Genomic DNA, 110,798 nt, shown 5'->3' with positions numbered 1-110,798 from the left:
GCCTTCCCTCTCCACCACCTGTCAGGGCGCCTTCCTGTGTGTGTGTGCACAGGCCTAACGAGAGGAGAGCCCAGTGACCCAGACGCCCCAGCCAGGAAGAGCATGAAGTGGGAAGGGGGCTTCCCAGATGGAGAAAAACAGATGGCCCCACAGTGGCTTGGAGACAGGTGCAACATCAGTGTTGGGGGAGGTGAGGAAAAGGAGCCGTCTTGGGGCTCCAGGCTGCTGGTCTGAGCAGCACCATGGGTCTCCGCCCTGCCTGCTCAGATGCTGGAGGTCAGTGACTGGAGGGAGCTGACATCTACCTGGGATATTCCTCCCTGTAGGACATGGAGCGGAGTGTTCAGGGCTATCAGGAGGGAACCCCGTGCCCACAGTTCAAGATCTAGGCAGGTGGGACAGATGTGGTCAGGGTGCCGGGGACAGAGCATAGAGAATCCGGCACACAGGACACCAGCTAGGTGGGCAGAAAACAGCGTGTGCTGGGAGAAAAGCCAGGTGGGGGTCCCAAGGAGAGCCGTGGCCACAGTGTCTTGGCTGCAGAGCAGACCAGAAAGGAAACCCCTGCCAGGGTTCGCACAGGGCCAGGAACTGAGGCTGCAAGGCAGTGTTGTCTCTGGGGAGAGAGGGCTGCGGGTCCCAGGACACAGCCCACGGGCTGCAGGGAACAGGAGCTGGCTTGCTGGTGATTGGGTGGGAAGAGCAGACAGCCAGGGGCCAGGTGCAGGAGAGGGGCAATGACAGACAGGCAGCGTCTCCCCAGAAAGAAGGTGGGGCTGCCGCCTCCCCTGTCCTACAGCCCCGGCCTACCTCTGTCTCCTCAGCGGGAAAGCAACGCTGCGGCCTGAGATCTTCCACCAACTCCTGGCGTGGTCAGAAAGTTAGCCAGAAACAACAGAAAGTGCCAAGCAGCTAGGAGGCATGGGGAGAGCCCCCGAAGCTGTGTGTGTAGTGCCTGCTTCCGCTGCTATCCCAGAAACGGAGGCACTTCACCCTGAGAACCCGGCCACGCCACCAGGACACATCCTGACAGTGACATGCACACTCTCCCCTGGCCTTGGCCTGGAGGGGAGCCTCCTGCAGACACCAGCCTTTGCTCCTTCTCCCGGTGGGGGTGGAGAGAACTGACTGCTGGAGCGGAGACAGTCAAAGCTGTCCTTCGGAAGGAGCACGGCGCAGGGTCTGGTGTCCCAGGGAGACAATCTGAACTTCAAGCCAGGACACCGCAGCGGAGAGGACACACCCCTTACCATGCAGAGTGACGTTTAGTAAACTCTCAAAAGACAGCACAGAGCCCCGTCCCTCCAGCCGACCCCTACTCTGCCTCCCCACTCCAGACCAGTGAAAAAGGTGGATTGCCCTTAAGCCAGCTCAGAGGCAAAGTCCAAAGACCTCAGGTGAGTCAAACAATAAAAACAAAGAATTAAGAAGAATCCGGGACGGGCACGGTGGCTCAAGCCTGTAATCCCAGCACTTTGGGAGGCCGAGGCGGGCGGATCACAAGGTCAGGAGATTGAGACCATCCTGGCTAACACGGTGAAACCCCGTCTCTACTAAAAATACAAAAAACTAGCTGGGCGAGGTGGCGGGCGCCTGTAGTCCCAGCTACTCGGGAGGCTGAGGCAGGAGAATGGAGTGAACCCGGGAGGTGGAGCTTGCAGTGAGCTGAGATCCGGCCACTGCACTCCAACCTGGGCGACAGAGCGAGACTCCGTCTCAAAAAAAAAAAAAAAGAAGAATCTGGTTGGGCGTGGTGGCTCACACCTGTAATCCCAGCACTTTGGGAGGCCAAGGCGGGAGGATCACGAGGTCAGGAGATCAACACCATCCTGGCTAACACGGTGAAACCCCGTCTCTACTAAAAAATAGAAAAAATTAGCCAGGCACGGTGGCGGGCACCTGTAGTACCAGCTACTCGGGAGGCTGAGGCAGGAGAATGGAGTGAACCCGGGAGGTGGAGCTTGCAGTGAGCCGAGTTTGTGCCACTGCACTCCAGCCTGGGCGACAGAGTGAGACTCCGTCTCCAAAAGAAAAAAAAAAAAAAGGAGCGAATAGGCATTCAGGAAAGAGCTTTCGCATCAGGACAGAAGTGACAGAAGTAGTGGCATATCCCCAGAGGCTGAGGTGGGAACATTGCTGAGGTGGCACATGACCACATCCATGTCATTCAACAACAGAAAAACAATTCAGCAAGGGTGTGAGGGGCCGGTGAGAAACCCAGTATGGAAGAGAACACAACAGGGCCGGGCGCGGTGGCTCACACCTGTAATCCCAGCACTTTGGGAGGCTAAGGCAGAAGGATTACCTGACATCAGGAGTTCGAGACAAGCCTGGCCAACATGGTGAACCCTCATCTCTATTAAAACTACAACAACAACAACAACAAAAATTAGCTGGGTATGGTGGCGTGTGCCTGTAGTCCCAGCTACTCAGGAGGCTGAGGCAGGAGAATTGCATGAACCCCGGAGCCGAAACCACACCACTGCACTCCAGCCTGGGGGCAGCACAGTGAGACTCTGTCTCAAAGAAACAAAAATTAAAAAAATAAATGAATAAAAAAACACAACTGAAGAAACAGAAGAGGACTCCACAGGACTGCTTTCAGATCTTCATAGCAGCATGAATTCAACAATCAGGAATTCAAATACTAGATGATAAAACAGCAGGATGAGAGGAAGATTTAAGAGCCCAGGAAACTGAAAGCACCGAAATCTCACTGTGGCTGGACTGAGTCAAAAACAGCAATGGGCAGAATATCAAGTTACTCAGAGAGGAAAGGCTTGAGATAATTTCAGAGCAAGACAAAGTGATTAACACAATAATTTACTCATGTATTATTTGTTAAACACCTACTTCAAGCTACAGGCCACTCTAGGCCTTGGAGGGTTAAGGAAACAGCGCCTTTACCCTCAGAGGGTTTGCAATCTAGCAGGGAGGGGAACATAATAAAGTATATAAAACCAGGGCTCTGGCTCTGAAATTCCAACACTTTGAACCCAGGAGTTCGTGACCATCCTGGGCAACATGGTGAAAACCCATCTCTACTAAAAAATATAAAAATTAGCCGGGCGTGGTGGCACACGCCTTTAGTCCCTGCTACTTTAGAGGCTGCGGCGGGAGGATAGCTTAGGCCTGAGATGCAGAGTTCACAGTGAGCCGAGACGGCACCTCTGCACTCCAGCCTGGGTGGGAGAGCAAGACCCTGTCTAAAAACAACAATAACAACAACAACAACAAAAACTGATCTTAAGTTCAACCAGTAAAGATGTAAATCAAAACAAAGACTTTCAGTGGGTCAAATACTGGTAGTGAGCTTTGATCTTCCAGTAAGAAATACCCTGCCAGGGGATACAGAAATGACAGTGCCAGTTTTTCACCATTCACAGGCAGAAGTCAGCCTGTGCCACCTCAGCCGAACCGTGCTGTGCTACTGAAAACCAAACACACCTATCTCCTGATGTTTTTGTAATTTCTAAAAATAATCGTAGAAGAGTTTTTTTTTGGAGACAGGGTCTCACTCTGTCACCCAGGCTCAAATGCAGTGGGGCTATCTTGGCCCACTGCAGCCTCAAGTTCCTGGACTCAAGCGATCCTCCCACCTCAGCCTCCCAAGTAGCTGGGACTACAGGTGCGCACCACCACGCCAGGCTAATTGTTGTATCTTCAATATGGGTGGAGCTTCGCCATATTGCCCAGGCTGTTCCCCAACTCCTGAGCTCAAGCGATCTGCCCGCCTTGGCTTCCCAAAGTGCTGGGATTACAACCTGAGCCACAGCGCCCGACCATCGTAAGGAGACTTTTAAACTTGAGGTGAAGAAGCATTCATCTACTTTTAGCAATTTTTTTTCTTTAAATATTTAAAAATGTATAAGTAGCAGCTCGACATGTATTTCTGTATTTCCATTACATCCTTTTATCTCCCCATATACATTTAGAAATATCTGGGATAACCTTCAGGTAATGTTAATAGCTGTTATTCCAGGGAGGACACTGTGGGTGCGTTTTTAAAGCTGTATTCGTTGCTGTATTAATAGTAAGCGGTGTTTCTGCAAAGCCAAGGAAGGTGTTTCTCCAGCGGGGCAGCGCCGGGCATTGTCTGGTGCGCAGAGGCAGGCTGCGAACTACATCTCCCAGGCGCCTCGCGCCCCCGCCCGCGCGGCTCCTGCTGTGGTGCCGGAGCGGCCTCGGCTCGGTCCGGAGCCAGCCGGAATCACAATTCGAATCAGGCGTGGGAAGCCCGGGGGACCACGCGGCCAACCCTGGGCGGACCTGCTAGCCGGAGACCGCGTCCCTGGGAGCCCCCAAACGCTACCCCGCGCGGCCGCCCGTGGCGCTGCGGAGGCCTGCGGGTGGGGAGGTGCAGTGGCGGCCGGGGCGACGGCCTAAACCCCTCACTGCTGCTGCGATACTTCGGGGGATCCTCACGCCCCTCCCAGGATCCTTCCCACTCCCGAGACTGCTTCTTCCGCCCCCTTGATTCCACGCGCCTCGGAGACCCGCCCTCTGCCGTCCCGAGACGAGCGCGCCCCTCTCCTTGCAAGGTGGGCTTCACATGCGCTCCCGCCCCACGAACCCTCCTCTGCCCCAGGGTTTCCTGCCGGGCCCTCGTGGTTTGGGGCTGCCCGTGCACTTCGGGATCCTGAGCAGCACAGCACCCCCGCCTCTACCCACCAGGTGCCGGCAGCCCCTGTGGAAGGCAGAATGCCCCTCCCACAGATACTTGTGCACAAATCCCCAGAACCTTGGGGCAGGCTGGGTTAAGTGGGTTAAGTGGCAGGTTAGGAAGGGCGCCAACCAGTTCACCCGAAAGCAAGCAGGCGACCCTGGATCTTCCGGGTGGGCCCAGCGTCGCCACAAGGGTGTTTCGGGTGCAGGAGGGAGGCAGAGGAGAGGTGGGCAGAGAAGGGCAGGGCAGAGAGGGGCACGGCCGCTCCAAAGGAGACTAGAACTACCAGTCAAGGAATGTGGGCAGCTTCTTGAGGCTGGAAAAATCAGGGAAACAGAGTCTCCCCTGGCGCCTCCAGAAGGAACAGAACTCTGCCAACCCCTCATTCTGAGCCCAAAGATACCCAATTTGAACTTCTATAAAACTTAGCTAATAAATTAGTGGTGTTTTAAAACACTCAAAGCCAGGCACCAGTGGAACATTCCTATAGCCCCAGCTACTCAGGAGACTGAGGCAAGATGATTGCTTGGGTCGAGGAGTTCAAGACCACCCTGGGCAACATACCATGACTGTTTCTCTACAAAAACTTAAAAAAAAAAAAAAAAAAAAAAAAAAAAAGCCGGGTGTGGTTGGATGCGCCTGCAGTCCCAGCTACCCAGGAGGCCAAGGTGGGGGGATCACTTGAATCCAATAGTTCAAGACCAGCCTGGGCAACATAGAAGCCTGCCCCCCCGCCCCCACCAACATCAAAAAAAAAAAAAGAAAAACCAAAACCTACTGAATTTGTGGCAATTTTTATGGCAGCCACAGAAAATTAGTACACAAATCCCAGTTGTGACAACCCAGGCGGTCTCCAGGCACTGCCCCTGTCCTGGCACCACCTCTGCTGGAGAGGCCTGTGCATCTCAGTGCCAGTACCCTGCTGCCGGCTGGCCCCGTGGCCACCTCACCCACCAGGAGGTCGGCTCTGGGCCTCAGCCCAGAGGGCAGGGTTTTGCCTCTGCTGCCACCATGGGGGAGGTGCTCTGTACGGAGACCTCATGGAGCAGAGAGGGCAACCATCCCAGCATCGCCAGCGTCCTGGACCACCACCCTCTGACTGCTGCCTCAGGAGACACCCAAACAAGGGCAGGAGAGCTGGCGGGATGAGCCCAACCCATCCCCAAGTCACAGTCATAACGAGGGGCCCTTCAAAGCCACCCAGGAACGGAGGACTGCCCAGCTCGCCATCCCCATGGCAACTGCTTACCTGTCAGCTCCGCTCTGCCCTGTTTACACCTGGGGATGCAGGGCTCACCTGCATCTTCCTGCCTGGCATGGAGCTGGGCCCATAGGACCCCATTCCCCACATCATCATCAGGGACCTCAGGGGGTGGGTCATTATGGCCCCAATGCCCTGCCCAAAACTCACCACACCCTTAAGGACACCTGCTCTAGCCCCTGGAGGATCTGCCCTCCATCCACCTACCCTAGGGCTCCTGAGAAATGCAGAGGATCCCTAGGGTGCACCAAATGACATTCAGAGGACTTGGGAGAGAAGGGGGGCACCTGGCTGTGTAATCTTGGAAGACTTCCCGAAGGAGGAGGGAACTTCACTGAGTCTTACAGTAAGAAGGGGACACAGGCAGGTGCAGAGGATTCAAGTCGGGCCAGGGATCCAGTGTCAGGGCAGCAGGTGGCTGGCCGTGCAGTCAGGTGGCTTCTCAGCAGTGGGAAGGGGAGGGGTGGAGGCCAGGGGGGCAGCAAAGCCAGCAGGTGTGTGTCTGGTGGTCCAGACCACCGCACAGGTCCAGCTCCTGCCCTCACCTGGGGCCGAGGAGTGATCACCTCCGCTTGCCCCAAAGCCTCCTCCACTTAGCCACCTCCACAGAAGCCCAGTCAGGCCCCTAACGGTCAGTCACGGAGTCCAGGGCCCTTTCCCCACCCCCACCCACCCCGGGCTGGGAACCCATGCCCACAGCCCTCCTGCCCCGCCTCCCGGTCCAGTCCTCTTGCGACTTAGTATCCCCAAAATGCAGCTGGGACACCACCCTTCCGAGGGCCCTGCAGCCTGGAAACCAGGCCCACAGGCCCCTGCTCCAGCCAACTCTGCAGCTGACAGGTAAGCACTTGCTCAGACCCCCTGTGCAGGCTACCCCCTTGGCCCTCGGCCACCACCAGCATCGCTGTCCAGAGGCCAGGAGGCAGCTCTGCCTCCAGACAGCCTCCCTCTAAGCTGGGCACCGTATTGGGTCCCTGGGCTTGCTGCTCCCCACCACAGCACCCCTGGGATCCCGTGTGCCCTTCTGGGTCTTCAGAGGCAGGAACCAATGTGAGACCCCGCCCCCTGGAGAACTCTCCCTGGCCCATCTCACAGCCTGGTGCAGGCAGGTACCCAGTTCCTCAGACCAGGCCAGCAAAGGAGCTGAGTCTCCAGGCAGCGCCTGCCACTGGGGCCTCCCAGGACACCAGTGCACCTCAGACAGGCCCAGGTACCCCGAGGCCTCCTCCCAGCGGTCCCGAGGGCAAGCTCCTGCTACCCAGGCCTTGCCAGAGCCCCCTCAAACTGACCTGGGGCAGTACTTCCCTCCCCTAGATGGCCTCCGATAGCCCCTAGCCCCGTCTCCAAGGCCTCAGGAGCTGCAGGCTGTCCGGAGCCAGGTTCTGCCTGACCATCATGGGTGGTCGTGATAACCCTGGTGGGGCACAAAGAAGGCGCAGAGGCTGCCCCCACCCTGGGCCCCCAAGGAAAGGCACTGGAAGACACACAATGGGCTGAGTCGGGCTTTTAGGAAGGGGGTGACCTCGAGGCCCGGGTCTCGAAAGTCGCATTATGCCAGAAAGGCGCACTCCGCGCCAGGAAGGCCTGGAAGGCGTTGGTGGACTCGGTGGACCTCAGCGGGTGGGGAAACAGCACGTCCTTGTCCACGTCCTCTGACACCAGCTGGGCTACCATCTGCACGATGTCCTGCGGGCGAGGGAGGGTCAGGGAGCCTTGAGGGGCGGGAAGGGGATAAGGGTGGGGCCCGGGAGCGGCAGGGTAAAGGGCCCAGTTGGACTGAGTCGAGGGAGGCGAGGTGGAGGGGCGGGGCGGGGCGGGGCTGGGACCCGGCTGGGAGGACCCGCCCCCGCGCACCCTGCAGTGTAGCGGGGCCCCGGCGGCGCCCGGCCTCTCCCGGCCGCCCAGCATGGCCAGCCGCCGGCGCTCGTCGATGCTGACGCTCCAGTGGCGGCCCGGGCGCCTGCGCTCCGGCGGCTCGCACACCTGCGGGGAAAGGGCAGCGGGTCGGCGAGGGCCTCGGCGCCAGCATCCCTTCGCCGCTCCTACCCAGCACGCGCTGACCCTCAGAGCTCGCTCCCTCAGCGGCCAGGGGGCGCTTTCTAAAGCGCCGTCTGCTCAGCCTCCCGCTGCTCCAGCGCCAGCTCCCGGCGCGGGGCCTCAGGCCGTGTGGCCCTCTGTGGCTTTGCACAGTAATCTGTGCCAGGACACCCCCCAACCCAGTACGTGCCCGGCTTCATGTACAGCGGGGCTGCCTCTGGACTGCTTAATCCTCACGGCCGGCCCCCGGCTTGACCGGCAGGAGGACCCCCGGAGCTCGAACACAGGAAAGGCAGGACTAAGGCCAGCTCCAGACCGCCCTTCTCCCCAGACCCCTCTGAAATGATCATAAAGAGAGTAAGGGAGAAAATAAAGATGAATCCATAGACAAAAGACCAGCGCCAGTGGAGGAGGGCCCCTGGCAGGGTACAGGAGACTGGAAGGCAGGGACCAGCTGGAGGAGCTGTGGGAGGGCCACAGGGAAAGGTCAGAAACAGGTGGGGTCCCCAGGACAACCCCCATCCCCCAAGAGAGAACTTCCCATGTAGGCTGCAGGAGACGATTCCTCCAGACTGTGCTCAGCTTGAAGTCCACCATCCTCCAACTCCCTCACCAGAGGTAAGGGGAGAGGGGAGAGAAGGCAGTGCCATGCTAAGAGTGGGATTCATGCAAAATCGAGGTGAATTCTCATTCCTCAAAACACTAAAAACAGAACTGCCACGGGATTCAGCAATTCTGCTTTGGGGTATATACCCAAAAGAGCTGAAAGCAGGAAGGCGAACAGATGTGTGCACTCCGACGGGGGATGTTCACAGCAGTGGTCATTATTCACAACAGCGAAAATGTGGAAGGAATCCACGTTTCCACAATGGATGAATTGATAAACAAAATGTGGCAGATCTAGAAAATGGAATATTATTAAGCCTTAAAAAGTAAAAAGGGGCCAGGCATGGTGGCTCATGCCTGTAATCCCAGCACTTTGGGAGGCCAAGACGGGCGGATCACAAGCTCAGGAGATCGAGACCATCCTGGCTAATACGGTGAAACCCTGTCTGTACTAAAAATACAAAAAATTAGCCGGGTGTCGTGGTGGGTGCCTGTAGTCCAAGCTACTAGGGGAGGCTGAGGCAGGAGAATGGCGTGAACCCAGGATGCGGAGCTTGCAGTGAGCCAAGATCATGCCATCACACTCCAGCCTGGGCGACCGAGTGAGACGTCTCAAAAAAAAAAAAAAAAAAGTAAAAAGGCCGGCCGCGTGCGGTGGCTCACACCTGTAATCCCAGCACTTTAGGAGGCCGAGGCAGGCAGATCACCTGAGGTCAGGAGTTCAAGACCAGCCTGACCAACATGGAGAAACCCTGTCTCTACTAAAAATACAAAATTAGCCAGGCGTGGTGGCACATGCCTGTAATCCCAGCTACTCAAGAGGCTAAGGCAGGAGAATCGCTTGAACCCGGGAGGTGGAGGTTGCACTGAGCCGAGATCATGCCATTGCACTTCAGTCTGGGCAACAAGAGTGAAACTCCGTCTCAAACAAAGACAGGTAAGGAGGCTGGGCGTGATGGTTCACATCTGTAATCCCAGCAGTTTGGGAGCCCAAGGCAGGAGGATTGCTTGAGGTCAGGAATTCTAAACCAGCCTGTGAGACCCCATCTCTACAAAAGAAAAATTAAAAAATTAGCCAAGTTCAGTGGCACATGCCTGTAGTCCTAGCTACTGGGAGGCTGAGGCAGAGATCGCCTGAGCCAGGAGGTTGAGGCTGCAGTGAGCTGTGGTTTTGCCACTGCACTCCAGCCTGGGTGACAGAGTAAGACTCTGAAGGAAAAAAAAAAAAAAAGAAAGAGAAAGAAAAGGAAAGAAGGAAGGAGAAAGAGAGAGAGAGAGAATGAAAGAATGAACAAAAGAGAGAAAGGAAGGGAGAAAGAAAATGTAAGGAAATTCTGGCTGGGCACAGTAGCTATAATCCAAGCACTCCGGGAGGCTGAGGAGGGACAATCGCTCAATCCCCTTGAACTCCCCAGGAGTTCAAGGCGCAGTGAGCTAGGATTGCACTACTGCACTCCAGCCTGGGCGACAGTGCAAGACTCTGTCTCAAAAAAAAAAAAAAAAAAATTGTCTTAATAGTCTAGGGCACCACCACACAGCAACGCTGCAAGCCAGAAGGTAATGGACAATGCCTCAAAATCCTGCAAGAAAATTATTTCTCACCTAGTATCTCACCCAACCAAGGTGTCATTCAAGCATACAGGCAGAATAAAGATATTTTCACATCTTTAGAGTCTTCGAAACTTTCACATCCTCTGAGCCCTTTTAGAGGAAGCTGCTGGATGTACTCCACCAATACAAAGGACTAACCAGGGAGAGTAAGCCGGGACCCAGGAAACAAGGGGGCCTGTAGACAGGAGGCAGATGGATTGTGGGGGAGTGTAGAAGGGAGAGGGAGTAGGGAAGGCTGCTCAGTGGCCCTGCCAGCTGGGCTGGTTGCTGGCAGTCCAGGGCTCCAGGAAGGCCACTGCCAAGGAGAAAACGCAGCTCCAGACGACCTAATGTGCAGGGGTCTGTGAGAGCAGAGTCCTAGATTTGTTGGAAGGTTTAGGAAAGAATAATCAGTTCATAGAAAATGGAGGGGGGGGGGGCGGGCACACAACGATTTCCTCCAGGGAACACCAAAAGCAGCACAAAGGAAACACGGCCACCCCACGGTCACGATGCCACGTGGTCACTGTAAAGCTGACAGTGGAACCGGGTTTCTGCGGAGTAGACATGCTGGTGAGAGGATGGGGAAGGGGCGCTACACCCTTCGTCTCTGCGGTGGGGCATGGACAGAATGCAAGACAGAGAAATGAAAAGGAGGCAGTGCGGCCGGGCGCGGTGGCTCACGCCTGTAATCCCAGCATTTTGGGAGGCCAGGCTGGCGGATCACTTGAGGTCAGGAGTTCGAGACCAGCCTGGCCTACATGGTGAAACCCCGTGTCTACTAAAAGTACAAAAATTAGCCCAGCATGGTGGCGTGCACCCGTAATCCCAGCTACTTGGGAAGCTGAGGCAGGAGAATCACTTGAATCCAGGAGGTGGAGGTTGCAGTCAGCCAAGATCACACCATTGCACTCCAGCCTAGGCGACGGAGCGAGATTGTCTCAAAAACAAAAAACAAACAAAAAAACACAAAAATCAGCTGGGTGTGGTGGTGGGTACCTGTAGTCCCAGCTACTTGGGAGGCTGAGACAGGAGAATCACTTGAACCCCGGAGGCGGAGGTTGCAGTGAGCCAAGATCGCACCACTGCACTCCAGCCTGGCGATAGAGTGAGACTCTGTCAAAAGGAAAGGAAAGGAAAAAGGAAAAAGGAAAAAGGAAAGGAAAGGAGAGGAGAGGAGGCAGTGTACCAGCAAAAGTGCACTTCTCACCTCAGCATGCAAGGACGTCTGCAAGGCTGAGTGTGGCTTTGGGGACTGCTGTTCTAAATATGTATGTTTTAACAAAAGTAACTTAAAATTAACAAAAATTAGGATTTAAGTAATGAGTAATACAACAGACACAGGAGAACATGTACAGAACTCTTTTTTTTTTTTTTTTTTTTTTTTGAGGCAGAGTCTCGCTCTGTCGCCCAGGCTGGAGTGCAGTGGCCGGATCTCAGCTCACTGCAAGCTCCGCCTCCCGGGTTTACGCCATTCTCCTGCCTCAGCCTCCTGAGTAGCTGGGACTACAGGCGCCCGCCACCTCGCCCGGCTAGTTTTTTGTAGTTTTTAGTAGAGACGGGGTTTCACTGTGTTAGCCAGGATGGTCTCGATCTCCTGACCTCGTGATCCGCCCGTCTCGGCCTCCCAAAGTGCTGGGATTACAGGCTTGAGCCACCGCGCCCGGCCCCACAGAACTCTTTAACCCACAGAGAATCCATGTTCTTCCCAAACACACTCAATATGCACATGAGTTGGCCACAAACAAAACAGACCAATGCAGACAGAGCCCCAAAACAGATAGATCCCCATGCAGACAGACCTCCGTAACACAGACCTCAACCCAGACCCACAGATATACCCCAATGCAGACAGATCCCCGTAACACAGACCCCCATGCAGACAGACCTCCATAACACAGACAGACCCCCACGCAGACAGACCTCCATAACACAGACCCCCACGCAGACAGACCCCCATAACACAGACAGACCCCCACGCAGACAGACTCCCATAACACAGGGTTCTGCAACTACAAAGTGACACAATTAGAAATTAATAGCAAAAGGATAAGAACACACTCCTGTTGACATGGACATTCCAAACCACCCTTCTAATTAACTCCCAAGTGAAAAAGAAAATCAAGACTGAAATACCAATTTATTTAGAAACAAACAATGGCAGAGTTCAGTGGCTCTCGTCTGTAATCCCAATGCTTTGGGAGGCCTAGGCAGAAGGATGGCTTGACCTCAGCAGAGTTCGACACTAGCCTGGGCAACATAGGGAGACCTCATCTCTACAAAAAATCATTAGCTGGGCATGGTGACGTGCACCTACAGTCCCAGCTATTTGGGAGGCTGAGATGGGAGGATCACTTGAGGCTAGGAGTTCAAGGCTGCAGTGACTCGTGATAGTGCCGCACACTGCACTGTAGCCTAGGCAACAAAGTGAGATTCTATCTCTAAAAAAATTTAAGAAATTGGCCGGGCATGGTGGCTCACGCCTGTAATCCCAGCACTTTGGGAGGCCAAGGTGGATGAATTGCCTGAGCTCAGGAGTTTGACACCAGCCTGGGCAACATGATGAAACCCTATGCCTACTAAAATATAAAATATTAGCCAGGCGGCCGGGCGCGGTGGCTCAAGCCTGTAATCCCAGCACTTTGGGAGGCCGAGACGGGCGGATCACGAGGTCAGGAGATCGAGACCATCCTGGCTAACACGGTGAAACCCCGTCTCTACTAAAAATTACAAAAACTAGCCGGGCAAGGTGGCGGGTGCCTGTAGTCCCAGCTACTCGGGACGCTGAGGCAGGAGAATGGCTTGAACCCGGGAGGCGGAGCTTGCAGTGAGTCGAGATCTGGCCACTGCACTCCAGCCTGGGTGACAGAGCAAGACTCCGTCTCAAAAAAAAAAAAAATATTAGCCAGGCATGGCTGGGTGCAGTGGCTCACGCCTGTAAACCCAGCACTTTGGGAGGCCGAAGCGGGTGGATCACGAGGTCAGGAGATCGAGACCATCCTGGCTAACATGGTGAAACCCCGTCTCTACTAAAAATACAAAAACTTAGCTGGGCATGGTGGTGGGCGCCTGTAGTCCCAGCTACTAGGAAGGCTGAGGCAGGAGAACAGCGTGAACCCGGGAGGCGGAGCTTGCAGCAAGCTGAGATGGCACCACTGCACTCCAGTCTGGGCAACAGAGCGAGACTCTGTCCAGAGTGGCGTGCGCCTGTAATCCCAGCTACTCAGGAGGCTGAGACAGGAGAATTGCTTGAACCCAGGAAGTGGAGGCTGCAGTGAGCCAAGACTGTGCCACGGCACTCCAGCCTGGGCGACAGAGTGAGACTGTCTCAAAAAAAAAATTTTTTTTAAGAAATTAGCCAGACGTAGTGGCTGAGAAATGAACAGTGAAAGCAGGACACACCAAAACATGAGGTGTGGTCAAAGCTGTGCTCTGAGAAACTAGAGCTTTAAACACATCTTTAGAAAAAGGTCCCCAAACCATAACCGTGCAAATTATTTGAAAAGACAGAAAAAGAACAGCAAAACAAATGGTCTGAAAGCTTAAAGGTGAAATTAGGAAAGATTAATGAATAAATTAAAATTAAACAGTGAATAATGATCAGAATGGGTTCTCTGAAAAACCAATAAAAGACTCACTCTTTCCTTACATCCTCACCAACTCCACATAGATCCACCTTTATATAATTTTTGCCAACTTCTTCACTGTTTCATGTTTTGCTTCATTTATTTATTTAATTTTTGGAACTGCAAGTATGGAGACTTCATTCTTTTTTTTTTCCTTTTTTTTTTGATACAGGGTCTTGTTCTGCCTCCTGAGCAGCTGGGAGTCTACAGTGGCACACCACCCTGCCTAATTTTTATTTTTTGCAGAGATAGAGTTTCACTATGCTGTCCAGACTAGTCTTGAACTCCTGGCCTGAAGTGATCCTCCTGCCTTGGCCTCCTGAAGTGTTGGGATTACAATGGTGAACCACTGTGCCTGGCCCACTTTTCTATTCAATTTTAAAAATAGTTTCCTCATTGCTTTCAAGCATCTCTTCATGGATTCTGGTTGGTAAACATTTGAATGTTATAAATATTACAACTATTTTCTTCCAGACTGTCGTTTAACATTTTTATGTTTTTGATTGCACAGAATGTTTAAAAACTCTGTAGTTAGATTTGTCAGGCTTTTCCTTCAAGGATTTTGTGTTTGGCCTACGAAAGGCGTTTATCACTTCCAGATCCTAAATATCCTCTCATATACTCTCAGTGCTTACATGGTTTGGGTTTAATGCTTTTTGTGTGTGCATTTTTTTGAGAGATGGAGCCGCAGGCTACCATCTTCTAACTATACACCCAGTCACCCCGATACCACTTATTGAAAGGTCTGTTTCTCACTACTCTGAAATGCCATGCTCAACACAAATTAAATCCCCACATTGATGCACATGCCGGTTTCCAGGCTACTTGTCCAGGCAGTGGTGTCTCTGCCACCTTTTGCCACAGGGCCACACAGTTTTAGTTGCGGGATCTGGTGTCGACAAGCCAGGCCTTGCTCTTATTTTCCAAAATTGTTGCATGGTTCCTTTTCCAAGTAAACATTTTAAAACATCTTTATTTTTCCAAATTATACTTTAATGAATATTAGCAATATCTTGTTTACTTCTGCATGCTTTTGAACTCTGAACAAAGCCACATGGCATGAATAATTTTGTCACCTTTTTGCCTCTTTCACTCAGGAATAGGTCTGAGACTCACGCTCACGGCTGCATGCAACAGGCATCCACACAACCACATCCCCAAATCCGAGGTAAGTTTGCTGTTTGACAGAAAAATGCAATGTGAACTGATACACAGCTGTATGGTGTCCATCTTCACCATGCAGTTGGAATATTCCTGTGCTTACTCCTGCACATGTTCACAGCGCTACCGCTGACTTTGGTTGTTTTCAACCCACTCTGACAGTGTCTGTTTTTTACCTGGAACACTTAGTCCACTTTCATTGACTGAATTAAATGACATACCGGCGATTCTATCTGCCACCGTATCTCTTTCTGTTCTTCTGCTGTAAACAGTGAGGGCAGGCAAACTCATGTAAGTCCAAAGTTGACAAGCAACTCCATCTTTTTTTCTTTTTCTTTTTTTTTTGGGGGGGGGGGTCAAGGTCTGGCTCTGTCGCCCAGGCTGGAGTGCAGTGGTGCAATCTCAGCTCACTGCAGTTTCTGCCTCACAGGCTCAAGTCATCCTCCTGCCTCAGCCTCCCAAGTAGCTGGGACTAAAGGTACATGCCACCATGCCTGGCTAACTTTTTGTATTTTTCTGTAGAGATGGGGTTTTGGCATGTTGCCAGGCTGGGCTCAAGCAATCCTCCCACCTTGACCTCCCAAAGTACTGGGATTACAGGTGTGAGCCACCATAGCCCACCCCCATCCTCTTCTCAAACAGAGGAACTTAGAACACCTCAGTTCTACTCACAGGCACCATCTTGACTTTATGCCATTGCAGGTACATATATTGATTGCATCCTTGTTTTTCTGTGCATGAGTGACATCCAGTGACTGTCAGTTTCAGTTTACTCACGCACTTCCTGCTTCCTCTCATGCTTTATCCATTTCAGACGTACTGTGATCACTTTCATGATGCTTTGAGATCATTTCTTCAGAACTGAGGTGAAAGTGTGCCGGGGGCAAATTCTCTCTTTTATCATTTAAAAATTTTATTTATTTAGCCTTTTTCGTATAAACCATTTTTGCTAGGCCTAATATTCAAGGCTGAGCATGGCTTCCCCTGAGAATAGGCACGCTACTGCTCTACCGTGACGAGCTCCCGTGGCTCCTTTGAAGGTTCTGTCTTCCCGCTCGAATTGCTTCTGAGGTTTTTGTCTCTGGCATTCTGCAGTTTCACTATTATGCTTCTCAGTACATAATCTTTTAAAGCCTATAGACTAAATGACTGCCTGTGAGAGCTATCCTCCAAGATGGCACCCGATGACTCTCACCTCCTGGTATTCATGCCCTGGTGTCATCCCTTCTCACATTAAATAGGATCACCAGTGTATCCAAAAAGGAGACTGTAGAAACAGGGGAGTGTGACTTCCAAGGTTAAGTTATGGAAGTCATTGCGGCTTCCAGCTCACTCTCTCTCCAAGCGCTCTCTCTCTCTCCAAGCACTCACTCTGGGGGAAGCCAGCCACCGTACTGAGGATACTGAAGCTGTCCTATGGGGAGATGCACGTGGTGAGGAGCTGAGCCTCCTGCCAGCCCCTATCATGGACTCGCCAGTCACGTGAGTGAGCTGCCGTGGAAGCAGTCTCCAGCCTTCCTCAAACTTTGAGATGACTGAAGTGTTGGCTGCTATCTCAACTATAAGCTCCCGAGAGATCTCAAACCAAAGCCACAGCTAAGCAGCTCCCAAATTTCTAACCTACAGAAACTAAGATAAAAATAGTTACTGTTTTAAGTTGCTAAGCTCTGGGGAAATTTGTCATGCAGCAATGGATAACTAATACATGGCCAAAGGCTGGCTATGGTGGCTCATGCCTGCGATCCCCGCTCTTTGGAAGGCCAGGAGTTAGAGACCAGCCTAGGTAACATAGTGAGACCCTGTCTCTAATCTTTTTTAAAAAGTAAACTAGTAATACATTTCCAGAATCACCATATACATTTAAAATGAAATTTTCAAGATTTATGAAGTCTGTTTTTTTAAAAAACACTGAATTGTTTTTCAGAAGCCTGACACATTTAAAATGTTAAATCTTGCTGGGCGCAAAGGCTCATGCCTGTAATCTTAACACTTTGGAACACATGGAAGATCACATGAGCCCAGTTCAAGACAAAACCAGGCAACATAGTAAGACTCCGTCTCTACAAAAAATTTTTAAAAATTAGCTAGGCATGGTGGCACGCCACTGTGGTCCCAGCTACTTGGGAGGCTGAGGTGGGAGGACAGCTTGAGTCCAGGAGGTCCAGGCTGTAGTGAGCTGATATTAGAGAAGCAGGAGTCTAGGAGAGCCAGGATAACGTCACTTTATGTTCAACTCCATCTTGAGACTAATAGAGCACATTCCTTGCAGGTCACAACCATGGTCCTAAGACGTTTACAGCTAAGGAAGCAGCTTGGTAATGCCTACAAGGACAAACTCCTATAAAAGGAAGTTCAGATGTCCCAATACCCACAATAATATATGCTTTCAAGATAATTATAGTTACAGTTATGCTTTAATGTACTTGCACACTAAAATGTCAAATCGTTTTTAAATCAATAGAATAATAAATCGTTATGCTGTCAGCTCACCCACACCTAGGCACAGCTTAGTTTAGTCTTTACATAGATAAGACCTCGATGAAATAAAAACTTAAAGCAGGTCTGTTCCTCTGCTTGCTTGTTGAGGATGCCCTGCTCTGCAATGGAGCGGCTTTCGATAAATAATCTCTTCTCACTGCACTCTGCAGCTCACCTCGAATTCTCTCCTGCATGAGATCCAAAAACCCTCTTGGGGTCTGGATGGAGACCCCTTTTCCAGTAATGCTGTGATCATGCCACTGTACTCCAGCCTGTGACAGAGCAAGACCCTGTCTCAAAAACACACCTGTGAAATCTGCCCATCCAATATGATAAAAAATTTCCATGAGGAGCTCTACATGCTATTCAGTAACATTTTGAAGTGTTCTTCATAAAGGAATTGAAAAATAACAGGTCTATTTCTAAGAACTTCATGGCTCCTGTTGCTAAATTGAATAGTATCCTTTGTTTCCATTCCATTTTCTAGTTGTTTTTACTGTGTTGAAAAGTTGTGAATGGTGATCACATATCCAAACTCCCTCTTTTATCCATACTCACGTTTCTTAAATTGGATTTTCCAAGTAGGTAACATATTAGCTGCAAATAGTGATTTTCATCTTTTTAGATATTTATACATCATCTCATTTTCTTGATTTGTTGTACGGGCTTCGATTTCCAGAATACTGTTTATTTACTTTTTTGAGACGGAGTCTCCCTCTGTCGTCCAGGCTGGAGTGCAGTGGTGGAATCTCAGCTCACTGCAACCTCCAACTCCCGGGTTCAAGCAATTCTCCTGCCTCAGCCTCCAAAGTAGCTGGGATTACAGGCACCCACCACCATGCCCAGCTCATTTTTGTATTTTTAGTAGAGACAGGGTTTCGCCACATTGGCCAGGATAGTCTCCAACTCCTGACCTCAGGTGATCCGTCCACCTTGGCCTCCCGAAGTGCTGGGATTACAGGCGTGAGCCACCGCACCTGGCGATTTTTTTTAACGTCACAGTGGTATCATGCATCCATCTGCTTGCAGCTAAAATACTTCCACCGGTGGTCACTGCAAGCTCTTAAGAGCTCCCCTCTGTCAGGCTACAGAGATGTCCATCTCTTCCCACCTTATCCAGAACCTACAGGTTTCTATACTTCTTTTGTTCTTAAGGAAAGATACGGGAATTTATTAGTATTACTTTTCAACATCTATTGAGATAATCACGTGATTTTCCACTGGTTGTTAATGAACTTTATTTATAGATTTCAAAATTCCTTTGTCCTTGGGTTACAATCTTCTTTTATTTACAATTTCATTTATTCCATATACATTCATTGAGCACCTACTATGTGTCAGGCACTGTCCTAAGTACTGGGACAGAGCTGAGAAGAGACACGTGCCTGCTCTCCTGGCAGGTGGAAGTGTGCAGGACCCATCCTTATGGCTATGAAACTCAGCATTTCAGGTGCTGCTGGATTTGATCCAGTATTTACTCAGGATTTTTCAGTATATGCCCACAGGTAGACTGGCATATTGCCTTCTCTTTTTCCTTCTCTCCCTCTGCTCTCTTCTGGTACTAGTATTGGGTGATACCAGCTCCATACCAGAAGTGGCTCTGGGCAGGTGAAGCTTCACCAATGAGGATGACTGATTTCTTGTTTGGGAGTGCCCACCTGTAAAGTCATCTGGGCACCCACATTTTTTAGGGAAGATTCCCTGTCCTCAAACTAAAAACCTGCCAGTCAGCAGAGATGCACCCATGCCCCTTTCCACCCTTGGCCAACAAACTCATTCTTCCACTGCTCGCCTGCCCTCGGAGGCCTTCAGCCCACTCTCCTGCCTCCCAGCCTTGTCCTCCACCACCATAACCCATAGCCACCAGTCCATCTCTTGGAACTACAAATACAGCCTGGCTGCCCCCGCCCAAGAGCCACCGGGTCCCTGTGTCCTTGCAGGATGTGGGTCCAATACACACTCCTCCTGCACCCACATCCCTACCCCTTCAGACACAGTGCCCTGTCCCCAGCCCTGTGCAGGACAGAAGCCTCACAGCCCCTGGACCTCCTCTTGAGCAGCCCTCACTAGACAGGTGACCTATGTGTGTTTATAGTCTGGACTGCCTGTCATGAGATGTTTGCCTCCCAAAAGCCACTGCGTCTGCTGGTTTGGTCACCCCACTCCCCAGCACTTGACACCGTCATAGGGGTCTTGAAGGCATTTGGGCCTGAAGGACATGACTGAGAGGGTACAAAGGGACCTCAGTGGGCAGCCCTAGGAACACACGCAGACACGCCTGTGTGCATGGCTCAATGAGCTCCCCACACTGAACTGGCCGCATGACCAGTGCCAGATGCCAAAGTATTTCCAGTGCCCAGGAGACCCTGCACCCATCTTGCCACAGCCTAGAGCCATCTCTGAGCCTGGCTTTGAACCTTCCAAAAGTGGAACCACACAAGTGGGGTTCTGGCTTCCTCTGCCCTCAGAGACCGTCCTGGGGCTCAACAGCTACATCCTATCAATCTCACTGCTGGGCCTGGCACAAGCCTGCAGCTCACTGTCCAGCAACAGAGACCAGGAGATGTTTCTGGTTTGAGGAGCCACAAGCAGAGCCTCTCCCAACATTTGTTTTTGTCAAATCCTCCTGACAGCTGACCCGCCTGGTTGGGAGGACGCCACCCCTGCTGGGGACCTTGCTTTCCCTCCCGCTTCTCGCCACCTTCAGCCTGGGGTGGGGGGCACTGGGCAGAGCTGAGGGAAGTGTGTTACTTGCCTCCTTCCTGGCCTTAGAAGACCTCTCTACAGAGCCCAGCAGAGGCCAGTGGCCCATGGTTCTGGAGGCAAGAGGGATGCAGGTCCACCTTGGTGCTCGTCCAGGGCCATGGGGGAAGAGAGCCTCCTGAGTTCAACCGTCTGTTTCTCATCAGTCCCCACTCAGCCCTCCCCTGAGGCTGCCCATCACGGCCAGCCTGGAGTTTCCAGGGAGAGCGGCCTCAGGTGGGCTGGGGACAGGAGGGTGGCCTTGGCCAGGGTTTCCTGCTTACCCAGTCCTGAGTCTGCAGTCCCTGCTGAGCGCTGCTCTGGGTACTGGGCTGGCCCCAGGATGCTGTCGGGCCCAGTGGGGGTCGCCTGTGCTCTTGGGAGAGGTGCGACTCCAGCTTCTTCCCCTGAGGGAACAGCTTCCTGCTGTCCATCTCTAGCCCTAGTAGGCTGCTTGTCCACACCTCTGAGATCTGGGGGAACGAGCAGCACGAGGTGGGGTGGAGCCCAAGGCCACCCATGTGCCCACCAATACCTGAGTCCCTGGGGGCAGACGGTGGCAGTGTCAGGGTCTGCTAGGGTCACCTTCCAGTCAATGGTCAGGCATCACCGACCCCTCTGGGGGGAGTGGATCCCCTCAGCTCCCGCCGCAGCTCTTCACACCAGCCTCCCAAACTGTCCTCTCTGCCCCTGCCGACTCCACCCCGGGAGGAGCCTGGTCACCCTTCGGCAGCCTCCCGCACGGACTCCACGCCTCTGCCAGGCCCCTCAAACGGTTCCAGGGGCATCAGTCCTCAGCCAGCACTGCGGGCACGCTCTCAAGGAAAGGCCCAGAGCTCTTGCCACAGCCCTGCTCCCGACCCTGAGACCTCCCCTCTACACGGCCCAGGCCTCACCCCAGGCCCAGCCCCGAGCCCTTACGTGCCCGCCCTCTCCGAGGGGGTGGGTCTGCGCGGCCGAGGTCTGCGGAGAGACGGGGGAGGAGGGCTCAGAAGGACACAAGCTAGAGGCCGGGGGCACTCTGGGGTTCGGCGGGGGGCGGGGCACACGGGAACGGCGGTCAGAGGTGGGGGGTACGCGGGCGTCCGAAGACAGAGGGAGGAGCAGGCCCGCCGCAGATGGAGGGGCCACAGGGGAACCGGTGAGGTCCACCGCAGGTGGAGAAGGCCCAAGGGGCCGGCACCTCTCCCGGAACTTCCGCTACGACCGGCCCCCGCCCCCGCCGGTTCCTCTTCCGGTCTGCGCTGCGCCTGCGTTCTGGTCTCCGTTGCGGCGGGTGGGGGGTGGGGGCGGCCTTGGGGTCCCAGGCGCATAAGCGGGTCTATGGCAGCTACCGCCCCGCGGGCTCTTCCGGGCGTCGGCCTCCGGGATCTCCCGGAGCACAGACCTGAACTTGGGGTTTGTCGGCCTGAGCCCCTTTCGCACCTGCGTCCTTGCCGCGGCGCGATACCGCTTCGGCCCGGGCCACTTCCGCGCGCGGGGCCGCAGGGCTGTGGCGGGGCGGACCCAGGACAGGGTGCGTGGGCGGGAGGGAGGCGCTGCTCCGCCGCGTGCCCCCAAGGGGTGGACGGCCGAGAGAATCACACTGCAGGCGGGGCCGGCCCCTCCAGGTTTATTAGTGTTGCATCAGCACCTTAAAATAGTCCACACGGTCACGTACGTGACGTTAGAATCCGTTCCCCAAAAAGCTATTTACATTAATCCCGGGTTTCATTAAAAAAAAGAAAAACTAGCAACACATACATCCTAGAAACCAAACAATGCACAATGAACCGCATGGGGGTCTGCAGAAACTACAGTGGTGCCTCTTTGGCCCGCAGGGTCAGACTCCAGAGGTGCCCAGCAAGCCCAGCTCTCAGTCCCCTGCAGGCCGCACACCCGCGGACGACAGGACAGGTCTCGGGGAGAGGGCGGCTCAGGAACAGGAGTGGGTCTGGCAGCCTGGCCCTCGGAAGAAGCGGCCTGGTCATTTTCATGAGGAATTCATTCCCGGAGGAAGGCGAGAGGCACTCAGGTCTTTCCATCTGGGAATGAGGACGGTGTGGCAAGGCTGCCAGTCCCCTGCAGAGACACCCCCAGCTCTCATCCAGAGGCCCCTCTCCTGCCCCAGCTCTGGCCGAGGCACTGAACCAGGACACTGGCCTGCGTGCCCAGAGACAGTGGCCAAGGGGACCAACATGGAAGAGGAAGGCAGCAGGCCAGATTGCAGGGGGGGACTGGCCCACAACTGGTCTGGGCAAGGGTGGGGTCTGTCTACGTAATAGTGGACAGTGGCCACAGGCCTGAGGGGCGCCTCTGTGGTGACTGATTAACCTTTGAGACGGATGGGGCTGAGCCTAGCTCTGCAAGGGGTCTCCTGTCCTGTGAGGCCAGTCCACGGCCAAGGTCTGGGGGGTGTGCACACCTCGCACACACACACCCCGCCCTTACCGCACTGGCTGTCAGATGGCTTTGGTTTCTAGTTGTCCTTGGTGGGACAGAGTGCTCCTCCATGCCCCCTCAGAACAGCTCTGTGAGGTAGGCAGGGGAAACGCGACCATCCTGTGTAACCAGTGGAAAACCGAGGCACAGAGGGCTGGCACAGCCCAGGTCTTGTCTGCCCAACCTCTCTGGTCCTGGGCATGGTGGGGGGGATGGGCCGTGGGGCTCTTGGGTGCAGGGCAGACCCACAGGCCAGCAGCAGGCACAGGGAGTGCCACCAGAACCCCCACCTGCTGGATGGAGACTCTGCCCATGCTCTCCCCTTTCGTGGGTTAAGGATGGAGCTGTGGAGCCAGGCGGGGAGGTTGTAGGGTAGGGAGGAGGGCTCCAGGAAAGGGGCTGCCCACAGCCAGGTTGCACTAGGCAGCCTCTGGCCCCTTCCTCTAAAACCTACTCCGAGGCCAGAAAGCCACAGCAAGGATGTTTCCACCTTCATCTCCCTACTGAGTGTGACCTTTGGGAAAGAAACTGCAAGAGCAGGCAGGATGTGGTGACTCATGCCTGTAATTCCAGCACTTTCGGAGGCCGAGGTGGGCGGATCACTTGAGGTCAGGAGTTCGAGACCATCCTGGCCAACATGGCAAAACCCCGTCTCTACTAAAAATACAAAAAATTAGCCGGGCGTGGTGGTGGGCGCCTGTAATCCCAGCTACTCAGGAGGCTGAGGCAGGAGAATTGCTTGAACCCGGGAGGTGGAGGTCATGAGTGAGCTGAGATCATGCCACTGCACTCCAGCCTGGGCAATACAGCAAGACCCCGTTTCAAAAAAAAAAAAAAAGAAACTGGAAAAGCAGAAAAACAGCCCAGTGCGGGGGCGGCTGGAACGAGATGGTCAGGGTCCCACCTGTTTTGAGTGTTGCCGGGGTCAGAGGCCATCAGCCGGGGGCCCACACCCTCACCCTAGACCCCTCTCAGGGCAGAGCCTGAAGCCAGGATTCAATGGGAGGCCTTCCTACCCCTCCCCGACCCTGGGGTGTGCCCCAGGGTCCTGGTCCCAGGTGAACCTGGAGGCCCTGGTGTGGACGGGCTCTGGTTGGGAGGGGCTGGGGCTCTGCCGCAGCCCTGCACACAGGCTACCTCTGAGGCCTGAACCCGGGGCCTGAGGCTGCACCCCAGGTCACATCCTGGCCCCTCGCCACAACAAAAGCACCCTGTTCAGCCACCTCGGGGGGGTGGCCAGGAAGAGCAGGGGGTCACAAATAAGAAATATGGGCCATCTCTCAGGCCAGCAAGGGTAGAGACCCCTCCAGCCCAGGCTCGAGGCCCACCCTGTCCTGCGTTTACCAGCTTTCTGAGCATAGCCTTGTGCAGTGCTCCATCTTATGAAACCAGGCCAAGAGCCCCCAGTGGCGACTAGGGTCCCTGGGAGGGCCCCAGCTTCCCCAGCTCCTATGGAGACCCCAGAGTGCAGGCTTGCTGGGGAGAAGCAAGACTGACAGGGCAGGTGTTGAGGTCAGGGAGGCCCCTCTCCTGCTGTGTGGAGGACATGGAACCCACACACAACACGGGACCCAGCGCTCTCTGAGGGCTGTGGCCTGGAGAGCCTCCCAGGCCCTGCACAGGGTACCTGGCTGCACCCACGACTCCAGAGTGCCAGCCCCTCTGGTCAGACCATCCTGTTGGAATCTTCATAGGCCACAGTGTTGCAGCAAGTGACACAAACACACCTGGACGCCTGCCCCACATTCACCAAAACCTGAATCTCAACCCAAATACCCACATGGCTGGCCTCAGATATACCCACTGGGGTAGAGTGGGAGGAAGCGGCCCCCACCTCAGCCAACACCAGCAGCATCTCACTGTGTAAGAAGCTGGGCTCTGGAACATTTTCTGGGGCCGCCTGGGGCTGTGGAGGCCCCTGTGCTTGCTAAGTTTGGGACAGGGACTACACACGGAAACCTCACGGTGTTTCAAGAACAGCCTAAGAGTGGGGAAGGTGTGAGGCGGGGTGGGGCAGGGGCTGGGGAAGTGGGGGCAGGCTCTGCTGGCTCTGCCCAGCCCCAGGGGGACTTCAGAAGACCAACATGTTTGGCAGCTACATTAGAACATGTATTTAAAAGCATTAAAAATATCTGCTGCTATAAAACCTCCGCCGCAGGCAGGAGTTTATTGGGAACCACGAGTGTGCGGTGCTGGGGGCATCTCTCAGGCGGGCAGGACGGCCCCCCAGGCTTAACTCAGGACACCCCCAACAGGACTGAGCGGCCCCATGGCCCCTCGGCCTGAGGCCACTGAGCTCCGCCTGCCCCAGGCTCCCTGAGGAAGCAGAGTCCTGACTTTCCGGAAGAACAGGACACGGAGGCTCTGGGTGGCTCCTGAGACCAGAGCACGCCTTCTGCGATCCACAGCTCAGCACCGTCCTTCTGGCCTCCCAGCCCCGGGCCGAACGCTGGGGTTAATAAGCAGAGCAGTTATTCGGCTCCTGGCAGGAGCTCCCCCGTTAGTTTCCAGGTTGTGAGCACATTCATACTTAAGACTGTTTCTCTTTGTGTTTTAAGGGTCTGTCTCTGTAGTAAACTGAAATGTTAACAGAAATGCAGCTGGGCCCCTCCTAGCGTGGGGCGGGAGGTGGGCCTCTCGGTGGGTGGGGCTAGAAGGTGGCCTTGGAGTGTCCGAAGATGCAGATGGGGAAGTGCTTCACGTGCGAGGACCACTGCGCGGCCAGCTGGAAGAACTTGACGTCGCTGCACTCCACCCCGTCGATGAGGACTGTGGGAGAGGGCTGCCTGACCGCCTGCCCCCTGCCCACCCTGTCCACCTGCCTGCCTGGCCCACCAGGCTGGGTAGCAGCCAGGGGTACAGGATGAGAAGGAGCCCCATGCTGGAGGGCACCAACACTTTCCTCAGGGACTCGGGGGCTCCAGGGTCACGCTGGCTCCTGAGGGACGCCGTTCCTGCCCCTGCCCTTCCACACCTCAGAGCCCTGGGGGGTGAGGAGGGCAGCACTTCCCCCAGGGCTGCCTGCAGGTGGGAGGAACAGACCCCACCGCCTCCTGCCAGGCGCTGCTTGTCCACATCCATCTCCACCTGCACAGGTGGGAAGACACTGGGAGCCCCCTTAAAACAGAGACCCCTGTGGGGAGACAGGGCCATGCTGACCTGGAGGTCATCTGACCCGTGCTCAAAAAGAGGAAAGCCTCTCAGAGCTGTTTCTGAAACAGGTACTTGCAGAGTAACTCCAAAATGCTTTTAAATTACAAGTCACTATTTTTAGGCTGGGTGTGGTGGCTCACACCTGTAATCCCAGCACTTTGGGAGGCAGAGGTAGGCGGATCACCTGAGGTCAGGAGTTCGAGACCTGCCTGGCCAACACGGTGAAACCTCATCTCTACTAAAAATACAAAAAATTAGCTGGGCGCAGTGGCGTGCACCTGTACTCCCAGCTACTTGGGAGGCTCAGGCAGGAGAATTGCTTGAACCTAGGAGGCGGAGAGTGCAGTGAACCAAGATTGCACCATTGCACTCCAGCCTGGGTAACGAGCAAAACTCTGTCTCAAAAAAACAAAAAACAAAAAACAAAAAAACAAGTCATTATTTTTAAAAAGCAAAAAGGGTTGAAAAATTCTTTCTCAGCATTTGGAAAGTTGTCATCCTCACCGAGGGCTTCGTGGAATGTGCGTGTCACAGCAAGACACTGCAGCTCCTATGGTGGACTCCAAAGCAGCCCTGCTATGCTCTCGCCCACGTCCCACTTTCCAGACCCCGGGGCCCGTGGCGCTCACCCCGCAGCATGTTCTGCTGCTGCCTGGCAGTGCAGATGAGCCGGCTGATGCCCTCGATGCACTGGCTCTTGGACTCCACATCTTTGTCCTTCGCTTTCTTGGGCAGAAACATCACTGGAAGGAGAAAAGAGGCCCTGCTGTCATCTTGCTGCTCCTTCAGGGCCAGGGCTGGGGGTACGTGTGGGGGAGGCACTGGGGGCTCAGCTGGCCACGGCCCCACTCACCTAGGAAACCTGCCTTCCACGGTGACAGAGGAGTTGCTCTCCTGCCCGCCCAGCTGGCCTCTGCCTGAGGCCCTGGTCAGAAGCGCCTGACCCTCATTGCCTTCAGGGTTTAGGCTCCCTCACCCCACCCGCCCCTGCCTGCGCACGTGGGCTGCCCGAGGCCAGCCAGGAGGCTGCCATCCCTGTTGACTTCGAGCCGCCCGCTCCCGCCGAGCTGCCCTTCTGCGCCGTGTGGCCGTATAGCCTGTCCCACCTCACCCTTCTTGTTCTTCTCCTTGGTGACCACGGTCATGGACATGGTGGGCGTGGCCGCAGCCTCGCCGCTGCTGGGCAGCCTGCTGACCTGGAGGGACCGGAAAGTGCACTTGAGCGTGTTTTTGGTGACAGGCAGGTCCTTCTTCTCGGCGTCCCTCTTCCTGTCCGCGGGCTGTGCTGTTGTCCAGTAGTCCACCTGCAGCCCCATCAGCTCGGCGCCGACACCCTGGCTGGGAAAGGCAGAGGGAGGCGCTCACACCTGCATCCTTCGGCCTAGTGATGGGGACATCACTGTCCCTGTGACAGGCCAGGAGGTGACAGCCAGCACCTATGCCAACTTGCCAGCAGAGGAGGGTGCTTGGAGCATGCTCTGTGGAGCTGTTCACATGCCCAGTCACCCCCAGAAGGGTCCTGCATAAATCACAGGGAGCCATCCTGTGTAGATTACAGGGAGCCTGGCGACAGGAGAGCCCCGGCCTGGGGGGCCCGTCCACCCACTCTCCTGGCGACAGGAGAGCCCCGGCCTGGGGGGTCCGTCCACCCACTCTCCAAGCTGTCCCTTGGAGTCTTGAGGGCCTATGTGAACCAGCTCCCTCAGGCGCAGCCTGGAAGGAGCCAGCGGTTGGAAACACAGAGGCAGGGGGTCAGGGTCTGCTGTTGTGAGCCCTGCACGCAGCACCAGCACCATGCCTGGCCTTGGGGCCTACACCCTCTATGGCTTAGTTACACTTGAGTAAGGTCTGCTTCAGAGAGACCCACGCGGGCTGGCGGGGCCTCAGCACAGCTGTCAAAGCCGACCCCATAAGGACCGCCTAGAGACTCTCATCTCTTGCGGCTTCTGCCCTCAGCTTGTTTTTAAAAGCCCCAATGTGTGCAGAGCTGAGAGACAGCCCAGCACAACGCCCATGTTTATTCACTGTGTGGGAGTTTCTGTCCCCTAGAGGTCCTGCCCCCAACCCCTGATCTGTGGCAGGAGGTGGCCAGAGAGGCCCCAGCCGTCCTGCAGAGCCCCTCCGTCTGCATGGCCGACAGGCCAGGTGCCCTGGGAGGTGGATGTGACGTGCGGGAGGATGACTGAATCAGGCAGCACGTGGTGGGGTGGGCAAGTGAAACGTGCTGAGCCGCGCGGCGCCTTTACCTGGGGGAGGACAGGCCTCCGCTCACCGATGGGGAGGAGGGCGGGGTGGGCGAGGCCTCCTTGGCCGCAGGAGACGTGGACGGTGGGGTGGAGGAGAGCGCGCCAGAGCCCGAGGGGGCTGCGTCGTCCGAGTCGCCTTTGGGGAGGAGTCATAGGGCAGGCTGAGCCCACCTGTTGCTCTGCCCAGGTGGCACCAGGCCCTCCGGAGCAGGATGTGGCCAGGCGGCCAGGCAGACCCTAGGGGTGGGCAGGGCGGGAGTCCCCATTGGCCTGTGTGAGATGGGAGGGTCTCAGATGCTCCTCCGTTTTTGGATCACGGCCCTGCCAGCCTTGATGTGGGGCTTCATGACAGCAGTTCCCGGAGGATGAACCCCCCACAGAGCAGAAGCACCACAGCAAGACTGGAACGTGGCAGCTCTCAGGCCCTGAAGGGTTGGTCTGGTCTGCAGGACCAGAGTGACTGTGCTCCCGCGGCCCACCCACGGGCCATTCACAAGGCCTCAGGGTGGGATGGTGTTACCTGATGTGGCGGAGGATGGCTCCACAATTCCAACCTTCACAACCTAGAAAATAGGCACTGGCTGGTGAAAGCCGTGGGGTTCAGCTGGCCACTGCCTTCCCAGCGGGGCTCCTGCCTCCCACCATGGCCACCACTCCCATGATGCAGGAGCAGCCACGTGGGGACAGACAGTGCTCAGGGTGCGTGGCCTCAGCAGGAGGGACTGCTCTCTCCCAAAGGCGGCCCTCGGGGCAGCTGCAAACCACATGTCCAGTAAGACCAGTATGCTGGTGAAAGGGACCCTGGCAGACCAATGGGGATAGGCCCCGGGCCTGGCAGGCCCTGCATGGCAGCCATGAGCCACAGGTGGTTGTATAGATCTACCGTGAATCCCAGTGACTCAGTGGGATTGCATGGGAAGGCCTGTGTGCCCGAGCATGGCATACTCTTGTCACCAGAGAAAGCTCCTTGGGCAGCCGCTGTTCAAGATGAACTCCACCCTCCTAGAGGGCCAGTCATCACCCCAGAGCCCTCAGCAGACCCAACCACTGCACGATGCACGGAAAGGCCTCTGTTCCACCAGTGGGGAAACTGAGCCCAGAGACCCTTCCCCTGCCCGGGCAACCCGTCTGCCAGGTCCTGTGGGTCTGTCTCATGGCAGACACCTGGTGGGAGGGAGGCCACACAACAGGATGAAAAGATGGGCAGGGAATAGGCTGTGGAGACCCAGGGCTGGCAGGGAGATGGCCTGGCTGGCAGAAGCAGCCCTAACCCTGGGCAGGGCAGGAACTGAAACCCACACACTGCAGGCCACAGACCCAGAGTGGACACTGGGAAGCTCCCGGGGCCTTGGCTTCCTAGAGGACAGAGGCACCCTCTCCAACCCAGGCAGGGTCTCTCCTCTCGAGACGCTGGGTGTTCCTGAGGTCTTGCCCCACCGAACTGTCTCTGCTTCCGTGGATCAGCCCCCAAGGCAGAGCTAGGGGGAGCCAACAACCTCTGGCTCCACACCCAACTCCGGTAGGGAAGGAAGCGAGCTTTGAGAGAGGCCAGATGGGAAGGCAAATTCCCAGCTCATATCTGTGGGAAGGTTCTGGAATATATGAAGTCCATCCTCAAATGTTCTGACTATAAAAGACAAGTTGGTGGGTATGTGGTTTCCCATCACATCAAGATGGCCAGTACTCACCCCGACAAAGGGAATGAACTTTTGGGAGGACTCTTCGTCAGGGCTAAGAGCAAGGAAACAGACAGTTAAGCTCTCCTCAGGGCACAGCCCCGCCTGTTGGGCACAGCTCCCTCTTGGCCTGAGAACCTGGCGCAGCCCCAGGGCCACGACCCTGCCCCAGTCGGCCCTGCCCAGTGTCCCAGCCCCACTCATCCCCAACCACTGCCAGCCTTGGCCTGACCCCCAGGACCAAAGTTTGGGCCCCTTCTGACATGCTGACATGCAAGAAGGACAAAGGGGTCTCTGTACACCCATGGTCAGGACAGGCCAGAAGGCAGAGCTCCACGGAGGGATTCACTCAGCTATCCTAGGTGCCCAACGCCCACACAGCCAGCTCAGCCCCACCCAGCCTACATTTCCGCTACTCCACCAAGCTGGGCACCCCTGCTCCGCTGGAATAAGGGCAGCTACTGGTGCCCTGGGACTCCCAGGAGGAGCCTGGGCCCTCTCTGGTAATCAGCAGCACCAAAGCCAGGGCGGAGAGGTTTTCTCCAGACCATCTGGGTAATGTCCGTGCCCACGAGAGGCCACTGTACCAGAACACCCCAAGCACAGCCTGCAGCAGGCCCAGCACGCCCCAGGCCATGACCCGCGTGAGATGATGTGCTCAGTGGGCAGTGGAGGTTTTGTCTGGACTTGGCCCCATACACCATTTGGCAGATAACAGCAGCCTCTTCTAGAGGTCTGGTCACAGCCCGTCCACGTGAAGATGCCAAGGGTGTGAGTAAAGGAGCTGTAAGGCTGCTGAGAGGACCCGTCTGTCTTCCCCTGCGATGTGTGCGGCTCAAGCAGGGCTGTCCTGTGGTCTGGCTCACGTAGGCTCCTGCTGACTGTGGCCACTGCAACCTGGGCTTGGGCCCAGGAAGCTCTCCCACAAGACAAGGGGCCAGCACAGCATGAGGCCCTGCCGGCAGCTAGGGTGAGGTGGGGCATCTCCTTCTGGGCCCCAGGAAAGATCCAGAGGGCAGGCCTATCCTGAGTGGTGGAATGGGTCTGGTTCCCCTCTTTCCTTCTCTCTGCTGGCCTCAAGGCTCCCCGTGGCCTGCACTTAGGGACAGGGGTGCCTCCCCGCCCGGCTTCCTCAGCCAGACCACATCAGCAACTGGTGCCGTCTCTCTGGGCAGTTCTCCCAGCCGTCTCTTCTGTCTCATTTCCCCAAACTGCAGAGTCTGATGCCAGCAAGTGGCTGTCTTACAGGTGGAGACTGTGCGCACACATTGCAGAGGAGCACCTGTTGCCCCTGGAGCACTGGGGGCAGGACAAGAATGGCCAGGCCAGCAGGGTGCCCCTCAGGGACAGCCCTGCACCAGGTGCAGGACATGGGCTCGGCCAGGGGCCCCGGCCCTCCCTTGGGTTGTTGTCCAGCACAGGGAGAATCCCTTGCAGGAAAGAGGCCCAGGAGAGGATGCCACAGGCCCAGCCCGGCCGTCCGCCTGGAGCACCAGCTCCCAGGACCAGCAGCACTATCTCCCCAACAGCCTTGATCCCAGTGCTCCACACCAAGTGTGCCCACAAGCAAAACAGCCCCTGCCCGGGGGCCGGTCCAGAGGACACTCCCAGGAGGCAGCCCCCGCGGCTGGTCCCAGCAGGTGCCATCCCTGTCTTCGCAGCGCCAGTGTGAGGAGACAGCGGCTGGCAAGACCCACCCTCCCCGGACGCCAACCTGGATAGCTCCTGGCCTGCCCTCTGCAGAAGGCCTGGCAAATGCGTCTGGATGAAACCACCTACAGATTTCGTCCATCCCATTAAAGATGCACCAGGCCTAGTTCCATTTCTAAGGAAAAGAGAGTTGAAAGATAAACTTTCCCCTCTTCTTGTCCAGTTCAAATAACATAAAGCGATGCACATCCTGTGTTCAGGCCCGCCTCTGCCTCAGGACGGCTCAGGGCGACCTCTTGGCCCCCCAGCACCCTGGCTCTGTCCACAGCTGTCAAGCAGGAGTGCCTGGACGTGGCCCTTGACATCCCACTATCCTCGTTGAGCAGACCAGTGTTTGGAAATCTCAGTGACATCTGTGTCCTCCCAGGCACGTGAAAAGGCACAGAAGGCAGGTGGCGGCTGCTGGTCCCCAGGGCACAGGTAGCTCCAATTCCCGGGGCCACCTGCCCTCTGCCGAGCCAGACCCCCCACTGAGCCAGCCATGGCAGGGTGGCCTCCCATCCATGCTGTGCTCTGAGGCCCATGGGGCAGTGCGTGGCACATGAGGGCTGAATGCAGGAGCGTTACAACACAGGGATGTTGCTGGAACTCTCAAAGCCAAGCTGCACCTCTGGGCCATGCAGACAGCACCCAGCCCTGGACATGGGCTGATATGACAGGGATGACACCAGCTGGACACTGAGACCCACCCTGACCCTGGAGGCACACACATGTCCATGGAGGCAGAGTGGTCAGGAGCGTAAGGAGCAGACCACCGCGGCGTGGGGAGGCCCCGCAGGCACGGAGGGCGCAGATGCCCTGGGGGCCACGCTGCATGGCTCTTGGCAAGCTGCCGGATGCCCGAGCAGCCCTTTTCACCCATGCGTGCTGCACGGGCAGGCTGGGGCTTGTGGCCACCCTCCAGGCCTGGCCTGCCCTCATAGAAGGAGTGCCATTCTGGGCAGAGGAGGGCAGGCCAGCAGGGATCATCTCACAAGGGACTCTCGCAGGGGAGCCTGGCTGGAGAGGACTCTGCACAGGTCCCCTGCCACAAGGGCTGTGCCACCACCTGCCACCTGCCCTCTGTCAGCCTCCCGACTGACTCTCCTCTGGGTAGAGACAGCAGGTAAGACACTCATGGCCTTCGCTGGGTTCCTTCCAGGGCCCCAGGCAGCCAGTGTCACCCCTGTAATGCGGAGGCAGCCAGAGTCACCCCTGTAACGCGGAGGCAGCCAGTGTCACCCCTGTAACGCGGAGGCAGCCAGTGTCACCCCTGTAACGCGGAGGCAGCCAGTGTCACCCCTGTAACGCGGAGGCAGCCAGTGTCACCCCTGTAACGCGGAGGCAGGGGCAGGAGCAGGGTGGGAGTGGGTGTTAGGGTCCCCTAAGGCCCTGGCTTGCTGCTCGGAAGAGTAGACCTGGGAGAGACAAGAAGCTGCATCCACAGCCGGAGGCAGCCCGGGCAGCCAGAGCATGCTGCAGGCTCTTCGTGCCACAGCTGGGGGCAAGGGCGCAGGCCACCAGGGGTCAGCAGGGGAGAGGCCCCCATGGCTGGTCTTTCACCTGCAAAGGCTTGTTTAGCAGGACAAGACGTAGGATGCTCAGCCCCCTTCCTGTGTCTTCCTAGCGCCCAGCCCTGCAGCTGTGGGTGGTCCCAGGCTGTCCACTTCGAGCAGCTCCTAGGCCTGCAGTATTTCTCGCAAGGGGGCCCCAGGGACCCAACTACCCTGCACTGGGGTGGGGGGTGGGGGTGGGTTTCCTAGGACAGCAAATGACCTCACGCAGGGCAGAAGACACGGAGCGGAGAACGAGCCCCATGGGAGGACCGGCAGGGTCCCCCACCCTGCAGCAGGACACACCTGGCCAAGGAAAAGGGATGGCTCTGTCTGAAAGGGCAGCTCGGGGGGTGCCTGGGACTTGGCTATAAACATGAAAGGTTTTAGGGGGTGAAGCTGCCTCGGAACAAAAGCTCTTTACCCCCATTTGGAGGTCTCAGTAGTTTGGCTCCATCTCCAGGTAAGCCACAAGATACTGGTAAGCCCTCTCTGCTGGTCCCGGGTGCTCATGGGAGCCCTGGGAGCCAGGCTCTGCAGCATGTAGGCAGCCCAGGGCACAGCCGCTGACTGCCATGTCACCGGGCCTGCTCCTTATCTACTTGCCTCAGCGTCTCCATGCGTAGGGCGTGCACCAGTGCCCCTGCTAGGCTGCTGCCAGGTTAACAAACATGAAGGGCTTGGGGCACAGCCTGGCCCAGGTGGCCCTGGTGTCTACATCAGCCACTCACTCCTGGTTTAAAACGAGGAGGGGCTAAACCTGGCCACTTCTTAAACCAAAACCCAGGGCCAAACCAGAGGGGAGGCAAGGCCTGCCTGGCTGATCTGCAGGCTTCAGGGCTCTGGGGTGGAGTCCCAGCACACAGGCCTGGCCCGGGGACAGGAGGGTGCATCTGCTGCTTTCCTGACTCAGTGTGAGAGACTGGATGGAGGAAAAGGGTCCACGTCAGCGCCAAGTGACTCCGGTTGGGGCCACCTGCCCTCCCCAACGCAGGCTCTCAGCCTGCAGCTGGTGACCCTCAGGGCCTGACTCCCAGTCCGGAGACAGGACAGCAGGGTGATCCGGATGGTGACGCTGCTAAACAAGCCCTAAAGACCAGCCTGGGGAAAGACAGGGTGAGAGGCAGACCCAGAGAGCCATACCTTAAGGTAAAGTCAAAATGAAAATGCTTTTTCCTTTTCAGAAAGCCACCAAAAGAGAAAACACAGACACGTTATGATGCCCTCAGGAGCCCTCCGGGGACTGCCGAGGGCACTCAGTGGCTCCCGCCTCGCTGGGGTTCCTGTGTGGGAGAGCCCGTGAGCGCCGGCTCTGCGCCTTGCACTCAGCTCTCTCCCCTGTAGTCTAGGGAAGTGTGGGACAGCTGGCGCCGGACGTGCAGGGAGGCGGCGCCGGGTGGGACAGACAGGTCTGTGCAGGGCTTTCAGCCCGGGGCTCCTGAGCACTGTCCTGCTCTGGGCAGGTGAGGACACAGGCTGATCACTCACCCACGGGGCCTGAGGCCCAGGGACTCCTCGGTTCCCCAGCCCGGGAAACCCAGTCTGTGGAAGGAACAGGTGCCCAGACTAGAGGAGCTGGGCCACTGCCACCCTAGCCCATGACAGCTGTCCATCCTGCCAACTTCTCATCACGCGGGCTTTCAACATGCACAGAAACAGGTGTGGAAACGGCGCTTACTATGAGAGATCTGGGGTGGGGGAAGCGCCCGCTGTCAGGAAGGCCCGGAGGTGCCCGGCTGACCTAGGCTCTGGTCTAAGCCCAGTGCAGGGTTTTTCGGCCTACCAGGCTGAGCCCAGCAGCGTGTGGGGAGGCCCGCGGAGGGCTGGTGGCTGGTAACAGCCTGTGGCATGGTACCCGGGCCCACCGTGTTACCTCTTCTGCTTGTAGGTCAGCATGGCCTCTGCGATGGGGAGCTGGTGCGCACAGTTGGCCCCTGCGATGTACTGGGTGATGCGCGACACAATGTCCGGCGTGTCCTGTACTGCAGGGGGGGGAAGTGGTGGCGGGTGAGGCTGGCGCCAGGTGGGGTTTCAGGCGGGGCTGAGCCGGACCTCCCCGGTGCCCTACCCAAGCCTCCCACACCCCGAAGTGTAGCAGGGCTCGCTGGCTGTGGCTGAGGGGCCCCGGTCCTCTACTCTCAAGGCGGTACCAGGGCAAATGCGGGAAGACCTGAAGGGCTGTGCCGGCCGCTTCCCAGACAGGCCCCACAGCTTCCAACATTCCAAAGCTCAGGGGAACAGGAGGCGTCCTAGCCAAGGCCCCAGCGGGCCCTGTCCATGGCCTCTTCCCTGAGGCTGAGCCTGAGCAGGTGCAGGGCCTCCTGGGCACGGCATCTGGGGAGACCAGGGCCCCTTCCTCCCGCAGTGGCGTGGGCTGTGGACGCGCCCGGGCCTCACCCGCACTCTGGGCCTCCAGCTTGTTGAACAGGTCTCTCCAGGCCAGGTCCTGGAAGAAGTTGTTGTAGCGGTAGTCCACAGAGCCTAGGTACCTGGCCACGGGGTGGGAGCCTGCATGCCAGGGGTGGGGCTGGTGTCACCACTGGGGACTCGAAGCTACAAGGCTCCCACCGCAGCCCAAAAGCTGGGCCACCTGACCCCGCGCCTGTGCTGCTGCCTTCCAGACAAGCCTACTTTCCTGCCACCGAAAGAGAAAGCCACCACTGCCCCTCCCTGGTGGATGCCTGAGGCCTCGCTGAAGGAGTCCCAGCCCTGAGCTGAGGTCCTAGAGCCCTGAGTGCCACTGAGGAAGGCCCAGCAGGGCACATATGACCGTGCAGAGGCCTCGGCTGGCTCAGGGCTCTGACGTCGGCATCGTGAGGGCCACAAGGGAGAGACCCTGTGGGCCTCCGGACCTTTTCAACAGATTAAGGCTGGATGGGTTGGTTTTGTGGCAAAGACACATTGTTTGGATCTAAAGAAGTAACAGAGTTCGACGACACAGGACCTGGACGATTTGAGAGGATTAATAACCAGCCCTGCTTTGCACTTCTGACTTGGGAAATCGAAACTGGCATTGAGTTATCACAGCGACTGACGGAGGGGACACCCAGCTCAGGCCCCTTCAGAGGGCAATGGCTTTATCTTGACCCAAATATGGCTGTTTTAGGGCAATCAAGTTATCCTGCATATAATTAAAATTAACAAAGTGTTACTGTATCAAACAAACATTTAAAAACAACAAATGGGCGGCAAGCAGGGACCCCACACCACGTCACACCACACCATGCCACACCACGCCACACCACACGCCACACCATGTCACGTCACACCACACCACGCCACGCCACGTCACACCACACGCCACGCCACGTCATGTCACACCACACCACGCCACGTCACATCACACCACACCACGCCACACCACACCACGCCACGCCACACCGCCCATGGCGTCTGTGCCCAGGCCCAGGTGAACGGCGCGGTGCTCACCCAGCGGGATGACCAGGAAGCGCATGTAGCCAAGCCAGTCGGGCGTCTTGTGGGACAGCTGCTCCACGAAGAGCCGCAGGATGGCGCTGAGGTAATGCTGCGCTCCCGCCACAGCGATCTTCACGGGGGTCGGGGGCTGGGAATTGCAGTTGCAGCTGCAATCCAGAGGCAGGTGGGACGGAGAGGGGACAGACGCCTCAGGGGAGCCGTCCTCCATCCAAGGATGCCAGTGTGAGCCCAGGGGGCTCTGTGCCTGTGGCTGCTCATGCCACAACTGCCCTGGAGCTGCCCAAACCCAGGACCCCCACATGCCCGAACGTGCCCAGGCTGAGGGGCCACACAGTCATGACCTTGGCCCAGGCTTCCAAGGACGGGCCAGGTGGCCACCCCTCCAGTGTGGCAGGACACCTGCCAGGCTGCTGCTCCCACCCACAACTGAGGGCAGGCCAGGCTGCGAGGAGCCCATGGGTCAGCCTCTGTGGACACCAGCCACAGCCCCAGGTGCAGAATGCGCCCAGCCCCAGAGCAATGGGTAGAGGTGGGGTGCAGGGACCCTGAGGGGTACTTGGGCGGTGAGTACAGGGTGGAGCCCAACTCACTATCTCTGTATCCGTGAGACGATGGTGCTGAAGGCTGCCTGGACGTCTGCGGGAGAGCACGTGCACACTACGGGGAGCGTGTGCCTCTGTAGGACGTCGGAGAGGAACTGGCAGAGGACAGGCAGACGCTGACTTCAGCACAGCCGCCTGGGCCACCCCCAGCACCTGACCCTCACCAAAGCTCTCAGGGTCTCCAGAGACCCCAGGCACGTCCAGGCAAACCACAGCCTGCAGCTCCAGCACCTGGGTGTGCCAGGTTGGGGGCAGGTTCAGGAGCCCACTCTCCTCTGTCCTACACCCTGACCCTCCACTCCACGAGACTGCACCTCTACCTGCCCCTGCCAGTCCGAGGTGTTGACGAGGATGATGTTTTCGGGAAGCTGGTCATCGGAGATGAGGATGTGGTTGAGCTGGTCATACACAGTCTTCCTGGGGATCTGGAGGCACACAGCCCTGTCCACACCCAGAAGAGAGGCACAGCGCCCATCCCCACCGCCCCAGCCCTGGTGTCTGCAGTGCCCCTGCAGCTGTGCACCGAGGCTCAGTGGCAGGAAGAGAGCTGGTCAGCTGGGAGACCCCCCTTGGGCTAAATCAGCCAAGCAAGGAGGCCGCCCTGGACCAGAGAGGGCAGCAGAAGGACTAGAACTCGCCCTGGGGTCCACATGGCCTTCCTGACAAACCAACCGTGACCCAGCCGTCCTGTGTGCAGCAGGCGCCCTCCAAAGCCCAGGCATGCTCCCAGCAACCTTGGCCCCCTGCACTTCTCTTTTTGCCCTGCCCTGGTTGGTGCCAGGGTGACCACGAGCCCTGCCTCCTGGTCATGCTACGCCCTCTACCCCCACCTGCACCTGCACCTGTAGCTGGCTCCGGGCATCCGGGCAGCGCTCGTTGTCCAGACTGTTGGCCCGCTCATTCTGGGGCCTCGCTGCCTGCCGCTCTTTCAGGGACGTGCTCCGGCCCCGTCGGCCAGCCTGCTTCCCCTCGGACCTATTGTGGACCAGGACAGGCTAAGTGGCTGCAGCAGCAGGAACAGGGACAGGGGCACGGGCAGGCTTGCAGTGGCCTACACATTGTGGTGGGGACAGGGAAGGGTGAGCACAGGGCTGACTGATGGGCAGTGGGAACACAGGCCACACAGAGAGGCCACCAGCCCTGGGAGGACCATAGCAGCAGCTGAGTATAAGAGAGGCCGTGCCCCCAATGGGACCCCATGCAGCTCTGCCTGTGAGACTGCAAGCCAGGCCAGGAGCCTTGGAGCCACCGTGAGGACTGAGCTCACCCTCCCTGCCCGGGCCAGGAGCTGGGCAGAGCCAGGTATAGGCCAGTGCAGGGCGCTGAGGCTGCCAGGGCGACCTGGCTCCAGAGCGCGGACACACGCACCTGGGTGCCGCCGTAAGGTGAAAGTCAGTGCCCAGACTCACTGCTTTGGAAAAAATCCCAAATATCACAGAAACATGAAATTGATACCCTGGAAGAATCAAGCTGGTGGATGTGTGTGTTTTGGCTGAGGCAGGGGCTACTCAGGGGGCTGTGGGCGCAGCTGCAGAAGGGCAGACACGCCTGACCCTGCCCTCAAACACGCAGGGCGGAATGTGGGGCTGCAGGCTTGATACCCAATGCTGGGGCAGGGGGTTTGCTTCTCCCTTTTAAGAGGGATGAGGCCCTGAATCTGCTGTCTACACCCGAGGGAACTCAGGCTGGTCTGATAGGCACCCACCCCGACTGATGCCCCTGATGGCCCCTCCCCTAACAGCTGCATCGCCAACCCGCCCAGCCGCCCAGCCGCCATCACCTGGTGGAGGGGATGACAAGGGACTCTGTCTTGGTGATCCGCCCGCTGGGCGGCAGCCTCTCTGTGAACACGTCCAGGGTGGAGGCTTCAGCCTCGGGGCTGTCCTCAGGCTGTCCAGGCTGCTCCCTCGGGCCCGGCACACCCTGCTGACCAGAGACATTCCTGGAGCCTCCCATGGAAACCGCACCCGTGCTGCAGCCTCTCCAGCCATGTGGCCTCTGGCTTGGGTGAGGGTTTAGGCCTCTCTAGGCTGTGGCTCCTATATGTGGACCCGGCCATACACTGACCAGGGAGCCTGCCTGAGCTCAGTTCCAACCACAGGGCTCCCATCCAGGCCATGCAGGGTGACCAGAACCCAATCTCCCAGGACCTGACCTGCCCTGGGCCCAGGACCCCCTAACTAAGGAGACCCCATGCAATGCAGTAGGGGGAACCAGGCATTCCTGGGTGCCATCCACCTGATGGTGGGGTGAGTCCAGGTACCCTGATCCTGAAGGTGGGGTGACTCCGGGGCACCCGGACCCTGAGGGTGGGGTGAGTCCAGGGTACCCGGACCCTGAGGGTGGGGTGAGTCCAGGCATCCTGACCCTGAGGGCGGGTGGAATCGAGGCACCCTGACCCTGAAGGTGGGGTGAGTCTGGGGCATCTGGACCCTGAAGGTGGGATGAGTCCAGGCACCCTGACGCTGAAGGTGGGGTGAGTCTGGGGCACCTGGAGGTCCCTGAGGGTGGGGGGGGGTCCAGGCGCCCTGACCCTGGGGGTGGGGGGAATCCAGTGTGCCCTGACCTTGAAGGTGGGGTGAATCCAGGTGCCCTGACCCTGAGGGTGGGGGGGTCCAGGCACCCTGACCTTGGGGGTGGGGGGGAATCCAGTGTGCCCTGACCCTGAGCGTGGGGGGTCCAGGCACCCTGACCCTCAGGGTGGGGGAATCCAGTGTGCCCTGACCCTGGGGGTGGGGGAATCCAGTGTGCCCTGACCCTGGGGGTGGGGGGAATCCAGGTGCCCTGACCCTGGGGGTGGGGGAACCCAGTGTGCCCTGACCCTGGGGGTGGGGGAACCCAGTGTGCCCTGACCCTGGGGGTGGGGGAACCCAGTGTGCCCTGACCCTGGGGGTGGGGGAACCCAGTGTGCCCTGACCCTGGGGGTGGGGGGTCCAAGCGCCCTGACCCTGGGGGTGGGGGAATCCAGTGTGCCCTGACCCTGGGGGTGGGGGGAATCCAGGTGCCCTGACCCTGGGGGTGGGGGAACCCAGTGTGCCCTGACCCTGGGGGTGGGGGAACCCAGTGTGCCCTGACCCTGGGGGTGGGGGGTCCAAGCGCCCTGACCCTGGGGGTGGGGGAATCCAGTGTGCCCTGACCCTGGGGGTGGGGGGTCCAGGCGCCCTGACCCTGGGGATGGGGGAATCCAGGTGCCCTGACCCCAAAGGTGGAGTGAATTTTGGGATACTCTGACCATCCAGCAGCCTGGCCACCCCGGAGGGCTGACCCCACCTCTGCACACCAGGTGTGACACAAGGACCTACATGTGAGTCCCGCCCCTCTGGGTCAGACCCTTAAAGGCAGCATTGGCGTGCCTGGTGTGCGGAACGGGTGGGTGTGGCCCGAGCCTGCTTACGAGGGCCACCGTGTCAGAGACACTGTCACTTGGCTGCCTGCCTCCCAGGGACCGCGTCTTCTCGGGCGCGTCAGCCTGTGGGGGAGGAGATGGGAATCAGCTTGTGCTCAGCTACAGGTGCCAAGGCACTGACTTCTGGGCTGGGGATCCGGGGGCTCAGGGGAGGCCCGGGGCAGCTGCGTGGCAGTGCGCTAGATAGCAGGCGCAGAGTGGCTCCAGGACAGCTGGGTAGGGCCCTGGGCCCAGGCCGTGCTGGGAGATTTGGGCCACACCACAGCCCAGTCAGACCACGGTCTGCTCTGGGAGATCAGTGTGGCCCCACTCACCGGGCTGGGGGGCTCCCTGTGGCTGCGGACGCTGTGGATGCTCCCGATCTCCGTTTGCGAGCTCGAGTGTGACAAGCCTTCAAAGTACGGCCTGGCTCAGGGAACAGGGGAGGGGGAAACATTAATTTCCAGGACCCTTCTTGCACTGGAAGTGCGGTTCTCCCACCACACCTGGAGGGACAGACTGGAGAATCCAACGGCAGAGTAGAGCTGGGTCCAGAGAAGAGCCCATGTCAGTGCACACCCTGCTCGCGCCAACCGCAGCACAGGGCACAGAACAATTCTGGAGCTGGCAACGCCAAGCCCTGGGTCGACCTGGCTGCCCCTTCCTGGCTCTTCCACCCACCCTGATATCAGCTGCAGGAAACACACATCCCTGAAACTCATGGCCTTAGCTCCAGGCAAGGCTGCCGGAAACATGAAGGGGCTCTGGGGAGAGCTCCACGGGCCAGTCCTGCTGGAGGGCAGCCCTGGGATCTGCAGTCAGCCTGCAGCAAACAGGCGAACATGCTCAACAAAACGACGAGGGCACATCAGATGAAGCAGGCCCTTCCAGACCCACCAGCAGATCACACCACCCAGGCCCATCCAGGTCCTTCCAAACCATCCAGGCCTGTCCAGACTATCCAGGCCCTTCCAGGCTCACCAGACAGATGCAGACCACCCAGGCCAACCCAGACCATACAGGCTTTTCCAGACCAACCAGGCCATCCAGGTTCTTCCAAACCATCCAGGCCAACCCAGACTATCCAGGCCTTTCTGGACCACCCAGGTCTTTCCACACTATCCACACTGATGCAGGCCACCCACGCCTTTCCGGAAAACCCACACCTTTCCAGTCCAACCAGGCCAATCTAGACCATCCACACCTTTCCAGACCCCCCACGCCGTTCCAGTCCAACCAGGCCCTTGCAGACCATCTGGCCGATCCAGGCCATCCGAGCCAAATGTCTCATCTCTGGTTGATCTAATATGTACACAGAAGAAGGAGGAAGGGAGACCTACAGATTCAATGAGACTTAAAAGACCTTTCAAGTGAAAACAGTTGGACAGGAGGCCAGGCGCACTGGCTCACACCTGTAGTGCCAACACTTTGGGTGGCCAAGGCAGGTGGTTCGCTTGAGCTCAGGAGTTTGAGATCAGCCCGGGAAACACAGGGAGACCCTGTCTCTACAAAAAACATAAAAATTAGCTGGGTGTGGTGGCATGTGCCACTGGTCCCAGCTACTGAGGAGGCTGAGGTGGGAGAATTGCTTGGGCCCAGGCGGTTGAGGCTGCAGTGAGCTGTGATTGCACAGCTACACTCTAGCCTGGGTGACAGAGCAAGACCTTGTCTCAAAAAACAACTCCCCCGCCCCCCCCCCCCCCCAAAAAACAGACAGGACTTATGCAGTGTCTGGTGCCCCACCCTGGGTGACAAAACTACATGGAAACTCGTTGCTGCAGTGTGTGCCCATTCTAGATCATAGCCACGAGACGCACACGCCTCTCCCCAGACTATGAATGCCAGCTGGCCAGGGCTCTACAGATATAGTCACCACCACAGAGTTTAAGATGGGAGATGATCTGGGCCACACAGGTGTCTCCTACGGAATCACATGAGCCATTAAAGACAGAGAACTTTCTCCGGCTGAAGGCAGAAGAGATGAGGCAGGAAGGCCAGGGAGACCCAAAGTGTGAGGGGGACTTGACTGGGCCTTGCTGGTTCCGAAGGTGGAGGAGGGACCCTGGGCCAAGGTAAGAGGACAGTTGCAGCCGGGCGCGATGGCTCACACCTGTAATCCCAGCACTTTGGGAGGCCTAGGCGGGCAGATCACGAGGTCAGGAGATCGAGACCATGGTGAAACCCCGTCTCTACTAAAAATACAAAAAATTAGCCTGGCGCGGTGGCGGGCGCCTGTAGTCCCAGCTACTCGGGAGGCTGAGGCAGGAGAATAGTGTGAACCTGGGAGGCGGAGATTGCAGTGAGCCAAGATAGCACCACTGCACTCTGGCCTGGGTGACACAGCAAGACTCCATCTCAAAAAAAAAAAAAAAAGGACAGTTGCCAGAAGGCAAGAATGACCGCCAGCCACCAGGCAGCACAGGGCAGCCAGACCCCTGTCCTGTAGCCATACGGAGCTGAACTCCATCAACAACCATACTAGGCCTGCACCACGTGACCTCAGAGCCCCAGTCAGGGCAGCCACTGATACCTCCACCCAAGCCCAGCGAGACCCTGGCCAAGAATGAGGCCACAGCCTCCGGATGGCAACCTCTAGAACAGGAGGAACAGAGGCTGTTTTTGGTGGCCACATCCGCGGTCACCTGTTATGGTGGCTGCTGGCAACTGAAGCAGCAGCAAGTGGAGCTGGGGCTGCCGCACCAGGTCAGGTGAGGTGGAGGCTGCTGCATGGCCGCAGGGCTAACTGGGGCCGCGCCTCCAACATGCAGCAAGGCCACCTTCATGTTGTTTAGGTTAAAAAAGCATGACAGCAAAAGGTCTGCCAAGCCTCCTGACTCCGACTGGGGTCTCTGGCTCCTCAGCAGCTGCCCAGAGCCTGGCACCTGCCTTCTGCCTGGTGTGCTTGCCTCCCTGCCCCCAGCTGACTGGGGCCTCTACATCCAGACCCATGCACAGAGCTGTCTGCTCTGCATCCTCTCCTCCTGCCCAGGCCAGGCCCCCTCCAGCCAGTCCCCTCCTCCCACCCAGCCACAGAGACATCTGCCCTCCCTCTCCGCCTGCCTCTGCCGCCTCCTCCTCAGGGAGGTGCACCCAGCATGGGGGCTCTACTCCCCACCTGAGTGGACGGAGGTCCTCTGCAGTTCCCAGGGCATCCCCCAGTGACGGATCCCCTACAACAGGGTGCCAGGCCCAGCCCAGCCAGCACCCTGGGGGACCCCTCTCAGTCCTCCCCAGCCCAGAGCTTGCACCGCCTGGCCTATGACAGGAGAGCTGTCAATGCAGCCGCATACCTCTCCTTCCAGCCACCAGAGCCTTCCCAGGCTTTGAGGCAGCTGGCCCTGCCCACCCCGTCCCCAGGGCTGGACACGGGTCTGCTGGAGTGGCCGCAGAGTGGCCAGGGCATTTGAAATGGCTGTTCCTCCCCGCCCCGCCCTGCCCCGTAGGGCTCACCGCAGCTTTGGCTTGGGGGTGCTAAGGACGCTGTCGTCGTCTTCCATGTCGGGGCCGCTGTCGCTGGGGTGCTCCATGTCCAGCGTGTCATACAGGAGGTCCAGGTCCTCCTCCGCTTCGGGGATGTGCTCCGCAGGGTCCTGCTCCGAGTCCAGGACCTGCATGGGTGCCAGGCAAGCATGAGGACCAGGCAGGAGTTCCCTGCAGTGGCCATGCTGCCCCATTGGGGGCACCCGAGACCCCAGAGTCTGCGGGAACAATAGGAGGCGGACGCCCGGCCACCAAACCCCACTGCTCAGCACGGCTGTAGTCCAGCTTCTGTCTTGGAGCTTGGGATGATCACCGAGGCCCCCAGGTACCGGTGCGTGTGGTGTTACTCCACCTTGCCTGGGCTGGTAGTCATCCGGGCCACCAGGGTGCACGGAGGGCTTGCGTGCAGGCAGGTGAGCTCTGACGGGTGTGGGCCGCTGTGCAGCCACCACCACAACCAAGATACAAACTGCTCCCCACACCCAGGAGGCTCCCCTTTGCCCTCCTCTAGTGTGTCCCCTCCTTCAGCCCCAGGCCCCACAGATCTTACTCTGTCCCTGTACGTTCTGCCCCTTCCCGAGTGCTACCTAAGAGGGATCACGCTGCCTGCAGCTCTGAGGGTGGTGGGGGGCATCATCCACCCAGTGTGGCACACTTCATGTTCCTCTGTGTCTCAAATCTCACCTTGAATCGTAACCCCCATAAGCCCCATGTGCCAAGGGTGGGACGGGTGGAGGTGACTGATCCTGGGGGTGTTTCCTCCACGGTGTTCTCATAATGAGCGCGTCTTATGAGATCTGATGGTTTTATAAATGTCTCGCATTTCCCCTGCTGGCACCCACTCCGACCTGCTGCCCCGTAAATAAGGTGCCTGCTTCACCTTCTGCCATGATTGAAAGCTTCCTGAGGCCTCCCCAGCCATGCTGAACTGAGTCAACTAAACCTCTTTCCTTTATAAACTTCCTCAGATGGTTCTGCAGTGCACCACTGAGTGGATGGACCCCAGTCTAACGGATCACCAGCTGACGGGTGTTATGACCGTCACAGATGAAGCTGCTGTGAACGTCTGTGGGTCCATGCATGTGTGCGTTCACCTCCCTGAAGTCAACACTGAAGAATGGGGGTGCTGGGTGTCTGGCAACTGCTTCCTGTGGCTGCCACGCCACCTTACATTCCCCCAGCAGTGTGTGGGCTCCCCTGTTATACTCATCCTGTTGTATTCCATTTGTTCCAGCCATCCTAGTGGGGATCAAGCAGTGTCTCATTGTGGCTTGGTTTACATTTGCCTAATGACCAGTGATAATGATCATGATGATCACGTACTTATTGGCTACTTGTATGTCTTTGAAAAAATTGATTCAGAAAGATCCCTATCCTTTTTTTTTGGAGATGGAGTCTCGCACTGTCTGTCGATAGTGCAGTGCTGGAGTGCAGTGGTGCGATCTTGGCTCACTGTAAGCTCCGCCTCCTGGGTTTATACCATTCTCCGGCCTCAGCCTCCTGAGTAGCTGGGACTACAGGCGTCCGCCACCATGCCTGGCTAATTTTTTGTATTTTTAGTAGAGACAGGGTTTCACCATGTTAGCCAGGATGGTCTCGATCTCTTGATCTTGTGATCCACCTGCCTCAGCCTCCCAAAGTGCTGGAATTACAGGCTTGAGCCACTGCGCCCGGCCCCCTGCCCATTTTTTAATTGGACAATTCACTCTTCTTTGTTTTTGAGAAAGGGTCTTGCTTTGTTGCCCAGGCTAGAGTGCAGTGGCACGATCATAGTTCACTGTAGCCTCGACCTCCTGGGCTCAAGTGATCCTCCCACATCAGCCCCCAAAGTGCTGGAATTATAGGTGTGAGCCACTGTGCCTGGTTCTGACAAGTGATAATCACTTTATTAAAATAGTTGGCTTAAGCATCCGCAATGGTGATGTCAACCACAGCTCGCAGCTCAATTCCAACGGAGCAATCAGCTTCACAATCCAGGATGGACCAGGCAGGTCCACGAGCCGCTTATGGATTCTCGTCTGGAAGTGATCCTGTGTCTGAGAACCTTCACAAGGTGTTTTTCTCTTAGTGATTCTCAAAGTCTTGGCAGGCATCAGAGCTGGTCCTCTCACTTTGAGATTCTTTTTCTCCGTGCCCCTGATAAGCCAGCACACACCTTCAGGAATTTTACATTGCAGCTGGTCAGGGTAATTCTAATTTAAGGAATCACCCCACCGGCTCCAGAGGTGTCCTTCTGGTGTCTTTAAAAGCCATGGCTATGAGGCGGCTTCCTGGTCGACTTCTCGGCACAAGCAGACAGCAGTAAGTCAGGGCAGGAGTGGGCGGGCCCTAGCTCTGTGGCACCTGAGATTGCATCGTTTTCAAAGCAATGGACAATTCAGCTTTTAACTGGATTGTTTGTGTCTTTATTTTTCAGTTATAAGCATTCTTTATGTGTTCTAGATTCACGCCCCTTATCACAAACATGATTTGCAAAAAATATTCTTCTGTTCTACTGTTTCGCTTTCTTGATGGACTGTTTGGAGCACAAAAGTGTAAAATGTTGCTGTGGTCCAGAAAATCTTACCTTCTGTCGCCTGTGCTTTTGGTGTCACATCTAAGAAACCCCTGCCTAACCCAAGGTCATAAGATTGGCCCATTTTCTCCTAAGAGTTTTATCATCTTAGCTCACAGATGCAGGTATCTGATCAATTTCAAGATTGTTTGTTTGATTGTTTTTCTTTTGAGATGGAGTCTCACTCTGTCGCCCAGGCTGGAGTGCAATGGTGTGATCTTGGCTCACTGCAACCTCTGCCTCCCGGGTTCAAGCGTTTCTCCCACCTCAGGCTCCCAGGTAGCTGGGAATATAGGCACCTGCCATGATATGATGCCTGGCTAATTGTTTTTGTATTTTTAGTAGAGACAGGATTTCACCATGTTGGCCAAGCTGGTTTCAAACTCCTGACCTCAAGTGATCCACCTGCCTCAGCCATCCAAAGTGCTGGGATTACAGGTGTGAGCCACTGTACCCAGCTGATGCATTTTGAGTTAATTCTTTAATATAGTGTGAGGTAGGGGTCCAAATTCCTTTCGTTTGAGACAGGGTCTCACTCTGGTTGCCCAGGCTGGAGTGCAATGGCATGATCTTAGCTCACTGCAGCTTCCACCTCCTGGACTCAGGTGATTCTCCCACCTCAGCCTTCCGAGTAGCTGGGATTACAGGCACATACCACCATGCCTGGCCAATTTTTTGTATTTTTAGTAGAGATGGGGTTTCACTATGTGGACTTATGCAATCTGCCTGCCTCAGCCTCCCAGAGTGCTGGGATTACAGGCATGAGCCACCACAGCTGGCTGAAATTCCTTCTTGTGCACGTGGATATCCAGTGGTCCTAGCACCTTTCTTGAAGACTATTCTTCCCCCATAGATATCTTGACATCCTTGTTCACCATCATTTGCCCATAAATGGAAGGGTTCACTTGTGGACTATCACCTCCATTCCACTGATCTCTATGCCTGTCCCTGGGCCAGCCCCGCACAGTCTGGATTACTACTGTGGTTTTGTAGTATGTTTTGAAATTGGGAAGTATAAATCTTTTTTCTTCAAGACTGTTCTGTCTGCCCTGAGTCCCTTGCATTTACATAAAAATTTTAGATGGTCAATTTCTACAAAAACACAGCTGGAATCTGATAGGCACTGCGTTGAAGTTGTACATCAATTTAGGGAGTATTGCCACCTTAACAAGACTAAGTTTTCCAATTCATGAACATTTGACATCTTTCCACTTATTTATATCTTCTTTCTTTAAAAAATGTTTCATAGTTTCACTGTATGAGTCTTACTCATTTTAAAAATCAGGTTGCTTTTCCTCCTGGGTTTGGAGAGTTTTTAATATATCTATTGGATACAAATCTTTACCAGGTATGTTATTTGCAAATATCTTCTGTCAATCTGTGGCTTATCCTTTTTTTTTTTTTTTTGAGATGGAGTCTCATTCTGTCGCCCAGGCTGGAGTGCAGTGGCGCGATCTCAGCTCACTGCAAGCTCTGCATTCTCCTGCCTCAGCCTCCTGAGTAGCTGGGACTACAGGTGCCCGCCACCACGGCCAGCTAATTTTTCTGGATTTTTAGACGGGATTTCACCACGTTAGCCAGGATGGTCTCGATCTCCTGACCTCATGATCCACCCACCTCGGCCTCCCAAAGTGCTGGGATTACAGGCGTGTGCCACCACGCCCAGCCAGCTTTTCATTCTTTTAACAGTATCTTTCAGAAAGCAAATTTCTACTTTTGTTTATTGTGTTACAAAATATAAAACATAATATTTTCCATTTTTTCTATTTTTAGGTGTATAATTCAGTGGCATTAGTGCAGGATTCATATTTTTTAAGGCTTAGAATCTATGTAATTTAAATTTTAGGCTTTTACATTTAGGAACATGATCCAGTCAAGCTGAATTCTGCACATGGTGTGCACTGTCAAGCGTCAGTTTTTTTGTGAAAAGATACTTTCTCCGAGGAACTTGGCACCCTTGTTGAAAATCAAGTGACTCTCCAGGTGTGCCACCTTTTACAATGAAAAATACAGAAGGCAGCCCTCAGCGGAAGCTTTCCCTGTGAGCTGAAGCTGAGGGCTGCAGGGAACAGACTTCACTCTGGTTCATCCTCACAGGACGGGTCCTAAGCAGAGCGCTGCTCTCCTCCTCACCAGACCCACTGTGTGGCACCTGGGCACAGGGCAGCCTGGATGCCGGTGCTCTGTGGTCAGCCTGGGGGCTGTGAATGTTTATACCTCCAAAATTCCTATGCTGAAACCTGACCACCAAGGTGCTAGAATTAGCAGGCGGGGCCTCCACCAGGTGGTTAGGGCCCGAGAGCTCTGCCCTGCTGAGCGGGCTCGGCGCCCTGGTGAGGGACACCAGGTGGTTAGGGCCCGAGAGCTCTGCCCTGCTGAATGGGTTCGGCGCCCTGGTGAGGGACACCAGGTGGTTAGGGCCCGAGCTCTGCCCTGCTAAATGGGCTCGGCGCCCTGGTGAGGGAGGTTTGAGGGAGTTTGTCAGTCCCGTCCACCACACAAGACACTAAAGTGCCCTCTATGGGAAACAGGCCCTCAGACACCAAACTACTGGCACTTTGAACTTGGACTCACAGCCTCCAAAACTGTGAGAAATACATTTTGGTTGTTTATAAATTTCCCAGTCTAAAGTATTTTGTTACAGCAGCATGAACAATCTCAGATGGCTGTAATCCAGGCAGGCGACCTCGTCTCACTGTGCATCTCCTGCCCAATGAGGGTTGCTGTGAAGTCCTGGGCAGGGGGCAGTGCCAGGCGTGATGCTCCCAGTGGCCAAGACACAGGTTCGGAGCTGCAGTGGAGATGGTCCGGTCTTTGCAGGAAAGGGATGGATGGAAAATAAGGAAAGAAATTCCATCGCTCCATTAAAGTACTGTGTCGACATGTGTGAATTTCACATAAAACTGCGCAATTATCCCTATGAAAATGATGTCCTCTCCCTGAATGGTGTCTGTGATGTTGGCCCATCTTTTCACAGTTTGGGTTGTGAGTCTCGGAACCATAATCTGTGTAAGTGAAATGCATTCTGGGACTCAGTTCAGTTGCCCACGTGAGTGCAGAATCCCACGGTCAAGATTCAACCAAGAATACCCACCCCTGAACCCAAAGGCGCTCGACAGGGCTCAAGGAAGCCCCAGGCCAGGGAGCCGACTTGGCCAAGTCCCATCGTCAGCTGGACTTGGGAATGTTCCAATCCAAGATGCAAACCAAAAGATACAGGGGCCCAAGGACCACCCCAGTAGTGGAGCTGCCCTTCCTCTGCAGCCAGTTGGTGATGTTACACTGTTCTCAGAAATGCTGCCTGCCCCACCGGGCCACAAATCACCTGTTTCGGCACTTGCACTTGACAGCCTCGCTGAGTGTGTGCCCCCGAGGCTGATCCAGGTGCATCCCGAGTATGTTAGGACACAGCGCCATCTACAGGCAGCGTGCTCTCAGGCCGACAGGCGACAACACTGCTTCAGGGCTGAAATGCTTAAACGCCACCTCTTCACTTCCGGTCCTGAACCCAGGCACGTTTTTCTTCTGACATTAAAGAAACAACAAAGGCTGGACGCGGTGGCTCACGCCTGTAATCCCAGCACTTTGGGAGGCCGAGGCAAGCAGATCACTTGAGGCCAGGAGTTCAAGACCAGCCTGGCCAACAGGGTGAAACCCTGTTGAACCCAGGAGGCAGAGGTTGCAGTGAGTCGAGATTTGCATGTTTTTTTTTGTTTTGTTTCGTTTTGTTTTTTTTGAGACAGAGTCTCACTGTGTCGCCCAGGCTGGAGTACAGTGGCGCGATCTCGGCTCACTGCAAGCTCCGCCTCCCAGGTTCACTCCATTCTCCTGCCTCAGCCTCCCGAGTAGCTGGGACTACAGGCACCCGCCATCACGCCCGGCTAATTGTATTTTTAGTAGAGACGGGGTTTCACCGTGTTAGCCAGATGGTCTCGATCTCCTGACCTCATGATCCGCCCGCCTTGGCCTCCCAAAGTGCTGGGATTACAGGCGTGAGCCACTGCACCCGGCCGAGTGTTTTTTTTTCTTTTTGAGACAGGGTCTCGCTCTGTTGCCCAGGCTGAAGTGCAGTGGCTCGATCTCCACTCACTGCAGCCTTGGCCTACCAGGTTTCCTCCCAAATAGCTGGGACTATAGGTGCACACCACCACCCACAGCTAATTTTCGTATTTTACTGTAGAGACAGGGTTTCGCTATGTTGCCCAGTCGGGTCTCAAACTCCTGGGCTCAAGTGATCTGCCCGCCTTGGCCTCCCAAAATGCTGGGATTACAGGTGTGAGCCACTGAGTACACCTATGTTTTTCTTTTCAGTATGAAAATTATGCAAGTTCATTGTATAAAATTCCGAGATTAGAGAAAAGGTAAAAGATGAACATTGAAAACCCATGGACTGTCAATAGTGGGGGGCTGTCAGGTGGGGAGGAGTCCATGGGAACTCTGTACTTTCTGCTCAATTTTGCTGTAAACCTAAAACTGCTCTAAAAGCTAAAGTCTATTTATAAAAAAACAAACACACAAACTAATGGTTACGCCCCCTGAAAATGACTTCCCAGCTTCCAGTGTATTCACGACTCGTACTTCAGCAGAGACCCGGCGGGCGACCTGGAACCTGGGAGGCAGTGCCGCTATCCCTGCACCTCACGGTGATACTGGCCGGGCAGGCGACCTGGAGCCTGGGAGGCAGTGCCGCTATCCCTGCACCTCACGGTGATACTGGCCGGGCGGGTGACCTGGAGCCTGGGAGGTAGTGCCGCTGTCCCTGCACCTCACGGTGATACTGGCCGGCCGTGCAGACAGTGAGCGGCAGAACCAGATGTGGCCCCGAGACAGACTCCAGAGGCCTCCTCCCGACCAGGCGCTGCTGTAGGCGTGGGGGCTGTGAGCAGAAGGCGCGGTGCACTCACCTCATCGGACACTTTGAACCTCCGCAGCAGCGCCACCACTTTCTGCTTGAAATTTTGTTGCTGCAAGACAAGCGGTGTAGAGTCAGACCTGCTGCCAGAGCCGCAGATCCGCCACTGGAGCCACTTCCTCAGGCCGCAGGGAGGCCGCACCCAGGCCCGCCGTGGGAGGGCAGCAAGGCCTCAGCACCAGCAGTGCTGATGGATTCGCACGTAGCTCCCAGAAGCCTCCCAACAGGCCTGAGGTCTGACACTTCCATTCCTGGCCAAGGGGGGCCGGGGAGGCGTGTGCAAACTCCATGGTTCTTCCAGAAACCTCTGCAGCCCTCCCAGGCTCACGGGGCCCTTCCTTCAGCACCCCCTCCCAGGAAAGTCCCTGGCCAACTCCAGAAGGAAGGTGCTCAGCACCCATGTGGGGTGGGCAGGTGGGCGAGTGTGGGGTAGTGCGTGCTCCAAGAGCCTGAGCCCCATGGGCGCCTCGTGCCACCCTGGACTGCAGAACCTCAGCTCCAGCCACTGGGCGAGTGGGACCCTCAGCCCCCATCTCGGGGGCCAACCCTACAAAGGTAGCCCACGCCCTCCCTCCACAGCAGCTGGGCCCAAGGGGGCCCTGGAATGGAGGCACAAGCTGGTGTTCTGCACAGTGGGGGCAGATCTCCAGGCCAGCAAGACACAGCTTCACCACTCTGGGGCAGCTCGCCCATCCCCGGCACTGTCTGCCCACAGTACCCCCTTGAATGCTGCCAGAGGCGGCGGCGGTGTCTGGGCTGGCCTGTGCCCACATCCCTTGTCAGCACCAGGCACAGGGCTCCCCCGCCACCTGTGCTGGCCTCCCTGGAACCGTGCCTGTCCTTGGGGTGTCCAGGCACCAGGTGGTGGGCCCTCTGTGCCGGTGCTGGACATGGCCTCTGAGGAAAGAGCTGCCCGAGCTTTCCTCATGGAAAAAATGCCTGACAGCCCCACCAAGCTCCTGGGGACCGTAGGGCCAGGTAGGCCAGATCCCAAACAAAAGCGAGGGAACCAGCCCACTCAGGTGTATGTGGGCACCTGACGGGACGAAGGGGAGGATGGCCTCCCTGGGGCTCTCCAGCCTCCCAGCCTTGCTCAGGGCCCACTGGGCCTAGTGGCCACACAAGGCTGAAGTCAGGAGATGTGGTGGGGCGGGGGAGAGAGTGGCACCCAGGAGACTGGCAACCAGGGGGTCTGCCACGGGACATGCTGCTGTGACCTGGGGTGAGATCTCACTTCCCACGCCCGTGCCCCCCACCACGCCCGGGCTCCTAGCGTCCTCCCCCACCCTCGCCTTCCCCAGCATTCAAAGAAGCAGTCTCCACCAACCCTGGTCATGGACGTCGTTCTTACAATCGATCTCCGCTGCTTCTTCGGCTTCCCGACATCGAAGTCGTCCTCGTCCAAGTCCTGCAGAGACACACGCAGTGGCTGAGGCCATGGCAGCCTGCACGGCGCGGGAAGGACCCTGCCAGCCTCAGCGTGGGCGATGGGAGAGGCCCAGCACTGAGAGCCAACCTGCTTCCCAAGACTCTCAGAGCCACCTGCACACAAACTCGAGCCCCTGGGGTCGGGAGACGAGAGACGGGCGGCCAACCAGGGGCCGGGCCTGTGGCTCACCCACCCTCACGAGGCCCTGGTGACGGCTGGTGAGGACCCCACAGACCCCAGGACACCCGGTGTGAGCCGGGAGAGGGCGCGGAGCCCCGGCCCCAGGTCACCTGCCCCTGCACAGCGTCGTCACTAGCCTCCTGCTCGGAGGAGAAGCTCTCATACTCCTCCTCAGAGTAGTTATCTGCGGAATGAACAGACAGAAGGGAGGGTGCCGTGAGATTCCACCCAGGAAACCAGGCGGTGGCCACCCCCCGGCTTCCCTGGACACAGAGGTGGGGCAGCGAGGAGGTGGATCCATGCAGGACAGAGGGGCTCCAGACACAGGTGCTGTGGCCCCGAGCCCCCCGAGTCCACTGGCAACAGTCTAGGTCGGGGTTGGCAGGAAGTGGGGAGGGGCAGGGAGGGCAAAGGGGGCCACATGAACTGCTCCAGCCCCCACGGCCGCTCCTACTGGCTGGCATTTCAGCCTGGATTTGCGCCAACTGGGTCCCCCCTGCCTGAGGAGTAGGGGAGGCGCTGGTGACCCTACTGGGGTGGCGGCAGCCGTGGCACCTGCCTATGCCGGGCCCTGCACCCAGACCAGCAAGGGCATCACAGTGCGACCCCACACCTCTTTTTGAGGACACTCAAGACTCAGGCCTCTCGACCAAGGAGCTGCAGCCAGGGGGGCAGAGCAGGGACCTGTGGCAGCCCGGGCCCCATACCAGCGCACGCCTCTGCGGTGGCTTCCAAACAGGAGAGCAACTGACACGTGCTCCAGACCCCCGACGCCTTAAGCCAAGCTGGATGGTTTCTGCCACCCGATGTGCCGTGGCTGGGAGATGGCCTCCCCACGGCAGGGGCAGGAGCAGGCTGGCACCGGACTCACCCGTGGACTTGGCCTTGGGGCCGGCCTGCATGGCGCTGTCCTCATGGTCAATGGGCTGGCTGGACAGGGAGGCGATCCAGATCTCGGCTGCCTTGACGGGGGCCTCCTTGATGCTGCTGCAGAGGCTCAGCACCTGGCCGCCTTCAGACGGGTGCTGCATCACCTGTAGGTCAGGGGCACGGTTCTAGAAAGCGCCACGACGGGAAGGAGCCCGGTGCCCTGGTGTGTGGGCTGGGGTTTCTGAAGGGCTTTCTCTCTCAGTGACAGCAAGGGCAGGCCTCGGCAGGGCAGCCACAGGGCAGGGAGCATACAGTGGACAGGAAACGTGGCCACCGGGGAGAGGGGACGGATACGAGAGGTGGACACAGGAGCCAGGTGGACAGACGAGGGGAACATGGGAGTTCTTGTGAACAGGCCATAAGGAGAGGGCATTGGGCTGTGCTGGGGAGGCCAGTGCCAGGCACGGCCATGAGGGACTGAGATGGACAGAGAAAGGTGTCTGCGGCCCTCCTGATCTCAGGCACACCTGCTGTCCACACAAAGCCACCCAGGAAGATCCTGGGCCCCCTGCTTCAACTCTGCCTCCACCCCTCCACCCACTCAAGACCTCAGCAGCAGCAAAACAGTGTGAAACCGGCCACCCAACCCACAGGAGTCAATGCCACAGGAGTCAATGCCCAGGGACCAGTGTCTGTGGGGGACCAAGGAGGAGCAGTCGGTGCACTCTCAGCCAGGCAGGAATCTCCAACAGCAGGAGACACCCACCAGGCCCGGCTCACAGGCCAGGCCAAGCCCCTCTGTTGTGAGAGACTCAAACCAGTGAGTGGCAGAACAAGCCCTGGCCCCTCCTGCAGCCACGACCCATGCCTAGGCATGGCCCCGCCGTGCCCCATGCCAGCCTCAGAACCACACGCCACGATGACAGCTCTCACTCACAGCCTTGGGGCCATCTGTGCTCTAGAAGCCGCCTTTTGGAACTATTGGTTCACATCCAGATGTTAGGATTTTCTAGACCAGATTTATTTATTTATTATTTTTTTGAGACGGAGTCTCACTCTGTGGCCCAGGCTAGAGTACAATGGTGTGATCTTGGCTCACTGCAACCTCCGCCTCCTGGGTTCAAGCGATTCTCCTGCCCCAGCTTCCCAAGTACCTGGGATTGCCGACGTCTGCCAGAACGCCCAGCTAAGTTTTGTATTTTTAGTAGAAACAGGGTTTTACCACGTTGGTCAGGATGGTCTCAAACTCCTGACCTCAAACGATCTGCCCGCCTCGGCCTTCCAAAGTGCTGGGATTACAGGTGTGAGCCACCACGCCCGGCCGACCAGATTTATTTTTATTGTGGGGTCCTGATTTGGGCTGCTAATTCTTCAATTAATCAAAGTAAAAAAATGTTTGAAAGTTTACATTTGCCCTCACCTTCATTTCAGAAAATTACGAAGGGCAGCTGGCAGCTTCTGCCAACACTCGCACCCACTGCTGATGCCCTTGTGCCCACACACTCGCTGGGGCACATGCAGCCTCACGCACTTGGAGGTTGCTGTTGTCCAGGCCCCCAGCACCCTGAGTCGCCTTCTCAGAGTGACGTCTCACGCGGCAGGGTCTCAGTGTCACGCAGGGGTGAGAACCTGTAAGCTCAGAAGCCCTCGTTCAGAAACGCTGAGCCCTTGCTGGGCATCCCAATACAACGAGCTCAGTGGGGAGGGGACTGCTGGGCTGGGGTCCCGGAGGAACCAAGTGGGGCTCAGGCGGCGCTATACCTGCTCACACCAACTTCCACGGGGCTCAGAGGGGTCCGGGCCCTTTTCCTCCCTAGAAAACCCTGCTCACTTCCTCCTTCCGGTGGGAGGGCAGAAAGGAACGGGGCCTCTTGACAAAGATGCTTTTGCTGGGATCCCTGCAGCTAGCTGTAATGGGAATGCTCTGCTGGGCCCGTAGCGGGCCAGGGGCAGGTCGTGGAGTAGCCCCCGCTCCTCTCAGCCTGTCGTCGACCTTTATGTGAACACTATTTTGATATCTGCATGCCCTGGAAGTCCCAGAGTCCGGGCTGCCCGTTCCCCGCCTCCTGACAGTGCTCCTTGATGTGTGCGTCCTCCTGGCAAGGGGCCAACCACCCCTGAGTTGGGCACTCCCCAGGGGTGATGCTGGCTGGCAGGCAGGTCACTGTCCTGGACTGTGGTCATTCCGACTCCTGCCCCTGCTGACCCTGAGACCACCCTCCTGGGTTAGTCCAGCAGATGCTCTGTGGATGCTCAGTGATTCTCAGCAAAGGGCTGGAGCTGCCTCACCAAGGAGGGTGGCCCCAGGGCCCAGCTCCCTCTGCCCTGACCCTGACAGGCTCCTCCCTCTTCCATTTTCAAATAGATTTGAGTGACATGGAAAATTGAGGCTGGACACAAAGGCTCACACCTGTAATCCTAGCAGCACTTTGGGAGGTCTAGGCAGGTGGATGGCTTGAGCTCAGGAGTTTGAGACCAGCCTGGGCAACACGGCAAAACTGTCTCTACCAAAAAGTATAAAAAATTAGTCAGGCATGGTGGCGCGCACCTGTAGTCCCAGCTACTTGGGGACTGAGGTGGGAGGATTGCCTGGGCCCAGGGGCTTGAGGCTGCAGCGAGCCAAGATCACACCATTGCACTCCAGCCTGGGTGACAAAGACCCTGTCTCAAAAAAAAAAAAAGAAAGAAAGAAAGAAAGAAAATTGCTCAGGATGTCGCACTTAATTGTACAAATAGTATAATAAAAATTTTGTGAAAACAAATAGTCATGCACCACGTAATGACAGAGGTATGTCCTGAGACATGCATGGTGAGCAGACCTCATCATCTTGCCAACATCACAGCATGCAAGCCTGGGTGGTGCCGCCTACCACGCACCCAGGCTGCAGCCCTCGCTCCACTGTGCTCTGCCTTACTGCACTTTGCAGATCTTTTGTTTCTCACAGTGAAGGCTTTTGGCAACCCCGCACCAAGCAAGTCCAACGGCGCCACTTTTCCAACCGCAAGTGCTCACTTTGTGTCTCCGTGTCACATTTTGGTAATTCTCCCAATATTTCAAAACTCTATTATTAAATCTGTATGGTGATCTGTGATCCGTGAGCTACGGTGTGACTGCTGCAATTGCTTTGGGGCACCACGAACATCACCCACGTAAGACGGGGAACTGAATCAGTGGATGTGAGCATTCTGGCTGCTCAGCCCACCGGCCATCCCCCGTCTCTCTGTCTCTCCTCGGGCCTCTCTCTTCCGAGACACAACAATATGGAAATTAGGCCAATTACTAACTCTACAATGGCCCCTAAGTGTTCAAGTGAAAGGAAGGGTTGCACATCCCTTTCAACGAGAACCTAGAAATGACTGAGCTTAGTGAGGAAGGCACGTCAGAGGCCAGACGGTGAAGGCGAGGCCTCTTATACTAAATCACCAAGCAGTGAATGCAAAGAGAAAGCTCCTGAGGGAAGGAAAAGTGCTGCTCCAGGGAACACAGGAGTGAGAATCAGCAAGCAGCAGCCTCAGTGCTGATGTGGACAGAGTGAGTGGCCGGGATGGAAGATGGAACCAGACAACACTCCTTTAAGCCAAAGCCTCATCTGGAGCAAGGTCCTGACTCCCTTCACCTCTGTGAAGGCTGAGAGGCGAGGAGTGTGCGGAAGAAGCTTGGAGCTGGCAGAAGTTGGTTCATGAGGTTTTAGGAAAGCAGCCGTCTCCATAACATAGAAATGCAACGTGAAGCGGCAAGTGCTGATGGAGAAGCTGCAGCGAGTTCTCCAGAAGATCCAGCTCAGATCATCGACGAAGGTGGCTACACTAAACAACAGATTTCAACGTAGAAGACACAGCCTTCCATTGGAAAAAGATGCCATCTAGGACTTTCATAGCTAGAGAGGAGAAGTTGATTAGCCACCACACCCGGCTCATTCTTTTTTTTTGAGACGGATTCTCACTCTTGTTGCCCAGGCTGGAGTGCAATGGCGTGATCTCAGCTCACTACAACCTCCACTTCCCAGGTTCAAGCAATTCTGCCTCAGCCTCCTGAGTAGCTGGGACTTCAGGTGCCTGCCTTGCCACCATGCTCCACCAATTGGATTTTTTTTTTTTTTTTTTTTGAGGCGAAGTCTCACTCTTGACACCCAGACTAGAGTGCAATGTCATGATCTCAGCTCACCGCAACCTCCGCCTCCTGGGTTCAAGCGATTCTCCCGCCTCAGCCTCCTGAGTAGCTAGAATTACAGGCATATACCACCATGCCCAGCTAATTTTGTGTTTTTAGTAGAGACGGGGTTTCTCCATGTTGGCCAGGCTGGTCTCGAGCTCCTGACCTCAGGTGATCCGCCCACCTCAGCCTCCCAAAGTGCTGAGATTACAGGCGTGAGCCATCACGCCCAGCCCACTAATTTTTTTAATGTTTTGAGACGGAGTCTCACTCTTATTGCCCAGGCTGGAATGCATTAGTGTAATCTCAGCTCACTGCAACTTCCGCTTCCCAGGTTCAACTGATTCTCCTGCCTCAGCCTCCTGAGTAGCTGGGATTACAGGCGCCCACCACCATGCCTGGCTAATTTTTGTACTTTTAGTACAAAATTACAGACAGGGTTTCACCATGTTGGCCAGGCTGGTCTCGAACTCCTGACGTCAGGTAATCCGCCTGCCTTGGCCTCCCAAATGATGGGATTACAGGTGTGAGCCACTGTGCCCAGCCTTTGGGGTGTGTGTGTGTGTTTTTAGCAGAGACAGCGTTTCACCATATTGGCCAGGCTGGTTTAGAACTCCTGACCTCAAATGATCTGCCCAGCTTGGCCTCCCAAAGTGCTGTGATTACAGGTGTGAAACAGGGCACCTGGCCTGGATTCACCATTCCTGATGCCATGAAGAACATTTGTGATTCATGGGAAGAGGCTGAGATACCAACATTGACAGGAATTTGGGAGAAGAGGATTCCAACTCTCTCATGGATGGCTTTGAGGGGTTCAAGGCTTCAGTGTAGGAAGGAACTACACATGTGACGGAAATAGCAAGAGAACTGGAATTAGAAGCAGAGCCTGAGGATGTGACCGAATTGCTGCAGTCTCATGAAGAAACTTCAGCTGATAAGAAGCGGCTTCTTATGGATGAGCAATGAAAGTGCTTTATTATTATTATTTTATTTTATTTTATTTTTTTTGAGACAGAGTCTCGCTCTGTCACCCAGACTAGAGTACAGTGGTGCGACCTTGGCTCACTGCAAGCTCCACCTCCTGGGCGGGCTCATGCCATTCTCCTGCCTCAGCCTCCCGAGTAGCTGGGACTACAGGCGCCCGCCACCACGCCCAGCTAATTTTTGTATTTTTAGTAGAGACGGGGTTTCACCATGTTGGCCAGGATGGTCTCGATCTCCTGACCTCGTGATCCACCCGCCTCGGCCTCCCCAAGTGCTGGGATTACAGGTGTGAGCCACTGCGCCCGGCCAAAAGTGGTTTCTTGAGATGGAACCTGCTCCTGGTGAGGATGCTGTGAACACTGTGGAACGGCAACACAGGACTTAGAAGATTCCATCCACTGCGTTAGAAAAGCAGCAACAGGATTTGAGAGGACTGACTCCTATTCTGAAATAATGGTGGGTAAAATGGCACCGAACAGCACCGCAGGCGACAGAGAACTACTTTGTGAAAAGAAGAGTCAAATGATGCAAGAAACTTCTTCGTTGTCTTGTTTAAGAAACTGCCACAGGCACCCCAGCCTTCAGCAACCAACACCCTGATAGGTGAGCAGCCATCCACGCTGAGGAAGACCCCCACCAGCCAAAGGGTTACAACTCCCTGAAGGCTCAGATGATTGTCAGCTTTTCTTTTCTTTTGAGATGGAGTCTCACTCTGTCACCCAGGCTGGAGTGCAGGGGCATGATCTCGGCTCACTGCAACCTCTGCCTCCCAGGTTAAAGTGATTCTCCTGCCTCAGCATCCCTAGTAGCTGGGATTATAGGCGTGAGCCACGACGCCTGGCTAATTTTTTGTGTGTTTTTAGTAGATATGACGTTTCACCATATTGGCCAAGCCAGTTTCGAACTCCTGACCTCAGGTGATCTGCCTGCCTTGGCCCCCAAAGTGCTAGGATTACAGGCATGAGCCGCCACACCCGGCTTTAGCAATATTTTAAAATCAATGTGTACATATATTTTTTGACATAATGCTATTACACACTTAACAGACTACAGTACTACGTAAACGTAACTTTTTTTTTTTTTTTTTTTGAGACAGAGTCTCGCTCTGTTGCCCAGGCTGGAGTGCAGCGGCACGATCTCCACTAACTGCAAGCTCTGCCATCTCCCAGGTTAATGCCATTCTCCTGCCTCAGCCTCCCTAGAAGCTGGGACTACAGGCGCCCACCACCACGCCCGGCTAATTTTTTTGTATTTTCAGTAGAGACGGGGTTTCACCATGTTCGCCAGGATGGTCTCGATCTCCTGACCTCGTGATCTGCCCGCCTCAGCCTCCCAAAGTGCTGGGATTACAGGCGTGAGCCACCGCGCCTGGCCTAACATAACTTTTATATGCACTGAAAAACCACAAAATGTGTGTGACTCGCTTTATTTCAATATCCGTTTTTACAGGGGTGGCCTAGAACTGAACACACAATATCTTCAAGGTTGGCTTGTACGAGAGACAGACTCCCGCTCCTAGGCCACAAACCTGGAAAGCATGTGACTGTACTGAAAACTGCAGGCAGTTGTTACACTCGGTAGGGATTTACGTGTCTAAATACATTCAAACACAGAAACAGTAGGCTGGGCATGGTGGCTCATGCTTGAAATACCACCACTTTGGGAGGCCCAGATGGGCAGATCACTTGAGGTCAGGAGTTCAAGACCAGCCTGGATAACGTGGTGAAACCTGTGTCTACTAAAAATACAAAAATTAGCTGAGTGTGGTGACGAGCACCTGTAATCCCAACCACTCAGGAGGCTGAGGCAGGAGCATCGCTTGAACCCAGGAGGTGGAGGCTGCAGTGAGCCGAGATCGCACCACTGCACTATAGCCTGGTGACAAAGTGAGACTATGTCACGAAAAAATTTAAAAACAAAAAACAAACAAAAAAGCACAGTAAAAATAAAGCATAAAAGATATAAAGTGGTGCCTGTGAACACGGCACTGACGACGGCGGAGCCTGTGGGGCTGGAGGTAGCTCCGGACGAGCTGGTGGGTGAGTGAGTGACGTAAAGGCCTGGGACGTCACCATGCACCACTGTGTAGGGGTGGGCGTGTGTGTGGCCAGGCCCAGGACACGCGGGCCACACTGAGTTCATACAGTGATAAAGTAACTGTGCTATGGTGTTATGATGGCTACCACGTCATCAGGAGATAGGAAGTGTCCAGTGCCATCATATTCTCACGGGGCCACCATGGAGCCATCGTATTCTCATGGGGCCCCCATGGACGCACAGCCCATGCCTGACTGGGCTGTCATCAGCAGCCTGTGGCCGTGCAGACACTCACAGAGAAACGAAAGGGGATCCAGCATGCAAACGGTCAGAGTGATGCTCCATTCTGTTCTTACCCTGAGGTCTTCCTGTGGCCCACCGCGAGCCGCCTGCCCCTCACAGGTGCCCTTGGGCTGGACCTGGCCCAAGTGGCATGTGCAGCTTGTGGCGAGGCCACAAGAGGGAGCCCAGCTGTGCACAGAAGCATGGCTGCTCCCTCAGCCACCACCACACTCCCAGGTCACCCCTACGCCTGGGCATGGGTCTGTCAACCTTCCTGTCTTGTCAAGGAGCCCACAGGCCCCAGCCTCAGACAATGGCCACCAGCTAGCACGCCCGCGTCCCCCAGGCTGGGGCCCCGGGGTGGTCTGGCCACACGCACGCCCACCCCTACACACGCCCACCCCAACACTCCCTCTGTGGGTGCTGGGGTGAGTTCCGAGAGCCACACCATAGGAGAAGCCCCACATCTGTCCCCATCGCACGCCTGCCTCTGCAGAGCTGCCTCTGAGGGGGACCGCCCGCAGTCAGCTCAACCTTCCTGAGAATCTGTCCCCATCGCACGCCTGCCTCTGCAGAGCTGCCTCTGAGGGGGACCGCCCACAGTCAGCTCAACCTTCCTGAGAATCTGTCCCCATCGCACGCCTGCCTCTGCAGAGCTGCCTCTGAGGGGGACCGCCCGCAGTCAGCTCAACCGTCCTGAGAGGTGGCAGGCAGAGGCGCGTGCCAAGCAGGCCCTGGGGCTGTGGTCACTCCCAATGGTCTCAGCCAGAACTGCTGGTCAGCCTGCAGACCTAAGCCGCCCCACGCTGGTGTTCAGTTCATGGCACCCGTGAGGCCCGGCCCCTACCCTGGGCCACCTTGGATTCCACTTCCTCAGCCTCGGAGTGAGGGCTGGACAGGCCAGGGCTCTGGGCTCAAATCACTCAAAATGAGCACGTGGTGAGGGCAGGGTTAGGGTGTGGCAGGGCCCAGGCTGCTCAGTCCCTCCTGCCCCGAGTGTGCACCCATCTGAAGGGAGGTGACACCTGTGTCCCCATGGCCATCGCCTTCTGCTCTCCCCACAGCCCAGAGGCCCTGGGCAGGTGCCCCCCGCATCCTCTCCCACCACACTCTCCGCCCTGGCCTCGAGTCCACCCAATGGCCCGCCTCACCCCATGCTGTGCCCTCTAGGACCCTTCCCTCCAGCCGAGCACTACTCTCAAACGCATGGTGCCAGCCCCACCCACACCCCACTCTCACAACAGTCCCTATGGCAGCACCCATGCCCTCACCCCCGCCTCAGTCGTGCAGTCTCGGAGCCAGCAAGCCCCCAGGGCACAGCTGCCTGAGCCCACCTGGTGAGAGCCCCCCACCTCCGCCACCTGCGTCCATCTGTGCCCACGGGGCTGTCCTGCCTCCGCAATCTCCCGCGCTCACACTCTCAACCAGCCAGCAACGCTCACAGGTGGGAGCCAGCCCCAAAGGCGGCAGGACACAGTGAGCCCATGAGCCGCCCTGGTGCTCGGGGACACATGGGAGGGCCCAACTAGGTTCTGGGGCCAGGCCGCCGGTGGAAGGTGGAAGGACGCCCTGAGGACCTGGAAGAGCCGGTGGAGGGGAGAGCAAGGAGCAGACAGACGGCCTCGGCTTTGGAAGCCACAGGTGCAGGGCGAGGGAGCCTTGGGGTGGGGCCACAGGCTCGGGGCAGAGCACTGGGACTACATCCAGAGGTGGGGCTTTTCTTCCAAGAATGAAGAACAGATGACAAGCAGCAGGCAATGTGGCTGGTGTGGCCTGGGGTGGGGGAAGGTTGCTCCAGCCTCACCCCAGGGATCAGCAGGGGACAGCCCAAGGCTGGGAGGGCAGGCGAGGGAGGGGCCTGGGAGCAGAGGCTAGCGTTCAGGGCAAGGACGCCCAACACAGAAGTGCCAGCGCTGAGAGGGGCGCCAGCGCTGAGAGGGGCGCCACCGCTGAGAAGGGCAGGGAGGAGCGGCCTGGGGCGCTGTGGTGCAGGCAGGGCTGGCAGCGCAGAAGCCTCAGCACTGAGAGATGTGGGCGGAGCGGCCCGGGGGCGGGAGTTCACAGGGACTGGCAGGGATCCGCAGGACATCACCTGCATGGCTAATGGGAAACAGAGCCTGCATGACCTCCCCATAATGCCCAGACCCTCCTGCTCCACAGGAAGCAGGCAGCAGCTCCCAGGAGGCGCTCATGGCCCAGAGAGCACCCCTGAGCCACCTGTTCACCCACCGCTGAGCCTGCAGCAGGGAGGCTGGGATGACAGGCAGCTCCAGGCCACCAGAGGGGTCCCAGGGCCCTGGGAAATGCAGCCTGGAGGCCCGGTCCACCCATGCTGTCCGTGGTTTGCCGAAGGAACCCGGGAGACTGCAAGGCTTGTCTGAGGCCATGTGGTGGCACAGAGAAGTGAGGCCTCAGGACGCCACTGCTGCTTCCTGTACCCTCCACGCTCCCATCTCCCGGGGCAGTGGGGAGGGCTGAGCCCGGAGTAATGCTTGGCGCTTGTCCTGGATGTGTAAGTGGGGGTGTGTGAGGATCTGGGGGACCTAGCACTTGACCTGGGAGACAGGAGGCCTGCAGGCTCCAGGGGGGTGTGGGGGAACCAGCTACAAGTGGGCACCCCCACCGTCCTAGCTCCAAGCCCCAGGAGCAGGGGGACCCAGCGGGACGAAGAGGGGCTGGGGGGCTCTGGCAGCTCCGGCTCCCAATGAGGGGCTGCCCTGGCTGACCTTCCCAGGCCCCAGGCAGGCAGCGACACAGCTTCACATGCCCTAAGCACCACTCACGCCCACAGTCCCTTGACCCCTGAACACAGCCCCACGATGGGGAAAGTTCTGAAGCAAAAGAGACAAACGGGTCTGGGGCCCTGGGCTGCACCTTCTCCCAGAGCCAACCTTGCAGCCCCAAAAGGGTTCATGAGAAAGTCCAAGGCCTCAGCCTGGGGTGTCTTCTCCCGAGCCCCCACACCCCACCACGGCCTCCTCGGAACGCTGGGTCCTCTGGAACAAGGTGGGCTGCTGCTTGGCTGTTTCCTTTCCTTTTGAGGTACTTCCCCTTCTTTCCCCTCCAGGGAACTCCAGCCACCCCCTCTGACCTCTGGGTGTTGCCCCTGCCCTGCTCAGGTATGGTCGGTGGCCCCTGCATGGAGCTGACGCCTGTCCTGCTCCTCCTGCTCAGCCAATCCTGGGCCAGAGCACGTGCTGAGCAGGATACGGACACGAACCCATCACAGGAGGCACCCGCAGTGCGGGGACGGCGACGAACCCATCACAGGAGGCACCCGCAGTGCGGGGACGGCGATGAACCCATCACAGGAGGCACCTGCAGTGCAGGGATGGCGGCGATTCCTCCACAGAAAGGACTCCAGAGCAGCCCGACCCAAAACCCACCCTCCCCTGAAGGGCAGGACAGGCTCATTAGAGGGGAGTGCACAGGGCTGCAGGCATGTGGGGAGCCACGCTGGGCGGCAAGGGAAGGTTAGAGAGGAAGCACCACCTGGGGCCACACCCGGCCCTTACGGCAGAGCCCAGCCGCCAGGCTCCTCTCATCATTTTCATGTGATCCCTGGACATCTGGACCCGGGAGAGACATCTCCCACGGGCAAATGCTCTGGCGCCCAGGTGGCCAGCCCAACGCAGGCCACGCCAGTCGGAGCACTCACCTCAGCCATGCTGATGGAGCCCACGGCCAGCGTCTTGTAGCCCAGGATGGTTCTGTTCTTGTAGCGCTTTCTGCGCTGCAGCATGATCTGAAGCTTGTTGCCTTCCCTCTTCAAGAAGTGAGGATACTGTGGGCACAAGTGTGAGTGGCAGCTGAGGGTATACCAGGGCCCGAGGCAGCATCACGGCTTCTGATGGCCCAGTTACCCTGCAGCCTGCGGCCAGGCCAACCTGCTGCTCACGCAGTCAGAAGGGCACCCACAGACGGGCCCCCAAGTTCATTCCAGGGGCACGCTGGTCCCCAGGGCCCTTCGTTTACCCAACACAACTGAGAGTGAGCCAGTCGCTAGGGCTCAGGCCCCAAGGGCCCCACTCCATGCTAACAGTCTCAGCGGGCGGACGAGGACTGTGTGCCGCAGGGTCCAGGATAGCCGAGTGTGCCTGTGGACAGTCGGAAACAGCGCGGCGGCTCACGTGCCTGAAGCCATCAGCAAGGTGTGACCCAGGCTGCTTGGGGCACACAGGGTGGGGAGGGCTCTCCCTCCAAGGCCCCCTGTGCACCCAACTCGCCTGCATGTCTCACCACAGGCTCCCTGTCCAGCAGGGCTCCAGCAAGCTGATGTTCACAAGTAGCTCTCAGATACAAACCAAAATCAGTTTAAATACTTCGGGGAAGATGGGGCTGTTCACCACTCTAACTGCAGTGGCACTGACGTGTCTGTGCACGCTTGTCAAAACCCACTGAACCATGCACTTAAAAAAGGAGCACTGGGCTGGGCGCGGTGGCTCACACCTGTAATCTCAGCACTTTGGGAGGCCAAGCCGGGCGGATCACCTAAGGTAGGGGGTTGAAGACCACCCTAGACAACATGGTGAAACCCCCATCTCTACAAAAATACAAAAATTAGCTGGGCATGGTAGCAGGCGCCTGTAATCCCAGCTGCTCAGGAGGCTGAGGCAGGAGAATCGCTTGAACCCAGGAGGTGGAGGTTACAGTGAGCCGAAATCACGCCACTGCAAACTCCAGCCTAGGCGACAGAGTGAGGCTCTGTCTCAAAAAAAATAAAAAATAAATAAAAAATAAAAAATAAAAAGCACCGTACACTCTGGAAATGGAAATTATCCTTCCATAAGCCTGACTCCTCAAAACAGAAAAAAAAAACTCAACTCCAAAACTCAACGGCAACACCCCAGCTGCTGTGTAACCAGCTGGGAGCTTCAGAACGAGGTCCAAGCCCAGCAGGTGCTCATGGAGCCCCAGCCCAGCTCACACACTTACACTGAGAAAAGAGGGCTTCTAATGAATTTGGAATGAAGGGACATGCACACACTATTAATCTTAAAGCAAGTATATTAAGCCAGAAGAAAATACACCTGCAAAACTTACACAATACCAATCTCATAACAATGAAGCAAAGAGATAACAAAGGTAGGACGTGTGGTCACCAGGCCAATCCGGGGCTGCTCTGGGCCGGCCCTCCAGCCAACACCCTGGACAGTTCAGGGGAGGCTTCTCCGCTCCATTCCAGGGCTGGTCTTGGAGGCACCCAGAGCCAGGCGACACTGAGTGGACAGGCCCTGTTAACTGCTGGGTGCAGCCAGAGACTCCAGGGGCTGTGAACTTCAATACTGAGGTTCCACATATTTTTCCTCTTTTTAAATAGAAGAGCAAAATAGCCTTGACTCAATAAGTGGTTTTTTTTTTTTTTTTTTTTTTTTGGCCCTCATTATTACATTCTCTTTTTTCTTCTTTTTCTTTTTTTTGTTTTTTGTTTTTTGTTTTTGACATGGAGTCTCACTCTGTCCCCCAGACTGGAGTGCTATGGCATGATCTTGGCTCACTGCGACCGACCTCTACCTCCTGGGTTCAAGTGATTCTCCTGCCACCTGCCTCGGCCTCCCAAAGTGCTGGGATTACAGGCGTGAGCCACCACACCCGGTCTACATTCTCTTTATCGTAGATAAGGAATGAAAAACTAGGCCGGGTGTGGTGTCTCACACCTGTAACCCCAGCACTTTGGGAGGCTGAGGCAGGTAGATCACGCAGTCAGGAGTTCGAGACCAGCCTGGCTGACATGGTGAAACCCTGTTTCAACTAAAGATACAAAAATTAGCTGGGCGTGGTGGCGTGTGCCTGTAATCCCAGCTGCTCCGGAGGCTGAGGCAGGAGAATCACTTGAACCTGGGAGGTGGAGGTTGAGGTGAGTTGAGATTGCACCAGCCTGGGTGAAAAGGAGAGACTCCATCTCAAAAAAACAGACAAAAAAAAAAAAAAGAAAAGAAAAACTCAACCTAGTAAACCAAAACAAATTTTCTAATCATTTAAGAATAAACCATAATCAACAGAATATCTGCAGTAACACAGGACACTGGTGGCAATTATGAGACAAATGCTCTTGGCCTAGGAGACAGTGACGAGGGGGCCCCGTCATGCCAGGGGAAGGCGACGAGGGGGGCCCCATCACCCCAGGGGACGGCGACGAGGGTGTCATTGCCACTGGTGAAAGACTCACCTGCAGGGAGAAGGTCAGGGCCAGGTCTGTCTCCACTTGTCCACTGGGGGGCAGCACAATTTCATGGGACCGCAGGATCCGTTTGGAGCCCTGTGATTAAGCAAGACCTGTTCTAGTTCAAAGGACTGCATCTCAGAAGGAAACAAGGCAAAGATGCCATGACTCCTGCACCTAAAACTGGCAGGATTGCAGCCCTGCAGTCTGGGGGGTGGTAGGCGCAGGCTGGGATAATTCTCAGAGATGCCCCGGCATCTTTCCCAAGAAGCTTAAAAACATCGAAACCCTTCGGCCCACAGGTTCCACCTCCAGGAACCTGCCCTAAGACATGAGAGAGAAGCCAAGAGTGGTTCCTGCTAAAGTTAACGCGATCACAAAACAGACTCCACGATCGGATGCAGCAGCACCTGACTGCGCTGCCCAAGTCTGCCTGGCAGAACAAATCTGGGAGGCACCAAGCCTCTTCTGGTTTTGGTTTGGAGAGACAGGTCTTGCTGTGTTGCTCAGGCTGGACTTGAGCTCCTGGGCTCAAGCAATCCTCCTGCCTCAGCCTCTTAAGTAGCTCAGCCTACAGGCGTGTGCCCCCATGCTTCGCTTAAAGCATTTTTTTATTTTTTATTTTTTTTGAGACAGGGTCTCACTCTGTCACCCAGGCTGTAGTGCAGTGGCTCTGTCTCAACTCACTACAGCCTTGACCTCCCAGACTCAGGCAATCCTCCAGCCTCAGCCTTCCTAGTACCTGGGACTACAGGCATGTACCACCACAAAAACAAAAAAAAAATACAACAATTTTGGTATTTTGTTAAGAGACAAGGATTAGTCATGTTGCCCAGACTGGTCTCCAACTCCTGAGCTCAAGCAATCCACCCTCCTCGGCCTCTCAAAGTGCTGGGATTACAAGCATGAGCCACCGTGCCCAGCCTAAAGCATTTTCCAAAAAGAAGAATGATCAGGGCTGACTGGTCCTCTCATAGAATAAAATATACAGAGATACGATACTTAAAATATGGAGAAGCTGTCACAAAAAGAAGAATAGTAGAAGCCTAGATGTAGGTGCAGGAAATGCATGACCACCTGAAAACACAGTTTATACCCAGTGAGCTTCAGGCCAGCAGGAGACATCATACACACCTATGCTAAATGGATAACGAGTCATTTGGATGAAAGGCAACAGGACCCCAACAGCAAACTTTATATCAAAATAGATTCCTAATGGGTTGAACGTGCTTATTGCACTGTTGTTTTACATGGGACCATCCCAATAAGGATGAGCTCGGAGACCTCGTGCTCTGAGAAACAAGCAGTCACTGTGGGGTCCCAGGCACGAGGTTCCCAGAGGCCGGCGCGCAGGCCACAGTGGATAAGAGGTGCCCGGTGGCTGGAGGGCGAGAGGTCCAGGACAGACAACGGGATCCCGGGGACAGCCCAGGTTCGGGTGGGAGCAGCAGGGCCTCAGGACAGGTGCGGGTGGCCCGCATGGCCATATTCGGGTTCCATGAGACGCCCGTCAGGGGCTCTGGTCCTACCCTTGCACTGGGGCCTCAGGTGCAGTGCGGCAAGGGGCAGCGCGGCTCTCCTTGGCCAGCCTCCTGTCCCCTCTCCTCTCCCCAGGTGCTCCTGCGTTGTGGTCTGGGCTCTCCCTCCTCTTCCCCTAGACCCTTCAGAGATGTTTCCCCGCAAATGTGCTCTGTATCGGGTCCCTCTTAGCATCCCCCCTCAGAGGACCTGCAGGGACCCAGCTGTGTCAGGAAAAGGACAGCATGTGCCGCCAGCCAGGGAGGCGAAGGTGCACACCAGAGAAGGCTGAGGGGCAGGTGGGGCTGCGGGGCCAGGCTGGCTGCTTCCCCCACAGCGGCCTGGGTGGAGTGGACACCACAAGAGAAGCGGGCGAGGAGCTGGGGGTGATCAAGGGAGGCCAAGGGCCACGTGGCTGCTGAGCTGGGGTGGCAGGGAGGGCATGGGCAGCCAGTCCATGGGGTACACAGAGGGGCTGGAGAGGTGGGGCTTGAGGGGCCCCGGGGCCAAGCTCTCAGTCAGGACACAGGCTGGGGCAGGACCAGAGACAGGCAGAGGGAGGAATGGGGCCAAGGAATAGGGTCAGTGTGGGGTAGGGCCCCATGCCAGAGGTTAGAGGTCTATCCCAAGGAAGGGGCAGGCCCTGGGCCAGGCATGGGGAAGACACCAGCACGGCCCCTGTGCAACAGCTACTTGTTCAAAGCCTTCAAGAGGTCACAGGACCCACTAGGGTCAGGAGAGAGGCCCTGGCACCTGGGGCTGGGAGTTCTGGCGAGGCCCTCACCTCCCAGAGTGCCCTCCACCTCACAGAAAGTGGGCAGGAAGTGGGTGCTGAGAGCAGCGGGGAAGCCCTGGCTCCAGGTGCTTGGGGCCCGTCCATCACTGTGAGGTGACTCGTGGGAACCTCTGCCCTCCATGCATGTGACTTCCACATCCCAGAAGGCCGGGCCTGCCTCCCTTGTGCGGGACAGGACTGGACCCAGGAGCATCCTGTCATTCCCAAGTCCCGGAGATGGCATGGGCTGCCCGCTGTTTTGGCGCAGGGCCCCACACTGGCGCACTGCCTGACTTGTCTCCCAGGCACATGGAAAGCCTACACAGCACCCAGCCACGGCCAGGGGCGCAAGGGGCCTCACCTGCATCTTGACGGCAATCACCACGGAGATCAGCTCCTTCTCCAGCTCCTTGAAGACCACCAGCTTCTTCAGAGTCAGGCTGCACAACCTGCAAGGCAACACACAGCTCAGCCTCGGGGCTCCGTCCTCTCCTCAGAAGGTGGCCCTGCGCCGTCCCAACACTGCGTCACCCCGGGAGCCTGCACCCCAGGGTGCAGGGCAGGGTATGACTGCCTGGGCAGCCCCAGGACCTCACAGAGCTCCCTATGACTGCCTGGGCGGCCCCAGGACATCACGGGGCTCCAAGACATCACCCCGGCTGTCCCTGCACGTGGTGGGTGCCCCTCAGCATCCATTGGCTGCCAGGCCAGAGGTCTCATCTCCTGAAGGCCCCTGAGGGTTAGCCTCCCTCCCATGGAACTCACTCAGTGTGGGCCTGTGGACAGGCAGGTAGGAGGGATGATGGGCCACAAAGAGAAGATCTGAGAGTCCTGAGAAAGCTCCCAGTTGTGAGAACACAGGCCTCCCCTCTCCCACGGCCCTATCCAGCCCCAGGCTCAGCCTCCCCCAGTCCTGCCACCCCAGGCCCCCCTGCCCATGGCTGGGATACGCTTTCCCCCAACCTTCCTTCTGTTCATTTCACCTCCACCATTCTGTCCTGAGGCCACAGGAGTCCTGGAGACACCAGGGACAGTCTGAAGGACACACCCACAGTGACCAGGGCTCTGTCCCTGGGGAGTGGAAGGGTATAGACCCAACCCTCCACTCTGCCTAGTGGTGCCCCGTGTGAACATGCATCTCCCCAGGGCATCTGCCGTACACACGCCAGGGCCCCAAATCCATCCAGTAAAGATACCCAAACCACCACCCCCCCGCCTGAAGGTGTGTGGGTGCAACGCCCGCACTGGCAAGCTTTCCAGAAACTTTGGCACAGCTCTCTTTGAAGCCTGGCTCATTTTTCTTCTTGCTCAGGGCAGCGGAAGGGTGAAGGCACCACCGTCCAGACAGGGATGGCACTGCCTGCCCCGCCTGGCTTCAGGCTCCAAGACCAACAAGCTCTGAGTAGCTGTGCCTGTGCTGAGGACACTTTCCCTTGGGGACGTCTGGACTTGTGGCACCCACCTCCTGGGCTGGTGCTTGGCCCTCAAAGTATGAATGTAAAACACCAGAACAGGCACCGGACACAGCTAGGCCATGGAACGCAGCCACCCACAGTGGCTGCCACGTGCTTCCGTCTCCACCCCTGGGCATCGGGTGTGGACATGGCGGTGGGAAGGCAGGCCCTTCTGGCACACATCCCTGCACCCAGCAGCGGGAGCACTGGCTGGATACAGCCTGTGTATGACTGCCTGGGCGGCCACAGGACGTCACGGGGCTTCCTGAGCACCTGTCAACCCATTTGTAAATTGGAGACCGCGGAGACCCCACTCCCATCCTGGCTGCTCAGGTGATGATGGCGATACCATCTACACTCCACTGAGCTGAGAGAAGTCAAGGGGCAGACACCAGAGCTCCCTGGGTGGGACGCGCCTGACTCGACAGCAGGGCAGCAGGTGGCAGGTGCAATGGGGACAGCGGACGGTGAGCTGTGGGGGAGCCATGCAGGCGGGGGTGGGGAAGACATGCGGGCAGGCGGTGGGGGAGCCGTGCAGGCAGTGGGGAGCAGTGGTGCGGGCAGGGGTAAGGGAGCCGTGCAGGCAGGGCCACAGGGCGCTCTCCGCAGACAGAGCTGCAGACGCTAGCAGGGCCTGATGGCCACCAAAGTCACCAGCCGGGCTGTGTGATTCTGCATGGGACCAAGTCATGCACAGGGCGGCCTGTTCCAAACAAGATCGGGTCAGTGTAGCTCATAGAGCACAGGACTGACCCAGAAACGAGTCTGCTTTCCAACACCGGGAGACGGACCTACCCAGGTCAGATGTTTTATTTTTCTGAGTCCCAAGTTAGATGTTTTTAAGTCCAGCTTTTTAGGTAAGCAGGCATGGAGCTTAAACAATGAGCGTGAAGAGCCTGTCTACTACAGACAGCGCTGTCAGAGTCCTTCAAGTCATTTTCGAGCTGCAGTCAGACCGTCCACTGTCGCCCGTCAGTGTCTGTGTGCACAAGGTGTACTACGAGGCCACCAGTGAGCTTTAAAGTCATTCTCATACTCAGTACATCACAAAATAAGTCAGGCATTAACTCAGTCTCCTAGGACTTGGCAGAGGCACTCAACGGCCTGGCCTGAGGGGGCACTCCTCCAGCAGGGACCCTCGCCCTGGCTCCACCCCACTCCATTGGGGCTGCCCAGATTCCCACAGACTCTCTCTTACTGAACAAAATGCAAGAGGAAAAAAGAGAGGGGAGACAGACTAAGCGAGAGCTGATATGAACCAAGACAGACCATATGCTGGGTCACACCACAAATCCTTCACAAACACAAAAGAACTGATACCATGCAAAGAACACGTTCTCTGACCAAAATGGCGTTAGACTAGCAATCTATCACAGAATGATGGTGGGGAAATTCACCACTGCTTGGGAAACTGAAAAACATGGCCCTCAGTAACCTATGGATCAAAGCAAGTCTCAGGAAATCAGAGAACACTCTGAATGGCATGGAAATGAAAACGTAGCATGTCAAATCTGCCAGGTGCAGCTAAAGCAGTGCTGAACGGAGAATTTATAGCATTAAGTGCTTATGTCAGAAAAGAAAAAAGATTCAAATACACAATCTAAAGATTCCTTTTTTTTTTCCCTGAGACGGAGTCTCGCTCTGCCGCCCAGGCTGGAGTGCAGTGGCACGATCTCGGCTCACTACGAGCTCCGCCTCCCGGGTTCACGCCATTCTGCTGCCTCAGCCTCCTGAGTAGCTGGGACTACAGGCACCCACCACCACGCCTGGCTAATTTTTTGTATTTTTAGTAGAGACGGGGTTTCACCATGTTAGCCAGGATGGTCTCAATCTCCTGACCTTGTGATCCACCCGCCTCGGCCTCCCAAAGTGCTGGGATTACAGGCGTGAGCCACCGCGCCCGGCCAGATTCCATCTTTTTTGAGATGGAGTCTCGCTGTGTCTCCATCTCCAGGCTGGAGTGCAGAGGCACAATCTCAGCTCACTGCAACCTCCACCTCCCAGGTTCAAGCAATTACAGGCACGTACTACCATGCCCAGCTAATTTTTTATATTTTTGGTAGAGACAGGATTTCACCATGTTGGCCAGGCTGGTCTCGAACTCCTGACCTCAGGTGATCCACCCACCTCAGCCTCCCAAAGTGCTGGGATTACTGAGCCACTGCGCCCAGCCCTAAGGTTCCATCTTAAGAAACTAGAAGAGCATATTAAACCCCAAGTAAGCAAAAGGAAGGACATTATAATGATAAAGAGGAACAACTAAACTGAAAATAGATAAACAATTAATAAAATAAAACCATGCTAGTTCTTTGGGAAGATGAATAAAATTCATAATACCTCTACCCAAACAAAGAAGAAAGTAGACAAAAGTTGCCATTATCAGAAGTACAAGAAGGAAAGAACAATAGACCTTACAGACTACTGGAAAATACTATGAACAACTTCATGAATAAAAATTTGACTACTTTGATAAAATGTACCAATTTTCATTTCCCTAGAAAGCCACAAACTACTAAAACTTACCATGATGAAACAGATAGCTGGTATACTCCTATACCTATTAAATAAATTCAATTAATAGTTTAAAAATTTCTGGGCTGGGCGCAGTGGCTCACACCTGTAATCCCAGCACTTTAGGAGGCCAAGGTGGGTGGATCACTTGAGGTCGGGAGTTCGAGACCAGCCTGGCCAACATGGTGAAACCCCGTCTCTACTAAAAATACAAAATTAGACAGGCATGGTGGCGCATGCCTGTAATCCTAACTACTCAGGAGGCAGAGGCAGGAGAATCGCTTGAACCGGGGAGGCAGAGGTTGTAGTGAGCCGAGATTGTACCACTGCACTCCAGTTTGGGGGACAGAGTGAGACTCTGTCTCAAAAATAAATTAATTAATAATTAATTAAATCTTCCAAAAAAAAAAAAACCTCCAGGCAAATTCAACCATGTATTAAAAGTAGAGGCAGGGCAGGGTGGCTCATGCCTATAATCCCAGCACTTTGGGAAGCTGAGGTGGGTGGATCACTTGAGCCCAGGAGTTTGAGATCAGCCAGGGTACACAGGGAGACCCTGTTTCTACAAAAAATACAAAAATTAGCCAAGTACGGCAGCACACATCTGCAGTCTCAGCTACAGGTTATCTAGGCCTGGTCTCGAACTCCTGGCCTCGAGTGATCTCCCCACCTCGGCCTCCCAAAGTGCTGGGATTACAGGTATGAGCCACCACGCCCGGCCGCAGATCACATATTTGACAAAAATTTTATCCAGAATATGTAAATATATGAACTCTCAGAACTCAACAATATGAAAACAAACAACCTAGTAAAAAGTGAGAAAATGAGTGGGCATGGTCACGGGCGCCTGTAATCCCAGCTACTCCAGAGGCTGAGGCAGGGGAATTGCTTGAACCAGGGAGGTGAAGGTTGCAGTGAGCTGAGGTCGCGCCACTGCACTCCAGCCTGGTTGACAGAGCAAGACTCCATCTCATAAAAAAAAAAGTAAGCAAAATATTTGAACAGACGTTTCACTAGAAAAGATACATTGATAGCAAATAAACACATGAAAAGATGCTCAAAACTATTAGTTATTACAGAAACGCAAATTAAAACCAAAGGAGATACCAACTACACCTATTAGAATGGCTTAAAACACACAAAAGATAAAAAAGCTAATACCAAGTGCTGGCGAGGAGGCAAAACCACGGGGACTTCCACACACTCTGAACGCGCAGAACGCCACACAGCAGTCACTGGAAAGTCGTTTGGCAGCTTCTTACAAAGTTAAACACACAGGACCCAGCAATCCTACCCCTTGGAACTGGGCCAAGGGAAATAAAAGCATGCGTCCCTACAAAGATCTGTAATGCAGAGATCTCTAACAGCAGTTCTATTCATAACTGCCACCCACTGCAAACCCAGATGTCCTTCACGCAAAGACAAGGACATTTTGGCACACCGTGCAACGGAATACGACTCAGCAACAACTAGGAATGGATCATTGACACACAATAGGATGGATCTCAAAGGCATCGTGCTGAGTGAGAGATGCCTGTGTCGAGAGCTCACACACCATTTTTGTCCATCTCTATGGCACTCTGGAAAAGGCAGAGCTGGAGGGACAAGGCCTGGTCAGTAGGGCGGGTGGCTGCTGGGGACTGGGTGGCTGCTGGGGACTGTTCTGGGTGGACTGCCCCGTGTTCTGTGCCTGGTTGTGTGGTGGATGTTAAGCTCAGAGCTGCATACGAAAAAAGGCGTGAGGGGTGAACCTTTACCATAACAATACTGTCTTTTTTTTTTTTAGACAGAGTCTTGCTCTGTTGCCCAGGCTGGAGTGCAGTGGTGTGATCTTGGCTCACTGCAGCCTCTGCCTCCCGGGTTCAAGCAATTCACCTACCTCAGCCTTCTGAGTAGCTGGGACTACAGGCGTGCACCACCATGCTCAGCTATTTTTTTGTATTTTTACTAGAGACGGGGTTTCACCATGTTGGCCAGGCTGGTTTTGAACTCCTGATCTCAAGTGATCTACCCACCTCGGCCTCCCAAAGCGCTAGGATTCCAGGCATGAGCCACTGCACCTGGTCTACCAGATGATACTTTCAAAGTTTTTGTTTTATTAAAGACTGCCACAAGACATATATCGACCAATTGCAAACCAGAAGCTCTACTGTGGCTGGGCACAATCACACATGTAATCCCAGCACTTTGGGAGGCCAAGGCAGGTAGATCACTTGAGGCCAGGAGTTCGAGACCAGCCTGGCCAACATGGCGAAACCCTGTCTCTATAAAAAAATACAAAAATTAGCTGGACGTGGTGGGGTGCACCTGCAGTCCCAGCTACTTGGGAGGCTGAGGTGGGAGAATCACCTGAGCCCAGGAGTTGGAGGCTGCAGTGAGCTGTGATCGCACCACTGTACTCCAGCCTGGGTGACAGGGGACCCTGTCACACACACACATACACACACACAGAGGCAGCAGCCTGGATCCTGCTGTGGGTGAACTAATTGTAAACAAACAAATCCATGAGAGGTATTTGGGGGCAGTGGGCAGGGTACTGCAAGACTTCCCTTCCTCACCACTCAGGCTTCCACATCTTTGTGTCTAGAAGCTCACACTCCTTACATTTGTTTGACCAGCGCTCACCATCTATGCAGCACAGCCCAGTGCCCCCACCCCAAGATTCCTGTCACAAAAACAGCAGGCTATGGCTCCCCATCCCTAGGGAGGGGCTTCTCTCTGCACACTTGGAAGGAGAAAGTCGCAGCTCATGGTCCTGCAGTAGACAGATCCTGCCCAAGGGGGACGTGGTTGCCCCTCTCAGGCCTGTCTCTGCTGTCACTACACACAGCTACAGCCACCGTGCAAACACTGAAAGAATAAAAAGCTCCAGCCTGGGCAACACGGCAAGACTCCGTCTCTAAAACATAAATAAATAAAATAAGGAATAAAAAGAATCATTTGCATTCAGAAACTGTGCAGATAAACAAAACATGTTATTTGCTTATTATACACTGTTGGTTCTGAGAGTGAGGCCGAAAGGTTTGCCTAGGCCAGGTGCACCACACTTGGCCCTGAGAAAACCATAACAAAGACACCAGAAAACCTACAGAGGACGATTCATCACCAGTCTGCCACTGTGTTCAGGACACCTTGCAGCTGTAATAGATTCATCAGCAACGAAAGTAAAGCAAAGCGTATTTTAAAAACAACTCAATATAAAACAAAATCACAGTGACAGGTGGAAACTCAATGCTCACATCCGAGACACATTTTGAATACCCGCAGTGTTCTCTCTTTCCTCTTCTACTGTGTCTGCTCGAAATAGGAGAATAAAAGAGCCAACACGAATCCGAATCCTAGAGAAGAGGCTTCTGTTTTGTTTTCTGACAGAGAGAAGTGAGAGGCATACAGGAAAAGTTCAGATACACAAAACCCACAGGCCTCCAACAAGAATGAGCAAATGTTCTCCACATTTGGGATCTGTTTAAAGAAATAAAGGGGCCCGACCACAGAAACGCACTGTGTGCTCTCCATGCCAGCCCTGTTTCTTCCCCTCTGCAGGCACTGCAGGCCTCGGGAGTGTGTCTCTCTATGCGTGGCCGAGACGGCCAGCCGTCTCCAAGCTCTGTTCTCCAGCCCCCTGCCCCTTGGTAGCGAGCCTCCCCATGCTAGCTGGGTGACGGCTGCCTGGCCAGAGAGAAGGCAAGGGTGCTGAGCAAGCAGCCCCGTCAGGGACCCTGAGCAGAGGCAGCAGGCTCACCCAGGGCAGCAGGCTCTGCCCGCTCCTTTCACCCTGGCTGCAAGGGCAGGTCCCAGACAGCCACCACGGACCCAGAGGCAGAAGCCAAGCCAAAGACAGATGTCCCTGGCCAGCCCTGGACCACGGACACCTGCACCACTCCACAGGCAGCAGGAAGCACCAGCTCAGCCAGCCCTTCATTCCTGGCTCTGGTGCAGAAAAGTCACCTGTGCTCTAGACCAGAGGTCCCTAAGCCCCAGGACGGGTTCCTGGCCTGTCAGGAACTGGCCGCACAGCAGGAGATGAGCACCAGGGAGCGAGCATCCCCACCTGAGCTCCGCCTTCTGTCAGTCGGTGGGGCGTCAGGTGTCACAGGAGAACCCTGCTGGAACTGTACATGAGAGGGATCTAGGCTGCACACTCCTACGAGAATCCGATGCCTGATGATTGGCGGTGGGACCGTTTCACTGGAAACCACTCCCATCACCGTCTGTGGAAAACTCTTCCACAAAACCAGTCCCTGTTGGCAAAAATGGGGACCGCTGCTTTAACCCATCCCACTCCCCGCTTTGTTCCTTCCTCTTTTTCACAATGAGATTATTCATCCATTTGGAGGTGTTGTGTGTGTGTTGTGAGTGATTGCATTTTATTTCCTACATGAATGTTCAATTATCACCAAACCATTTCCCTAAAAGCATATCCTTTCCTCACGGATGAATGAGGCCATTTCTGAAGCACACCATGATAGTGTTTCTGCTGGTACATTCCATAGTCATTGTTTACACTTTTGCCAATTCCATATTGTTTTAACTAGCATAACTAATTTAAATAAATTTGTATCTGCTAAGGGTAATTACTCCTTCTTAGCCAGACGCAGTGGCTCACACTTGTAATCTCAACACTTTGGGAGGCCAAGGCGGGTGGATCACCTGAGCCCAGGAGTTCAAGACCAGCCTGGGCAACATGGTGAAGCCCTATCCCTACAAAAAATACAAACATTGGCTGGATGTGGTGGCTCATGCCTGTTATCCTGGGACTTTGGGATGCTGAGGTGGGCAGATCACCTGAGGTCAGGAGTTTGAAACCAGCCTGGCCTACATGGTGAAACCCCTCTCTACTAAAAATACAAAATTAGCCGGGCGTGTTTGCTACTTTATTAAGCTTTTCCAATCAGCTTCTGGCTTTTGTTAATATTCAGTTAAGACTTGTTCTTTGTTATCTCCATTCCTTTTTTTTTTTAATAGAGACAGAATATTGCTCTCTCACCCAGGCTAGAGTGCAGTGGTGCAATCACAGCTCATGGCAGCCTTGAACCCCTGTGCTCAGGAGATCCTCTCCCTTTGGCCTCCCAAAGTGCTAGGATTACAGGCATGAGCCACCACACCTGGCCCTGCTGGTCTGTTCTTCTTTTTCTTCTTCTTCTTCTTCTTCTTTTTTCTTTGGAGATGGAGTTTTGCTCTTGTCGCCCAGGCTGGAGTGCAGTGGCACGATCCTGGCTCACTGCAACCTCTGCTTCCCGTGTTCAAGCCATTCTTCTGCCTCAGCCTCCCAAGTAGCTAGGACTACAGGTTCACACCACCACACCCAGCTAATTTTTGTATTTTCAGTAGAGATAGGGTTTTCCCATGTTGGCCAGGCTGGTCTCGAACTCCTGACCTCAAGTGGTCCCCCAACCTTGGCCTCCCACAGTGCTAGGGTTACAAGCATGAGCCACCACACCCAGCCCTGCTGGTCTTTTCGAAGCACCTGGTCTCGCTCTATGAGTGGCAGTGGAACAGCATCCTCCACTTTCCATCTTTGGCAGTATTCAATTAGCTACAGGAACCACCATAAACATCAACGGGCCAAAGTGACAGCCACGGGTCCCCAGGAACTTGCAGAGCAGGGGCTGAGGAGCACCTCTGAAGTCAGCCTGGGTTGGTCAACAAAGTCACAGAGGTGCCCTCGGCCCCGATGCCTGGACACCTGCAGTCAGTTGAAGGCAGGCGTGAGCACCTCTGGTTGTGGGGCCAGGCTCAGAGAGGAGAGCAGCTGGGCGGGTGGAAGGAGGGGAGAGAGTAGGAAGACAGGGAGGCAGGAGGGAGGAAGAAGAGCGGGGAGATGGCACAATGAAGCCAGGGAATTCCAAGGGCCTTCAACAGACACCAGGACCTCTGCTGGCTCGCCACTCTAGAGCTGTCCTTTCCTGGCGGATGCCTGGGGACCCAGTGGCATGGGGCACTGCTAGGCCTGGGCACCCGAAGTCAGGGGTTAGTCATGCAGGAGGTCACAGGCACATGGTCACAGTCAGGGTGGATGGACACCTGGCCCTGGGGCAGATGACCTGGGAATGGGAGGTGAGGGTGGGCAGGGCACCTCCCTCCAGGGTCACTCTGAAAACCCAGCAAGGGTCACACTGGTCCTGGAGGACCCAGAATCCTGCACGGCCCCCAGGGGCCTGGGGTGAGCGAGCTGTGGCAGGTCAGTAGGTCAGGGGAGGCCCAAGGGACAAGGTGGGAAAGGAGAGACAGCAAAGGACAAACACCCCTGGGAATGCCCCATCCCTGCCCCCATCGGCAGGGACTTCCGGGAGAAGGCAGGCACCACAGCCCAGCACCCCAGTTTTTATGAGTTACAGAACAAGTGACATTTCAGGAAGGTCAGAGAAACCTGACTCAGCAGAAAGTGCCCATGTGCGTGCCCTGCAAGGCATTTCCCTGTCAGCTGGAAGGAAAGTAGCCAACACTCTCCAGGGCTGAGCAGAGCCCCAGTTCCACGCAGCCCACAGCAGGCAGAAGGGGAGGCTGGAAGTCCTCCGCAGGTCACTCCCCCTCCTCCTCCAGGAAACCGGGGCCAGCGCCAGGCCCCAGTCCAAGAACAGACCCCTCAGCCACCAGCCTGAGACGGGGGCAGGGCAGGCCCTCCGTGGGCGAGGAGGCCAGAGACAGCGCAGCCCAGCAGTAGGCGCTCTGGGAGACTGAAAGCCCCACCCACCCACTCCTGCGTGTGATGCACACCAGAGACTGGAGGTGGCCCTGCTGCCCCTAGGGGTGCACATGTCGGGGCTGAGGCAGGCACCTGCGTCCCTATGTCCCAACGGAGCAAGGGTGGGTACCCCTTCAAACCACTGACTTCTGGAAGCCTGAGCTAGGACTCTGCATCAGGCCCCCCAGTTTTGTTCAGAGGCACAGAGACCGTGGCCCAGGGGTGGGACAGGCTTTCAGGGGCAGGTCTGGAGAGGCTCCCATCTCAGGGGCTCGGGGGGGTCCTGGGATTTGGAGACTACTTCCCATTTTGAACAGAAATCCAAAAGGCGAGAGGCCTGAGCTCCTCCCAGGGTTGCCACCCAAGCCCAGCTAGGCATAGCAACGGGCTCAGCCAGCCCCAACTCTGGAGATGAACACGGGTGCACCCCCTGGCTTTGGGATTTAACTGTTTTTTTTTCTGGTAGGAAGGTAAACGGCGAGAGCCTTATTTTGGACAACAGCTTGACGATGTCTATTCCTCTTTTTTATTGTGGTAAATATATATAACGTAAAACTTGCCATTTGAACCATTTTTCAGCGTACAGGTCAGTGGCACTAAGTGCGTGGACGCCGTCGTGCAGCCCTCACCGCCATCCAGCTCGAGAACTCTCTTCACCTTGTACAACTGAAACTACCCATCCTACCCCGACTCTCCATTCCCACCTTCTCTGGCCCCTGGCACTCACCATGCTGCACCATCCTACCTTCTGTCCCCATGAATGCAACGACTCTAGGGACCTGGCACTAATGGGATTGTACAGTGCATGTCCTCCTGTGACGGGCTGATTCCACTCAGCACAACATACTCGAGGCCCGTCCACGCTGCAGCCTCTGTTTCCTTCCTTTTCAGGGCTAAGTAATATTCCACAGGGTGGAGGTCACACTGTGCCGAGGGTGAGTGACGCTCTGTGGTGTGGAGGTCACACTGTGCTGACTGAGGGTGAGTGAAGCTCTGTGGTGTGGAGGGTCACACTGTGCCGAGGGTGAGTGATGGCCTGTGGTGTGGAAGGACACACTGTGCCGAGGGTGAGTGACGCTCTGTGGTGTGGAGGGTCACACTGTGCTGACTGAGGGTGAGTGAAGCTCTGTGGTGTGGAGGGTCACACTGTGCCAAGGGTGAGTGATGCTCTGTGGGGTGGAGGGTCACACTGTGCTGACTGAGGGTGAGTGACGCTCTGTGGTGTGGAGGGTCACACTGTGCCGAGGGTGAGTGATGCTCTGTGGGGTGGAGGGACACACTGTGCCGAGGGTGAGTGACGCTCTGTGGTGTGGAGGTCACACTGTGCCGAGGGTGAGTGACGCTCTGTGGTGTGGAGGGACACACTGTGCTGACTGAGGGTGAGTGACGCTCTGTGGTGTGGAGGGACACACTGTGCCGAGGGTGAGTGACGCTCTGTGGTGTGGAGGGTCACGCTGCGCCGAGGGTGAGTGATGCTCTGTGGGGTGGAGGGACACACTGTGCCGAGGGTGAGTGACGCTCTGTGGGGTGGAGGGACACACTGTGCCGAGGGTGAGTGACGCTCTGTGGGGTGGAGGGTCACACTGTGCTGACTGAGGGTGAGTGACGCTCTGTGGTGTGGAGGGTCACACTGTGTGGAGGGTGAGTGATGCTCTGTGGTGTGGAGGGACACACTGTGCTGACTGAGGGTGAGTGACGCTCTGTGGTGTGGAGGGTCACACTGTGTGGAGGGTGAGTGATGCTCTGTGGTGTGGAGGGACACACTGTGCTGACTGAGGGTGAGTGACGCTCTGTGGTGTGGAGGGTCACACTGTGTGGAGGGTGAGTGACGCTCTGTGGGGTGGAGGGACACATTGTGCTGAAGGTGAGTGATGCTCTGTGGTGTGGAGGGACACACTGTGCCGAGGGTGAGTGACGCTCTGTGGTGTGGAGGGACACACTGTGCCGAGGGTGAGTGATGCTCTGTGGGGTGGAGGGACACACTGCGCCGAGGGCGAGTGACGCTCTGTGGGGTGGAGGGACACACTGTGTGGAAGGTGAGTGATGCTCTGTGGTGTGGAGGGTCACACTGTGCCGAGGGTGAGTGATGCTCTGTGGGGTGGAGGGACACACTGTGCTGACTGAGGGTGAGTGACGCTCTGTGGTGTGGAGGGTCACACTGCGCCGAGGGTGAGTGATGCTCTGTGGGGTGGAGGGACACATTGTGCCGAAGGTGAGTGACGCTCTGTGGTGTGGAGGGACACATTGTGCTGAAGGTGAGTGATGCTCTGTGGTGTGGAGGTCACACTGTGCCGAGGGTGACTGACGCTCTGTGGGGTGGAGGGACACACTGCGCCGAGGGTGAGTGACGCTCTGTGGGGTGGAGGGACACACTGCGCCGAGGGTGAGTGATGCTCTGTGGGGTGGAGGGACACACTGTGTGGAGGGTGAGTGATGCTCTGTGGTGTGGAGGGTCACACTGTGCCGAGGGTGAGTGACGCTCTGTGGGGTGGAGGGACACATTGTGCTGAAGGTGAGTGATGCTCTGTGGGGTGGAGGGACACACTGTGTGGAGGGTGAGTGATGCTCTGTGGTGTGGAGGGACACACTGTGCCGAGGGTGAGTGACGCTCTGTGGTGTGGAGGGACACACTGCGCCGAGGGTGAGTGACGCTCTGTGGGGTGGAGGGTCACACTGTGTGGAGGGTGAGTGATGCTCTGTGGTGTGGAGGGACACACTGTGCCGAGGGTGAGTGACGCTCTGTGGTGTGGAGGGACACACTGTGTGGAGGGTGAGTGATGCTCTGTGGTGTGGAGGGACACACTGTGCTGACTGAGGGTGAGTGACGCTCTGTGGTGTGGAGGGTCACACTGCGCCGAGGGTGAGTGATGCTCTGTGGGGTGGAGGGACACATTGTGCCGAAGGTGAGTGACGCTCTGTGGTGTGGAGGGACACATTGTGCTGAAGGTGAGTGATGCTCTGTGGTGTGGAGGTCACACTGTGCCGAGGGTGACTGACGCTCTGTGGGGTGGAGGGACACACTGCGCCGAGGGTGAGTGACGCTCTGTGGGGTGGAGGGACACACTGCGCCGAGGGTGAGTGATGCTCTGTGGGGTGGAGGGACACACTGTGTGGAGGGTGAGTGATGCTCTGTGGTGTGGAGGGACACACTGTGCCGAGGGTGAGTGACGCTCTGTGGTGTGGAGGTCACACTGTGTGGAGGGTGAGTGATGCTCTGTGGTGTGGAGGGACACACTGCGCCGAGGGTGAGTGACGCTCTGTGGGGTGGAGGGTCACACTGTGTGGAGGGTGAGTGATGCTCTGTGGTGTGGAGGGACACACTGTGCCGAGGGTGAGTGATGCTCTGTGGTGTGGAGGGACACACTGTGCCGAGGGTGAGTGACGCTCTGTGGTGTGGAGGGACACACTGTGCCGAGGGTGAGTGATGCTCTGTGGTGTGGAGGGACACACTGTGCCGAGGGTGAGTGATGCTCTGTGGTGTGGAGGGTCACACTGTGCCGACTTGTTCGTCCAAGGATGGACACGGGCTGCGTCCATCTCTCAGCCACCGTGAGTAAGGCTGCTGCGAACACAAGGTGCAGCTCTCCCCTGGAGGCCCCGCTTCAGTGCTCCTGGGTTCTACTGAGAAGCGGAACTGCTGGGTCACACGGGAACTCTGACGGGAACTCTGTGTCTCATTTTCCGAGGGGCTGCCGTCCTGTCCCCTGCAACAGCTGCACCACGCTACATTCCCAGCAGCCGTGCACAGGGACCGGCTTTCACTCTGATTAACACTTCTACGAGGAGGCCCTCCCCACAGGGGCCTCCCACAAGCAGGGTCCACAACCCCAGGAAGGCAGGCCAGACTCACCCACCAGCACACTCTGACCCTGCTGGAGTGCGGATGGGTGTGACTTCATTCATTCATTCACTGAGCCCCTCTGGGAGGCATCATCCTGCCGCCTGCCCCAGCCCTGTCCTCACTCGCTCCTGCATGGACTCTGGTCACCTGAGGACCCTGCCCTCCAGACAGCGGCGTGAACCAAGATCTCTTCTGTCCAGCCACTCGCCATCACTGCTGGGCTGCATCCTGTGCTTGGCTCAAGGCCTCCTCGAGAGGCTGCGTGGCCAACTCTGTGGCCCTGGCATGCAGCCACGCCACTCCCGAGGACAGCACAGAACCCAAGCAGGACAAGGGAGCACTTCACGGATTTCTGAGAAACGCACCAGCACCCGGCTGGCCCTCGAGGCGCATGTCAACCCCACCACTTTCCTCCAGGCAGGCATGGGGGTGGGCGCGCACAGAGCACAGATGGTTAAGACCCGAGGCAGCTGGTCCCAAACCTGCTGACTGTGTTTTGTTGTAAGGGAAAACTGAGGAGCTTTTGTCTCCAAGAGCTGCCCCCTTGGTGCGGTCGCAAGCCTGCCCGCGTGGGAGCTGGGGCCCTGTGGCGGCAGCTGGCCACACGCACTCCATGCCCTGCTGCCCCTGGGCAGAGGAATGTCACAGGCTGGTGCCCCAAGTGCTCAGCCCACGCCCTGCCATCCCCAGGCTCCAGGTGCCTGCACGGCCATCCTTGCAGCCGGGCCCCAGGGCACCGCCGTCCTCACGGAGAGTTCCACGGGGCTCTCTGCCGCTGCACCACCAGCACTTACCACCCAGCCCGTCCCAAGAGTCACCCAGGCGGCCCGGGGTAGCTGCCAGCTCTTGCTAGCCTCACTCAGCTTTCTCCGATGTCCAGCCTTATCTGGACATGGCTGCTCCCTGCTAATGAGGACAGAAGGTCAGGGTGCCTTCTCAGTGTCGCCGCCGGCCAGCGGTCAGGGCGAAGGTGGCTGCTGTGGAGCGAGAGGTTCAGGCTCAGTCAGGTGCCTGGTGGACGGACTGCACCAAGGGCTGGGACTACTGGGTCTCCAAGCCTCGGCCCAATGAGGGGTCGCCTCAGCAGAGGCCAGCCCTGTGCATGAGGGAGGGTGAAGAGGTGGTCCCCACCTGCCGCAGAATAGGGGAGGGAATGTGATGGTACTGGAGTCAGCGCATCACAGCCACACCAGACGCCAGCCAGAGCGTCGTAGCCACACCAGCCTCCAGCTACATCAGGCACTGGCCTAGGGGGGCCGAGCTGAGCCTAGGGTGCCCCTGGACGCACCACGGCTCCAGGAACAGCATCTGCCCCACAGCAGAGAGGCCTCCAAGGTGGCTGTGAGGACAATGCTGCAAACGCACGTCCGGCCCTCAGCGCTGGGCTCCACCATGCCACGCGTTCCAGCCAGCCTGTGGCAAGGCTGGGAGCTGCCGGCCATTGTCCAAGCTGGGTCCAGCCATCAGGAGACCCTGTCCTCAGACCTGCTGAGCCTGTACTTCTGCCTCAGTCACCCAAAGGCCCAGGGGCCATTCCCTGTTCCTCCACCTCCAGCCCAGCAGTCCCAGGCACAGGTATGCAGGTGTACAGTGTGCCTCACCAACAGCTGGAGGGGAACCTCACCCCCACGGAGGGGGGCCCCTCCCAGCTCTGTTCCCACCTCTCATACTGTGCACACACGCCCAAGGCTGCCAGACCAGAGGGGCTCTGGGAAGGGATTCCACAGCTCCCTCCAGAGTGCACACTCTGAGCTGCACCCCATCTGGGTCCATGCTGAGTGACTTGCGTGGCCATGTGCACCTGTGAGCATGACCACAAGCCTGGGCTAACTCAGCTGTGGGCACGGAGCACACACGGGGCCTCAGGTGGAGAACTACGCAGACACTGGGCCTCAGGTGAAGCTCCACGCCCACACTGGGCCTCAGGTGTAGCACTACGCACACACTGACACTGGCCCTCAGGTGGAGCTCTACACCCACACTGGCCCTCAGGTGTAGCACTATGCACACACTGGCCCTCAAGTGGAGCTCTATGCACACACTGGGCCTCAGGTGGACTACGTAGACCCTGGCCCTCAGATATAGCACTACGCAGACTCTGGCCCTCAAGTGGAGAACTACGCACACACTGGCCCTCAGGTGTAGCACTACACACACACTGGGCCTCAGGTGGAGCTCTATGCACACTGACACGGGGCCTCAGGTGGAGAACTACGCCCACACTGGCCCTCAGGTGGAGCTCTATGCAGACACTGGGCCTCAGGTGGAGCTCTATGTAGACAGAGGGAAGAGGGTGAGGCCCTGCACATACGTTCTGCTGCTCAGGATGGAGCCAGGTCTGGTCTGCATCAGCCTCAAGGTGGAAACAGCTCTCCCCTTCCCATGCCTTCCTGGCCAGGCTGCCCTGGGGTCAGGTGGGATCTGTGGGCTGACCCACTCGGCTGGCTGGTGCTGCCTCTGCAGCCAGGGCCCACTCCCTTGGCCCTAGAGCCTGGCAAGAAGAGGTGTCAGGGGAAGGCAGACAGACGGGTCCAGTGCAGGAGGAGACGGGCTGAGCAGGTGGGGGCCGCTGCCTGTGGGCAGCTGCGCAGGGGAAGTCAGGCAAGGTTCTGAACGAGACAGGGCATCGTGGATCCAGGCCCGGGCCCCCGACACCCCACGACCACCCCCAGGCTGGACACTCCACACGGCCCCAGGCAGGAAGGGACCTGACAGGTGTCTTCCAGCAGGAATGGGCCCTGCCCAGCAAGGGCGTTTCTGTGCAGGGGCTATTTTAGCACAGACGAGGCACAGGCAGGTGCTTGTGACAGCTGGGGAAGCTCCCAGAACCCCCTCTGGGAAGGCCTGTGGGCCAGGCCTCGCACTGCAGGCCTCCGGGCCAAGCCCCTGTCCTGGGCAGCCCTGCCATGGGCCACAGGCTGTGACTCTCAGTGAGGAGGGTGAGAGGCCAGGCCGGTCACCAGCCCTGGGTCTGCCTGGACCTTTGCGCTGCTTTGCCAAAACCTCCTACCTCCTCCCTCCCCAATGGCCCATGTGGCAAAGGGTGAAGGGTGGGCCTGCAAGAAGGTGTTCCAGGTTTTGGCACTTTCAGTGCTCAGCTTTCCTCAGTGGCCACCGCAAGCCCAACGGGTCCCAGGAACATCCCCAGACTGCATGTCACTGGGCCCAGCAAGGCCAGGTCACACAAGCCAGCACCCCAGGGGGCAGCCAGAACCTTCTGCCGAGACACTGTGCCCCCAGTAGGACAGGACGGCCAGGGACAGGCTTCCAGGAGAGTCTGTACAGCGCCCCAGGACTGGCCAGCCTGTGCTGCAAACAACTAACACGGCAGCAGCACTGTGGGAATGCCTGCAACAGGGCAGCTTCCCAGTGTAGTGTCCCCGCCTGGGGCAGGCCAGGGGAAGGCAGAACCAGCACCTGCTCCGCACAGGGCACGGATGTGGGCAGGAGGATGACTCCAGCTGCTGGGTGAAGAGAGGGAACCAGGAGCACCTGCAGCAAGAGGTGGTGGGGACTGGCGGGGAACAGGGCCAGGGTGTGTGTGCGCGTGCACGGTGCATGGGTGTGTGCACGTGTGTATGTGCATGAGTGTGCATCTGTCTCTCTCTCTCTCACAACCCATACCAGTTGGTCTACATGGGCCCAGGCCCGGTCTGCATCCATCCCCAGGGGCCCAGTACACGCTCCACAGAGAGGAGAAACCATGATGCAGCCCACGGGAGCAGAACCCAGGGTGGAGACAGAGCACAGACTGAGCACCCCCACAAAAACGTGGGGGAACGATGGCGGTGGGGGCATGAGATTGTCTCAGATTTCTTCTCTGCCCCACATCAAGAGGATGCACTTAGGACCAACTTCTTGTTTAGGAATCAAGGCTGCTCCCCTCCAGGGAATCTCAGTGTGAAACCTACTGGCCCTTGGGGGCAGGAGAGGGACCAGAGGATGGAACTGCTGTCCCGCGGGGGACTCAGACCTCAGAATCCACCTCCTGGGCTCCAGCTCTGTGGACTGCCCACGAGAGGACCAGGCAGAGGCCCGGGACCCGGGCTGTGGCCTCGCAGAGAAGCATGCAGTGCCTGAGGAGGGAGTTCCCACCTGGGAAGAAGTGGGTCAGACACAAAACCTTCCCAACTCAGCCCCAGGCACCGAGCCCCACCTCACTGCCTGTGCCCTCAGCTGTCACAGGCTCAGGGGAGGATCAGCACAGCTTCCCATGGGGGTTCTCACAAACCCAACTGCTTCCTGTGTGGTCTCAGCCCTGGAGGTGGTCGGCCACACAGGCACACCCTGAACATGGCCGAGGGGGCTACCTGCTCCTCTCACTCCCCGCTGATATCACGGGCACCAGGCAAAACCCCCGTGCTCCGTGCTGTGGGTCTGGGACTAGTCGGCAACATGTCTCAACACAGCCCACAGAGGAGAGGACCACTGTGCTTCCCGGGCCAGGGAGGGGCTGGGAGGGGCTCCCACGGAAGGAGAAGCAGGTGCGGAGGCACATGCAGCACCGCCTCGAGGCGTAGGACAGTGACCCAGCAGCTTCCACCCAAGGAAGGAGATGCAACGTCTGACTGAGGATTCTTCCAAAACAAGAAGAGAGATGCTTGCATTCAGCGACTCCCAAGGAGGCTCAAAAGCAATGCTAATAACAAATCTTGCTTAGGAATCAAGGCTTCTCCCCTCCAGGGAATCTCAGGAAGGTGTCTGAAACCTACTGGCCCTTGGGGGCAGGAGAGGGACCAAATCAAAATAAAAATGCTAAAAGCAACCACAGAGCACACAGGTGTCCTGCAAGGAACAAGGAGCAGGCTGATCACAGACTCCTCAAAACCACAACAGAGGCAAGACAATAAAACAATTGTCAAAGTACCGAGGAGACAAAACTGTCAACCTAGAACTCTGTGATCCTCAGGTGTGAGGGGGACAAAAACACCATCTTCAGGCACTGAAAGACTGAAAGAGCTTCTGAAGGATGTGCTCCAGGAAAACAAAAACTATCCTCGGGAAGGGCGGGGCCCCAGGTGAGCAAAGTAGCAGCAAAATCACAGTCATCAAAGGCATTGCTGTTTCTCCTGCATTTCAGCTCTCCTACCTTTGGAGGGTGGGAAGGTTGTTGACTATCCTTAAATATCAACAGGTCTTTCACATTTTAAGCAAATCAGTAACAGTTAAAAGGACTACAAATCAGATTTCTTGGAGTGGGTAATACAGAAAACTCAGGCCAGGCACAATGGCTCATGCCTGTAATCCCAACACTTTAGGAGGCTGCAATGGGAGGATGACTTGAGCCCCAGAGTTTGAGGCTGCAGGGAGCTATGATCATCCCACTGCACTCTAGCCTGAGCAACAGAGTGAGAACCTGTCTCAAAAATAAAAATAAACTCAATCTTGATCTTTCCTTAATTTCCACGGAGAAAATAACAAAATGTAGCAAAGACAATGCATAATAAACAGAATCAAAATGATCAAAATTACAGGAATACATGCAACTACATCATCACATAGAAACACAGACTAAACTTGCCAGTTAAAGGCTAACCCAGGTCAGGCGTGGTGGCTCAAGCCTGTAATCCCAGCACTTTGGGAGGCTGAGGCAGGTGGATCACCTGAGATCAGGAGTTCGAGACCAGCCTGGCCAACACTGGTGAAACCCCGTCTCTATTAAAAATACAAAAATTAGCTGGGTGTGGTGGCTCATGCCTGTAATCCCAGCTACTCGGGAGGCGGAGGCAGGAGAATCGCTTGAACCTGGGAGGTGGAGGTTGCAGTGAGCCGAGACTGCCACCGTACTCCAGCCCGGGCCACAGGGTGAGACTCCGTTTCAAAAAACAAAAAACAAACAAACAAACAAAAGCCAACCCCGGCATTCAACGAAGCTGTTCAGCAGAGCAAGGCTAGGCCCCAAGGACCCAGCAAGTTGATGTTACGTGAGCAGGAGATGCCAGCAGGGGCTGCACGGGGCCCGGCCGGCACAGAGATGGAGTCGGGAATGCACTTAAGGAAAAAAGCAGAATTTGAGGTAAAGGCGAGGACAGAAATGACTGACCACAGGGCACTCGCCAGGAAGCTGAAACAAGGCCAGCCCCGGGTACCATGGCGATTGCCTGAGAAAAGACAGGAAATGTGTGGGTGTCGGGTGGGGCCCCAGGACTCTGACGCCAGAGTCCCACGGTGCTTCGTGGAGACGGGGGTGAGCGGTCGTGCTGGTGTGGCCTAGGCTGCACTAGCTGCCACCCTGGGACCTGGGGTCCAGAGAGCAGCCGCACCCCCAGCTGGGTCAGGGCTGGCTGCGGCCCCACTCCCTCCAGGAGGTGAGCATTTCGTGCTCGGAAAGAAAACTCCGCAGCACAGTAACCTTCCTCTGCGTGACCTCGTCTAAGGCAGGACATCTCCACTACAGTGAGCCTCCCAGAACCCACGCGGCCTTCACGGCCTCCTGTCCCCGCCTTCCCACACACGGACCCTTCACAGCCTCCTGTCCCCGCCTTCCCACACACGGACCCTTCACAGCCTCCTGTCCTCGCCTTCCCACACACGGACCCTTCACAGCCTCCTGTCCCCACCTTCCCACACACGGACCCCAGGCTTCTTGGACGCTCCTGTCCCCGTTCCTTCCCACACACGGACCCCAGGCTTCTTGGAGGCTCCTGTCCCCGTTCCTTCCCACACACGGACCCCAGGCTTCTTGGATGCTCCGGCTCAACCCTTATTGGTTCTCACTGAAATCCCCCAGCAGGCGTCCGGAGCCCACCCTGTGCCTCCCAGGGCATCCCAGCTGGGAACTCAGCCCTGGCGTGACGTGCAGACCACAGAGATGGGTTTCACCTCCCAGCTGTGCTTGGCTCCTAAGCTGGCACCACCACACCATAGCTCGAGTTCCAGGCCTGGATGCTCCTGCTGCACACACCTCGCCCTCCTGGAAGAAGCCTGGTGGTCTCCTCTCCACGAGAAGCAGTACCACATGGCAGAGCTTGCTGGGCCTGCAGGCCAGGAGCCGACGCACTAGAGCCCTGCAAGGCCGGTTTGCAAGTTACTCAGGAAAAGACTCCAGGTGCGCACCTAGACAAGGGGGCTGTCTGGACCTCCCTGAGCCATCATGAGAAGCCCCGCCACCAAGCCCAGAAGGTGCCTGCCACTCGGCTGACACCAGGACAGTCTCTCCAGAAGGTATCCAGAACCCCAGACCCCCACTCTACTGCCCCAAGAGCTCGAGGATCTAGAGCACCCTAGACTCTCCCAGAGCTCCCGGAGGCCCTGAGCACCCCCTAGACTGTCGGCCAGTTTGGACCCAGGATGGTTCTGGTGGGGCAGGAGCAGCAGGCAGGTGACAGCAGGCTGGCCCTGGTTCCAGGGACTTCTCTCCTGGGAAAGGCAACAAGTTGTCAGGGAGCAAATCTTGAAGTGCCAAGTTGGGCACACAGGGCCCGAAGGAAGCCCGGAGAAGATGGGGACAGAGATCACACAGGGCAGCCACAGCCAGGCCCCCGCAAACCACAGGCACCCCCGCAAAGGCCTCTGTGCAGCCCACACTGCTCCTGTACACACGCTCGCTCCACAGCTTCCTCCTCTGCAGACAGATGAGGAGCCCCAGAGGATGCAGCCAGGGCCACGGGGCCTCCAGGGAGTCCTCCCTCTGATCTCACTCCCAGCACACTCCCCACTGCTCCCCTGAATTAACCCCACAGCAAGGTGGAGAAGATTCATTGAATGCCTAGAGCATCTATAATTCTCTGTTGCCACAAATTTCCTGTGCAGCTCTGAATTCCAACTGTCCTCTCTCTCTAGGTCAATAATATGCAAAAGAGGTGCTGCTGGGCCACACTGGCACTGAGGGGCTGCTGCCCTGCCTCGCTACCCTCGGAGGCGACTGCAAAGACACCAGGCAAGAGATTCGCTGGAGTCTTTTTTTTCAATGAGTCTAATCTAACAAGGTGTTCTCTTCACTCTTAACGCGAATGGCTAGTTGGAAATCCTAATGATGCTGCTGCCACTGTGCCCTGGGTGTTCAGGTCAGCGGAAAGGTGTTGGGTGCGGGAGCCACGCACCAAGACTAGGGCTGCTGGGAGGCCCAGCCACAGCCGACCCCCAAGTAGTACCTCCAGCAAGTGCGTGGCACCTGTGGAATATTCCAGCTTCAGGGATGGCGAGCCCAGAGCGCAACTGCTGCCAGTGTCCCCGAGAGCAGCCTCTGGGCCCCTGTTCTCTGTGGCCACTCACTCTGCTGGGCCCAGCAGCTGCAGCATCTGTGTTCAACTCACAGAGCAGCCACAGCCTGAGCTCCCTCCTCTCCTGAGCTGCTAAGCCCCAGGAAGGCCCAGGGGAGGCAGTAGGTGGGGGGCACCAGGTCACCCACTATCAGGTCCCCTTTCTGAAGGGACCACATTCTCCAGGAGGCGAGGTGAGGACAACCCTGGACAGCTGCCTCTTCCCCAGTCAAAGGAAAGCTGGCCACTCCGGGGTTGGGCGCAGGGGGCACGGCATAAGCTCTCTGTCCTTCACGAACTACACCCCTCTCTTCTCTGCACACCTCCACACCCAGGGAAACACTCAACCTCTGACCAAGAGTCACCCCTCATCAGTGTTGGAAACTTTCCCAGGGAGTAACTGGAACCACCGCAGGGCCTGGTCCACTGAAGGTGGACGGATCCTGGGGGAGGCACTGTTCTTTTTTTTTTTTTTTTTTTGAGACGGAGTCTCGCTCTGTCACCCAGGCTGGAGTGCAGTGGCGCAATCTCGGCTCACTGCAAGCTCCGCCTCCCGGGTTCACGCCATTCTCCTGCCTCAGCCTCCCAAGTAGCTGGGACTACAGGCGCCCGCCACTGCGCCCGGCTAATTTTTTCTATTTTTAGTAGAGACGGGGTTTCACCATGGTCTCGATCTCCTGACCTTGTGATCCGCCTGCCTCGGCCTCCCAAAGTGCTGGGATTACAGGCGTGAGCCACCGCGCCCGGCGGAGGCACTGTTCTGACAAAATCCCTAGCAAAACCTCGGGTGGTCTGGGCCGGTGAGCCGGGGCTCGGCTGTCAATGGTCCTGCTCTCTGGCTGGGAGCCGCTCACGCCACAGTGGCAACCTCTGGATAGCATGTTGCTAATTAAAGAAACCTCCAAAACCTTCGATAGCCCGCCAGAGCCAGGTGCAGTCCGAGAACCTGGCCAGCCGCCCTCTGCCCCGTCACATCCTCCTCGGGTGAGTGCGGCAAGCAAGGTGCAGAGGCATGAGTCGCACCCACCCTGCCCCCAGCACAGGCTCCGTGTGCTAGCGGCGGACACCTGCTGTGATTCCTGGCCCTGCCCCCAGCACAATTTGACAGGACCACGGCAGGAGAACAACTCCACCCCAGCCTCCGCCACCACTTGCCGAGGGTCTGAGAAGCAAGAGGCTGCTGGAGGAGCTGCTCACGGGAGCCAAGGTCCCCAATGCTCAGGCAGTGAGTGCAGCAAGCAGTAGTGGCAGGCACTGACTGGCCAGGCACACCCCTCAGGCTACCACCAGTGCAGCCTCTTGACCTTCCTGGACCCCTCCTCAAGGCAGGCCCTCCTTCCCGCTGGCTTCTGAGGCTCGCTCTGTCAGGCACACTGGCCTCTCAGCTGGTGAGATGCCCCTTGGCCCTGTGGCCTTGCAGCTGTTCTTCACGTCCAAAGCCAACGTCTCCTACAGGAGACAGCGATGCTGGACCTGACAGGTGCTGTATTTATAAACACAGGCCACGCTCAGCTCCATTTCCAGCTGAAGCCATAGCCAGGCAAGCCACAAGAGCGCTGATTCGGGTGTGGTGACTCAACTTTCCAAGGCACAACAACCTGTATGTCCAGCCAGGTGGGAAAAATAGGAAGCCCAGGGCCAAGGTGGAAAGTGCGGGAGCCGAGGGAACAGCAGGACTGACTGCAAGGGGCAGGCTGGCGGCACGGGAGGCTGCCCAGGGCTTCACAGCAGCTCCCACCAGGAGGAACAGCAGAGTCCTGGCCGCAGGGTGAACATGGAGCTCACAGCAGCCAGCACGCTCAGGCCAGGAGAGCTCAGACCTCAGGGTGGGTCTTCAGGGCCAAAGCTCCCCCTCCGGTCCCTGGTGGGGCCACATCCCAGGCTTGAGGTGGGCGGGGAAGGAGAGCCCTAGGCCAGACAGAGGGGCCTCATGACCTCACACCTGTGTGGCCCAGGGGTAGCCCGAGAATGTAGAAGGGCCACCCTCCCAGGCCCCACTACGGAGCACCTCCTGGAGCCACTGGCGGGCACTGCCCAAAGCCTGAGCAGCCATCCCTCTCCCCAGCACTCAGACAAACGAATGGCCCAATTCAGCACCGCACCAGGAAGGCCTGGCCACAAGGGACGCCCTGCCAGCAGGGCATCGGCCTCCTGCCGATCACCCTCCTGAGGCGCTCCCGGGGCAACTGGGAAGATGCAGTATGTCCACCCTCAGACTGCCAGGAACAAGCTCATACAGAAGCCTCAACTCCACTGCTGTGGGGGAGCCCCCGCCCCACCCGTGTCCAGGACCAGGGAGGCGGGCACTGGTCTCCAGGCGGCCCTGGAGACACCTGCACAAGCCTAGGGTGCAATGCTGATGAAAATTCTTGCCCAATTATTTTGCATCTAAAAATAGGGAAGTCCTGGCTGGGGGCCATACAATAAAGAAATATTGTCAATGCCTCTTGCAAGGTCAGCTACGGAATTACACTGGGAAATGAGGCTCAAATTAAACAAAAGACGCTGGTGGCATCCTAGCTGTCACCTGGTCCCTGGACACCTCTGTCCTGATGCAGACGTGGGACACCCAGGTTGGAGAGCAAACAAAGGCATGGAGGAGGGGCCCAACAGAGGGGCTGAGCTTGCAGGACAGCAGCCCAAGGCCAGGGCCCTTCCCATCAGCATTGGCTCGGTCCCGTTCCCTATGCTCACCAGAACAAGAACATCTGAGAAGAGGGATGTGCATCTGCAGGACTGCCTCGTGGATCCACATCCTGGCCTGCCTTCCAGATGGTGCTGGTCACCCTCACACTGACCATCTCCGCAAGACAAAAGGCATCCTGGGGAAGGCTGAACGGAGGCTGGACTGCATGGTCACTTTGCTGCTCAGCTCAAGACACACCTGCCTCCCAGGGCTGCTGGGCTGAGCTGCCTGTGCGCAGCGGCTGCTGCCAGCTGCTCTTGGGGCACGGGCTGCATGGGGCAGTCGAGACACAGAAATGCGAGACACGGCGTTGGATGGAGCAAGCTGACCACGTGGGCCTCAAGCCCGTGGAGCCCAAACTCCTCTGCCAAGCAAGGCCTAGGATGTTGGTCCGAAAGGCTGTGCAAGGGCTGCGTGGGGACTGAAGGCCCCTCCAAGCCGCCTCGCCTGCTCCAGCTCACCCCCTCTTGTCTCAGGACTCAGGGGCCATTAGAACCCAACTGTCTCCTGGCTAAACCCCTGAAGAGAGCTGCTGCCTTGAGGCAAACCCTCCCCCAACCCAACCCAACCCCACCCCACCCAAAGCCACAGCACTCACCCCTCCACAACCACTGTGTCCCAGCCCCTCCGTGTCCCACCACCCCACGATGGTGCCCTCGGGGCTGGGTCACCGGCGAAGAGCCCGCTGGAGTGTCTCCGCACTCGGCCAGGTGCTGCCTGTGTCCGGGGGCAGGGGGTGCCCACAGTTTGACCAGGGGGTGCTGAGGAAAGGCTGGTTGGGGCAGTGGAGCGGGACAGTCAGGCCCAGAGCAGGTTGCTCAGCCCCAGGCCTGTGTGTACCCCCGGTAGGAAGGGCAGACCCACCCCTTCCCCAGCGTCTTCCCTTGCCCATTTCTGTCCCTTTTGGGTCCTGACTCCTCTGTTGAGCAGCACTTGCACCCCAGGGGACCCAGCATGGCCCCTGACCATGCAGAGGACCTGGAGCCACAGCCATGAATGTACTGGGCATTGAGAACAGCCCAGCAGTAGCCAGTGCTCCCCAGGGCTCCTGGAGAGCCTGACCCCATCTGTGGGGCGTGGGGTGAGACGGGGTGCCACCGGCCTGCACAGGCTGGAGCCCTCGAGGAGCTGCTGACAACCCCAGCACTATGACCAGCAGCCACGCTTTCATCACCCTCACAACCGTGCAAAGTTGGCCTGAGCTGAGCACACATCGGCGCGCCGCGCCTGAAGAGCAGAAGGGGACGGCCTCTCAGCACTCAGCTATTTTTAGGGCTGCTCTCAGAGCAGCTGCCGAGCCAAACAGGCCCAGCCAGCCTGCGGGGCCAGCAGCTCACAGGCCTCAGGGCTGCCCTCAGCAGGAGCCTGTCCTACAGAGACCCTCCATGGCCGGGCAGGAACAAGCACACCCTGCCCCCTGGTCGTGGGGAAAGCACAGTACAACCTCCATCCTGCCATCCCTTCCCACCTGCACCTGAGCACCCTGCCTTGGCAACGCCACCGTCTGCCACCACCACACACAAGTCACAGGGTCCAAAGAGACCCCCGTTGCTGTGACTGACTGCAGACCCGCTCTCTGCAGCAGCCCCCCGATCCCGCCACAGCACCGCAGCTGCCCACTCCATCAAATTTCCCTGGGACGCATGGTGAGAATGCTGGGCTGAGAGAGGCAGAGGGCTGGTTCTAGTGCCCAGAGCCAAGGAAAGCATCCTTTAGTCCAAGGACACTGCAGCCCCCTGCCCTCTGTCTCCTGCACAAAAGCCAGTCCCCAGCGAGAGACCCACTGCCATGTGATTGCCGTGTTGACAGCAGGACAGAACAGCCAGAGGTTTCTAGGCCTGCGTCTTGAAAGCAGGGCACTGCCTGTGCAGACAGGGCGGCGTGCACGCACTGTGCTGGCCACAGCGATGGGCCAGGTCCTCTGAATCCCCAAGGCCTCCAGGGCTATGGGCACCGTCCTGCTGCCCCTTGGCCCCAGCCCGAGTGCTGCCCAGCCTACAGGCCACAGGCTGCCCAGGTGAGCTTCCTCAGCCCGTCCCTCTGAGCAGCCTCTCTTCCCCAGATCATTGCAGAACACCTCCGAAAGTCCAGTTCTCAGCCCCTCCCTCGGAGCAGCCCACCTTCCCCGGATCACTGCAGACCACCTCCGAAAGCCCAGTCCCAAGCCCTGCACGACACCTCCCACCCACCTCCACCTGCACACGCCCAGGCAATCCCCGCCCCCAGTGTGGACCACCGCTCCAGCAGCACTGCTCTCCCAAACACACACGCTTTAAATAGTCCAGTGACTTCCCCACCACTCAAAATGAAACCACACTCCTTGGCATGACAACCTGGTTCCATTACAGGAACATACACCAAGAAGCTACACTGTGCGGGCTCTGGGCAGGGGCTGGGTACAGCACCGAGCAAGGCAGACAGGGTCCCGCTGTGAGAGACTCGTGCAGGCCGGCGGGGGTCAGTAGGCAACACGGGTCCTGAGGAGACACCCCGACACGTGGACAGAGGCAGGGGGAAGGGCTGGAGACAGGCTACTGCCCCAGCCGGCCGCCGCCCACTGACACCACCCAGTGCATCTACGGATGCGGAGGATCCAATTGTTGCTCCAGAGGTGAGACAGAGAACAGCGCAGAAGCAACAGCAGAAGAGACAGTGGTGAGAGCTTCCCAGGACTCGTGAAAATCATCAGTCCACAAAGTCAGCAAGTCTAATGAGTAACCCCGACTCAGGCAATCACAAAAGAAGCCATGTCAGGACCCACCATGAGACGACCGCTGGCAACGATGACATGACCACAAAGCCACCCTGAGAGAGACCACAAAGTCTCCCTCCAGCGTGTCACGGCCGCCGACCTCTCAGAGCAAAGCTGGAAGTCAAAGTCAGGGACACCCTGCCTGGACCTGTGGGAGGCGCACCCACCACCCCAGCATTGTACAAGCAGCACACGCCCTGCTCAGGGTGAGGGTAAACAAAAACATCTTCAGACAAACAGAAAGAGATGGTAGTTATCAGCAGATCCTCACTAAAGGAAATCCTAAGAACAAATGTTCAACAAATGTTCAACAGGAGGAAAATGATTCCTGAGATGAAAGAAGAACGAGCAAAAAAGGAAGTGGTGAGTTTTGAAGCTCATCAGATTTCACAGTCTAAAGCAGTAACATCTTTGTGGGCTTCATAAAAAAAACAATTAAAATACACAGTAACAAAATCATATAAACATAAATATGAAAGGGCTGGATTAGAATAAGGTGGTCTAAGGTCCCTATGTAGTTCAGCAGGAGAGTAAAGATACAATGAACTATGCACATTAAAATTTACAGGATAGGGCCGAGCGCCGCGGTGGCTCACACCTGTAATCCCAGCACTTTGGGAGGCTGAGGCGGGTAGCTCACAAGATCTGGAGATGGAGACCATCCTGGCTAACACAGTGAAACCCCGTCTCTACTAAAATACAAAAAATTAGCCTGGCGTGGTGGTGGGCACCTGTAGTCCCAGCTACTCGGGAGGCTGAGGCAGGAGAATGGCATGAACCTGGGAGGTGGAGCTTGCAGTGAGTCGAGATCGATCGTGCCACTGTACTCCAGCCCGGGTGACAGAGCAAGACTCCATCTCAAAAAACAAAAAATTTATAGGGTAGGCTGGGTGTGGTGGCTCATGCCTGTAATCCTAGCACTTTGGGAGGCTGAGGCGGGTGGATCATTTGAGGTCAGGAGTTCAAGACCAATCTGGCCAACATGGTGAAACCCCGTCTCTACTAAAAATACAAAAAAAATTAGCCGGATGCGGTGGCACGTGCCTGTAGTTTCAGCTGCTTGGGGGGCTGGGGCACAAGAAAAACTTGATCTGGGAGGTAGAGGTTGCAGTGAGCCAAGATAACGCCACTGCACACCAGCCTGGACAACAGAGTGAGACTCCGTCTCAAAAGAGCGAGACTCCATCCCAAAAAAAAAAGGGCCGGGCGCAGTGGCTCAGCCTGAAATCCCAGCACTTTGTGAGGCTGAGGCGGGCGGATCACGAGGTCAGGAGATCGGGACCATCTTGTCTAACACGGTGAAACCTCATCTCTACTAAAAATACAAAAAATTAGCCAGCCATGGCGGCGGGCGCCTGTAGTCCCAGCAACTCGGGAGGCAAAGGCAGGAGAATGGCGTGAACCCGGGAGGCAGAGCTTGCAGTGAGCCAAGATTGCACCACTGCACTCCAACCTGGGTAACACAGCAAGACTCCGTCTCAAAAAAAAAAAAAAAAAAATTTTACAGGGTAACTACTAAACAAAAGTAATGATAAATTTCCCTAATAAGAGGGGGAAAATGAAATTTAAAAATCAATGCAAAATAAGATAAAACAAAAGAAAAACAAAAATATAGGACAATAAAAAGCACAAAATAAAACAGTAGACATGAGTCCAAATATCAGCAATGTAGATAAATGTAAACTAAATCAATGTTCCAATTAAAAACAAACATAGCCAGAGTGCCCGGGCACATTCGCTCACACCTGTAATCCCAGAACTTTGGGAGGCCGAGGCGGGCAGATCACGAGGTCAAGAGATTGAGATCATCCTGGCCAACATGGTGAAACCCGTCTCTACTAAAAATACAAAAATTAGCTGGGCGTGGTGGTGGGCACCTGTAGTCCCAGCTACTTGGGAGGCTGAGGCAGGAGAATCGCTTGAACCTGGGAGGCGGAGGTTGCAGTGAGCTGAGATTGCGCCACTGTACTCTAGCCTGAGCGACAGAGAGAGACTCTGTCTCAAAAAAAAAAAAATACAAAAAAAAAAAAAATACAAAAAAACTAGCCAGGCGAGGTGGCAGGCGCCTGTAGTCCCAGCTACTCGGGAGGCTGAGGCAGGAGAATGGCGTGAACCCGGGAGGCGGAGCTTGCAGTGAGCCGAGATCCAGCCACTGCACTCCAGCCTGGGCGACAGAGCGAGACTCCGCCTCAAAAAAAAAAAAAAAAAAAAAAGGTCAGAGTAATGAAAACGAAATCTAGATACATGCTGAATAATCAAAGACACATCTAATATGTAAGGATATACAAGGTTTTAAAAAAGGGTAAAAATATATAAAGTGGCAGGGCATAGTGGTTCATGCCTATAATCGCAGAACTTTGGGAGGCCAAGTAGACTGCTTGAGTCCAGGAATTCAAGACCAGCCCAAGCAACACGGCAAAACCCAGTCTCTACAAAAAATACAAAATTTAGCCAGGTGTGGTGGTGCACACTTGTAGTCCCAGCTACTCAGGAAGCTGAGGTGGGAGGATCAGGTAAGCCTGGGAGTTCAAAGCTACAGTGAGCTGTGATCGTCCCACTACACTCCAGCCTAGGGGACAGACTGAGATCCTGTCTCAAAAAAAAAAAAAAAAAAAAGTATAAAACAGAAACTGACAGAACTGTTAGAAAAATAGACAAATCTACTCTCAGATTATAAGATTTTAACATACATTTCTAGTAGACAAAAAAAGGGAACAGACTTGAAGACCACAATAAACCAAGCTTGATCTAATGGACAAACACTGCACCATCAACTGCCAAACACACATTCCTTTTAAGCATAAACAGAACATGTATTAAAATTGACCTCATTACTGAAACAGAAAGCAAGTTCGAAACAAAGAATTTTTTTTTTCTTTTTTTAGAGGGAGTCTCACTCTATCGCTGGAGTGCAGTGGGGCAATCTCGGCTCACTGCAACCTCCGCCTCCCAAGTTCAAGGGATTCTCCTGCATCAGCCTCCCAAGTAGCTGCAATTACAGGTGCGCGCCACCACACCTGGCTACTTTTTATATTTTTAGTAGAGATGGGATTTTGCTACGTTGCCCAGGCTGGTCTCGAACTCCTAACCTCTGGTAATCCACCCACCTCAGCTTCCCAAAGTGCTGGGATTACAGGTATGAACCACCGGGCCTGGCCAGTCAGGTCATTTTATAAGTGAATTATTCCAAACATTCAAGAAAGAAATGATTTCAATTTTACATTAGTTACACCATGATACAGCAAAAGAGGAAATACTCATCTCATTTCACAAGGAAATCTTAGCACCAAAACCTGATAAGGACTATAGAAGAAAGGAAGCACATAGACCCTAGACACAGATGCAAAAGTCCTAAACAAGATACTAATCATCTAAACCCACCAATGTGGACAGGTGTGGAGGCTCACACCTGGAGTCCCAGCTCTCTGAGAAGCTGAGATGGGAGGATCATTTGAGGCCAGGAGTTGAACACCAGCCTGAGCAACATAATGAGACCCTGTCTCTACAAAAAATTTAAAATTAGCCAGGCCAGTGGCATGAACCTGTGGTCTCAGCTACTCAGGAGGCTGAGGCAGGAGGATTGCTTGAGCCATGGTCACGCCACTGCACTCCAGCCTAGGCAACAGAGCAAGACCCTGTCTCAAAAAATAAATAAATAAAATAGGCCGGGCGCGGTGGCTCAAGCCTGTAATCCCAGCACTTTGGGAGGCCGAGACAGGCGGATCATGAGGTCAGGAGATCGAGACCACCCTGGCTAACACGGTGAAACCCCGTCTCTACTAAAAAATACAAAAAACTAGCTGGGCGAGGTGGCGGGCGCCTGTAGTCCCAGCTACTCAGGAGGCTGAGGCAGGAGAATGGCGTAAACCCGGGAGGCGGAGCTTGCAGTGAGCTGAGATGCGGCCACTGCACTCCAGCCCGGGCGACAGAGCGAGACTCCGTCTCAAAAAATAAATAAATAAATAAATAAAATATCCACCGATTTTTTAAAAGGGTAATACAACATGCCTAAACTAGTATTTTTTCCAAGAATAGGTTAATGTTAGAAAATCAATTTATGGCCAGGCACAGTGGCTCATGCCTGTAATCCCAGCACTCTGGGAGGCCGAGGTGGGTGGATTACAAGGTCAGGAGATCGAGACCATCCTGGCCAACATGGTGAAACCCTGTCTCTATTAAAAATACAAAACTTTGTGGGGCGTGATGGCGTGCGCCTGTAGTCCCAGCTATTTGGGAGGCTGAGGCAGGAGAATCACTTGAACTTGGGAGGCGGAGGTTGCAGTGAGCCGAGATCGCGCCACTGCACTCCAGCCTGGTAACAGAGCAAGACTCTGTCTCAAAAAGAACAAAAGGCCGGGCGCGGTGGCTCACGCCTGTAATACCAGCACTTTGGGAGGCCGAGGCAGGCGGATCACGATGTCAGGAGACCAAGACCATCCTGGCTAACACAGTGAAATCCTGTCTCTACTAAAAATACAAAAAATTAGCCTGGCATGGTGGTGGGTGCCTGTAGTCCCAGCTACTGGGGAGGCTGAGGCAGGAGAATGGCGTGAACCCAGGAGGCGGAGCTTGCAGTGAGCCAAGATTGCACCACTGCACTCCAGCCCAGGCGACAGAGCGAGACTCCATCTCAAAAAAAAAAAAAAAGAAAAAAAAAAGAAAATCAATTTATGTAATTTACCACAATAGCAATGAAAAGATAAAAATTATATAATGCTCTTAATAAAAGTATTTGATTATATTCAACATCCATCCATAATGATTTCTTTAAAAAGCCTTTGCAAGTCATGAATAGGATAGAACTTTTTAACTGCATAAAAGGTATCCACAAAAAGTTGCAGCAAACATTGTCCTTAATGGTAAAACACTAGAAACCTTCCTTAAGGTCAGGACAGAACAAGGGTATCCACACAACTATCCATATTCAACACCATACTGTGACAATCGGCACAGTTAGGCAAGAAAAAGAAATAAAAGTATGAGGATTGAAAAGAAACAACTTTGTCTTTTGCAGTAAAATCCCTGATTTCTTTCAAAAATCAACTGAATTTCTATATGTTTGCAACAAACATAATAAAAAGCTTACTTTTACTATGACTTCTAAAATACAAGCATCTAGGAATAAACGTAACAAAGGATATGCGTGACAGCAGAATCTCGTAAAACTCAAAATACATGCAAGACCTAAGTAAATAGCTTGGTCATGAATTAGAAGACTTAGTACCATATAAATGTCAATTCTCCCCTACCTGCTCCACAGAGTCAAAAAACTTCCAATTATAAGCCAAATGTGGCTTTGTGTGAAACTTAAAAAGACAATTCTGGCCAGGCGTGGTGGCTTATACCCGTAATCCCAGTACTTTGGGAGGCTGAGGTGGGTGGATCACCTGAGGTCGGGAGTTCGAGACCAGCCTGGCCAACATGATGAAACCCTGTCTCTACTAAAAAAAAAAAAATGCAAAAAATTAGCTGGGTGTGGTCGTGGGCACCTGTAATTCCAGTTACTCGGGAGGCTGAAACAGGAGAATCGCTTGAACCCGCGAGGCGGAGGTTGTAGTGAGCCGAGATTGCACCACTGCACTCCAGCCTGGTGACAGAGTGAGACTCTGTCTCAAAAAAAAACCAAAACAAAACAATCAGACAAGCGCGGCGGTGCACACCTGTAGTCCCAGTTGCTCAGGAAGCTGATGTTGAAGGACTGCTTGAGCCCAGGATTTAGAGGTTACAATGAGCTATGATTGAGTCACTGCACCCCAGTCTGGGCCACAAAGTGAGGCGCTGTCTCTAAAAAACAAAAAGATGGCCAGGCACAGTGGCTCACACCTGTAATCTCAGTACTTTGGGAGGCTGAGGTGAGAGGATCACTTGAGCCCAGGAGTTCAAGACCAGTATGTGCAACATAGGGAGACCCTGTCTCAAAAATAAATAAATAAATAAATAAATAAATAAATAAAAACAAATTACTAAACCTCAACAGAAAAAACAATCAAGTGGGAAGAGCAAGGTACAAAGTGGCCCAGCACCTGCTGAAGAGTGGACGGGGTGCTCAGGGACATGGGCACCTGGAGGACACTCTGGGAACCCGGCAGACAGAGGCAACAGACAGGCACTGACACACACCCCGTGGGCCACCTAGGAGCACCATGTGTAACGGTGCTGAGCCAAAAGTGCCGCAAGGAAACCCAGGGCACAGGCCTCCCAAACGACAGCCCAGCATGCCCGGTTCAAGCTCCTGGGGACACACTTCTCCAGCTGCCTCCCAGAAGAACTGAAACGAGACCAGCATCCCAGCCAGGCAAACGGTCAATGTGCACACTCCACCAGGTTGACACGGGGCGCGCACCCAGACGCTGCTCAGAGAGCAAAGAGATGCTAATAATTGGATGGGGGCATTTTCAACACAGCCGAGAAAGGATGACTATCTCTAAAGAAACCGCTGACACTGAAGCAGAAAAAAAGAGAAAGAAAAACTGGCAAAAACAGGAATTTCACTGACAAGGAAGTACAAATGGCCTAAATTAGTAGCCAGAGAAATTCAAGTTAAAACCACCACACCACTTCACACCCACCAGACTGGCAAAAATTAAGTCAGATGAGTGTTGGCACAAATGTGGAGCAGTGGTGACTCCTGTCCCTGTCAGTGGGGGCCGGAGCAGGCACGACCACTCTGGAAAACTGCCCAGCAGTAACGCTGAGTGTGTGCACACCCCCACCATAAATCTTGGTAGCTGGCAGCACATGCTTAAGACAGGCCCTGGCCATCCAGGAAGACACACAGAAGGCAGGCACAAGGATGTCCATAGCAGCACAGGGCTTGTAATTAGCAAAAAAAAAAAAAAAAAAACTGGAAACAAGCCAAGGTCCCTTGACAGAAGCAGAGGCGAGGTACGATCATGCCAGGGCATAGTACGCAGCAGTGAACACGCCGAAAGCCATCAGCACAGATGCAGCCCAGAAACTTCATGGCTGGGCAAAAGTGAGGAGTACAGAAGAACACAGGAGGAACGAAGCAAAAGTAAGTAGCAGACTGTCCAAGCATGCATGGACAGGTGGCACAAGCACAAAGCAAAGTAGGGGGCAAGCCTGCCTATGAGGGGCCCTATTCCAGGACAGGTAAACGCAGGAGCTCATTATGAGGCTGAGCCTGTTCTATGAACGAACTGCATGTGCCCACCCGGACAGCTGCGCCGCTCGCCCCTCCACCCATCAACTCCACTCCACACCAACGGAACAAACCCTGTCCTCCTGCCTACCCTTCCTCCCAACCCTGTCCAGGCCAGAGCCCGGAACCCCCCAGCACTTCGTGCTGCCCAGCCCAGGTGCCCCCATCTACCCCCTGTCCTAACCAGCCTTCTCGAAATCTGCCCTACCTACACCCTCCCCACAGACACCAGAGTGGGTTTTCTAGACCCCCGGAGAATAGAGCACACCTCCACAGTGGGGCTGATAAGGCCCCCACCGCCCTCGGGTTACAGACTTTGCTGCTCATTTGGAGGGACCCAGGAAGCTGCTGCGGAGGTTCAGCAAGGGAAGGCTATGTGCTGCAGTGCTGGAGCAGGGGAGCGCCAACAGCCGGCATGAAGGTTCTGGGGCTGTGGGTGAGGCAGTGACTCACAGGGACAGACAGGAGAAGAGTTGTGGGGCCGTGGGACCTGACATCGAGGCAATCGCCAAGACCTGGAATGGAGAAGCAGCCAGGCCTGGGGAGATGCTCCTGGCTTGGGCTTTGAGGCCCCAGAGGCTTCCCAGAAGACAGGCAAGTAGGCACATCTGCAGTGCTTGGCCCCAGACCTTGGGCAAATGCTGACCCTTAGGTCTCATATGGATATGGGGTCCTTTGGGAGGCCCTGCCAGGTGCAAGAGTCGTGCTGGGTGTCCATCCTTCCTGTCCACTCAGCATAACCAAAGCCCGAGGTCCCAACCCTGCGCTCCAGGAGAGCAACCCCAACACCACGCTCAGAAATGCAGGTTGTGGGAGCCACAGGAAAGCACGAGAGGCCCACCTGCAGCTGACTAGTGGTGGAACAACTCAATGCCACGGGGGGTCCCCTCCAGGCATACTGGACGCTCCCAGTGCCTGGAGGGTCCGCTCACCCTCCCATCTCCCCAGGGAGAGCTCTCACTACCCCCACCTGCCTCCTCTTCTAGCCTGCTGTCTATTCTAGAACCAGAACTTTTCCGGAGAGTGTCTCCTTCTCCTCCTTAGCCTGGGAGCTTCCTGAGCAGGAATTACCAAGTCATGAAGAAATTACAAAAGTTTCAAACTGAGCAGGAGACACAGGGAAGCTGCAAGTCCAAGGAAAGCTGGCCTATGGCCGGAGGGTAAACCTTGTCCAGTCGTTACCGCTGGGCGACCAGGCGCCCCCTACCAAATGCAGAGCAGCCAGCCTTCCGCAATGGCAAGATCAACAGGGAGAACTGGCTTGGAGACGTCTCTAAATGAGAGACAGCGCCAACCAGGTACCCGCGAGGACGACCCCGCCCCGCAGGACAGGGCATCTCCACCGCGCGCTGGACGGAGGATACAACGGAGTCCTGCGCGCCCCCTGCGCCGTGGGTCGCTTCCAGGCCGAGATCTGACAGTGTCGCCGCACGCGAAAGGAAGCGTGTGGTGCCCGAGAGAGGAAGCACCCTCGTCGCCCCGGCCCGCACCGCATTGAGGCAGGTGTGCAGCTGTGCAGGTGCGGTTGCGGCGAGCCAGGTGAGCGCCGCCCGGGAGCCCCAAGGTCCCGCCGGGCCTGAGCAGCACAGGGTCCTCAGAAGCTGAGCGCGGCCCCGGACGCTCAGGACCTGGGGGGCTGGGGCCGCGCTCGCCAGCGCTGTGGGGGGCGGCGGCTGCGCGCGTCGAACGGGCGGGCGGGCGCGGGAGGGGGCGACCAGGGCTCCGCTGGGGGACCCGGGCCGGGGGTGGGGCGCGCGGAGGCCGCGGCCAGGACACCCCCGGCAGGTGCCCGGCGGGAACAAAGCGCGGCGGGCGGCGCGTACCTGGGCACGCAGCTGGGGCTGGAGCCGTCCACCTCCCAGGTGGCGAACAGGTTCATGGGCACGGGCGTGTTGAGCGCGCCGGGCGCGCCGGGGAGGCCGAGGCGGCCTCGCTCGGCCATGGCGCCGGCCCCGCCGCTCCCTCGGCGGCCTGGGGCTGCGGCCGGGCCGCGGACGCGCGGCGGGCGGGCCGGGCGCGCGGAGGGCGGCGGCGCGGTCACATGGCTGCCGGGCTGCGAGGGGACGGGCCGGGCCCGGGCATCGGACAGGCCCGCGGGCGGCGACGAGCTGCGGCCGCTCCGCCCCGCCCCGCCCGGAGCCCCGCCCGCGCCCCGCGCGCCCCCGGCCGCCCCGCGCGCGCCCGGCGCCCTCCGACCCGCGCCGGCGCCGCCGATTGGCTGGGCGGGGCGCGAGCTCGCCGCCTCGAGTCCAATCGCCGCCGGCGCAGCGCCCGCCGGAAATGAGGTGCGCGCGCGCTTCCTCCGGCGGCGCCTCTCGGGGCGTCACCGCCCGCCGGTGCGCGAGAGCGCGCACTCACGCGCCTGCGCACAGGCCCCGCCCGGCGCGCCCCGCCCCGCCCCCCGGGAGCAGCGGGCAGGGCCCGGGAGAGACGCCGGGGTCCACTGGGTCGCGGCCAACCTCGGGCGCCGCCCCCTAAGGAAAGCTCATCGTCGCCCTGGCGATGCTCGCCTCCCCACGCGCGGATTCCCCGGCCCCAACGCTTTCCCGCCTGCACCCCGCCATGCCCCGAGTCTCCCCGCCCCCGCTGCCCTCGGCGCCCCTTGTCTCCTGCCGACCCCCGCTGGGTGGCCCGGCTGTGCTGGCCTCGCCCGTCCCCGAGCCCCTCCCCCGCGTCCCCCTGCGCGGGTTCCCCGGGACGGAGGTGGCCGGGCCTGGCGGCGGCCGCGAAAACGCAAAGCCGCTCGGGGCGCCAGGCTCCCGACCTCAGTCCCCTGGGCTCCCAGATCCCCCCGGGCGCCCTCTTTGCGTCCCAGCATCCTTATTCAGCTCCGCTTTTCAGAGTTGAACTCAGGACAATGGAGAACAAATGTCTGGAGCCAAGGCTGGCTCCTGGTCCTGGAGTTTACAGTGAACTTGAGGACCCAAGCAAAGAGGAGGCGATAGCTAGAGCCGCCGGGCCTGACGTCTAGGCTCTGGGGCTCAGGGAGGGTGGTTCCCCCATCTGTTTGGCAGCGGCTCTGGTCCAGCACCAGATGCTGCGCCGAGATTTAGGAATCGGTTTTCTGGCCTCTCTTCTGTTTCCTTGTTTCACAGTTCGTTTACAGTTGCTTTTCTCTCCGCCCTGTGTCTTGTTGTCTACAAGTAGTTTTAATGAAACAAATCCAGCCCGAGCAAATTGACTTGGAGCTGGTTTCTCCCCTGGCCCACGGGGCTTGCCAGCCCAGTACCCCTGTCATCTCCTTCTGCAAAGGCCCTCATGCTGCTGCTGCCTCCGTTGAGAGAGCTCAGCCTGCAGCTGTAACTCCTGTATCTACAACTGCAAACAGCTGCGACTGCTTAAAGCCAGGGTCCCACTTCGGAGAGAACAAGGGAATCTGTGTTTCACACGTGCTCCTGGCTCCTCTGGGGTGGTACACTGAGAGCCATGAGGGTCTGTCTGACCTCGGCCAGCTGACTGGGGTATTGTCTTACGTTGCTGCTTAGAGGGCAGAGAGCCTGTGGATCTCATACCTTTGAGACAGGGTAGGGGTAGAAGTGACTATGTCCAGAGAGGGGGTAGCCGTACCCCAGGGGGACAGGCTGTCTGTGATGGGAGGGCAGGAGACAGGCACCCACTGACCCCAGAACTGAGCGGACGGAGCTGCTGGACCTGGCGAGTGTGCAATTGCAGTCAGATGGATGGGCCGCCTGACCCATTGTGCCTGTGTGCGCCAGCGTCTAACCCAGGCAGGGACTACAACTGGGGGTCAAGTGAGGAGATGCGGGGTGACTAAGCCGTGCACGGCAGTGCTTGGCACCAGTTGCTACCATTGAGCAGTGCCCCTCCTCTGTGCCAGGCACCGTTGTGAGCCCTTAAGGGACATGACAGCTCTGTCCCATCCCAAGTGACAGAAGAGGAGATGGCGGCCCGTAAGGTTATGCAGCTGCCAGGGGTCAGGATGTGACCCACACAGTCTGTACCAGAGTGGCTCCAAGTACCCGTATGGGGGCTCCATCGATGCTTCTGCCAGGCAGGAAGGCAGGGACACAAAACACACCATGCATCACACCTGTGACCACATTTATATTAGTTGTTAAGGTGGGATGGTGGTGATGGGACTGTGGTCTTCTCTATTTTCCAAGTGGACAGATGTCCCTTGGGTGATCAGAGTAACTTTTTAGCCAGAACCTGTTATTTGCACTTCCCTCCTCTGTTGGAAAATGACACTGTGCTAGTCCTTCTCTTGTGGGCTGTGGGTCACAGGGGGAGATCCCTGAAGGCTGGGCGGCACCCCTCCCCATGACCCCATGACCCTGGCATGGTGTGAGCCCCCACCCCCATGTTTGGAGCACTGGTACTTTCTCTGGTAACGTTTTCTTTAAAGCAGGAACTTGGTTTGAGACAAACCTCTCGGATGACTGGGGTGGCTGGGCATGGTTGGGGAGGAGGTCCAAGAAGAGGGTCCTTCCGAGCCCTGGAGTCCCAGGAGGACAACCTGAAAGCTGGTCCTACCACGTGCTGCCCCGGAGCCCCGGAGGTTGTGGGAGTTATTATTTAATAAGGTAAAGCCTCAAGGTTCCGAATGCTTGAATAGGACTCCATTCGTATTAAAAAGACGAATCCCCAACCCCTGGCCATGGGACAGGATGGGCCGAGGCCTTTCCTCTGTCCGCCTGGCTTTGCTAGGTCCCTCCACCTAGGGTCAAGGCTCGGGCTTTTCCAGTCGGGCACCAGGACCATGGGCTCCTTGGAAACGCATTCATCTCCTCAGCCTGGGCTAAGATGACACAGACACACAGCGGGCCCTGCCAGAGTCAGAGAGTCGGGGAGGGGCCAGTCAGATGAGTGGCAAGGGCCTCCTCCAGGGCCAGCACTGGTCAGTTGGCGGCTCCAGCCCACAGCGCCCCTGCTCTTCCTCCTGCCAGGAGCTGGGCTGAGGAAGCAGCCCCATGTGGCCAGGTCCCTGCCCAGCCCATGCTATGGCTGAGGGACAGAACTGCTGAACCCCTAGACAGGCCCTGCCACGTCCACTGCCGTGCTTGGAGCCCGTGGCCATCACTGAGGCTGAGGAGGAAACGTCACAAAGAAGGTACAGCAGGGCCTTCCTCCTGGAGGCATTTTCTGGGGGGCCATCTGGGGGATGGCCAGGAGCTCTGAGACTGCTGAGATCACTGCACCACAGCCGCACCTGCGGACAGTTCCTACGGTCACCCTCAGAGCAGCTCAACTACTGAGAGTGAGGCCTGGAATCAACCCTGGGGTTGTAGAGTAGAACAGGGTTAGGTGAGCTGTGATAGAACCTGATAGAATATTCTACAGCTGGCAGAAATAGTGAGTTAAAAGTAGCTGAAAACAGACCAGGCGCAGGGGCTCACAACTGTAATCCCAGCACTTTGAGAGGCCAAAGCCCACAGATCCCTTGAGTTCAGGAGTTCAAGACCAGCCTGGGCAATATGGCAAAGTCCCATCTCTAACAAAAATACAGAAACGTACTTGGGCATGGTGGTGTGCGTCTGTGATCCCGGTAACTTGGGAAGCTGAGGTGGTAGAATCACTTGAACCCAGGAGGCGGAGGTTGCAGTGAACCAGGATCACACCACTGCACTCCATCCTGGGGAACAGAGCCAGGTTCCACCTAAAAAAAAAAGATAAAAAGGCTGGACACGGTGGCTCATGCCTGTAATCCCACCACTTTGGGAGGCCGAGGTGGGCAGATACCTGAGGTGAGGAGTTTGTGACCATCCTGGCAAACACAGTGAAACCCCGTCTCTACTAAAAATATAAAAAATTAGTCGGGTGTGATGGCAGGTGCCTGTAATCCCAGCTACTCAGGAGGCTGAGGCAGGAGAATCGCTTG

General features: G+C 56.5%; 2 protein-coding genes across 9 annotated transcripts; both read right to left on the bottom strand.

Annotated features, from left to right (window-relative positions):
* Positions 1-7,418: 7,418 nt before the first annotated feature.
* TEX22 (testis expressed 22) lies at positions 7,419-21,678 on the bottom strand. 3 transcript variants are annotated; one of them, XM_007988051.3, is made up of 4 exons: positions 20,753-21,678; positions 20,452-20,640; positions 7,782-7,910; positions 7,419-7,613 (listed from the first exon to the last, which is right to left on the bottom strand). In XM_007988051.3, exons 2-4 carry the CDS (start codon positions 20,599-20,601, stop codon positions 7,434-7,436), a joined length of 459 nt encoding a protein of 152 aa, XP_007986242.2. In that variant the 5' UTR covers positions 20,602-20,640; positions 20,753-21,678; the 3' UTR covers positions 7,419-7,433. The 3 variants fall into 3 exon arrangements, with proteins under 3 accessions (XP_007986242.2, XP_007986243.2, XP_007986241.2); XM_007988052.3 differs by having other exon boundaries at positions 21,089-21,678; XM_007988050.3 differs by having other exon boundaries at positions 20,452-21,678.
* A 2,997-nt stretch (positions 21,679-24,675) lies between these two features.
* Positions 24,676-106,950, bottom strand: PACS2 (phosphofurin acidic cluster sorting protein 2). Of its 6 annotated transcripts, none has more exons than XM_007988042.3 (25): positions 106,783-106,950; positions 70,029-70,116; positions 67,381-67,470; positions 64,870-64,995; positions 53,757-53,919; positions 52,996-53,069; positions 52,604-52,684; positions 51,269-51,328; positions 43,781-43,938; positions 40,666-40,756; positions 40,340-40,414; positions 38,726-38,868; positions 37,782-37,920; positions 37,266-37,370; positions 36,934-37,040; positions 36,335-36,489; positions 35,303-35,413; positions 34,779-34,887; positions 34,049-34,081; positions 29,676-29,718; positions 28,508-28,550; positions 27,988-28,123; positions 26,853-27,079; positions 26,371-26,484; positions 24,725-25,357 (listed from the first exon to the last, which is right to left on the bottom strand). In XM_007988042.3, the coding sequence occupies exons 1-25, from the start codon at positions 106,899-106,901 to the stop codon at positions 25,239-25,241; spliced, it is 2,709 nt and encodes a 902-aa protein (XP_007986233.3). In that variant the 5' UTR covers positions 106,902-106,950; the 3' UTR covers positions 24,725-25,238. The 6 variants fall into 6 exon arrangements, with proteins under 6 accessions (XP_007986238.3, XP_007986233.3, XP_007986237.3 ...); XM_007988046.3 differs by having other exon boundaries at positions 52,628-52,684; XM_007988043.3 differs by having other exon boundaries at positions 37,788-37,920; positions 106,783-106,949.
* Between the last annotated feature and the right edge of the window lie 3,848 nt (positions 106,951-110,798).

The sequence above is a fragment of the Chlorocebus sabaeus genome, chromosome 24, assembly GCF_047675955.1.
Source record: "Chlorocebus sabaeus isolate Y175 chromosome 24, mChlSab1.0.hap1, whole genome shotgun sequence".
Lineage (NCBI taxonomy): Eukaryota > Metazoa > Chordata > Mammalia > Primates > Cercopithecidae > Chlorocebus > Chlorocebus sabaeus.
This window is presented reverse-complemented; position numbering and strand designations above follow the sequence as displayed.

What these genes read in the sequence shown, in the direction of transcription:
- TEX22 (XM_007988050.3), bottom strand. Translation starts at nt 20,688, where the DNA reads ATGGGTGGCCTTGGGCTCCACCCCACCTCGTGCTGCTCGTTCCCCCAG. An exon ending in GACTGCAGACTCAGGACTGG is followed by an intron (nt 7,911 to 20,451) that starts GTAAGCAGGAAA and finishes CTTTCCCCGCAG; the next exon opens with GTGTGCGAGCCGCCGGAGCG. An exon ending in GGGCCCCGCTACACTGCAGG is followed by an intron (nt 7,614 to 7,781) that starts GTGCGCGGGGGC and finishes CCTCGCCCGCAG; the next exon opens with GACATCGTGCAGATGGTAGC.
- PACS2 (XM_007988042.3), bottom strand. Translation starts at nt 106,901, where the DNA reads ATGGCCGAGCGAGGCCGCCTCGGCCTCCCCGGCGCGCCCGGCGCGCTC. An exon ending in CCCCAAGGCCAAGTCCACGG is followed by an intron (nt 53,070 to 53,756) that starts GTGAGTCCGGTG and finishes TTCATTCCGCAG; the next exon opens with ATAACTACTCTGAGGAGGAG. An exon ending in GGTTCAAAGTGTCCGATGAG is followed by an intron (nt 43,939 to 51,268) that starts GTGAGTGCACCG and finishes GCACCCATGCAG; the next exon opens with GTCCTGGACTCGGAGCAGGA.